The 144,179-nt window shown below is 35.6% G+C and overlaps 2 protein-coding genes across 3 annotated transcripts in view; both read right to left on the reverse strand.

The window, feature by feature from the left end:
- Window positions 1-11,643, reverse strand: part of ADAMDEC1 (ADAM like decysin 1) — a 15,459-nt gene extending 3,816 nt beyond the window's left edge. The window contains exons 1-12 of the mRNA XM_038573785.1: window positions 11,495-11,643; window positions 9,425-9,540; window positions 8,493-8,569; window positions 7,663-7,741; window positions 6,152-6,228; window positions 5,013-5,199; window positions 4,740-4,802; window positions 3,961-4,032; window positions 3,503-3,672; window positions 3,063-3,144; window positions 2,256-2,386; window positions 1,372-1,549 (exon numbers count right to left, since the gene is read on the reverse strand). Coding sequence (XP_038429713.1) covers window positions 1,372-1,549; window positions 2,256-2,386; window positions 3,063-3,144; window positions 3,503-3,672; window positions 3,961-4,032; window positions 4,740-4,802; window positions 5,013-5,199; window positions 6,152-6,228; window positions 7,663-7,741; window positions 8,493-8,569; window positions 9,425-9,540; window positions 11,495-11,582 — 1,320 coding nt within the window. The 5' untranslated portion in view covers window positions 11,583-11,643. The remainder of the gene's footprint in view (window positions 1-1,371; window positions 1,550-2,255; window positions 2,387-3,062; window positions 3,145-3,502; window positions 3,673-3,960; window positions 4,033-4,739; window positions 4,803-5,012; window positions 5,200-6,151; window positions 6,229-7,662; window positions 7,742-8,492; window positions 8,570-9,424; window positions 9,541-11,494) is intronic.
- Window positions 11,644-42,685: 31,042 nt separating this feature from the next.
- ADAM28 (ADAM metallopeptidase domain 28) lies at window positions 42,686-97,922 on the reverse strand. 2 transcript variants are annotated; one of them, XR_005378676.1, is made up of 23 exons: window positions 97,744-97,922; window positions 91,025-91,128; window positions 89,104-89,180; window positions 87,250-87,328; window positions 86,034-86,110; window positions 84,184-84,367; window positions 81,784-81,855; window positions 80,794-80,865; window positions 75,855-76,024; window positions 73,106-73,190; window positions 67,271-67,401; window positions 66,096-66,273; window positions 64,678-64,767; window positions 62,062-62,257; window positions 56,969-57,071; window positions 55,650-55,809; window positions 54,836-54,916; window positions 54,426-54,508; window positions 47,297-47,405; window positions 46,294-46,372; window positions 45,449-45,514; window positions 44,922-44,984; window positions 42,686-43,358 (listed from the first exon to the last, which is right to left on the reverse strand). XR_005378676.1 is itself a non-coding variant. In XM_038573786.1 (23 exons), the coding sequence occupies exons 1-23, from the start codon at window positions 97,913-97,915 to the stop codon at window positions 43,338-43,340; spliced, it is 2,448 nt and encodes an 815-aa protein (XP_038429714.1). In that variant the 5' UTR covers window positions 97,916-97,922; the 3' UTR covers window positions 42,686-43,337. The 2 variants fall into 2 exon arrangements, 1 of the variants encoding a protein (XP_038429714.1); XM_038573786.1 differs by having other exon boundaries at window positions 54,430-54,508.
- Window positions 97,923-144,179: the final 46,257 nt, after the last annotated feature.

Here is a 144,179-nt window from a genome sequence, read left to right on the forward strand (position 1 = left end):
CCAGCTTACTATAAAGTATCAACTCATTTTTAATATTTCATATTTCATTATAATTAAAAGAATATTTGTAATACTCTTTACAAATTATTAAGTGATATCATGAAATCCTCTAGTGTAATTCAACAGCTTAAAATGTGTAAGTAAATAACTGAAGCATAGAGAGATTATATGCCTTCCCCATTGTCATGGAGCTTCTTTTTTTTTTTTTTTTTTTTTTTTTTTTTTTTTTTTTTTGTCATGGAGCTTCTTAAAGTAATGAATTAACCTTGGGCTGCCACAGGCTTCATTTGTTACTGGCTTTTGATCTTTGGAACTAGTTACTTAACTTTTCTGAGTCTCACTTATCTAAATTGGGATAACAAAACCTATTCAGTAGGTTTGTTGTGAGTAATAAAAGAGATATGGTATACATAAAAATTTATTTTTCAGATTGACACATTAAAAAACTCTTCAAATATAACTCATTTTTTTTTTCAGTCTTAAAAGAAGATTGCTAGAAACACAGAATGTTCTCTTAGAAACTTAATGCGGGATTGCTGGCAAATATTCTATCAGAGACATTCTTTAAAGCACACTGATACTTTGCAGAGGTCAGATTTTTATAAAGATTAACAGAATTATAATTATTGTACAGAATTGTAATTATCTTAGATGTTTTATATTAATAGCCCATTTTCTACAGGTTTATGTGATTTTTCTTTTACTCCTTCTCTGTGTCATTTACTGCCTGGTTTATACATTGGCTTGGTGAGGGAAGGCCTGGTCTCACTATGGAGAGAACTTCTAGATCTGTAATTGTTTTCGCTCAACAAACGATTAACTGTGACTTACTTGATTTAAGAATTTCTGACTAATATGTCTAGGAAAGATAAGTGACATGTGATAGTTAATGATTTACTTCTTTACATCAAACTTTATGCAATCATGTCATAAGTGCATCCTGGCTTTTGAAATGCCTTTCAAATGTGTCTAAAATCAGTATTAAAAACACAAGTGCAGGGCACCTGGATGGCTCAGTCAGTTAAGCTTCCAACTCTTGGTTTCAGTTTAGGTCATGATCTCAGAGTTGTGAGATCGAGCCCCATGTAAAGCTCTGTGCTCAGTGTGGAGTCTGCTTGGGATTCTCTCCTTCTTTCCCTCTCCCACTGCCCCTTCCCTCTTATGCACTATAAACAAACAAACAAATAAATAGATAAATAAATAAAATCTTAAAAAAAAGAAAGAATCACAAGTGCAAGCCTATTTTTTACTATGATGCCAAGCTTGTCTTTAGAAAGAATTTCCAAAAGAATATTTCTTGATGAAGAAAACAGCATAATTCTCATGCTGCAATAATTCTAATGAGTTTTTAAACTGTGGATATTTTCATACCTTAGGAGAGCCACAATCACAATCTTCTCCTACTTCCAGAAGTTGGTTCCCACATACTGGTTTTGTTATTATATTTTTAGGAATTGGTGCTTGCAGCAGGCACTTTGGTTTTTGAGATAAAATGTATCTCTCAAAATGTGAACGGCAGGATGTACTGAAATCCTTCGGGAATTTTGAACTGTAACCAGAAGAAAAATCATGATATCTAGTGATAAATGAACATGAGAATCTGACTTGTCTAACTGTAGCACCTGGTTCAATGGAAATTCTAAATTCAGTATCCTGGTTAGGACTGTACTACGTTACATGTGGAAGGAGAAAGAGCATTATTTGGAAAATTGTTTTCTTAGACACTGGGCTTGTAGAACTGGAAGAATTTAAATTCCTCTGTGGAGGCGATCACTCACAATATTATTATCACAATAATGTGATTTTTGTCATTTCCTGTTTGATTTATTTCACTTAGCATAATGCTCTCTAGATCCATCCTTGTTGACATGAAAGGCAAGATTTCATTCTTCTTTATGGCTGAGTAATATTCCACTGTGTGTGTGTATTTGTACGTGTAGCAGTTTCTCAATCTATTCATTTACTGATATGTTACTTTCATATTTTGGCTATTGTTAAAAATATGTTAAAGTTAAAATTATTTTAAGTTAAAATAACATGGTTACCATACTAATAATCTCTCACTTGGCATATTTGGAAATCTTAAATAATGAGCACTGATAAGCTGGTAAAACCTGTGCATCAAAAGATTATAGGGTGAATTAATGGAACTCAGCCACTGGTAAAAAAAAAAAATACTCATGCACATAGATTGCATCTGAATTCTTTAAGATTTAAGAAATACATATTTTTTCTCAAGAGTGACAAGGCCTCACCTCAGATACTGGTTCATCACACAACTCCCTGAGGGACACTTGGTATAATATGGAATATCAGGCATACCAAGGACATGACCCAACTCATGTGACATCAGTCCTACAAGAGCCACATTGTTCTTTTTCTTAGCCTGGAAAACAGAAATATCTATTACTTAACATATTTAGCTATTTCCTAGTTAATAAAATAGTTCAACAGATGAAAAATAATGAGTCATTAACCTCCTTTCTGTGTCATTGACTATTGTAAAATGTTGAATTAACATTTGAAATGGTTCACTCCAGTGAATCCAGCCATTGAATCAGTGCTCAGTAAATATTTTCTGAGCTAATAAGGAGCTCTTGGTAAACCATAAATAAATTAAGGTAATTACATTCTTCATTCAAACTACTGTACTAGGTATTCAAAGGCCTCCAAAACCTCTTGTCATAATGCTTGATATTGGTAGTGCTTGGCCATATGACACTAAAATGCACCTTCTCTGACCTCTCTGACCATTGATACTGAAGATAATTTAAAGTTGGCTCAGGCCACAGAGGGCATCTGAGTTTCCTTTCTGTTCTAATCTTCCTGTTCTTATTCCCTTACTCCAACTAAAGAATGAAGACTTCTGGGAGGGCCAAGGTAAGGAGATACTCTGTTTCATAATCCAAGGTATCTTCAGTGTAATGATTTACCAATAGATTCATGTCTATTTTTAGTTACTGGTTCAACAAATGTTCTTTGTGTTATCTCTGTATAATGCATCATTCTAGTCTTCATAGAAGACACAGAAACACAAGGAGCCTTACTATGAGTTTACAAACCTCAATAACAGCAACTGAAGATGGAGAACACAAGGAATTTGATGCTGCCATTCCTACACGTCGATTGTCAAAGCCAAGTCCACTGTGTGAAAATTACAGGCATATTGTCACAATCTGAGTTTTTGGAACCATTAGCTTTTGTCAGTTATATTTTAGACTTCCCATGTTGCTCCACCTTTTTTACACTCCCTAGGCCCCAGAAAAGCTTCTGCTATTTCATAGTGTTATATGATCACAGATAATCATTACATCCAGGAGCCCATTTTAGTAACCTGACATGGATCTCCACATTCTTACAGGTGGATTCCTAATGGTAGAACTTCAGGCTCTCTGATAACTGCTTGGAGAGATAAAACTGAACAGAAATCTCTGCCAAAAACCCTTTGGGGTAACTATCCACTCTGCCTACATACATCTGGCCCTGGCCAGCATGTGCTCACCTGAGTAGCTGTGCATGGTCATGTATCTTCATTTTTCTCAGGTTAGAACGATGCCAATTCAGAAAGTTGTTAAAGGTATCACCTATGTTGGATACCACGTTGATCTTATCACCATCAGACCAGATTTCCATACCTACCAATGCCACTTGAATGTCTAGGGTATTATAAATCTGTGGGAAGAGCATTTTTCTTCATGAAAATATTTGAGATTTCTTTATTGCCATAGATATTTTGTTGACTATAAGTGATAGATAGGTGTACTGCATTTTTAAAATAGAAAGTCTAGAAGTTGCTTTTGCTATAGTATGTGTGACTTTATTTTATATTGATCCTTGTGTGCTAAATTCCCCAAAGCTGCTGACATGAAACAGGACCCTCCCGACTCCTTATTTGGCAAAACCATAAGGAAGTCCCAAACTTCTATGTGGGAATACATGCTTCTTAGGCAAATATCTTACCACATTGAGTAGGTTCATCACATCAAACACAAAGCTTCTTATCGAAGTTAGATTCCCCTTGTATATGTTATACTATAAAATACAAAATGCAAACATGTTTTTTAAAAAAAACTTGATATGGTACAGATTTTAACATTTTAAGAAAAAATACACATTCCAACATAAGTAAAAGCATGTTCATTCATCCCTGACTTATATAACACTGTTTCAACAAAGTGTTTTTAAAGAAAATAATTTTTTGGTAGGAAAAAAATAGACATTCATATATATTTCACTTTTTCACTGAAAAGTGAAAGAAAAAGTTGAGGAAACCAAATTAACAATTTTAATATTTCTAACCAATTCAGTGTTATTAAAATTTGATTATAAAGCAATATTTGCTAATTTAGGATCACAGATTCTAGTATTTTATGGATATAAATATACTTTGTAAAATGTATATAGTTCTGTATCTACTTTATATTTTATATAATAGAGTGAGAATTTTTAATATATTTTAATAAAACATTCTTTTTTGTTTTTCATCATTGTGGTTGATTTCTTACAGCTATCTGGTATGAAGTATACTTCCAATATCTGAATATATTGGCAGCAGGTGGATGTTAAAGGGTCAGTGAATGAGTGAGAATTACTGCCAGCAAGGCAGGTAGAAAATACATGATGACCAGGTGGCCAGAGTCTGCATTTTCACCTAGGATAGCTTATTTCCTGTGTTCACTTGATAAGAAAACTTAAAGATTGACTTAACTGCCCAAGAATCATATACAATTCATACTCACAAAGGCATTATCCAGCACCAAAAAGAGATCAATATATTTCTCAGCCTGAAGAAAATCTTCTTGCTTTACAAAGAGTAAAATAACATGGTTAATATTTATCCTAAAAGATTGAAAAACTTGCAATGAGCTTTTTTTTCCCCAGAGGGAAATTAAATTTAAGAATAGATGAATTATAGGGTTTACCGATATCAGTAACTGTTGAACACAGCGGTATATCATATATCATTGCTGAGACAATAGTAAGAAATGATGACATAGGAAATCTACACTTACCTCTGGGCTATTGAGTGACCTAGAGGTTCGAATATGGCCTTGCTTCCTGCCAACATTTCTTACACCACAAGTGTGATTAGCCAGGTCTAGTTCCTCCTGGTTGTATGTGAGGATAGCATGTTCTTCTTGGTCTGTGCTTTTCAGAGGCTTTATCACATATCTTTGGTTATGATGTGTGAAGTATCCCCTGTGAGATACAGAGACTCATATTTCAAGATACTTTGCCACACAGAGTCACAGTACTGACAAGAACGGAGTATACCTCTTCCCAAATCCTAAGCTTTAATTAGTTTTCATTCATACGCCTTCCAGCTAACTTTTACTAACTTAAGTTATAATCAGTATTTGTCAATAGAAAAATGAAGAAAAAGAAAATTCTAAACAAGAATTGCTAAGCTGAAACTATCCCAAAGAATTTAGAATTTATGTCATAAGCTCCATAAATACCTGTCCATAGTTTGTTTATACACTTAGCAAATAGGAATATCATGGAGGATGAAGTAAACAAGTGTTTAGATGCTAAGAACTCCAGAGATAAAGAATCATGAGCAAATTATCCAGAGGATCAGGCTGGAGCTAGTAATAGCTTAGAGAATTCTTATTTTTAGCAGGAAAATCAGTTCAGAAATGTAAAGTGAATTCATATGATGGAGGATTACAAATGCAGACTAGATAGTCATTAAAAATTACATTGATGAAGGCATTTTATGATATGGGAAAGGCTTAAGATATGTGGTATGAATCATGTTAACAGAATAATTAGGTATATTTGTTTCATATTTCAACCACATAAAAGATAAACATCTCTATGCATAAAGGCTGAAAACATGACAAAATATTAGTGAAAATGACCAATCATAAGCACAATTTTGTGGTTGTTACTTTTTTATTTGTACTTTTTCTTACTTTCCAAATTTTCCCTAATTTGCAAGAATTATCTTTGTAAGCAGAAATATTCACATGTGCATATGAACACATACACTTATAAAATGATTGTAAGGGTGATACTTTATTCTTCATTTTAACAGCATTTTATCTATGTAGAATATTTTGCCAAGATTGTAAGACGACATCCAGGAAGACTCAATTCTGTATAATAGAATGGTGCTTAATGTTTAATAGTTTTGTAAGTGACTCACCTCAATCCATTACAAGTATTAATGCTGGCAACAGAATCGTTTTCATTTAGTATGTGTCCTTTATAGTAGCAATGTTCCTAAAGATGGAAAAAAATATTTTTTTGACTACAAGAATAAACATATCATGATTGTGGTGAAAGCTGTTATTTTGAATATGTAGGGAGGTTCTTCAAATAGCCGCAGTAGCCAAACCAGTTCCCAGAAACAAAAACAATGAGAACTTGAGAGATTTAATAATCTGTTCCACTATTGACTTTGGAAAATCCATCTTTGATGGCTGAGTTGTCTTTCTGGCACTCATTTCAAGAAAGAAAAGTCCCAGGAGTGCGAACTTACGTGGGCTCCTGATGAAAATGGGCGCTGCATCTGAGAAGTGGCCATCTCCCCTGGGATTGATAGAGGGCTCTCAGGTCTTAGCACCCACTTTTGAGAATTTGGCTTCCCTGTGCTGAGTCCCTAAGACACTGTGCATCACATATCAATAAAATGAGGTACCCATTTTTCTAGATTCCAGAGTTCTCAAGAAGTTACACTACCACTCCTGATATTAGCTGGTCCAACCTGTCATTTTAATTGGTGTGTTAGTGGAATCCCTTTACCAGCATTAAAACCACAGAAAATTTGTTTACAACTAGAGATTCAGACATGATTGGTGCTCCAAGTTAGCAAAGTAGGAGGTCACTTATGTAGAATGATCCAACAAAGTTTTTATTGTTCAAAATAAACTGACTTGTTTTAGGGTCAGAAATTCCATCCACATTTTTCTTGCCTTTGGAAGAAACCTTGTCATCATGAACATTTTCCTGTAAAGGACTTGGAAAAGGTACCAAATAGAGATATCATCAGCCATTCACACTTGAGCATGAATTAATTTAAATGTTACCAAAAATCCAGGTATCCAAGAAATGAAGTTTTTATGTGAGAAGGGAACAAAGAACCATTTTGTAACAGCAGTTTTGTCTTTTTATAGACATACATGTTTGGGGTTGCCCAGGGAGAGTGGCTCTGAGAAATTCACTTAGCTTGGTAATACACCATGATTGTCTTTTTGTATTCTCTTCCTTTCCTCCCTTGGCATTGATTTTCTATGTCTGACTCTAGGCCTTGGCATTATCTCTAGCATGTAGGTTTAATGAAATATAAAATTTAATTAATTAAATAATTGATATCCCATTTCTGGTCTCAGGTATATGCGTATATTATTCACAAATAGTAAATAGCTAAATGATGTTTCAAGTAGGTATGGGGGAGAATATTTCTAACTTTTTGATAAGATGGTCTAGAGGAAAGCGGACTTGTAGTTGCTTCTACAAATGCGATACTTTGAAGCCTCCCACTATCATTAACCTTGTAAAAAAGCTGACTATGATTTTCTCATCTATTGTCTCATTGGTCATAGAAGAGCACCTTGCTCTCTAGTCCTTTATTTCTTTTTTGTCCTTGGACCCTATGCATCTTACAACATAAATGGCAGATCACAGAAAGAGTCTCAGAAAGCATTCAGAACTTACCATGTTCTGAGGGCTGGTAGTGATTTCCTCTCCCCTGGGTGAGTAATATGTTTCAGTGTAGTCTGGCCCCAGGAGATGTCTGCAAAGTTCAAAAAATTGCAAGATACACTTAGGGTGGTAATAGGGGCTAATGTTCCTGATATGATATTCAGCACTAAAAGAATGATTATGCCTACAGTGAGAAACAGCAGACATTTTGACCCGTTGATCCTTTTTCTAACATTGAAATGCTGCTACTGAAGCAAATCAAAGCATTAATTATATCCATTAGATTAAAGGGAAGAAATGCCCCCAGATACTTTTCAGCTGCAAATTCTCTGTCCTCAGATGGGTTATTTCGGAATTCTTTGTGCCAAAGGCCCAGCCTGTAGAGGGTCTCTGAAGGGTGCTGGGTCACAAATATGCATAAAAGACCATTATATTCAGGGAGAAGTTTACTAACAGATGTAAAGCTTGGTGGAGCCCAATCCCCAGAAATCTATCTCAAGGCTATGTGCCCTGAATGACTCTTACATATGTTCTTATCAAAGCAATGGGAAGCCACATCAACATTTTGAGTTCATATGGGTAGATTTTCAGTAAATTGGGAGAAGATTAGGAAGAAAAGCTTTTATCTGCATTGTTCTCCTTGCTTTATATTTTGCATGAAATTTCCTTAGAAAGCCTCAATCTTCTTAGATAACATTAGCACAATATAATAATAATACCTAGAATTTAATATATTTCATGTCTTCTATCTCAAATCACAGTAAATAGGGTCTTAAGAAGGTTTATTTTTCATATTCTGTTAATATAATGTAGTGATCAGACTTTCAGGAAGTACAACTTACTTGCTTTTTTGCAGGTGAAGAACAACTTCTTTTCCATTTAATACAATCTGATACTGAAGTTCAGGTTCATATCTTTCCTACAAATATTTAATAATATATTGATATCAATTTATACTTCTGAGTCTATCTAAAATAATTATAATACAATGATAAATTTAGTATACAGGGAAGCAGAATTGCAAGTACCTCTACTATAAAATGGTTCTTATAGATTTCAAATATATAAAATAAAACATAAATTTTATATTAAGATGGATTTCCAAAAAGTACAATAATGCAGTAATAATACTCACAGATTAAACTAACTCTACTATGTAAGATAGGAACTTACTATTTGCCCCACTGTAAAGTATACTGTCCTGTGTATCCTAATGAATCATTCATGGTATAATAATAGTAAGGCATGTATTTTTATTACTTTAAAGCCAAGTAAAATATACCAAGGAAAACTAACTAGAAACACTAAGGATTAAGGTCAAAATTATAAATATTTGCAGTAATGTAACCAAAAGTTAATATCTTTAATAAATTTTGTAAATCTTGCCAATTAATGAGATAATGGTGAATTCTCCATTAAAGACAAAATGGCCAAGGAAAAGGCAATTCAGTGGGGCAGGAGGTGATGGTAGGGTTTGGTGAACTTGGCAAGAAACATTTCTTTCTAGAAATGATTGCCCTTCATGTGCTTCCCCCTATCCTCCAAACTTGAAGAAATGTCTAAGCAGCTTTATTCTTTCTGATAAAATGATATAGTTAACTCTCTTCTTACTGCTTAAATGTAAAAGCATCCTGAGAATTCTGCATTCTTTCCTAGACCAAGGGAGCTGTAGATATGGGCTTCAAAAGGAACTATTAGGCATCACCTCTATTAGTAAAAAGGCTCTTTGGTGGCTCTTTGATTGTGAAATCTCACCATCATTCACATTACTTACATCTTTGCCATTCTCTGTCTGGTGGTTTTGTATTTCCCTTTTGTATAAAATGTGTAGTTTTTTAGGTCGAACTACTTCATAGAGCTGTAATTCAGGTGTTTGCTTTATGGCTATTGCTAGAGAAAAAGAAATAATATTGATATAATACATTTAAAGGTTTTGGGTTTTGTTTTGTTTTGGGTTGGTTGGCTTTGTTGAGATGGCCTAAAAGACTCCATTCCCATCCAGAAAGTAAGCATTAAGAAAAGCAAGGTCTTCCTTCCTCCTTCTCCTTATCAGCTTTGATAACAAAGAATTTAATTTTGCTCTATCTACTTATTGTGGAAAGATATGGAGATGATGAAATAATTCTTCAGATGATCTCTCAGTACATCAGAGATTTTTAGAACCAGAATTCTTCCCTGTGGCCCAGTTCACTCTTCCAATGTAGTCCTCTTCAAAATTGTTGATTTTCCTCTCTGTGTTCTCAAAGATCTCTGTTTTTACTTTCTATGTCTTTTTCTCTTTGTGGTGCAAAGAGATTACCCCTGATTACCCCTTCCAAAAATCCAATATTTCATTAGCAGATAATACCTCATTTTGGGGACACCTGGGTGGCTCAGTGGTTGAAGGTTTGCCTTTGGCTCAGGTTGTGATCCTAGGGTCCTGGGATTGAGTTCCACATGGAGCCTGCATGGAGCCTGCTTCTCCCTCTGCCTATGTGTCTGCCTTTCTCTGTGTGTCTTTCATGAATAAATAAATAAAATCTTTTAAAAAAATACCGCATTCTTAGGGAAGACACTACTTCTGTAATGATAAACTATTATGTTCTTTCTCTCATTAGCATTTGCTCTCAAGACTTCAGGTTTCATAGTAAGCAAAGTTTTTTTTATCCCCTGCTGGGGCAATTTCAAAGCATCAGATAGCAAGTAGGAAAATTAGATAGCAAGTAGGCTAAATGTGCTTCTTGATACACTTGGTATAATAGTACATAGACTGTTTTGTATTTTGCTTGCATCTAGTAGGAAAAGAACTGATATCAGAGCCAAAATATGTGGTCTTAAGTCCTAACTAAATGGTCTTATAAAAATTATTTTGCTTTCCTATCAGTTTACTTATCTAAAATGGGGATTCATGTAAAAATTAAATAACATGAAAAGTATAAAATTATGTAGCACCAGTCTAGGAAGATGGGAGGTGCACCTTATCTACTTTTTCTTTTAATTGTTCAATCACCCATCAAAGTCAGTCTTATTTTTAAATGCTCCCATTTTCAAAGATAAATGTCAATGCTTAGAGACAATTCCCCATTGAAAGACAGGGTGACCTTGGGAACACCAAGAAGTTTTACACCTGATTGAGGTGGGGAACCTAAAGGAAAATAATCAAGCAAAAATTTTCTCCTACTCAACCCCCAGAGTTTGGCTATGGTGCTATCCCAATAAGGACTCCTTACACAGGAAAATAGAAAGTCTATAAATATATTTCTAAAAGTTTTTTTTATTCAATGGAGAATAAGAATCCAATTAATGGAAAAAGTTGGGGGGTTGAGGTTAGAATAAATTTAATAGATCTTTATGAGTAACCGTTCAGTTGGTTAAGTTTTAATTTTGCTTAATATTGCTGTTAAGTCTAATTCAGTGCTAATTTTACTTAAAAGTCTTCCTTGTCATCCATCCTAGCACAGTTTTTGGTCAAATTCTATCTTGATAGATGATTTTCTCCTTATGGAGTAGAAAATATCAATGTTATTCAAGATAACATTGGAGATGGTGAGAAAATTCTTGATTTCTGGCCTGGAAGTTAATCCTCTGGTGTTATTTGGTTTGTGTGCATTTTAGAAAATACAATTATAGATCTAGTAGCATTATTGAATGAGAAATGAAATTTCAGGTACATCCTAACTAAATTATTATACCAATCACAACACCTTGACTATAAGCACGGAGTTTATGTAAATTGAGTAAATATACCAAAATGCCAACAGTAGTGAGCTTTGGGTCATACAAAAATGTTGCTTTCTCAAGAGTACTTTAAAAATGCATAAAATAATTTGACTTTTGTATAAGATGTCAGTATTGTAGTGCTTACCTTGAGTTTGAATGATGAGCCAGAGGACAGAAAGTAGGGTCAAAGACATGTTGCCTACTGCAGTTAGCTGAGAAGTGGCACAGAGCATGAAACTGGTCTTCCCAGCACTCTAGTTTTATCTTCCAGTACTTATCTTTACAAATTGAAAAAAAAAATTCCACAAAAAAAAAAAAAAAAAAACCTCAAGCATTCTTTGTGAGATTAGAGAATGTTTCTTAATAGTATTGGGAAATTGCCAAGAAATTGCAGTGTCAAGATCATGAGAATGTTCCTCATTTAAGAGAGGTGTTTATGTCTGTGGTTACAGCTTGTTAAGGAATTTCTATCTGGACAGCTGCTTAGCCCTGGTGTTTCTATATTGGTGGGAAAGAATCAACTGAGACTGAGATGCTTATGTACATATTTGTATATTCACCAAACTGAACCATCACAATTGCTATTCAGTAACCTTATAGAGATTAATATAAAATTTTAAAAATATATTAGAAATCCATACATATTTTGAGAAATTGGCACAGAGAACACAGAATCTATAAAGCAAGTAGGTAAGATCTTACAATCTTACATAATGTAATCTCTCTTATCTTTAGTCTCCTTATATATAAAAACAGGTAATAGCAATACTTAGCTTCTTTTTTTTTTAAGAAATTTTTTTTTTTTAGATTTTATTTTATTTAGTCATGAGAGACACAGATAGAGAGGCAGAGACAAGACAGAGGGAGAAGCAAGTTCCCTGCGGTAAGCCCGACGCAGGACTCGATTCCAGGACCTTGGGATCATGTTTTGAGCTGAAGGCAGATGCTCAACCACTGAGCCACTCAGGTGCCCAGACCTCAAGCTTCTTATAAAATTCATATAAGATAATACACACATGCATGCACACATACACATGTAAGATACAAAGAAATGCCCAATGTAAATTATTTTAACAGTATGTGCCTCAACCAAATTATCTTGTGTATGAAGTATATTTGAAGCATACTATGAGTTCTACTACAGAGAAATACAGCATTTTTCTGATTACCAAAATAATGCATTTTTATGGTCATAAATATCAAGAGAATATTGAAGAAAAAAGTTGATTACCCACTGGCCTATTAGAGGAAAGTACTTCCATTTACATTGTAGCATTTTTATACATTTTCTATGTATTAATAAAAAAAAGAAATAAAAGAAAATTAAAATTTATAAATTTTAGTTTTTATTGTATAGAGGATTTTGGGAACCTGTTATTTTTTTGCACAGCATGAAGCATTTTTTATATATGTCTCAGTATGTGTATATTTCTCTGATTGCCACTTCTAACTATTCTTGTGGGTAAATTACTAGTTACTAGAAATGGTATTATTTAGTTAAAAAAGGAAAATCAATGTGAGATGCTTCATATACATTGACATGGGACTTTGCAGAGAGTTATCACCATATACATTTCCATTTATAGTTTTCCCAGTCTAGAAATCTATGCTCTTTAACTGATGAGGCTACTTTTCATCAATACATTTGGGAACTTGCTAAGATCTGATTGTAAGTTTTATAGTTACTTCTCTATGTCTAGCCTGTTTTCTATCCTCTTGCATTCTTTTGAGTCATTTAAGTTTTCTCTGTAATTTTATACTTGTTTTGCTGATCCAGAAGATAAACATTTTACATACGTCCTATTGTGGTTGCCATTGAAATTTAACAGAATATAATCTTAATTAACATCTCTACTATCAATAATACAAAGCTTTGACATGATTTAACTCTTCTCCACAACACACTCCTTGCTACCTTACATGGTGTTGTCAAATATTTTAGCTCTATCATGATTCTCACCCCCCAAGTTATTCGTTATCATTAGTTGTGTGTTTATACAGATGATGCTAATTGAAATCACTCATATATATACACACACACACACACACACACACACACACACACATGTACCACCTTTTTTGCCCACAGGTTCTTTTAACCCCAGTTCTTTAAAAAAATAGAAATTTCCTAGTGAAACATATAGTTGACCCTTGAACAATGTGGTGGTTGGGAATATTGAACCCCTGTGCAGTTGAAAATCTGGTTATAGCTTTTGACCACCCAAAAACTTAACTAATAGCCTACTGTTGACCAGAAGCCTAATGATAACATATTCGATTAATGCATATTTTGTATGCTATATGTATTGTATACTGGGTATACTTATAATGAGGTAAGATATAGAAAAGAAAATGTTGTTAAGAAAATCATAAGGAAGAGAAAGTGGATTTATAGTATTGTACATATTTTTCTAAAAAAAAAAAACAATCCAAGTATAAGTGGACCTATGCAGTTTAAACCTGTGTTGTTCTGGGTTAACTGTATTCCTTGATAAACACTTCATTGAAATTTTCTCAGAGAAGTACTTTCATGATTTGTTTTGTTTTGTTTTGTTAAATTTTTGCTAAGAGTGCATTTATTTTACTCTATTCTTTAATGGTCGTTTAGCTAGAAATATAGTTTTATTTTTTATTTTTTTAAGGATTTTATTTATTTATTCATGAAAGACACAAACACACACACAGAGAGAGAGAGAGAGAGAGGCAGAGACACAGGCAGAGGGAGAAGCAGGCTCCATGCAGGGAGCCTGATGTAGGACTTGATCCCAGGACTCCAGGATCACACACTGGGCCGAAGGCAGGCGCTTAACCTCTGAGCCACCCAGGGATTCCCAAAATATAGTTTTAGAATGAAAATGTCTTTCGGTATTTGGGAGCTATTTTATTACCTTTGGCAACTATTTTTGCAGTTGAAAATTCTATTTTCACTCTATTAATTGGAATTTCCTTTTGTTCCTATTTGTAATTAATAAATTATCCAAGAGTATTGCAAAATAAGTTAAATATTTATGGAGACCATGTTAAGTTTGAGTTTATATTAAGTTAATACTACATTTCTGGGCTTTCCAAGATGACTCTAATACTAACTCTACTTTTGAGATATTCCTGAAACAAAGTCTAATTAAGATAAATCTACAAACAGATACAATTTATACAAATGGTAAACATGATGATTGAGATAAGTGTGTTGTGTTAGGGTAGATTTTAGAAGTATATCATTTGGTGGGTGGAGAGAACTAGATAATATTAATTGAAAATTAAATAGGGAAGAGAAGTTAAAATGCAGGAGGAGTAAGGAGACCCAAAGCTTGCCTTATTCCTTGAACACAGTTAGATAAATATCAAATCATTTTGAACATCCAAAAAACTGATCTGAGGATAGAAAGAGCAAAACTGCACAACTAGAGGTAGAAAACACTGCCATAACCTGGAAGGCTGATCTGTGGAGAGTTGATATGGGGGATAGAAGCTGCAGCTGGTATGAAGAAGAAGGAGCCTTGATCATGGAGAGAGGAGTGAGAGAAAAAGAAAGAGTGAAACCACATGGAAGGAATTGCACAAGAAAAACTCTTTCCCAAAACCATTGACTGGGAAAGAGGAGGAGATGAATACCACAAGGTTTTTTTCTTTTGTTTTGTTTTTAAGATTTATTTATTTTAGAGTGAGGGAGAGTGCAAGTGGGAGGAGGGGCAGAAGGAGAGGGATAGACCTGAGATCGTGACCTGAGCTGAAATCAAGAGGCAGACATCTGACTGACACACTCAGGCACCCCCAAATACCACAGGTTTTTAGAGAGCACAGAATCTGAAGTTTTAGAGGTCTGTACCATCATTACGATCATGCCTGGCAGGCTTCATGGTATGCCAGTGGGGAAGGAAGATGGAGCCCCAGGAGTGGGCAGCATGGTCTGAAGAACCCCTGGGTCATAGGGAAGAGGCTCAGAGTACATTTTGGGGGTGATGGCACAGCTTCTCCAAGAGCAAGAGAACCGGCAGCACCAGCATGCTGTCCTGTCCTCTACCATTGGAACAAAGACAACAGCTCAAGGCAGCAAACTTTCATGCTGGCTTTTAGCTGCACTTTACCACAAACCCTGAACTGCTATATGGTTGCACAACTTATTTCTGGGACAAGTCGGCACTGGCTGCAGTGCAGCAAGACCCTTACTCAGAGGATCAGCATGGGTCCAGGCCATGTAGATCTCTAAAACTTGGAGTTTTGAAATCCAGTCATTTGTGCCTGAGATAAAACACAGGAGTGTTGTGCAGCCTGACAGGCAGACAACTGGAACACAGGCAGGATGAAGGCAGGGATCTGGCAGCAGCCTGAGACACAAGAGAGGTAATTGTTTGCTCTTCTGAGAGGGCTTCCTGAAAAGTGGTGGGAACAAGCTCTTGCTCTAAGGATGAGAGAGCATGGCAACGCCATTCTCTACCCCCATCAGCCTTGACTGACTTCAGGGAGCAAAACAGCACCACCCAGTGGAGGCCAGAGGGGCTTACACTGAGCCCCAAGTCCTGTGACCTGCAGGTGCATCTTCATTAGGGGAGTTCACCTAAGAATCAGAGCAGCAGGCCCCTCCCCCACAAGGCCCCTACAAACCACTCACTTGCACTGAGTCTACTAATTTAGAGTGCTGCAGAGCTTCAACTCTAGGAGAAATAAGATATAGCTTCCCCTTTTTCTTTTTTATAATTTTTTAAAAGATTTTATTTATTCATTCATGAGAGACAGAGATCGAGAGAGAGAGAGAGAGATGCAGAGACACAGGCAAAGGGAGAAGTAGGCTCCATGCAGAGAGCCCGACATGGGACTCAATCCCGGGTTCCCAGGATCAGGCCCTGGGCTGAAGGCAGCGCTAAACCACTAAGCTACCTGGGCTGCCCACCCCTCTTTTTCTTTTTTAATCTAACTTCTTTTCATGAACAGATCAACACACATGTAGGATCTAACTTCATTTAATTTTTTTTTTTAATTTTTAAAAATTTATTTATTTTATTTTTTTCTAGATCTAGCTTCCTCTCATAAGCAGACCAAAACACACCTAGGATCTAGCTTCTTTTTGTTGTTGTTGTTATCTGTTTTTGTTTTATTTTGCTTCGCTTTGGACCACTTTTTAATATAGTCATTACTTTCAGGAGCAGGAATACAACAGGCTTTACTAACAATCACACACACCAAAAACCAGTGACCCAGACAAAACAAGATAGAGGAATTCATCCCAAAAGAAAGAATAGGAAGAAGTTGTGGCCAAGGATTTAATCAATACAGATACAAGTAAGGTATCAGAACCAGAATTTAAAACAATAATAATAAGGATACTGGCTTGATTTGAGAAGAGCATAAAAGACACTAGAGAATCCCTTACTGTAGAGATATAAGAACCATAACTAGTTAGGCTGAAATTAAAAATACTATAACTGAGATGTAAAACTAAACGGATGTAATAACAATGTGGATGGATGAAACAAAAGAATGAATCTGTGAAATAGAAGATAAACTTATGGAAAATAATGAAGCTAAAGAGGTAAAGAAAGATATTGAATCACAAATGTAGACTTGTAGAAATCAGCAACTCCATAAAGCATAGTAGCATTCATATCAAAGGAGTCCCAGAAGAGAAAGAAAAAGGCACAGAAGGTTTATTTGAGAAATTATACCTGAAAACCTCCCGAACCTTCTGGAGGACACAGATATAGAAATCCAAAAAGCACACAGAACTCCTATTAAATTTATCAAAAGCCAGTCATCACCAAGACATATCATAGTCAGATTCACAAACAAACAAACAAAACAAAAAACAAAACAAAACAAAACAAACAAACAAAAAACACAGACAAGGAAAGATTCCTGAAAACAGCAAGTGGATAGAAGTCCTTACCCTATAAGGAAAGACAGATCAGGTTCACAGCAGATCTATCTATAGAAATTTACCAGGCCAGAAGAAAGTGGCATGATATATTCAATGTGCTGAGTGGCAAACATATGTAGCCAAGAATACTTTATCCCACATGACTGTTATTCAGAATAGAAGGAAAGATGAAGACTTCCTAGACAAATAAAAACTGAAGGAGTTCATGACCACTAAACCAACCCTGCAAGAAATATTAAAGGGGAATCTTTGAGTATAGAAAAAGACCAAAAGCAACAAAGACTAGAAAGGAACAGAGAACATCACCAGAAACATCAACTTTACTGGTAATACAATGGCACTAAATTCATATCGTTCAATAGTCATTCTGAATGTAAATGGACTAAATGCTCCAATCAAAAGACATATGGTATCAGAATAGATAAAAAAAAAAACAAGACTCATATAGGCTGCCTAAAAGACAGTTTAGACCTAAAGACATCTGCATATTGAAAGTGAGGTAATGAAGGACCATCTATCATGCTAATGGATGCCAAAAGAAAGCTGGAGTAGCTATATTTATATCAGGCAAACTAGGTTTTAAGTCAAAGACTATAACAAGAGATGAAGAAGGGCATTACATCATAAGTAAATGGTCTATCCAACAAGAAGATCTAACAATTGTAAATATTTATGCTCCCAAGTTGGGAGCATATATATAAATTGATTATTTATAAATTGATTATTAACTAACATAAAGAAACACATTGATAATACAATTATGGTAGGGAACTTTAGCAACCTCTCACAGCAATGGACAGATAATCTAAGCAAAAGATCAACAAGGAAACAATGGCTTTGAATGACACACTAATATAGGTAGGGATAGATGGAACATACCTCAACATCATGAAAGATACACAGCTAATTTTATTCTCAATGGGAAAAAACTGAGAGCCTCTCCTTAAGGTCTGAAACAAGACAGGGATGTCCACAATCACCACTGCTATTTAACATAGTATTTACTGGAAATCCTAGCCTCAGCAATCAGACAACAAAAAGAAATAAAAGGCATGTACAGAAATCTATTACATTTCTATACACCAATAATGAAGCAGCAGAAAGAGAAATCAAGGAAACAACCCCATTCGAAATTGCACCAAAAGCCATAAGATACCTAGGAGCAAACCTAACCAAAGAGGAAAAGATATGAACTCTGAAAACCATAGAACACTTATGAAAGGAATTGAAGAGTATACAAAGAAATAGGAAAAAATTCCATGTTCATGGGTTGAAAGAACAAATATTTTTTAAATGTCTATACTACACAAAGCAGTCTACACATTTAATGCAAACCCTATCAAAATACCAACAGCATTTTTCACAGAGCTAGAACAAATAATCCTAAAATGTGTGTAGAATCACAGAAGATCCTGAATAGTCAAAGCAATCCTGAAAAAGCAGAGTGGAAGGCAACATGATTCCAGACTTCAAGTTATATTACAAAGCTGTAGTTATCAAGACAATATGGTACTGGTACAAAAACAGACACATAGATTAATGGAACAGAATAGAAAACCCAGGAATGGACCCACAACTATATGGTCAACTAATCCTTAACAAAGCAGGAAAGAATATCCAATGGAAAAAAGACAGCCTCTTCAAAACTGGACAGCAGTATGCAGAAAAATGAAACTGGACCACTTTCTTACACTATACACAAAAATAAATTCAAAGTGAATGAAATATAAAAATGTGAAACAGGAAACCATCAAAATCCTAGAGAAAAACATAGGCAGTAACCTCTTTGACCTCAGCCACAGCAACCTCTTACTAGACACATCATGAAAGGCAAGGAAAATAAAAGCAAAAATGAATTATTAGGGCTTAATCAAGATAATAAGATTCTGCACAGGGTAGGAAACAATCAATAAAACTAAAAAGAAGCCTATGGAATGGGAGAAGATATTTGCAAATGACATTTCTGATGAAGGGTTAGTGTTCACAATCTATAAAGAACTTAGCAAACTCAACACCCAAAAAACAAATAAGCTAGTTAAGAAATGGGCAGAAGACATAAACAGATATTTTTCCAAAGAAGACATCAACATGGCTAACAGATATATGAAAAGATACTCAACATCACTCATTATCAGAGAAGTACAAATCAAAACCACAATGAGATACCATGTCACACCTATCAGAAAGGCTAGAATTTACAACACAGGAAACAACAGATTTTGGTGAGGAAGTAGAGAAAAGGAAACCCTCTTGCACTGTTGATTAGAATGCAAACTGGTGCAGCCACCATGGAAAACAGTATGGAGGTTTCTCATAAACTTAAAAAAAGAACTTCCCTACAATTCAGCAATTGCACTACTAGATAGTTACCAAAAGGATACAAAAACACAGATTCAAAGGTGTACATGCACCCCAATATTTATAGCAGCATTATGAACAATAGCCAAACTATAGAGAGAGCCCAGATGTCCATTAAATGATGAATAAAGAAGAAGTGGTAAAAATATACTATGGAATATTATTCAGCCATCAAAAATGAAATCTTGCCATTTGCAACAATGTAGATGGAGCTAGAGTGCATTATGCTAAGTGAAATAAGTCAATCAGACAAAGATAAATATTATATGATTTCACTCATCGGTGGAATTTAGGAAACAGATGAATGTGTGGGAAGGGGACAAAAAGGAAGGAGAGAGAGAGAAACAAACCATAAGAGACACCTACTGATAGAGAACAAACTGAGGGTTGATGGAGGGAGGTGGATAAGGGGTGGAGGATGGATATTAAGGAGAGGAGTTGTTTTCATGAGAACTGGATGTTATATGTAAGTGATGAATCACTAAATGCTACTCTTGAAACTGATATTACCCTACATGTTAACTAACTGGAATTTAAATAAAAATTTGTAAGGAAAAAATAAAACAAGAACAAATAAGAGAATGGGCATTCCAGTGAGAGAAAACTATATGAGCACAACCATGGGTATGTAGAAAATCATATGCTTGTAGAACTATATAATATGTTTTCCATGACTTTATTTTTTTAAAGATGTTATTTATTTATTCATGTGGGAGAATGAGAGAGAGAGAGAGGCAGAGGGAGAAGCAGGCTCTATGCAAGGAGCCCAATGTGGGACTCAGTCCCGAGTCTCCAGGATCAGGCCCTGGGCTGAAGACAGAGCTAAACCACTTAGCCACTCAGGCTGTCCTCCATGACTTTAATATAACATTAAAAGTCTTGGGTAAATTACACAAAACTTGTGGTATATGGAGATGGAGAGACAAATGCTAAAGAACTTAAAGAAGATGACACACACTTGAGAAATATTTATCTCATAAAATCGTCAGATTTGCTAATTGATTGAATGTAGCAACTGACAGATATAGAGGAATCTGGAATGAGTTCTAAGGTACAATGGAAGCAACTGTATGGATCTTTTGATGGCATCTTCAAATTTGGTCAGCTGATGTGAGTTACATTTTAGTTATACTTCTTAAAAGCAGGAGCTATATTTCCTGATATACCTTTCAGAAGCACAGCTCCTTGAAGATAATAGATGTTCAAACATGCTCGTTGAACATGTACATCATGAAAGAAGTTGTAAACTGAACTATCTGGTTGGGCTATGAATGTGTTTATTAGATGGTTGAATATAAGCCTGTAAATTAAAACTGTGAACATAACAGTGAAGTGATTGTTTATCTGCTGCATCTGGAGGCAATGAGGAATGACAGATATGTGTACCCTTACGAATACAATATCCAAGGAATGACTAAACATAGGACTTAATTTATGATGATAAACCTAAGAAATCATTACCAACATCCTGACCACAGAGAAATTTGTTTTCCATAAAACTCACAACATAACATTCTGGAATTTTTTATAATGAAGCATACTTAATGATTGGGGCTATGTGTTTAAACATTGTCTAACTAGAAATGAAAATAGTGCAGCATTATGGATAAAAATGGCAATAATCCCTTAAAAAGTAAAAATTGTTATATATTACCTTATTTTGTCATCATAATAGATCTAAATAGTTCAAACATTTCAGTTCCCATTTTATAGATGACTCAAAGAGATTAAGTGACTTACTTCAAATAATCTGCAGCGTGTGCAACATATTCCCTAAGTCATTTGAGGTAGAAGAGTGTTTGGTATAAGAACTAAAGTAATTCAAACATTTTATTGTGGGAGAGATTATGATGGCTTCAGTTGCCTCAAAGAAGAACCCTATTCTAAGGATATGAGAGGATAGGAATTGGGTACCAACCAAGAGATATTTCGAGCTCTGGTGGATGAGTTTGTATCAGACCATTCATCCACTAATGACATTTTAATGAGCTAAAGGGGGAAAAACGCCTATTTCTAAGAATATGAAAGGAAAGGTTTGAGAAGAGAGGACTCAGAATAATTCATGAGAATAATGGAAGAGCTAAGGACAGGTTAAAAGATTGGTTAATATTGACAAAATAATAAGGTTACAAATCACAGAAATAATTAGATGTACAAGAACTTCATATTAGATAATGTGTTAGGTTTTCTAGTTTTTTGAAATGGAAGTGAAGTTTGTTACCATTAGAGTTAAAGCTGTCTCATAGTAAAGTCCAAGAACTATGATGTTAGTATACTTTTTGGTCTTAAAATCCTAAAAGTTTTAGAATTATAACAGAATATTTCAATAGGGAGAAGTTGCATGGTGCATTACCAAAGGTAATTCCAAGGCTAGTAACATGTCAATTTCAAATCTCAGAGGTTTTGCACATAATATAGTTTATTTGAAGTTCAATCAGCTGCAAGGGGCTCTGCTTCACACAGATGGGGGCTGTGCCATTTTCACAGTAAGTTTCAGTGTTACCATGGAAATCAACATCCAGATGGAAGATGGAGAAAGAGAAAGAGTGAAGCTCTTTGGGGATAAACTGGAAATGGTGACATCACATCTTTGGAACTCCATTGGCCAAATTCAGTCACATGGTCATATGTAGCAGTAAGGGAGGCTGGAACTGTCTAGCTATACCACCCAGAGAAAGGAAAATGGGTGTGATGAAGAACTACCAATGCTACACAGCTTTAACATGGGTTTGTTAGATACAAAGTCATTAGATATCAAAGATAAGTAAGACTAGAAGAGCAGCATGTAGCTGAGCAACATGAAACACCACAGAAACAGAAGTGAGGGCAGCCCCGGTGGCTCAGAGGTTTAGCCCAGACTTTGGCCCAGGGCGTGATCATGGAGACCCGAAATCGAGTCCCACGTCGGGCTCCCTGTGTGGAGCCTGCTTCTCCCTCTGCCTGTCTCTCTCTCTCTCTCTTCTCTCTCTCTCCCTGTGTCTCTCACGAATAAATAAATAAAATCTTTAAAAAAAAAGGAAACAGAAGTGAGAAAAGCAATAGTTCTAAAGCCACCCTTGGTGAACTAGCAGTTTTCCCACTAATATGTAAAATACTTGGAGTATATGAAAACTATCCCTGAAATAGGTGGAAGGGAACAAGATCATTGCGTGGATAGTTGACTGCAGGTACTATTGATGGTAAAAGGATTGAAGAAGAAGGGTAAGTTTGCGGTGAACAAAGGTCTTTAGATATTTCAGTAAAAGGAGTGAGAGAGGGTACAGTAGAGTTTGCCATTTGTTCAACAAATATTTAGTATTATTTATGCTCCAGGCTTTGTACAAGTTTTCTGGGGATGTGAGAAATAGCAGAATAGTAGAATTGTGGAGAAAATTATTCTGAATGGTAGGTGGAACAATGCAAAAGGGGAAAATATAAAGTTGGACATATATATATATATATATATTCTATCATCTATCTATCTGTCTATCTATCATCTATCTATCTATTATCTATCTATCTATCTATCTATCTATCTATCTATCTATCTATCTAATCTATTAAAGGGATTTGAGAATAGCTGAGGCAACAAGAACTAGAGTAGACGTCCAACATCCCAGAAAGTGAAAGGCAGTACACAGAGGGGAGCTTGACATTCCCCTCCAGATACTTGGCAGTTCTTCAGTTTCAGCTAAGACATTAATTAAGAAGCTGTGCAGAGTTCTCAGTAGTTTTACAAGTAGTATGAAGGTAAAAATTGGAATTAAATGTCCCTCAAGAAGGAGAGGAGTCTAATAAACTCCCCAGGATTAGCTGGGATCTGTGAAAGAATGTACTGTTAGTAAAGCTAAACAAAAAATACTCTAGCCTTTACAGATTGAAAACTAGCTTCGGATCAACTTAGTCCCAGACTGTACTGAGGTGATCTACCTTGATACTGACTGCCTGCAGAAGATAAGCTACAGTTTGATATATTTTGAAATATTTACCCAGTGAAATACAACACAGCAATGAAAGTGTACTATCTGCTACATGCAGAATCATGAACAAATATCACACACATATTTTGAAAAAAGTCAGGCTCTGTGATCCTCCTGAAATGAATTCCTAAACAGGCAAAACTCAGCTCTGCTTTTAGATATCATATAATGATTTCCTGTGAGAAGGAGGAAATTTCGTGACTGCAAAGTTATATGACTGAATCTTCCAGGAAATGTTAGTGTTACATTTCTGAATAGAAATGGTATCAAATAGGATATATATCTTGTGAAAATCCATTGAGCTGCACCACTATAAATTTTGTGTACTTTTCTGAATATGCACATACATATTATACCCCTGTAAAACTTAAAGTTTGTATTTTAAAAATACATAAAAATATCAACAATTTACAACAGTTGGTTTGTTGGGAGCTATCTTAAAAAATTTTTAAACTGTTATTGCTACAGTCTTATTTATGCAACAAAGACTGCATTTTAAAAATAGGCTGTTATGAAATCTGCATTCTTTAAAAAGAAAACATTTCTAGGAGCCACTACACAGTTTAGGCTGTTATTATAAAGGCTTTCACTACAACAAATTATTATAAGCATATGTCATCTCAAATTTGTATACTTCATCTAGACTTATTCCTGGAAGGAACATAATGATTTAATCTGTTTTAAGATTAATATCTCTGATAAAACAAATAATAATTTCAAGAAAGAATTATATTAAATTCTGCCAACATTTTCCATCCATTGAAATTCCTATAAATCATTCTGCAGTTGCAGCAGAAGGAAGTTAAATGTGTATTTCATTTTCCTTGGGAAAGTATTTTGACTAATAAAAAGACCCTGAAGCCAGGTAATAACAGACAAGAGAAGAGTAAGAAAAGAAAAGACTAGAAATTCTAATAGGACCTAATAATATTTGAGACTGGAAATTTTATAGACTCTACTATTTCCATAGATTTTTTGGCTTAATTACAATAATTAATTTATAACACATTATCGGTCTACACATAGCCCAATTAAAATAAATTAAGATTAAAATTTAGTTTAATTATCCATTTTAATAATTGGTTAATACTCAAAAAAATAACTACCTAAAACAAAACTGCATCCTGTAACAATAATGTACATTTCACCAGTATCTAACTGACACATCTGTCTTGCTGCTCAAGCTAAATTAAGCATTGCTTTGAATTCTGCATTCAACATTTCTTTCCTTCTCTTTTTTGCAATAATCTATTTTATTTTCATATGGTTCTACTTGCCTATTGGTGTACAACAAACTACTCTAAAACCTTAGTGGTTTAAAACAACAACAACAACAACAACAACTATTATTATTATTAGTAGTAGTAGTGGTATTCATTTCTCACTACTCTGTAGGCCAGGAATTTAGGCAGGGTACAGTTTGTCTCTATGCCATGATGTCTCTGGGGTTTCTGCTGAACTAACGCAAGTGGACAGGGGCTGGCACACAAGCAGTCCAGTAACATCTATCTGTCTGCCTCTCTATCTCTCTCTCTGTCTCTCTGGTTAGTTTTGCCTTCACAGCATGAAACACTTAGAGTACACAGACTTCGATCTTGGTAGCTTAGAACTCTGGGGAGCCAAACCCAAAGCTGTGAGTTCTCTTAAAGGCTAGGCCAACAAATGGCTTAACATCACTCCATTAGCTAAGCCATTCAAATATAAGAGAAAGGGAAACAGGCTTACCTCTTGATCAGAAGAGTGTAAAAATTTTAGTATCACCCTTACTCAACTGCACCTTTCCACACACATTTTAGAATAATTTCAAAATTTTTAAAAATTCTGGGAATTTTATTGAAATTTTATGTAATCAATTTTTGGATAACTGATATATTTAAAATACTAAGTTTTCCCGCCTAAGTTCTGATCTACCTCTTAATTTGTTTAGTAATTATTTTATTGTATCTAAAAAATGTATTTATTTTCTGTAAACATTTCCCACATCTTTCAGATTTATTGCTAGCTGCTTGGGACTATTGTAAGGTACTCTATTTTAAGCACTTTTGTTACTTTTTAATATTTTTAATATTTAATATTTCTTGCTTTGTTTTTTATATGTTTATGTTTTCTACATGTTTATGTGTTGTTTCAACAACATCAGACATATTTTAAAAATCTGTTTGGCTTTTGTATGGAATGTAATGAAATTTACTTTTTCATTTCCTCTGTATTTCTTACTTTTTCACCTTTTCCCTCTCTCTCCTCTCTCCTCACTTTCTGGAACTCCAATGAAATGGATGTTACTTTTTTGCTGCACTCCCACAGGGGTGTGAGGTTCTGTGTGTCTATTTTCACAGTATTATCTTGCCTGAATAATTTCTATGGTCTATCTTCAAATGTAAGGCTGTTTTCCTCATTCTGTTCTTTAATTCATCTTTTGAGGGTTTTTTTTTTTAATTTCAGTTACTGTATTTTTCAGTTATAAAATTGCCCTTTGATTCTTCTTTGTGACTTCTCTTTCTGTACTGGGACTTGCTTTTATTACTGAGAATGTGTTTTTTTCTTTTGTTTCAAGCTTGTTAATAATTGCTTCCTTGTGCATCTTTATAAGGACTGTTTTAAGAGCTTAATCAGATAATTCTATAATATCTGTCATCTCAATGTTGCCATCAATATTGTGGTTTGTTTTTTATTTGTTTGTTTTTTTGCTTGGGGGGTTATGTTATGTTTTGTTTTGTTTATTTGGCTGGAGGCATCCCTAGTTCTAGGTATGAGAGGTGATTTTTTTATTAAAACTTGGGCTGAGATATTATATTTTGAAACCACATATTGCTTAGGTTTTCTGTTTTAGGTGGCTTCTTCTGACACAACCCTGACAGAAAAGGGGGGATACTGACTCATTACCTCCTAGTGCAGATAGAAATCCACATTCTCTACTTGGTTTTCATTGACTGTGAAGGTGGTGTGTGTTTCTCGTTACTGATGGGTGGGAAGGAGGGTTCTAGCTCTTTACTAGGTCTCCACTGACACTTCCTTCTTTGGAGGGGTAGGAGCACCTTGTTACTGAATGGTCTCAATTGACACCTTGTTGGGGAAGGTGGTCTTGTTACACCTGGGAGGTAGCAAAAGATTTGACCCTCCACTAGAGGTCTTCTGTCAAACACCCTGCAGCGAGTGGGTAGGGAGCACCTCATTATTGCAGGTAGGAGTAGAATCTAGGCTCTCTACCTCATTTCCACTGAGACCAAGGAGAGGGGGCTATCATACTCATTACTATTCAGTGAGAATGAAAAGCTCAGGCTTCCACTAAACTCTGTCTGACATCACCCCAGTATTAGGTTCAGGTAGTTGGAGGCAGCCTAGCAAGTGTGTAGACTCACCAGTGAGTCTGTATGCGTGTATTAGGAGTGTAGCTGTACATTATATTTCTGTAGTGTTTGACTGGAGCAGAATATTTATGGTTTAGAATTTTCTGTATTGCTAGACTGTCTTGTTCCTAGTCCTCTGGCTAAAGTAAAGAGATTTTTTTGGGGGGGAGCTTTTCTTATCAGTAACCACTGACATGTTCAGATTAATGGCTTTTACAGATCCAACAATCTGGGCAAAATAAAAAACCTAGGGAACTCACCACTATAACTTTTCTTGTATCCTGAGGTCCTAGAAGTTCTGTAATTCTTTCCACCTTTCAGTTTTATTATGTTTCTTATATATATTCCATATGGAGGTTTTAGTTGTGCTTCATGAGGGAAATAGGGAAAAGTACATCTATTCCATTTTCCTGATTAAATTGCTTTTAAAGGATTTTCCCTCTATTTTACTAAGACATTGAATTTTTTGAAATAATGTTTTCATACTACTTCACTGTTGCCCTTTTAATAGCTAAAGGATCTGTTGTGATGTCATTTCTCTCATTCCTTATACTAACAATTTCTACTTTCTCTTTATACTTGATGCTTTTTGATAAATTTTGTCAATATAATTTTTCCTTTCAAATAATCAAATTATGATTTTGTTAATTCCTTAATTGGTTTTCTGTGTCACTTCATTTTTCCTTATTTTCACAAATTTAAATTTAATTTATTTTTTATTTAAGTCACTAATTTTTCATTATTCAAATAAATCATGGATTTTAAATGTCTAACATAAGCACTGGGATACTATGCATTTCCTATTCTTGTCCAACAAATTCTTATTTTCTATATTTGTTTATCTTTTGGTTAAAAATATCTCCAAATTTCAGGGGTTTTTTCATTAAACCATGAGATTTTGAATTTTGCTACTTAATTTTTCAGATATTTGGAGCTTTCCAAGATATCACTTTTTTAAAAAGATGTTATTTATTTGACAGAGAGTATGAGTGGGAGAGGTGGGGAAGAGGGAGAGGGAGAAGTAGACTCCCTGCTAAGCAGAGAACCTGTCTTGCTGCTGCATCCCAAGACCTCAAGATTATGACCTCAGCTGAAAGCAGATGCTTGAGCCATCCAGGTGCCCCAAGATATCATGTTTTAATACAATTCTAATATATTTCTGTTGTTTGCTGGGAAACACTTTGTAATATTTCAACCTTTTGAAATATATGAAACACATTGATCAGCACATTATCTATCTTAGTGGAAAATCCAAGTATGTCAAAAATTATATATATTCTGTGGTTATTAGCATAGTATTCTTTATTAATTAGGCCATACTAGCTGCTTTATTGATAGTGTTATTTAAATCTTCTGTAAACATACTGCTAACATTTTTCCTGGTTATTCTATCAATGATTATGGATTTACCTATGTCTCCCTAATGTTTATCAGTTTCTGTTTCATGTATTTTTAAGTTTTATTACTAGGTGCATATCATTTAAGATGATTATGTCTTCATGATAAATACCCCTCTTTATTTCCAGCTGGAAAAAGCCTACTTTTCTCTGAAATTTATACAGCTATACTAACTTTTTAATAGAATGTTTATGTGGCATGTTTTTTATATTCAATTTTATCTTTATAGTAACATTTAACGTATGTTTCTAATGATATAAACTGGACTTTTCAGAATCTTTCTGGAAAATTTTCTCCATTTGATATTTGCAATTTATGAATTTGTTTTTCAATCCATTCCCCAATACTATTCATTGTATTTTATTCTGTATTTCAACTATCGTATTTTTTTACCCTTAAATATTTTCTTTGTTCCTATTTTTAAACATTTGCTCTTCCAGGTTTCATATTAGGATTATCTTCCCTTATACTTATTAGTATATTTATACCTATAATATTATGTTTAGCTCCTCTCTTCTAATATTTCCGCATAGGTTGGAATCTGTAATCCAATATGTTGGTTTTGTTTGGAAATGTTTGTGTTCCCTAATGTGTTGTTTTTTATCTCATTTGTAGATTACACAATTGCTTATTCTATTAAACAATGCACATGGAGATGGGCAGTCCTATGTTGTCAGCTGGAAAAGGTTAGGGGGTGGGGAGCTGATGAATCTTCTGCCAAGTGGAAAATGGAAGATACCAGAAAACGAGTCAATTGCTCCCCACCCACAGACAGCTCTTAGGTCAGATCGTCACCTTTTGTCCCCAGAGAAGCTGTGTTAGAGAGATAAATTCCTTAGATGCTGCTTCCCTTGTGGGTTTTGATGGGAGAGCATGAGAAAGCCACAGCCAGAGATTAGTCTCATTTCCCCTGGCTTGATACACTGTACAGGGTTTCTATCTCTTCCTGACTTTATTCCTTTTTTTCATAGTTTATTTTTTATTTACATTTTTTAATTTAAATTCAATTTGCCAACATATAGTATAACCCCAGTGCTCATCCCATCAAGTGCCCTATTCAGTGCCTGTCATCCAGTTACCCCATCCCCCCTACCCACTTCCTGACTTTATTCCTGATTTCACCTGGACTAGCCCCAGTTCCTGCAGGTATGCTGTCAACACTGTGTATTCTTGGCAATGCTGGCAAGCAGCCAGCGAAGCAAAATTGCAGATTCTATTCCTCTTTCACCGTCTCTCAGACTAAACCAAACTGCTTACTATCTGTTCCACACTACAGCCCCACACAGAAATGTGGAAGCAAATGCCCCCCTCCCCCCCATTCACACATTCTCTAGGGGATCTTGCCAGTTTTCCGAAATTCTGGGACAAAGGAAAAGGATAGCTGCGCCACATCAGCAATTTGCTTGAAATCACTGTGTTTTGTTTTAATGCAAACAATATATACATGTATTCTTTTCTCATTACATTTACTTGGAGTTAGATCATTCAATTGAGTGGGTCCTTCAAAACCTCTTTTTAGTATAGAACCTATTTGTATCAATCTAGCTTCATTTCTTCCTCTTTGCTTTTACATTTCCTGTTTTAAGAAGAAAGCAGAAGTGTAAACCAAACAGCTCATGTGCTTTTAATTGTGAGACACTGTTGCACGAAGTTGCTGATGGAGGGGTTATCTGAAGTCATTTGAGTCAGTGAGTGGGAAATTCACCCTCTGAACTTAGAGGCCTCAAATGTAAGTTCTACCATGTTATTTCCAGTTGCGACAACATAAAAAGGTGCCTGTATCAGTTCAAAAGGCTATGTCTGGAAAATAAGCATATAAAAAATGCTTGACATCATATATCATTAGGAATTGCAAATGAAAACAATGAGATACCACTACAAACCTATTAGAATGCTGACCAGAATGCTGACAACAACAAATATTGGCAAGGATGTGGAAAAATAGGAACTCACATTCATTGCTGGTGGGAAAGTAAAATGGTACAGCCGCTTTGGAAGGAAGTTTGGCATAACATACTCTTAATGAATGCTCCAGCAGTTGTACTCCTTGATATTTACCCAAAAGAGTGAAAATTCATGTTCACACAAAAGTGGGTGTATATGGTAGTTTTATTCATAATCGCCAAAACCTCAAAGTAACTAAGATGTCCTTTAGGGAGTGGATGGATAAACTGTGGTACACTCAGAAAAAGGAATTCTATTTAGTGCTATAAAGAAGAGAACTATCAAACATGAAAAGACATGGAAGAAACGTAAATGCATATATTATCCAGTGAAAAAAGGCTATATGAGAAAGGTTATATACTGTAAGATTCCAACTACATGACATTTATAGAAAGGGGAAAACATTGGAGACAGTAAAAGGATCAATGCCAGGGGTTGAGGAGGAAGAGACTGAATCTGTGATGCAAACAAGATTTTTAGGTCAGTGAGATAGACTGTATGGTACTATAATGGTAGATGCATGCCATTATACATTTGTCCAACCTAGAGAATGGATAACACTAAGAGTGAACCCTAGGGTAAACTATGGACTTTGAGCGATAGAGTGATGTGAAAAAGTAGGTACATGGAACATACAAATGCACCGCTTTGATAGGGATTGTTGATAGTGGGGAAACTAATGCATGTAAGGGGCAGAGCATATATGGGAAATCTCTGTACCTTCTGTACTCAATTTCTCTGTGAACCTAAAACTGCTATAGATAATATAAACTATAAAAAAAGTTATGTCTTTTCTGTTTGAACATGGGCATGAAGCACAAAAGAACAAGTTCATGACAAGTGTGCATTGCAGCTGAGTAGATGATTCCCAAATATTTGGCTTCCCCTCTAATTGCATGTATCTTCTTGTGTATACTTTATATACAACTTTTTTTTGTTGTTTATCAACCATTAAGAGAGAAAAAAGACTCAAATTTCTTGTTCTTGATTATTTACAAGCTGATTTTTCAATATTTTCTGTAGCTTTAGTTTCTAATACTTTGTTTTCCTTCTATTCCAGTTAAAGCACTGAGGTTTTATCAAGAGCACGAACAAAATATTGTATGTTTAGAATTTAATTACAATACTTTGGATAAGAAGTTGAGATTACTGGAAAACATGTATTTTTAAATGCTATTAATCCAGTTATTTTCTTTTTCCTGGCACTAATTTGCATGAATAATCAAAATCAATAATGGAAATAAAACATAGGTAGCAAAGAGTGGCTGAAATATTCCCATTAAACCTTTGGTTTCTAATCAGGAGTATTTTTTAAAGTAATATAGATTATTTCATTGCTCACTTTTGGTCATTATTATATGGTGTTGGGAAAACTGGACAGATACATGCATGCAAAAAAAGAAACTGGGCCACTTTGTTACACCATGTATGTGTACATGCACACATACATACGCAAAATGTATTAAAGACTTAAACGTAAGACCTGAAACCATAAAATTCATAGAAAAAAACATAGGTAGTAAGCTCTCTGCCATCAGCAACATTTTTTTTGGGGACATGTCTCCTCCTGTGTGGTCAAGAGTAGCAAAAATAAACAAATAGGACTATATTAAGCTTAAAAAATTTGCACAAAGAAATCATCAACAAAATGAGAAGGCAACCTATTGAGTAGAAGATACTTGCCAATGATATGATGATAGGAGTTAATATTACAAAATACATATAAAGAATTCATACAACTCAACAAAAAACAAACAACACCATTAAAACATGGACAGAGGACCTGAATAGACATTTATTCAAAGAAGACATACAGATGACCAACAGACACATGAAAAGATACTAAACATCACAGATCTTCAGGAAAATTCAAATCAAAATGACAATAAGACAAAACCTCACAGCTGTCAGAACAGCTATTATCAAAAAGAAATAAAAAGTGTTTATGAGGATGTGGAGAAGAGTGAACTGTTGGTAGGAATGCAAAGTGGTATAGTCTCTGTGAAAAACAGTATGGAGCTTCCTCAAAAGCTAAAAATAGAACTACACTACGATCCAGCAATTCCACTTTGGGATATTTATCCAATGAAATAAAAACATGAATTTGAAAAGATATGTGTATCCCTATATGTTCATTACAGCCAAGCTATGGAAGCAACCTAAATGCTTGCCTATAGATGGATAAAGAAGATATGGTATTACATAAATCTTACTCAACCGTTAAGAAAAATTCAATCTTACTATTTGTATCAACATGGCTGACCTGAAGGGCATATGCTAAGAGAAATAAGTTAGACAAAGACAAACACTGTATGATTTCACTTACATTTGGAATCTAAAAAAAACACAGCAAATTTACAAATAAAACACAGACTCATAGATACAGAGAACTGGCAGTTGCCACAGGGGAGAGGAGGTTGGGGGATGAGTGAAATAGGTAAAGGGGATAAAATAAGTAGGACAGCATCGGGAATATAGTCAATGATAATCACTTTGTGTTGTGACAGGTGGTAACTAGACCTTATCAAGTTGTTCATATCATAATGTATAAAAATTTTGAATCACAGTGTTGTACTCCTGAAACTAATATTGCATGTCAATTATAACTTAATAAAAATCATTATACATGAAAAACGCTCTTGTTATTGATTTTTAGGAAATGAAAAACGTTATATATAACTTTGTTACTCATTTTACTCCAAGCAGAGTTGTTTATAAATAAAATCATTGTAGGGATAAGAGACCAAATATTGTGATACTCTGTATATACTATAGTGAACAGAATGATCAATTCAGTGAGCCTAGGAATGATTCAGAATTCTCAAATAATCAATTGAGATAGAAACATTTGTAACTAATGGCTGTGCAGTGATATAAAATGTAAGCAATTTCACTTAGTGTAAAAGCATTGTTGCTTTCAGACTTAAATTCCCGCAGTAGAAAATTTAAATATGTTATGATATACATTTACAAAAATTCCCTTAAGTACTGTTGAAATAGATGAAAATGCTTATTTTATTTGTTTAGTGTCGATACGAGATCATAGCTTGAGAAGGAGCTATTACTTTATTTCTCAATTCATGATGTGAAGCTCAGTTAAAAATAATTACTCCATTACTTTGACAAATGATAAAAGTTACTGACAAAAAGTATGGGCAGATGCCTTCAACTTGAATCTAGGCATTGTTCCCTACTGGGGTTCATTTCTTACTGAGTATCCAGAGCGTGGATTAGGGCAAGGAGCCAAAAGTCTGTATATGTGAAATACCTAGGGCCTACTGGCATGAGAGCCCAGGAGAAAGGCAGAGACCTATTCCCAGATTTAATCTGAAATTAATACCATCATGAAAACTTCAATCAGATCTCAGAGACAGAAGAGCGGTACTCTGGTTTTGCTTTGTTTATGGGGTTTTATTATCCTTCTTGATAGAATGTGTGTTCTTTATTTAATGGACACTACAAATCTAGAATCAATCCTGTTTACTTCTCATTTGTTTACTTTTTTGTTTGTAGATAGTTTAGAATAAAACTTGGAGCTCATATTCATCATACTGTTATATTTCACTGGTCTCATCTGATCCATGGCTTTACAATTTCTACAACGTTCTTTGCTTTTCTGTTTTCTGTTTTCTTAACTGTTTATTTTTCTTCTGTTACACTTTTCTAAATCTCCTCAATTTGTGTATGCACAAATGTGTGTGCATGATTAGTGCAGGGTGGTACCTTTAAACATATAAATGGGCTCATTAAAAATAAACTGTTTTAACTTCAGTCTAGCCTCAATAAACCTGATGAATCATGACTTCATACATGCATTGTTGAACCTCATTCTCTTCCTAAAATGCCCTTTCCTCCCTTTCCTTTAATAGTCTTGATAAACTACCTATATTTTAAGATTTAAATGGCACCTCCCTGAGAAACATTCTTTTTAAGATTTTATTTATTTGTTCATGAAAGACAGAGAAAGATGCAGAGACAGGCATAGGGAGGAGCAGACTCCGACAGGGGAGCTGGATGTGAGAATCGATCCCAAGACTTCAGGATCACAGCATCACGACCTGAGCCAAAGGCAGACGTTCAACCATCTAGTCACCCAGATGCCCTTCCTGGGAAACTTCTCATGCCCTCCTTAGATAAGCATTTCCTCTAAGTCCCCTTGTGCTGGTATTTTAGCAAAGTACCTCTATTTTAGCAATTACTTGATTTCTGTATTTATGTTGGTCTTTAAAAGGAGGCTGTGAGTCCTTGGGCAGCAGGGGAAGAGTTTAATCCTTCCATTCCCAGTGGCAACATAATAAATGAGGGTTTTGTAAATGTTGGAATTAAAGAACAAAAGAAAACAACCAGTACAACACATAAATCCAGAATCTTGATGGAAGACCTTTGTTAAACAAAGACTTTTTGAGGATCTCCATTTTCTAGGCTCTCTGGTGATCACTAGTCACAAGAATGGGGACAAAAATCAAGTGATTTTCAGAAAGAGTGAGCAGTCAGGGGGCCTAAGATTTGACTCCAACATGAATTTTCACTGGAAACACTGTATAAAAATAAGTAATATAAGAAATGTATATTAAAATAAAGCAAACAGTAAAATAAAAACAAACAAAATAAATTGTGGTTGGAAATAAAATGGAATGCCTATACTTGCAATATAATATCAAATGTGCCTTTTTGTGCAAAATAGTTTTGCTGCAAGCAATGTGGTTGTGTAGAAAGAACTAAAAACTTTGATTCAGAATAGTTGGATTTGAGTCCCTATTCCAGCACTTACTTGCTGTGTGAAGTAGGGAAAAACCACCTATTTTCATTTTTATTTTGGTTTCTCATCTGTTAAATAAGGACAATGATTCTTCACACGGATTTGTAGTAAGGATTAAGTAAGTGGAAGTGAAATCATACATACACACATCTATGTATGTTTCTATAAATCATACTGCATGCTACAAATGTAAAGTTTTATTATTATCCTATGATATTCGCATTTTAAAAATCATCAAATTGACAATCAGCTGAAATTTCACTGTTTCTAAAGCTTCGTGGATTAAGTACATATTCATTTCCTGAAATCATCAATTCAGGATCATTGCACAGGACCGCCTCAGGTCTAAGACAGTGTTTGATTTTACCCAGAAGTTCTGCTTGATATTTAGACTTAATGTCCCAGGAGAAATCTGAATAGAAATGTGGAGACAAATTCTGAAAGGACTTGTAGAGGGTGAGGGAAGGCCACCCCAAAACAGGCCACTAGAGCACGAAGTTTATTCTGTGTTGAAGGCAATTAACAGCCCTAGGAAGCTCAAGAGAAACTTGTGCTTCTCCCTGGACTACACAGAAAGGTTTAAATTGGAGGGCTTTCCTAGAATAAGGCTTATTAGCAGAGGTAAATTTTATCAGAGTGATCCATCTGTATGGGAGGGCAAACATCTAGTTACCAAATACCTATTTTTCTTAATGCCCTGTAAAGGGCATTCCTTTTCTCTGAAGTCCCAGATATCTCCTCCTTGTTTCAGAATGACATTTACATCTCATTTTGCCTGTCTTTGCAATTTCCTTGTGTGTTGGATCCTCCTTACATACTCTATTAAATTTGATTTTCTCCTGTGAATCTGTCTCCTGTCAATTTGGTTCTTAGTCCTTGAAAGAGACAGGAATTCTTGCTTCCTGACACATTTCAGAGGAAGAATGAAACACCAAGAAAGACATAGTCTCATCATGAAATATGTACAAATAATGAGTAATTTTTCCCAGATTCCCACTCAAAGCTGGTGAAACAGTAGCCCACACAGAAAGGCCTCACTTCTGACAAATCCAAGGACAGAATCATCCTTTTAGACAATGGACTTCACTTCTTTTTCATTTTATATATTTTTTAGATTTATTTTTATTTATTCATGAGAAACAGGAGAGAGAGGCAGAGACACAGGCAAAGGGAGAAGCAGGCTCCATGCAGGGAGTGACGTGGGACTCAATCCTTGGTCTCCAGGATTGCGCCCTGGGCTGAAGGCAGCGCTAAACCGCTGAGCTACCCAGGCTGCCCCATTTTATATTTTCATATTGCCTTTACATGTTTCTAAAACCCTATTTGGAAATTGGTAAGTCATTAATTGTTAATTCCATTTCATGGATGAGGAACTTTCAAGATGCCCAAAGAATTGAAATTATTTGTTAAGTCTAAAAAGCCTTTTATTGATAGAGCTAGGGGTTTGTCTTTGCTTTTTATTCCTGAATGTTTTCTACTTCCCTTGATTTCCTTTCTCTTGACTTGCCCTGTTTTCCCATCAGATTCTTTAGCTATCCATTGGATCTGCTCAGCTCTGCCACTGGCAAGTAGAACTAAAGGAGTCTATGCCTAGAATTGACTTCTGTAGACTCCATTCCAATTATAGCTACAACATGTCCCAAAAGACACACAAATCTCTGTGAGCTACTTCACAGCAGTTAAAGAGTTTAGAAAGCCAAATTGGTGACACACATTGACTTACAAGGGAAAAATGCTATGTGCTGAATTAGAACAGCTGGCCTGTGAATCAAGTCTTTGCTATGAGAAATACAATAATTTTTACAATTCAGAAGCTATGACTGTTTTCCTCAGAAGTTACTAGGACATCAGGAGGAGACCATTATCTACAGCCATAGTGTCACCACCACGTTTTTCACTGAGATATATTCTTGAACTCTCTTGTTATTCGGGGTTGTACACCATGGATTTCAACACTGAGCTGAGGCAGAGGGTTGATAAGGCTAAGAAAGCAACCTCAGATATGGTTCTTTGCTAAGACAAAGATAGAAATAACCCTGATTTAAAACAAGGTTCTAAAATGCTAGGAATAAAGTAAGTAAAATTATAACTTAAAAGTATGTTCACCATGAAAGAAGTACAGTAAAATAAAGTGTCAAAAGCATTATTTGTCTGGAAAATGAGCAAGGATAAAAGCAATCTTAATGTGAATGAGTATGTGGAACTCCAGAAATTATCCCCAGCAGCTTCAAACAGAAAATAAATATAATAAAATGATAATAGGCTATCCAACCATGAAAAGAATGAAATTCTGGCCCATTCTACAACATGGATGAACCCTGAAAACAGTGTGCTACATGCAATAAGCCAATTATATAAATTAAAAAATATTATGTGACCTCACTTATATTAAGTACAAAGAATAGGCAAATTTATATGGACAGAATGTAGAGTAGAGGTTATTAGGGGTGGGGAAAAGAGTAATGGGAAGATATTTAATGGATACAGAGTTTCTGGTTCAGATGATAAACAAGTCTGAAAATGGATAGTAGTGATGATTGTATGGCATTGTGAATGTACTAAATGCCACTGAACTTTAAGCTTGAAAAAAATCAGAGAGGAAGACAAACCATAAGAGACTCTTAATGCTAGGAAATAAACTGAGGGTTTCTAGAGGGAAGGTGGGGGGGGTAGGGGTAGCTGGGTGATGGGTATGGGGGGCATGTGATGTGATGAACACTGAGTGTTATACGCAACTGATGAATTATTGAAAACTGCATCTGAGACTAATGATGTACTATAGGTTGGCTAATTGAATTTAAATTTAAAAAAAGAAAATGGTTAAGATGGTAGTTTTTTTGTTATGTATATTTTTAAAAAACCCACAAATAACTAGATTATAAAAATAGGTAATGGACCTAAACAGACATATTTTCCAAGGAAGGCATGCATACAAATGCCTATATCTGTTGGTCTATGAAAAAGCATTCATCTTCACTAACCATAGGGAAAACACATCAAAACCACAAAGAAATACCACTTCACAACTGCTAAGATGATTATTACCTAAAAGTCCAGAGATAACAAGAGTCTGGGAGGGTGTTGAAAAAGAGAACCCTTGTACATTGTTGGTTGGAATTTAAAGTGATGCAGACACTATGAAAAACATTATGGAAATTCTTCAAAAAATTAAAAATTGAATTACCGTATGGCCCAGCAATTCCACTTCTGGATATTTATCCAAAATAATCGAAATCAGAATCTGGAAGAATTATCTATAATCCCATGTACATTGTAGCACTATTCACAGTACCAAAACTATAGGAAACAATATAAAACATCCAACAGTGGATGATGGATTTTTTAATAAGATTTATTTATTTATTTTAGAGAAAAAAAAGAGAGAGAGGAGAGAGAGAGAGAGAGAGTATGCACTCAGGGAGAAGGGTGGAGGGAGAGAATCTTCAAGCAGACTCCCTGCTAAGTATGGAGCCTCACGTGGAACTGATTTTAAGACCTTGAGATAGTGACCAGAGCTGAAATCAAGAGTCAGATACTTAACCAACTGAGCCGCCCAGGCACCTCTGGATGATGGAGTTTTAAAAATGTGATATATACATATAAAGAAATACTATTCAATCTTAAGGAAGAAAATTCTGTGATATGTAACAACATGGGTGAACTTGGAGGACATTATGCTAAATGAAATAAGCCAGTCGCAGCAGGACAAATATTGCATGAATCCATTTACGTGAAGCATCTAAAGTAGTCAAACTCATAGAAGCAAAGCATAGAATTGTGATTTCCAGGGACTAGGAGAGAGAATTGGGGAGTTCCTAACCAGTGGACATAAAATTACAATTATGCAAGGTAAATAAACTCTAGAGATCTGCTGTATAACATTGTGCTTATAGATAACAATGTCACATTGTATACTTAAAAATCTGTTAGGAGGGTACATTTCATGTCAGGTGTTCTCACAACAATTATTTTATTTTTTATTTTTTTTTATTTATGATAGTCACACAGAGAGAGAGAGAGAGAGGCAGAGACACAGGCAGAGGGAGAAGCAGGCTCCATGCACCGGGAGCCCGACGTGGGATTCGATCCTGGGTCTCCAGGATCGCGCCCTGGGCCAAAGGCAGGCGCCAAACCGCTGCGCCACTCAGAGATCCCTCTCACCACAATGATTTTTTAAAATTTATTAAAAAAAAGAGTTTGGATTTCAACACTAGGTATGAGAGACAAAAGAGTCAAATTTTAACAAGAAGATGCCTTCACAATAAATTACATACCATAATTTTCTTCTGCTTAGGGATTTAGCTTCTATAACAATCTTACTTACTTAGCATGATAATAATAGTAATATTATACTAGGTATGAGCAGCTTTGCAGACCGCCTGGGGCTAGTTGCTAAGCAATGTCTAAAGTTGTCATTGGCAAGGGAAGGTTTTTTTCTGGAAGCAGCAGAAAAGATTAGGCAAATTCAAGAGCAGATATGCCAAGATGGTTTCAGATTTTGTTTATGGAGGCCTTCCCATAATGAGTCAGGAAGGCCTGATGAGATAGATCTCAGTATCACCACAAGGTGTGCCATTCCCTGTGTGGCCCAGGTAGACAGTGTTAGCTAAGAAGAAAAGAGAATCTGGGCAGAGGAGAATATGCAAGATTTATTCAGGGCCCCAGCTACTTACAAATTACACTCAGATACAGAAGTTGCTTTTCTAATTGAATTTTAAAAGTAAAATTCTGGAAACAAAAGGCAAAAATAGTTTATTAGCAGGCTTTTATAAAACTGAAGTGAGATAAGAGAAGATAATGTTATTAAGGAAATGTGAGAATCTATTATAAAATGCCTCAGAATTAGTAAAAAGGAACATTTATAGTATAAAAGGGAAATTAGAAATTTAAAAGGTAAACTTAAGGAATCTTCAAAGAGACCAAGGGAAGCAGGCAAACAGATGTGAGAAAGAACATGATATATGAGAAAATTGGATATCAGAAATCTCGTGTAGATAACGGATACACTTGAAAAAAGAGAGAATAAATGAAAGAGAATATAGAGAGGAAAAATTTTTGAGATGACGGAATTCCTGATAGTGGTAAATTATATCTAAACCAGTCCGGAGTATTTGAAACATTTGATCTCTACTCCTTTGTGGTAGTTATCTATTGCTGCGTGACAAATTTCCCCAAACCATGGCAACTTTAAAGAACACATTTATTTTCTCAGTTTCTGTTTTTATAAAATCTGGGCAAATATTACCTGAGGTTCCTGCTTCAGTCTCTCTCATGAGGTAGTGATGAGGCCCAACTGGGCTGGGAACTGCTCCCAAGATCATTCAGTGGTTATTGACAGAATTAGTTCCTTGAGTGTTGTCAGACTGACTGGCTCAGTTCCCTGTTGGCTGTCACTCAGGGGCCACCCTCAATTCCTTACCATATAGGTGTCATTATTACTCACATAAGATAGCTCCACCCTTTCCATAATTTCTGATTACAGCTAAAAGTTGTTCTTTTTCATTCATACTTCACACAAGTTTGTCATTTCATCAAAGTTAAAAGCATTTTCAAAAATCATAAAAGCAATAACTTGTTGAAGTACTAAGGAGTATTTAGAGGAACCATATGGTCTATCAGTCATAGAGTACTTGAAAAAGACCATAATTTAATCTATTTTTCTAAAGTAGAGAAAGTGAAAATAACTAATTATAATAGTAAGTTGTGGCATATCTGAGGTGGTTAAATGTCATGCTGTGGAATTCTTTTAAACTTTGTAAGTGGCAGGGGCACCTGGTGCCTCAGTCAGTGGTTGAGTATCTGCCTTTGGTTCAGGTTGTGATCCTGGGGTTCTGGGATTGAGTCCTGCACAGGGCAAGCCGCGGTGAGTCTGCTTCTCCCTCTGTCTGTGTCTCTGCCTCTCTCTATGTCTCTCATGAATAAATAAATAAAATTCTAAAATAAGGTTGGTAAGTGGCATATCTCATCTGGAAATAGGACTGTGAAATCAAAGTCTTTGCTTTAAATTGTCTAAATTGTTCTACAGTTCTACTCAGTAGGAAACTCTGCAGGGCTTGGGTTCAAAGTCTTAGGATAAGAGAATCATTTCCCCATCAGTATCCTCCAGTTGCGTGTCTTCATAAGGAGCTATGAGATCTCCACATCATAGACTTAGTGTCATCATTTCCGAATTTACAAGAAAGTTCTACTTGAGAGCATATGTTTTATTTCTAGCTCAGTTCGTGTGGTGGCTAACTGAAGATTCTTACGTTAAAGATTTCCATTTTGTTAATATTGAGAGGAATGAGACAAGGACAAGAATTAAAATAAAAATTAAAAAAAAAAACAAAGAAATAAATCAAACAATACAGCAAAGATCCATAGGTTTGTCTTAAGTAAGATTGTGGCCTCATGGGAAATAGGGATTTATTTCTGGGTTAGGACAAGGTTTTCCAAAACATCACCCCACAGATAAAGCCATAGTTTTTAATGTGTTCTCAAGTAAACTCCCACATGTAAAGAAAGCCTGCTATAATAGGAGACATTTGACAGATGGACTCTAGGGTTTGTTGGGGATTGAGTTTATATAGAAACTCATACTGCAGAGAGAAATGAACTTCTTGTGGAAAAAGAAGTCCCCCCCACCCTTGGAAAAGAAGGAGTATGGGACCAAGTCCGTGGTGGAAACGGGTAAAGCAGCCCAAGATTAAAAAAAAAAAAAAAAAAAAAAAAAAACACACAAAATTGTGGTGATGATGAAGTGGCCCTAATTGCACATGTGGAAAGCATGTGCCCTAATAATGGAAGCAGCAACTTTATTAGTTAGGATAATTTCTGTAGCAAAAAAAGAAACAACTTCAAATGGCTTAAACAATATAGAAATTTTACTGATCACATTATAGGACATCCCAGCAAAGTTTAGGGTAACTCCAGCAGTTATTAGCCTACCAGTTCAATGACATCATTAATAGGTCGTGTTTTATTCTTTTTATCTTCCTGCTCTATTTTATTCAGTATATCAGTCCTGCCCTCATAATCACAACATGATTGCAAAACTTCCAGATAGGCTATCCAGATGCCAACATCCAGAGGAAGGGACAAAGCTATCTTTTGAAAAATTTCCCAACTTATCTTTTCTCTTATCTCACTGGCAAAAAAAAAAAAAAAAAAAAAAGATGGTGGCTGGGGGAGCCATACACTTACCAAATCAAGCACTAGTAAGGGAAATAAGATTATTATGATTAATTTAGAATGATAGAGATTTATCCTGGAGATGGAATAAGGATTGCCTTTTCTAAAATATGAACAACTGAATAAAACTGTTGTTCTAAATAACAAGGAAGAATAAGGTTATTTGGAAGGCAACCAACAATGTTTATTCCAACATCAGTCAGCTAAGCTAATGATTGCTATGGGCATTCTTATTCCAATGCTGCCAAATCATTTGATTACTTTTATGAAGCTGGAAATCTGGATGTTTATGCAAGATCTCCCAATTTTTAAATATTGGCAATAAATTCAAAACATTTAAAAATACTTTATGACCAAAATTACTCCAGCCAAATAAAAGAATTATGTAGTCCAGATATGTCCTGCAAGCTATTTGTTGACAACCTCTGGTTTATGCTATTAACTTATGTAACTAAAACTTTCTCTACTTCGAAAGTGAAGTTCATATTAAGCTTGTCAGTCACTGAATTATACAAATTCCTGGGGAAAATTTTTTTGATTAATAAAGTTTTATTAATTTGTAGCAAACTTCAAATGGTACAGCTAATAAGGATTGCAAAAGATAATGTAGGAATAAGATGTTTTATCAATCAGAGAGAATGTTTATATACTTTTGTTCCTAGGGCTCTAATTTGACAGGTTAATGGTTAAAACATCAAGATGTTGTTAGTCATCTAATGATAAATATACAATTTTCTTCCATTGCCCCCAGTTTCCTGTGATTTCTTGGGGGATTTTTTGTTTTTTTTAATTTGAGGGTAAATTATTTCTTACTAAATGAGAAAATCAAGATGTTCAAAATATTTGAGGAAATATTAGCCAACATTACAATAAGAAAAGGGAGGATGTCTAGAAATGTCACCTAATTAGAGATTTCAGATTCACAGCTGCTTGTTTAGAATCCTCTTCTTTCTCAAGAGTATGGAGGATAGAGATTGCAAATTCATACAAAGATTCTCAAGAGTATATCTCTCTTGAAAATTTCTGTTTAATCTCCTCAAAGTATAAGATGAATCAAGAAATGTTAACATCCTTAAGTATCAAGAGCAAATAATGAGAAAGTAAGTATATTTCTCTTCCATCCAGATTATCCAGTTTTCCAAATTGATCATTACCCCATCCATCCTTGCTTTGTTGCTGCTTTAGACTTTTGGATCGGATCCCTGAAAAAAGACAAAGTTCTTAAATTATCAACTTAATTCTAAAAACTTAGATATTCTCTAACTTTGAACTATTAAGAAATTAAAATCAATTCTGTGTAGTCACACTTTCTATTTTATAGATCATTTGATATTTCACAGTGAAGCAGCGGAAACATGTGAAGGCAGGGAAAGAATGTGAGAAAAACACCACACTGGAATCCAAATATACATCTGATTAATTGGTGTAAAATGGAAAAGATGAAGGATCAAGAGAAGAATTATGAGACACTGGGTAATTAACCTATGGGAGATGTCCTCTATCTCAATTCCTGAGGAATATTTCTGAGAAAATAAAGAATATTGGGATCATCAACACTTCCTAGCTAAAACTCTCCCATCTTCTTCCACTTGGTTTTGACCACACAAAGAAGGGAGACATATCTTAGATCCTATAATCATACACATACTGTTCTTCATGAATATCTTCTAGGAAGATAGGGTTAGAACTTCTCTCCTTGATAGTAGGAGTGTGACAAGATTACAGTAGTTTGGCTATGGATCTCTCACTTTATTTTATCCTTAAAAACAGATGGAAGTATTTTTGTGGTATTATGATATATTAAAGACAAAAATAATAGTAGGTTATTAGAAACGCTATGTTTTTCCAATCTTAAGCATATTTATTTCCTTATTTAAATCATCCTTTATCTTTCCATCACTCTAGTTCAAGTTCCAACCAGTCAATGAATCTTTCTCCTACTTTAACTACTCTGAGTTCATTCATTTTCCCCTTTACCATATTCTTCTCAGTACCATTTGCTTTGTCAGAAAAAATATGTGAGGAATTAAGCGCTCTATACATATATGACTAGCTTTCACACTAAAAATGTAAACATTCTTGAAAAAATGATCTTAAGTTTTAGTTCTTTCTCATTTACCCACAGCAGAGTATCAAGTATGAAGAAATATGTTCAGTAATTACTTGAGTGAATGAATTCTACTTTTACTTCTTAAGTGCCTAACTTTTATTACAGATTTGCCTACATATGGTCTATTTTTCATACCTTGAAAACTGTAGCTAATATATATACCTTATTCTATCTACATTAAATTAAAAAGTAAAATATATAACAAAATTTTATATTCTCCAGAATAAGCATCTAGAAACTAACCTTTGAAGGAAACTGTTTACCTCCTACAGCAAAACTATTTATCAATTCATGATGATTATGTAACAGTAGAACTATTTTTAACAATAAAAATTAATACCCATACTAATTTTAGATAGTAAGTAGGACTTACTTTCTTTTTTTTTAAGTTTTTTTTTTTTAATTTATTTGAGTAATGTCTACACCCAACATGGAACTTGAACTCTCAACCCTGAAATCAAGAGTCACATGCTCTTCCAACTGAGCCAGACACATGCCCAGCGTAGTAGGCCTTGCTTTCTTAGATATACCTATGTGCTAAAATATCTCAGGTTACTCTAAGGAGCATGTATCCTGAGAAAGAATCTATAGAGACATTATTCACATGGGGCCCAAAGGACATTTAAAAAATCATTAGTGACTACCAGATACTTACAAGGAAAGAAGATGACACAGATGTAGGAATCGGTGGTGGTGGAAAATCTGGCTTCGTAATTAGCTAGTGAAAACATAAAAAATTAATTCTAAGATGGGGCCTTGAAAACATGTGCTTAATGGAAAGGCTTAAATCATTCTCAGAAAAGGAGAACTCATGATCTTACTCATGAAAATAGTCTAAATGTGTAAGTTCAAGTGCTTTCATTAGGCATACATATATAAATCAGAAATCAGGCCAATGACAATTGACAGATGGTGAAGACATCACTTTATGAAGCAGATAGATACTCTTGTAATAAGTCACCAGCTTTTCATACCCAGTAATTCAGATTTAGGGGTTAAATGTACGAATATAACCTTCTCACATGTTGCATTTTCAAAAAGTTTTGGCGGAAAATCTATGTTTTATATTAATATTCACAAAGATTTTAACATTCTTCTGAGGAAATAATTGGGTATTGTGGGTTATGTCTCTTACTAGTTCCTTGAGATTAGATTGGAAGTGATCTTTAGTTTTCAACTCACAAAAGAAGCTGGAGGCTCATTGCCCTCTACTGGCAGATCAGGTGAATGGAGCTTCATCTGACTCATCTAAAAATAATAATGATATATTTTTTAATGAAATGATCAGTTTTCTAAGTTCAACTTTCAAATAAGCAGTCCTTTCAAGACCTAGGAGATCAGAACTAAGATGACACCAAGTGACCGGAAGGGAAATCACAGTGGTCCAGCTGCTGCATTCTGCTGTATCCAGAGCTGCCAGAGACAGGTACATTTCCATTAAAAACATTATTGCCAATGACACTACCATTAAACAACCTCTGTCAAATTTCTAAACTTGCAAAACAAGGCAATGGCTTTAAGGGTTATACATATTATATGTATTATCATGCAAATATACATATTATTTTCTTTATTGGGACATTTGTAAAAGGAAAAAGGAATCAACTTATCGTCAGAAAAAAAGAAAAAGAGAGAGAAGGAAGAGGAAAGAGAGATAAGAAAAGAGAGAGAAGGAGGGAGGGAGGGGACAGAAGACAGGAATCGAGAGAAGGGGAAGGAGCAGGGGAGGGAAAGACAGAGACAGAGAATCTGGAGTCAGCTCTCCTTGTTCTCTTTATTTTCTTTGCATTTGTGAACCTCAACAAAGCAGCCTCAGCATTTTAGAAAGATTCTTTTGCACTTAAATAAAAGGCAAAGAAGAATTTTTCTGAATGCATAGCTACAGAGCCCCAAATCCTTGCTAAATACTAACTAGTGGACTGGATTTGTAAAACATGACTGAGTAGGAAAGACAGGTGGTCAGGACAAGACAATGAGAGAATCACAAACTGGGACCCAAGGCAAGCACACTACAAACTATGGTTCACCTCTTGGGGTTGAACAGCCTTCCCTGTCTGTGGGTTCCTCTTCTGTCTGCGAGGCCTGGTGCCAGTAGTAGACAGTGGCCTGAACGTGAAAGCATATCATATAAATAGATTTAGTAGTTCCTTCACCATGATGAGGACACTCTAGAGAAGTCTGCCAATTTCCTTTGCCCATTGTGTCATCTTTGGTCATTGGCTGGGCTTTCTTCTGCTCTCTAGGACATTCGTAAGGCCTCGTCAGAAATTCATAATCACCACCACTAATTTTCGATCAGATTCTCTACAGAGCCCTGATTTCAAATAATAATGATTTGAATCAGCGTTTACCTAGATTATTGTGTCATTTAATTAATTATTTATTTTATTCATTCTATAATTAGGAAACCCTTTATTGTGAATAACTCAGTCTTTTAAAAAAAGGCTAGAAAGATGTTGTAGTGCCAAGACCATGTTTAAAAGACTAACCAATGTAGGTGCAAATCAAGATTCCATCAACTTCTTTTGTAAGACTTTGCACATATTTGTTAACCTCTCTGAGCCTTTGTTTCCTTAGAAAAAGTATGAAGTGCCTTATTTTGCAAGACTGTTTTAGGATTAATATATAATACCTTTTCATCTATAAAATGGAAATAATAGTTACTACCTCACAACATTCTTGTGAAGATTAGAGATAATGAATGTAAAGCAAAGCAAAGCAATTGTTACAAAGACAGTGACCAATTAATGTGACATATGGTATTCTTATAATGGGTGTAAAATCTTTAATAATGAGAGTTATAACTTGTTATTAATTATAAGTACAGTGATCAACATAAAAAATGCACATACTGTCGTGAAGGATTTCCCAGTAAAATCGATACCTGGCCTCTGGTCCAAGAAAAATATATCTGTACTTATTTCTGACTATTTGAGGTAAACCACAATTAAATTTGAGAATTTGGGTCATATCCTTGAATTTAAAGTAAATTAGAGGCCAAAAACTCCCCAAAGCAAGATTGAAGCCTACCTCTGGACTTCCTTCTGCTTTCCTCTGGTACTTTGGTGCCAGATTACCACAGCAACCACCACAGATATGACAGCCACAGGGAACAGCACCCCAACCACAATGGAGAAGTCTGCAACAAAGAGAACCCAAACAAGATGAGGCTATGAGAAATTCATAAATATCCACCACTCTGGTCCTTATTTCTGTATCTATCACAAATTGCATTTATGCTTTCCTCCAGAGAACACACACTCCCTGGAAAATCTCTCATGGTCAGTAAAATGAAAATGCATTTTGTTTAAAAATTTTTTAAAGATTTTTTATTTATATATTCATGAGAGACACAGAGAGAGAGGCAGAAACATTGGCAGAGGGAGAAGCAGGCTTCCTGTGGGGAGCCTGATGTGGGACTTGATCCCAGGACCCTGGGATCATGACCTGAGCTGAAGATAGATGTTCAACCACTGAGCCATCCAAGGGCCCTGAAAATGCATTTTGATCATGAGAAATACTATGTAGATAAAGGAAGTAAAGGGGAAATGCATATAAAACATTGTATGTGAAGTAGGTAAAGCATCATGCTACTGAGAATACTTAGAAGGGATGATGAGTATAACAACTAGAAACTGTTGAGCTCAGAGATTAGAGAGAACAGGAAGTAAGGAGGATGGAAGAAAAGAAGTGAAACATTTTTAGGATTTGGCATTGGAATCAAACAAAGAAAAAGAAACTAAAGCCTTGAGATCATATTCCTGTCAGTAGCAAATGAAGAGTGGAGACATGAAGAAGAGACTTGATAGAGGCAGTGGGGACTGTTTCCTGATGTTTGCTCCATCTTGGAATTATTACGGGCAGAGAAGAAATTATGTGACCCTGTGAATTGAGGACCACTTTGAACAAATTTCCTGAGTGTACATGGTGTTTTCTCTTTTAACTGCTAATCTAAGTAATGACTGTAACTTTAATTTTTTGCTATCTCCAATAATTTCTCTTATAATAATCTGAAACTTCAGAAACCAAGAGGTACATGTTTGAAGAGGAATGAGAACAACTATTGCTTTCTTATGAGAGATCAGCAAGACAATAAGAAGATTAATTTTGGTATAAATGCAAGAAAAGTTCCTAAGTGTGAACACATATACATGCACATGGAGACAGATATGTCAGAAGTATAATTCTAAGATAATAACAAATATCTAAACTTTCCACCCTCCATAACAATTCCTATCCAAAAAGCCAAAGGAAATAAAATTCGGAGGTATTTCAATTGAATATACATGGATAGACTCAGAATGAAAAAAACAGTACTGGCACTAATGTCAGATTTCTAACTATTTTCAGAAACTGACATGGTATCAGAGGAAATAAAGAGGAAATTGACCAGACTTTACAAATACCCCTACTTTGCAATTTTTTAATGCATTTTTTTTCTAATTCATGAGACACACACACACACACACACACACAGAGAGAGAGAGAGAGAGGCAGAGACACAGGCAGAGGAAGAAGCAGGTTCCATGCAGGGAGCCGGACGTGGAACTTGATCCCTGGTCTCCAGGATCATTCCCTGGGCTGAGGGCAGCGCTAAACTGCTGAGCCACCCGGGCTGCCCTTTTTTTTGCATTTTTTTGATGCAATTTTTTTTTTTTTAACTTCATGAAGAAACACACAGAGAGAGAGGCAGAGACATAGGCAGAGGGAGACAAACACCCCTACTTTGAAAGGACAACGTCTATAGAGAAAGTTGGGGTATAAGACAAATGGGGAGTATTATGATAGGAAGGAGGTATGCTGTTGAACATGGAAATAATTGAAGAGAAAGTATGCTCTTCTGTTTCTGGTAATGGTGGTCTAGGAAATTCAGACCAACTCCTTCACTAAAACAACTAAGGCATTTTTGTGCCCCCCACTCTCCCCCCAAAAAAACAAGCAAAGCAAAACAACACTTCATCAAAGACATGGTAGTACTAAAAACAAAATAGGGGAAAATTAATTTGAAAAGATGAGTGAGAGGGCAGGAACCCAGAAAGACAGAAAGGAGAATGATCCTGGGTGGAAGTTCAGAAATGCAGGAATGAAAAATAAATACACCAAGTAAGAGCCCTATTATGAACTATGGTCTTTGAGTAATTATCATCTGTTAGTGTAGCTTTATCATTTGTGACAATGGACCACCCTGGTGGGAGATGCTGATAGTGAAGGAGGCTCTGTGTGCTGAGGCGGGGAGGGGCAGAGGCATATGTGGATTCTCTGTACTTTACTCGATTTCGCTGTGAACAGAAAACTGCTCTAAAAAGCAGTCTACTAAAAAACAAAACGAAACAACAAAAAAAAGAAAACAAATAAACATTTTTACGATGACCACTAAAATAATATAAAATAAATGTGCAATTTCCAAATTAATAAAAAGAAAAATGGGTAAGATTAAAATCCTCAGTAAGTCCATACGAAAGCAAGGTAGGAGAGAAAATGGAACACAGAATAGGCAAAATAAATAAAAATCATATTATATGATTGTAGACTATACCCAAGTATATCTGTAGTTGCCTTTAATTTAAGAAAATACTGCTTATAACAACATAGAATACATATTTTTTCATGCACAGAATATTTACAAATATGGGAATATTCTGAGCCATAAAGCAAGTTGCAATACATTTCAACATATTCTTAACACAGTTTTTCTGACCCTTATGTAATTATGTTAAGTATTAATTTAATAATAACTGGAAAATTCACATATGCTTATATGTTAAGAAATATAAAACTAAACATTTCAGGGCCAAAGAAGGAAGCAAGTGGAAAATAGAATATAATTTGAATCAAATGATAATGAAGATATCTTTTACCAAATGGGCTACAACTGAGAGTTCTTAGAAGAAAATGTATAGATTTGTCTTTAAAAAAATGTGTTTTAAAAGAGAGCTGAAAATTAGTGAGTCAAATTACCATTTCAAGAATTTTTTAAGATAAAATAAATGTAAGGAAAGGAAATGGAATAGTATAAATTATAAATTAAGATAGCAAACAAGCGTAAAAAAAAAGAAAAACAAGCAAATTATTTAAAAATGCCAATTTAAAAATTCCATTTGGATGATAAAATAAAAGAAAAAACCAATTCCACAGATCCCATTGATAAAAACATAAGAAAATATTAACAACTTTAAACCAAACTACATAAATAAGTAAATAAATTTAGATGAAGCAGAAAAATTTCTAGGAAAACATAACATACTAAAACTTATATAAGAAGAAATTAAAAATCTGAAGGGTCTTATAATTACTGAAGATATTGAATCTTCCATTTTTATACAAACTTTTCCAGAAAATATAAATAAATAAACACTTTCCAATTCATTTTCTATGATTGATGTAACCCTAATATTCAAATTGAGCAAGAAATTGCAGGCCAATATTACTCAGGACGTAAAATAACAGCAAACATCATCCATCAATATAGGTAAGAGATACTGCATCTACACTGGGTTTATCCAAAGATTGCAAAGTTAAGTAAATGTTCAGATATCAACCAATTTATTTTGCAACACTAATAAAGGGGTAAAAAAATCTTAACTAATAAATAAAGAAAATGTATTTGATTTAATTCCTAGGATTAGACGTGAACTTCCTTAACCTGATAAAGGAGACATAAATATGTACAGAATACCTTCAGATAACAGGGCAAAACACAGAGTCTTTACTTTGAGACTGAGAAAGAAACAAAGAAGCTTACTATCACTATTTCTATTCTGCATTGTACAGGGGGTAGTACTCAGTGAAGAAAAACAAGTACAAGAAATTAAAATTGTAAAAATTAGAGAGAAAGAAATAAAACTACCATTTTCTGAAGCAATATGACTGAATATATAGGAAACTTAAAGGATTTATAAGTTATCAGAATTATTGAGCGGTTAGCATAAGTATTTGACATAAGAATAAATATACAAAAATGAGTTGAATTTCTATATTCTAGTAATAGTTGAAAAAATATTTTTTCAGAAGATACCATTTAAAATATGCAATGAAAGCTAAATTCCTATAAGTAAATCTAACAAAATACATGAAAAATTTCTATGGTGAAAACCATTAAATGTTATTTGCCAGAATTAAGAAAGACTAAATATATGGACAGATATTTCATATCAATAGATTAGGAAATCAATATTTTTAAAGATGTATTTATTTGAGAGAGAGAAAGAGAGCAGAGGGAAGGACAGGGAGAGAGAGAAAGAGGGAATCTCAGACTCTCTGCTGGGTGCAGAGCCCATCACAGGACTCGATCTCATGACCCTGAGATCATGACCTGAGCAGAAATAGTCAGACACTTAACTGACTAAGCCAGTCAGGTGCCCCAGGAATTCAATATTTTTAATATATGCTTATTCTCCTCAAGTAAATCATACTTGTGGTTTATGTTAAATGAAAATCCCAACAGGAATTGTGTGTAAATTGAAAATCTGATTATAAAATATATGTGAAAGTACAAAAAGCTAATAATCAATTTGTTCTTAAAGAAGAACAAAGTTAAAGGACAGCATAAAAATATAAAAAGATTGAGTTTAAAACAATATGCAGAAATAAAATATATGCTTTCAGAAAAAAATATAAAGAATCAAAGTAAATTTAGGGTGGCATCTGTTTGGTACTCTCAGTAAAATGAAAACAGATTGTTCAAGAAGATACGAAATAAGAGAAGACAATAGAGTGGCATAAAAAAGGTTTAAAGAAACACAAAAATGCCACTGACCATTTTAGACTGTCATTATAACTAACAAATAGAAGTGTTAACATTGCCAAAAATTCACTCTATGACATAGAAAACAGTTTTGAAAAACTTTCCCCAAAATAATAAGAGATAGACAATGACCAAAAAAGATAACAAGAGGCTACGCAGTCAAGATATTTGATATAAATAATTTATATTCCTGAATTCGAAACCAAGGAAGTGGAACACAATCAATTTAAAAATCTGTAATAATGGAAACATTCCTTGTACTAAGGAAATTACCAAACTCTCAATTTGAAAGACCTCACTGGCCAACAATCAAAATAATAAAAAGAAAACAACACCTAGGCATGGCATGATGTGATTAGTTTTCATTAAGGAGCAATTCTGAAAACATTTAAGGGAAAATAAACTAATGATTTTTAAAGGGTTATTTCACAATAACAAGCAAAATCAGGGTAGCCTTAATTTTTTAAAAAGATTTTATTTATTTATGAGAGAGAGAGAGAGAGAAGCAGGCTCCATGCAGGGAGCCTGACGTGGGACTCGATCCCCAGTGTCCAGGATCACGCCCTGGGCTGAAGGTGGCACTAAACCGCTGAGCCACCCAGTCTGCCCTAGCCTCAGTTTTTGAACATTAAGTATCTGTATCTACTTCTTGAAAGAGTCATTAAATTAAAACTTTAAGTCAAAAAATGTAATCCAATCCAACCTACTATTCATGTTTTCTGTTTAGCAATGGAAATAAATCCTTATAAATGCAGTGCAGAATTCTTATAAATGCAAAAAGAAAAGAAATGACTAATGGAAGTGATTTAGCAAATCAAGAGATGAAATAAAATAGAATTCAAGAAGAGGGAAGTCATAGTCTAAAAGGATTTTTAGTGAGTGTTGAAACCATTAATGAATTTTCTAATTAATGTAGTTGATTGATGTTTATGCATCTATTCCCCTACCGTATCCAAATACCAGATGACACACCCTAAAGAGCATATGTGTATGTGTGTATATGTGTATGTGTGTGTATATATATATATATATATATACATGCAATAATATATTTAGTATTTAAGTATATATGTAATAAAATCACAGAGCACTAGAAAAATAGTAAAGAATTTTTAGAAATTTCAGGAAGAAAAGTAAAGGGATTTAGGCAGACAGAAACAGAGCATAGTCCAAGCATCAGAAGTAAATGCTATTCTTTCTTGGGAAGTCTAGCAAAGAACCAACACATTTTTAAAAAATAGCCCAGAGGTGCCTGTGTGACCAGATGGTTAAGCATTAGACTCTTGATTTTGGCTCAGGTCATGATTTCTGGATTGCACAATTGAGCCCCATCTCAGGCTCCATTTTCAGCATGGAGTCTGCTTGAAATTCTCTCTCTCTCCCTCTGTCCTTCCTCTCCTCTAAAAAATAATAAATAAAAATAAATCTTAAATAAATAGCCCAAACATCTGAAGTAGATGCTCTTCTTTCTTGGGAAGCCAACAGAGAATGTGAACTTGAGACAGATGGTTTGTTCAGCTCCATCCTCATCCCCATCTGCATCCCTACCCCTTGTGTATACAGAACAATAGTGAGAACAGAGACCCAAGAACTGCTCTCTAGAAGCGATGGAGGATGTAAGAGCCAGAGGAGTAGAACAGAGACAAATGGTAGATATCCACAGTCGATGAGACAGAGAAGGGAGGATCAAAGAAAGAGTGCTGAGAGAAAGCAATTCTCTCAGGAAGTAAATGCAATGAGAAGCTCTCCCCTGTGCAAAGTACTCCTCACCATGGTGACTGGAGGTGAAAATCCCCACCCTGGCTGCTTTCCACCCTAATGGCCTGGAGGGAGGTCTCTATCTACTGATAGAACTCACAGGCAGATCTTCCAGCTGAAGAAGTATAAGTAGGTACAAGGACAGAAACATGCAAAGAAAACCCATGAAAAGTAATTCAAGTCAACTCAATCCCACCTTCAACTGAAGGTCTCATATCCTGAAGAAAAATAGCACAATAAGATATGGGATGAAAAACGAATCAATCAAACTCAAAAAAGATGACTCAAAGAACAAAACTGAATGAACAAAAATAATCTAAGCCATATTCTTAGAGAGCTCTATGAGGATATTATATCTATATATCAATTAAAGTTGATGGGAAAATAGAACAATCATAAAGCAAGAAAATTTGGGAAATTCAAATTAAGATTGCAAATGTAAAACTTGAGGAAATATTTTTGTATGTATAGTAAAAGCATAAGGATGTGGAAAATATGATTAAAAAGTTGTTAGAGACCTTAAAGATTAGTATTATAGATTTAGTATTTATGCAATTAACAAGAATTCTGAGAGAAAAAAGTCAATGAAATCTTACGTAATATGAAATTAAAGCTTAGAAGAGCAATTTTTTTTTCAGGATAAGCATGTAATGTTACCTACGGAAGACCACTGAGGAGTCATCACAATCAGGAGGGGCCCATCCTTCTTTACACTGACACTGGAGCTCGTGGTCACACACCTAGGGAAGCAGTAATCCTGTTAGTTTCCACATTAAGCTGACACCAATTCAAAGGCCCTATTCATCCATTCAGAAAAAGGACTAACCCTTGCTCTGTCTATATCTATCTATCCATAGCTATCTATATAAAATATGAATTTATCACAGGAATTTCAATACCAAGTTCTTCAAAGAAATTTTTTTTTTCATTGAACCAAACTATGGAGCTGTTAAAGCAAACTTAATAATTTTAATCATTTAATGCTGGAACATTACTTTAGCATCATCAAGATTGACCTAAAATTACAAAAGACTCAGCAAGCTTGGGAAAACATTTCCAAAACTTACAGCATGTCCTTTGCACTTGGAGGAGCAATTGGTTGATTTGTATGCTCTTTCGATATCCACACATTCGGCATTAATGCAAACCTGAAAGTGATGTGAAAAACACCAACTAGACATCAATACCCAATGACTTCAGCTCTGTAAACTGCTGACTCTGTGGAATTTAGTCTTCTATTTTTACCCATGACTATTGTTATCAGACTTAACTTTTTTATTATGGAAATCACAGCATTATTTTCAAAGTAAAAAGATGAATCTAGATAATTTTCATAAAAAATTTTGGTTAGTCCTCTAATGAACACTTCCTTACTGCATTTATCTCTCATGGGTCCCTTAATCCACCTCTTTAGTCCACTCCTGAGACTGCTACTGTATTGCTGAGCTAAGCATTGAACATGATACAAGGCACCCATTCCAAACAAAAATATTATGGAAAATATGTTACTATCACATCATCTGCAATATTATAATACCTATCATTTATGTAAAAATAAATAGTATTGTTATTATTATCTTAATTATTATCAGGGTGGCCATCATTTATCTAGAACCTACTGATTTAGGGTCAATAAAATTAACCAAGGTTTAATAATCTAGTACTGAGCACCCAATAGTTATTTATTAAATAGTATTGAAGGAATGAATACATTCATGCATAAATGAATGGTATAAGTATTGCTTTGAAAACAGTGCCCCATGATGCATAAGGAGTCCTTGGGAAGCAAAAAAAAAAAAAAATATATATATATATATATATATATATATATATATATATATATAAAACACATTTTGATTAAAAGCTACATTTTCAACCTACCTTCTTGTTTCCACACTTCGTTCCATTGGCTACCATGCCTATTTCTTGACTGCTGTCTTCAGGATTAAATGTTTTACATGTCAGGAAAGTTACTATATGTCCTCTCCAGGGCAAATTATCTGACCCACCTTGACAGAACAACTTCCCACACATGGCATCACTGAAGAAAAGCCAAATTTATTGCAGTTGAAATACCAGGATCCAAATGGCAATTCTATGTAGTTCTAAATCAGCTCCCTACCAATATTTAACTAATCGTATTTCTCCATATAGCTGAGACTTCTAGTCTCCTTTATGTCAAATTTCGTTTTTATTCTTCAGTAATAGAACCACTGAATATGAGCAAGGCACATTTTCCTCAAAAACAAAACCTGCATTTCCCAGATTCCTAGACAGCTAATTTTGGCCAATTGCCTGTATTCTGGCCAATTGGAAGTAAGTAGAATCTTATGTTCAAAGTCTTGAATCTGCCCTGATTTCTTATAAAGGAGAGACAATGGAATTTTATCATCCTTTAGGCTCAGGCAACCCAAAGGGTGACACTATGTCCAAAAATATAGTTTGGTAATATTTATCATCTGGAAAAATTACTGTTTAATAGAAAAACTTTGAGAATGTTAATCTTGTTCAGTCTATTATACATCACCTAGTATGTGTAAAATTTGGAGCAGGTACTAAGTTTAATCTATTATAATTTAAATTTTAAAAGTCATCTTGAAATTGTAGAATAAAAAAAACCTTACACAAAAATCTCAACTCTTTTGCTTATGATATTCTAGAATTTTTTTCCATAATATCAATGCAAAAAGTAAAACAAATTCTTCAGGTGAATTGTCAGTCTTTTATCTTACTGTATTTTTTCTTTCTGTAATGCCTTGGCAAGCTTAAATAAAACTATATAAGCATTGTTTTTGGATATTCTTCTGAGTAGATAAATATTTCTACTCCTAGAATTATAATGAAACACTTGGATGGAAAAGCTGCTAAGTTGTATTGAAAAGTCCACGTATAGATTTCCAGCCAGGTCCATTCACTGCTGCATGTTCCATCCAAATATTGCCTCTATTTAACAGTGACTGTACTTGATGTCATCTGAAGCTTCCACCATGAGGGACTGGAAAAAATAGTTCATTTCTTATTTGTCTTTTAACTTAGTGCCTAACCTAAAACATAGAACATAATAGTCACGTGAATGCTTATCAAATGAATGATGTCCAAATTAACTTTTGCTTTAATTGGAATAAACCAGAACATGTGTCTGGAAGTGTGTGATTTCTCTACTCTATGGAGCAAGAAGATTCAAACAACAAGCCACTTACCTTGCTTTGCAGGGGATAGGTCTGTCCTCCACTTTGCGACAGTATCCATACTTTGATCCACCTTCATTCCTGCTGTAGCACGATCTATCTGCAACCTTGGTCCCTGGAAACAGGCATGGTCAGTAGAGACATATTAGAAATGAGATAAGATATTCAATTCTACAAAGAATCAATGAAATATAAAATTAATGAAATACAAAGCATATAAACTATATCAGCATAATCCCATTGACCATTGTCAGAAATAAAGGCTGCAATAGTTTGTTATTAAGAAAGCTGGCTAGAATTTAAAACAATCCTTTAGAGGTGCCTGGGTGGCTCAGTCAGTTAAGTATCCAGCTCTTGATTTCGGTTCAGGTCATGATCTCAGTGTCCTGAGGTCGAGCCCTATGACAGGCTCTGCACTCTTCTCGGAGTCTGCTTAAGATTCTCTCCCTCCACCCCTTCCCACCTCATGCACACATTCTCTTGAAATAAATAAACAAATAAAATCTTACCAAACACATAAATAAAATAATCCTTTAAATATTTAACTTTTGAATAGTGACTATCTAAATATTTGGAAATGTGGTTGATTTTCAGAAGATTAAAAAAAATCCATCTAAATATGAAGACTAGCTAGGAAAGCCACAATCATTATAGTAACCACCCACCAGCAGACATTGGAATGCTCTCCTGCTAATACTTGCTACTGTCACAATTATTTGCTATGCTTAGTCAAACTTCTGCTTTGTGGAGACACAACAATCAGCATCACATATTTAATTTCTAATGCAGTCTTCCTTAGATTCCCATCAGATGAGCAATAGAACATAGTGCTTACGAGCTCAGGGGCTAAGCTGCAGCTGTGTGACCTTGGCCCAGTGCCTTAACCTGTTGGTTTATCTGTAAACTTGCATCATTTTAACTGAATTTCATGTTTCAATGCCAAGATGATAAAATAAATTTTATTATACTTTCTTAACTATTTGATCTTAATAGCATTTATAAGCTCTCCATTATTATAATAAACTACACTGAAAAAAATTGAATAATTAGGCATGAATAAAAAGAAAAAACATATTTGTAATTCCAAACTTCAGATTTATTGCTGCTAATATTGTGGAAAGTATCATTTATACACCTGGTACCACGCTGCTTCCCAATTAATAGTATACTTGGCCTTTCCCCAGGCACTAAATATTCAGCAGTATCATAGCTCTGAAAGTCTAATTGAAAAATTTCTACATAATTTATTTGACTAAAGCTTATTCTTGAGCTTTGAGATGTTTCCCAATTATCCTTTATCAATTTTAAAAGTGCTCACCAGGCTATAAAATGAATGAATGAATGAATGAATGAATAAATAAATAAATAAATAAATAAATAAATAAATAAATAAATAAATAAAAGTGGTGGCTGAAAATCCTCTGTGAAAAAGTACTTCTGAATGCACTTTCTGGGGAAAGCTGTACATTTTCTTTTTAGGTTGTACATATGGTTTTCCAAGTCATCCTGGAAAGACTGTGCTAATTCATGTCCTTTCCTTACCAGAGTGTGTAAAACTTGGTGTTTTGACACATCTTGACTGAAACTGAGCATTAACTGTAACAAAATTTTGTCAATTTGATAAATGTTGAAGGAAATCAATTTTTCATTCCTATTTCTTACTATATTTGCATTTCCTGACTCATCAATGTGTCACTGCTTCATACTTCTTGCTAGTGCATTAAAATGACTTTAATGTTTTTTAGACATTTGTACTCCTTTATGACAAATTATCTTTTAATGCCTTGGTCACATTTTCAATATTTGAATTGCAAGTGATTTATAGAAATGATGTGATATCGGAGAGAGTGATCTCCCCCTTATATATAAGCCTTTTCAAACATTGAAGATTAATTTGAAACAAATTTGTGATCCCTTCTGAATTACAAAATTTGAAATTTTATTTAGGGCAATCTGCCTCTCTGATCTTTTATACAAGCTACCATTAAATGTGTGATTTAAGCAATCTTCCCTATTTCAATATTGGATAAATATGTTCAACATTAATTCAATAATTTTGAACATTGAAAGTCGGGCAATGTGCTAGGACACACTGGGAATACAGTTGTGAACAAAATACACAGTCTCTAGGTAGTGGGAAATTTACAGATTTACAGGGGAGGCAGACAATAAAGGATCAAGCAAAAGAAGAAAGTTATAGTCTTTACTGCAGTGATTTATCACCAGATAATAAAGGGGATGCTCAGAGCTTCAGCTCTGTGCAGATTTTCTTTCCCCAGGTTCCTGCTGTATGCCAAAGTTAGCCAAGGAAACACAGGGTCCTTCTTTAACCCACACAACCATTTTTGTTTCCACTTGTAACCTAGCATGTATGTCTGCATGACCTGTTAAGCAGGAGGGCTACTGAGGCCAGATTCCAGCACACCAGGGTCCTTCCCCATGCACCAATGGTTATCAAGCTTTGCTCCTCAAATTGTGCCTCAGCCCACTCTTGCCTGATACAAAGGGTTTTATTCAGAAAGTCTTCAAAGTTTTAATCCATGTATTTCTCAGATTGCCTTTTTACTGGGTATATTGTCAATTAGTGATGTTCTGCTTTTATCTTCTTTTTTTTTTAAGATTTTATTTACTTATTCATGAGAGACAGAGAGAGAGAGAGAGAGACAGAGACAGAGACAGAGACATAGGCAGAGGGAAAAGCAGGCTTCATGCAGGAAGCCTGATGTGGGACTCAATCCCAGAGTCCTGGGATTATGCCTTGAGCCAAAGGCAGACACTCAACCACTGAGCCACCCAAGCATCCCTTCTTTTGTGTATATTTTCAGGAATTATGAAAAGTTTGTGGCATGTGAAAACCTTCTTCAAGTATTTTTAAGAATATGCATTTTCCCTATTAAAACATTCCTTCAGTTATTTAAGTAAGTGTAGTAGAGGAGGGTGTGAAAATTAAAGATGTGTGCACAATGGACATCACATACAGAAAGTCCAAAGAACTGATATTTTTTAAATTGCCTTTCCAATTTAAGTTTTGGTTTATGGTTTTGGAGATTGTTATGTTTTTATTTTTCATTTCTTTTTTTATGGTATAATCAGAGAACATGGCTTATAAAATTCTATTACATAGCTTTGCACAGTTGCAGTATCATAGCCAATGAGGTTCATCTGAGGTGCGATTACTAATTTAGAAAACTAAAATTCCAGTATAATGCGCAAAATGAGCATTCAAGAGACTTCACTTTTCCAAATTGCTCCTCTGAATTCCCACAGTCCTTCTTTTCTTTTCTCCTTCTCTCCTTATGCTCTGCCCATCTCCCAGCACCCCTGGCACTGCTACACACACACACACACACACACATACACACACTTCTAAGAGTGTACTTATCTGAGAAGAATCTTGATTAGGGTTCCCAGATAAAGTATAGGGATACTCAAATTTGTTTTTTTTTTTTTTTTTAGTTTTTATTTAAATTCCAATAGTTAACATTAGTTTCAGGTGTTCAATACAGTGGTTCAACACTTCATACAGCATCTGGTGTTCATTACAGCAAGTACACTCCTTAATTCTCATCACCTGTTTCACCCATCCCCTCACTCATCTTCCTCTAGTAACCATCAGTTTGTTCTCTATAGTTAAGAGTCTGTTTTTTGGTTTGCCTCTCTCTCTTTTTCCCCCCTTGTTTGTTCTTTTGTTTCTTAAATTCCACATATAAGTGAAATCATGTGATAGGTCTTTCTCTGACTCACGTATCTCACTTAGCTTTATACTTTCTAGCTCCATCCATGTCATTGCAAATGGCAAGATCCATTCTTTTTATGGCTGAGTAATATTCCATTATATATATATTATATATATCACTCTTTTATCCATTTATCAGTGGATAGATACCTGGGTTACTTCCATAACTTGGCTATTATAGATAATGTTGCTATAAACATCAGAGTAGTGTATCCCTTTGAATTAGTATTTTTGTATTCTTTGGGTAAATCCCTAGTAGTGCAATTGTTGTATTGTAGGTAAGCTCTATTTATAACTTTTTGAGGAACCTCCATACTATTTTCCACAGTGGCTGCACTAGATTGCATTCTCACCAACAGTGTACGAGGGTTCCCCTTTCTCCACATCCTTGCCAGCACTTATTGTTTCTTGTGTTGTTGATTTTAGCCATTCTGACAGATGTGAAGTGATATCTCATCATAGTTTTGATTTGTATTTCCCTGATGATGAGTGATATTGAACATCTTTTCATGTGTCTGTCGGCCATCTGGATGTCTCCTTTGGAAAAATATCTATTCATGTCTTATGTGTGTTTTATAACTGGATGATTTGTTTGGGGGTGTTTAGTTGTATAAATTATTTATATATTTTGAATACTAATCATTTATCATATATGTCATTTGCAAATATCTCCTCCCATTCCATAGGTTGCCTTTTAGTTTTGTTGATTGTTTCCCTCACTGTGTGGAAGCTTTTTATTTTGATGAAGTTTCAATAGTTTCCTTTTGCTTTTGCATCCCTTGCCTCCGGAGACATATCTAGAAAGAATTTGCTATGGCCGATGTCAAAGAGATTATTGATTATGTTCCTCCCTGGAATTTTTATGATTTCAAATCTCACAGTTAGGTCTTTAATTTTGAATTTACTTTTGTGTATGGTGTTTAAAAAAGTGGTCCAGTTTCATTCTTCTGTATGTTTCTGTCCAGTTTTCCCAACACCATTTGTTGAAGAGACTTTTTCTCATTGGATAGTCTTTTACTCAGCTTTACTCAGTTAAATTTGAATTTCAAATAAAGTTTTCTTAGTGCAAGTTTACTTCAAATATTTCATGATACATGCAGATAAGAAAAAAAATTATTAATCTGAAATTCAAATTTAGCTGGGCCATCTTTATTTTTATTTGTTGAATCTAGCAATCCCCAAATTGATCTAGTCTTAAGATGTATTTATCCAGGATTTTGAGCTGTAGCACAGTTTCTAAGAAAGAAGATTGGGTCAGAATACTACTTTGGCCATGATTAAACACTGCCACCTGTTATAACATGATTTTTCGTTGCATGTGCATACAGAGGGGCAGGAAAGCCAGCAGCACTGAGGCTTGTTCTCCTACCTGATCCCCATAGCTCGGTGCACTGCTCCTGCAGCGTGGGGCACAGCCCCATCAAACAGTAGCCCTTCCCATTTTGGCAAGGGAAGCCATTGACTCGGAATCTGTCATCAGGGCAAATACCAGATTTGCCATCACACATTTCCGGCAGGTCACACTCATCTTTTGCTGGTCTGCATACTGCACCAGCCTTTTTAAACTGCAGGGAAATAAAAATGAAGAGAAGGCTTTTTTTTTTTTCCATCTGACTTACTCTAATATCTCAAATTAATGCAAATAATATTTTTCCCTTTGGCCTTTTATTGGCAAGCTCCTTCGAGGTATCATTCTATTCCATCCTACATCTGTGCTATGTAAACTAAAGACATCTCCTATTATATTATTTTTATTGACTTCTGCCAATGGCCTAAGTCTTCAAGTAATCAATATTTCTGAATTTATAGAGCAAGCACTATAGAAATATCAATGAGAAAAGTATAGAAGAAAACCAAGCCTCATTTTAGATGCAAAGAAGGGATTTTTTCCTTTGCTGAATGCATATTTGTCATGATTTTCAAGGAGATTTACATCTGCAGCTTCAGAGATTTACTGGTGAAGTGAATCTTCTGTATTAAGGAAGGTACATTTACAAGCACCGGATCCTTGTGCTCTGAGACTTTCCCAGGCATCATGTTTCCTAATCCTAATTCCTTTTATTTGCTCAAATATTTCTTTTTAACTCCTTTCTTCCTATGCAATGATTTATTATGGGGGAGAAATAACTAAATGTTCATTTGATGTATTAATTCCATGGCAATCTACTACTGCAAATCTTGCTCTTATTGCCTAAGAGAAAACTTAGTAAAATAAATTCTGCTATTTATGCAGATCTGAAGAGGTACATCTTTCCCTACTGGAGGTGAGCAAGTGTGCTCCCCTATCATCAGAAAATTTACAATATCTTTACATTGATAACAGAATGGAATCCAAAATCTAATTAGATCATACAAGACCCTCTAAATTCAACCCCCACTACTCCAGCCAGACTAGCTTTCTCACCAGCTATCACATAAGCCATGCTTATACCTCCTGTCCCATTTTTATTCCCTCTCAGCCTTCTAATTTAGGAATTTTTTTCTCTTTTTCTGTACTTATCTAAAATCTATGCATTACGTTAGGACAGCCTCATTTTCCAAGAAGCCTCGTCTGATGTCTTCAGGGCACACTGCTGCCTTTCTTTCTACACATGGTGGGAAGAGCCCTGAATTCAGATTTGGAAGATAGAGGTTTGAATATTGGCTCTCCCAGGGGCTAGGAATATACCTTAGAAAAGGGACTTAATCTCTTTGAAAATCCATTTCCTGAACATCTACTATTTCCTTTACAGAATCATTATGAAAACTAAGTGAAAATATAAGTGGAAAGTATTACACAAAGGGCATATATCCTTATAATGTCTACTTGGGCATTAAATAATGCATTATATTTTCACCTGTTTCAGGTATGTATAGCATTACCCTAAAGAAACAGCATGTTCTTTGAAGTCAAAGACTACTTTTTTAAAAATCTTTTACAATTTCCAACAAATAGCACATAATCATCACTTGTTGAGTACTACTTAAGTTCTCAAATTTTCTTCCTTTTGGCCTTTTATTTCTTTCCTTTCCCCCTGATTTAAAAAAAAAATTCCCAAACACTACCTATAAGCTGGTATGCCACCTACCTACACATTCCCTCTGCAGACAGATATTGAGCATTTAAAATGTATGAAACTCTGTGCCAGGTGTGGGTGAATCAGCCCCTTGCCCTCTAGAAGCCAGTCTAACTAAGGAAACATATATAAACAAATAATCATAATAGAAAATTCTATTCAATGATAGAATGTAAAATCCTAAACTTGAACCTGAAAGGAAAGGCAATAAGCTTTGAAGAGAAAATGATACAGAATCATCACTTTATGTCTGTGTTCTACTAATTTCACCCTGAAATGACTTCAAAGTCTGAAGTCAAGGGAGATCCCCATATTACCTAAAACAAAAGCTTTCCCACCAAGCCCATTATTAAATGAATATGCAATCAATTATGAGGTTTGCTGCAAGAAGGCTCTGTGGTATCAGAAGCAGCGGCAGGTAGGAGTCCCCAGGATTGGCTTTGGAATTGGTCATATTTGGAGTTTGCCATTCAGTGGCCTATTATTTTGCACATTTTCTATTCTGAGCTTCTGTTTCTTCAGAAGCAAAATAAGATAATAATACCTAACCAAAATATTGTTGGGGGATCAAATAGCCCATGTTTGTAAAGCACTTGTATATAAATGGTAGGCATTGTTATTTTATAGACAGAAAATTGGTGCTCTGCTATTTCATTTAACATAGTCCCTGAGATTTTTGATATAGCAAAATAAACAGTAATCATAATTATTAAAGTGGAATAAAGGGACGCCTGGGTGGCTCAGTCGTTGAGCATCTACCTTTGACTCAAAGTGTGATCCCAGGGTCCTGGGATAGAGTCCCACATTGGACTCCCTGCGGGGGAACCTGCTTCTCCCTCTGCCTATGTCTCTCCTCTCTCTTCGTGTCTCTCGTGAATAAGTAAATAAAATCTCTAAAAAAAATAAAGTAGAATAAAATAAAATCTTACCTGGCATTTTTCACAGCATTCTCCTATTGCACATTGAAAATTTGCTTTGATTTTACAAATTTTAGCATCACAGCAAATGTTGGTACATTCCTAAGAAATACCAGAAACAAATGCAAATGGTGATTGAGTCTCATTTTTTTTTTGCTCTCATTTCACCACATACTATAAATAATATAAATTTTTATATTATTTATAAGTTTTTCATCACATAGCCCCTACTGTGATATAGGCTGAAAATAATTTTTGGAAAATAAAAGATAGAACAAAGCTCAACATTAGAAAAATATACTTTGGATATTTTTCCAAATCCAGCGGTTTGTCATGTAACTGAATTCTACTGACATCTTTTTAAATTTTATTATTTTCTCTAGTTCACTCAGCCTCCCATGGTAGTACTTGATTTTTTTTTTTTTGGTAAAATATTAGAGAAAACAAAAGGAAAAAGAATAGTTTTTAAAATAAAAGTTATCTAAATAGTGAAAAATGTAATTAGTTGAGCTCATTTGTTTTATCCAGCAATATATTCAATCTCTAGAATATGTACTAAAAATCTAAAAGTATAATTCTTTATCCAATTTTGACATTTAATTCAACTCTGCATCAAGCAATAGACTGTCTTGCTCTCCCCACCTGGTTTCTGAGAAACCAGGCACCTGCACGAGGTTTTGGGGAAGCTCCTACCTCAGAAACTTCCTCCCTCCAACTTTTTAGGGTTAAAACTGTTGCCCTTATTTCAAATATAAACATCATTTTGGAAAGATTTCTCTTTTTCATAGAATGAATACATTTGTGGTCATATTTTGAAATTACTGAAGAGCTGACCCTTTGAGGCCTTAACATGTCACTCATATGAAGTGTTGATAAAACGGGGGCAAAGGTCCCATTCAGACCCCTGGCTGCCCTGTCAATAGAGTGGGATCAGGCTAGGACTCCTAAGGGTAAAAACTCGTAAGTTGCAAAGAAAAGAACTAAATCCTAGTGCAAGGTGGCTCTGGCCAAACATTTGAGTCTACATCTTGACCTTTCCCTTTACCAGCTCTGTGACCTTGGGCAAGTTATTTACATCCTCTGAGCACTACTGCAGAGCTGTGCTGAAAGTAACTGCTCGGTAGGTCCTAGGCACATAAGAAAGGTGAAGTATTTCTGCCAGAAAGAGAGGGATGAAGATACAAAGCCCAGTTGTTAACTGGTTTTTGAAAAACAGGAAATGGAGAAAGAACCCCAAGAAGGAAATTAGGAAGGTCTGTTAAGCAATGTAGTATTCATTGTTAGAAAGGTTGGCCTGACAAATGTCTGCAAATTAACATATGCAAAATTACAAGAAGTGTCCAATTTCAGAGTAATAATATAGTTTTATAGTATATCTTCTTAGCAATTAAAAGACAAATTAGATCACTTTAGAAAGTATTTGGTGGTACCTCCGGAGTCCCACAATCACAGTCCTCTCCCATTTCTACCACCTGGTTCCCACAGATTGGGATGGATATGATATCAGTGGGCAATGGGGCGTTGAAAAGGCAATTTGATAGTTTGTCTTCAAAGAACTTGTCATAGCTGACACGGCTGCAGGAACTGAAGTCTGTAGGTAGGTAGAAGCTATGAAGATGAAGAAAGAGGAAATGGAACAGTCACGCTGAGCATGAAGGGAGCAATATCACATTGAAGATAACACCCAAAACCTGCCCCAAAAGATTAAACCCAATCCACTGCCCAACTGCTACGTTATGAGCTCATTTGTGCACCTGCATTAGCCATCCTGGATGGACACAAACACTTCCAGCTTAATGGAAAACTATGTCAGATCTCAAAGTGTAGCATCTAGGCTACTGTATAAAAAAAAAAAAAAAAAAAAAGATATTTCTGACTTATCCAGATAATCTTATTCAGCCTTACGCCATTTTGGTTGTGAAGTCCTAATGGTAGTAAAGTCATATTTATTTATGTGTCTCATAATTCACTCTCCTCAGAGGAATTACTTTGGACAGAATGTCTTCAGTTCACAAATAAAGCTGAGGTTTAAAAATGCAGGAGTATCTGGGAGAGATAACATAAGATATGTGCCTGGCATGCCACCACAATGCTACTTTGTGGAAGGGTGTGAGAGACTAACCCTAGATTGAGTGAGATGCAACAGGCAAGGAAAACAGATATATAAAGGGGATTGTGGGATTTTGAAAGACAAAATTCCCTGGTAACTTTGTTTAGGCAAGGCAGGAATGTATAATCTCTCTGTCCTCCTGCAAGGATATTCTTCTTTCATTAGATTTTTCTCGAGAACCACTCAATCTGAATTCATTGAAAATTTGATAAATACTAATGATTTCCTGAAACCAGGTCTTGTGCAGATGAGGTGAAGTAAAAAATGTCAATCACCCCAGCAGCAAAGACACAATATGTTTGAATGATGTCTTAGGTAATGAAAAATATTGCATATAGATGAGGAATAATGTGGTTTGGCATAGATATGCATTCATGATTATACTATTTAATATTTAAAAGTTTGAATGTGTTGCTGAAGATGACATGAAAGATAAAGCACAGCCCACGGTGAACCAAAATCAGGGACAGATAGCATCTTCCCAGAGAGCCTCACCTTAGTGCTCTGTCCATCACACATATTGTCGAAGGGCACTTGCAAACATAGGAGTCATGAAACATTCCAAAGTTATGGCCCATTTCATGGGCCATGGTCCCTGCTACTCTAAGCACGTTGCTACTGTGGTCCTAAGAGCAAGAATAGGGAAATAGATCCTCTGGTTTTCAAACTAAATTATCACTCAGGGTATAATTAGTTTTACTAACTGGGGCAGAGAAAATGATTTTACCTTTGGCTTTTTCCCTGCTCACCATTTCTCTTTCTCTTCCTCCCCTTCTCCCTTCCTCCTGCCACATGCATACAGGTACGCATGCACACACGCACACACACACACATACACACACACACACTACTTTGGTACCAAATACACATCACTGGGCACACTGATTGCTCTTTATTCTTGTAAATGGAGAATATTTATAATAAGCAATGTTTTGTGGTTTCCTGCCATGAGATATAGTGACTAAATGTCTTCAACGATGATAAGGAATCAAAAATTTTTTAAAACAATCTACCCCCCTCCCAGGCTTGCTGTTAATGTCTTCTAATTTGATGGGAAGTCTTTGATATGTTTAGCTAAAAGGGACCTGAAAGTGCTTGTTAACCCAGGACTTTAACACCACTGGTATCTCTATCAAATCTGTTACTGCCAAGACTAGATGTCAGTGACTTCTAGACTTGCCCATTGCATGAAGTCCAGCCAATAGCCAACTTCATTACCAGATTATTTCTGATGAGAAGTGTTGGACTGGGAGCTCCAGGTTTTTCAGGAGCAATAAAACAGTCCTAGAGAATCACTGCAGGCTGTAATTTCCCAGTGAGGAGACAGGAATGTGCCAATTACATCCACCCACTGAAACTTGATTTCCTTCTCTACTCCATTCCAAAGAACCAAATCAAGAGATTCATATGGCATGGTACAAGACTAGCAAACAAGGAACATCTGTGTAAGACAGGAAATACTTACAATTCATGATATTGTATCATTCTATCAGGATGAACCTGGTAAACCTTGCTATTTAGTAAAGATGGAGTTACTCAGATGGGGACAAAACCAAACCAAAAAAAAAAAAAAAAAAAACTAAGAAAAACTGGAGATATGTTTAGATTTTAGACATTGCCTTATTTGAGGTTCCTTAAATTTATGGTATCTCCCTTTAAATAATTATTTTCATAACCTCTATGTTTCTTTCATTTCAGATGAACTCTATTATATGTCTCTAAACTTTACCCACCCTTTGAAGTTTACTTTAAAGCAAATTTCCTGACCAAATTAACCTTCATCAATAATCCTCTTCTCTGGATTCCTACTGCAGCTTTCAATTCTACTATCACATATTATTAAGTAGTGCTTTAAATAGTCTAATTTCTTTTCCAATTTTATGGTAGCTCTTTCAAGTCAGAAAAAAATATATATAAATATATATTTTACTTCTATATATATATATATATATATATAACGAGAAGTCTGGTGTAAACTTTATCTTTTTTGCTCTGAAATGTGTCTTTTTTTTTTTCTACCTCAAGATTTCCCCTTTCTTTTTAATTACCATCAGTTTGATTATAATTATGGTATAACTAATTAGGTTTTTTTGGAAAAATGGGTAATTTTTCCCATATATATATATATATATATATATATAGAGAGAGAGAGAGAGAGAGAGAGAGAGAGAGAGAGGTCTCTACCACCTAGCAGTGGAGTAGGAACACTATAAGGACCTACCCAAGACACTAAGGAACTCCAGACTGAGGCTTAATAAGAACAAAAGAAAATATCCCCTCTGATCGAAAGCCTAATCATCATCAATAACAGGTAACAACTAGCTATTGAGAGATTCAATAGCATAAACTCTCTGGGGAATCCAGGAAAGACCTACAGATGAGTGTGAAACACACACTGAGAAAAATCCCCTGAAAACCAGCCCTCACCCTAAATACAAAACAATGTTAGAGCAATTTAAAGCATGTGATGTACTGAAGGCAATCATAGCAACAACAACAAAATCCCAAACCCAGCTCAACTCCTGCTACAGTGATTCAAATCCTCACACAAGAGGCCCAGCAGAAGGAAAGAAATGATCATTTCCAGGCCAAAAATTATACACACACACACACACACACACACACCTCAGATTAGTGTCTTTCACAGGATGTCTGACTTTCAACAAAAAATAATAAGCATCCAAAAGAAAGAAAAGCAATACCCTGCCAATCAACAGATCCAGATTCATATCTGACACAGATGTTAGAACTATCAGACAACACTTCAAAACAACTATGATTAATATGTTAAAAGCTCTAGTGGAAAAGATGAATATCACACAAATCTGGATGAGAACTTTCAGCAGAGCTAGACACCATAAGAAAGACTCAAATGGAAATGCTAGAAATGAAATAGACAGTAACAGGTGAATGAGGTATTCAACAGGCTTAAGAATAGATTCGGAATAGCTGAGGAAATAATCACTGGTCTTAATAGTTCAACAAAAATTAACCAAATGGAAACACAAAGTTCAAAAAGAATAAAAAAGAAAACAAACAGCAGAACAGAGCATACAAGTTTTGAGGGGCAATATAAAATGGTCACAGACATACGTATCCCTGGAAGAAAAAGGGGATAGAATGAAATAGAAGAAATATTTGAAGAAGTAATGGTTGAGAAACTTCCAAAACACATCAGATACAAGCCCGTGGTCCAAGAAGTTCCGGGAACACTAAGTGGAATAAATTACCCATTAAAAAAAAAAAAAAACCCTACTTAGTTATACCACAATTATAATCAAACTGATGAAAATTAAAAAGAAAGGGGGAAATCTTGAGGTAGAAAAAAAAGACACATTTCAGAGCAAAAAAGATAAAGTTTACACCAGACTTTTCATCAGGAACTCTGCAATCCAGCAGACAGTGAATTGAAATCATTAGAAGTGCTCAAAGAAAAACCCAGAATTACAAACCCAGTGACACTATATACACAACAGAAATAGAGATAAAGTCATCTGAAAGTAACTAAAAGAATTCATTGACAGCATACCAGTATTACAAGAAAGTTTTTTTTTAAATCTTCTGGTAGAAAAAATATATATACCAGACAGAAACTTGTAGCTATACAAAGAAATGATGAGTGTTGGGAATGTGATAAGATGAATGTAGGTAAATATAGATAAGAATAATACTATTTTTTCTTATTTTAAATTGCACTGGGAGATGACTAAGAAAAACTAATAATAATAATATATTGTGTATTTATAATGTACGTGAAGTTAAACACATGATAACAATAGCATAAAAAATGGAAGGGAGTAACTAGGGGTATACTGTTGTACAACAACTCCAGAGTATTTCTTTTTTTAAAAAGATTTTTATGTATTTATTTTTTTAAAGAGACAATGTGCAGGGAGGAAGGGCAGAGGGAGAGGGAGAGTCTTAAGCAGACTCCACGTTGCACAGAGAGCCCAATGTGGGGCTCTGTCTCATCACTTAGATCATGAACTGAGCTGAAACCTACAGTCTGATGCTTAACCAACTGCACCACCCAGGCGCCCTGAGCACAAAAGTATTTCAAGGTATAAACAGACAAGTGGAGCTGTATAATAAACCAGGGCAACCATTAAAAATAAACAAAGAGAGATAACAATGAAAAGCTAATAATGGAAATAAATAAAATTATTTTCAAAAATCCTTAATCCTAAGGAGAGCAGAAAAATGGAATATGATGGAATATCAAACACGTAGCAAGACGGAAGCTTTTAGTCCAATAATATCAATAATTATATTACATATAAGTGATTTAAATACAACAAATAAAAGACAGAGAATGTCAAATTAGATAAAAAGTAAAGCCCAAGTATCTACTGTCTACCAGAAACCTTTAGATGTAGAGAAAAATATATGCTGAAAATAAAAGTAAGGAAAAGGTTGTATCAAGCAAACTTTAGCCACCCACAAAATGTTGGAGTAACTATAATGATATCAGAAAAAGTAGACTTCAGAACAGGAACATTTCAGGAAAAAAGAGAAATATAAAATAATAAATACATTAATTCTCCAAAGAGACATGATAACTCTATTTGTGATTTTGCTTAACAGAGCTTCAAAATACATTAAGGGATAACTTATAGAATTGAAACAATAGACAAATATACAATTACACTTGGATACTTAACCATTCTTTCTACATAAATTATTCAAAAGAACTGAACAACAGGATAAATGAACTTGATGTAATTGACAATTACAGAACACTCCCTCTACTAACAGCAGAAGACATTCTTTTTCAAGTTCACATGCAGTATTGATCAAGAACAAACCTCAAAAAGGTTTAAAATATCAAAAGTTTACTAAGGAAAATATTTTGTAAATACTTTTCCCAGACTATTAGGGACTGAATTGTGCACCTCCCACCCCAGTTCATATATTGAAGCCTTAACCTCCAATGTGACTGTATAGGGCTTCTAAGGAGGTAATTAAGGTTAATAAGACTGTACTCCTGGGACCTTAAAACAACAGGACTGAAGAGAAAGGGATGTGTGCTTCGAGGAAAAGCCATGTGAGGACAGCAAGAAGGTGGCCATCTGCAAGCCAATGGGGGAGACCTGAGGCAAAGCCAAACCTACCAACATCTGGATCTTGGAATTTTAGCCTCCAGAACTCTGAGAAAATACATTTCTGTTGTTTAAGCCATACACCCAGGGTATTTCGTTATGGCAGCCCTAGTATATGAATACACAGATCATAACAAAACGAAATATAAAAAATCCATAATAGAAATTATTACAGTACACTTCTAAATAATACATGAGTCAAAAAGGAGATCGAAAAAGAAATTAGAAAATATTTTTAACTGAATTAAAATGAAAACACACTTATCTAAATTGGATGGATTCAACTAAAGCGGTACATGGAAGTAAATTTATGCATTAAATGTTTGAATTTGAAAAAAAGTCTCAAATGAACAATCTAAAATTCTTCCTTAAGTAACAGAAAAAGAAGAGAACAAATTAAATGCAGAGAAAGCAAAAGAAATTCAATAATCAAGACAAGAGTAGAAATCAATGAAACTGAAAACAGGAAAACTATGCATAAAGTATCAGTAAAGCAAAGGCTGTTCTTAGAAGTGAATAAAATTAATGAACCCTCACTGAGACTTACCATGAGAAAAAGAGTAAATTACTAATAACATGAATGAGAGAAGACATCACTACAGATATAAAAAATTCTACAGATATAAAAAAGGATAACAGGAATATTGTCAACATATTTATGCCAATTTAAATGAAATGGACATTTTCCTTAGAGACACAAATTATCAAGGCTCAGTCAAGAAAAGATAAATAGCTTGAATAGTACTATATTTGTAGAAGAAATTTTATTTGTAGTTAAGAACCTTTCCATAATGAAAATGTCAGACCCATGTTATTTTACTGATGAATTGTACCAAATATTTTAAGAAGGAATAATTCCAATTTTACTAAAACCTGCCAGAAAATTGAAAAGTTGGGAACATACCAATTTATGTAACCAGATTTACCCTAATAACAAAATCTGAAAAATACAGAAGAGTAAAAGACAACTACAGGCTAATACCCTTCGTGGTTATATAGAATATAGAAATCCTCAAGGTATGTTAGCTTGTTAAATCTAGCAAGATATAAAAAAAATAATGCATTATGGCCATGCTGCGTCTATGCTCAATATGCAAGATTGTTTCAACATTTGAAATTCAATCATACTACCTATCATATCAACACACACACACACACAAACTACATGATTCAGAAAAAAGAGCGTTTGACCAACTTGACTGTAGAACCAACTATTTATCTTCAAGCAAACCTGAACAATGCCAACAGAATGATAAGGAGAGCACATTGTAGACATGAAAGCAAGGCCCACAGTTGTTCCAGAAAGTTTTGTTGCTCTGCAAGAAAGAAAAAAAATTGATGTAACAACGTATGATTCTCAACTATATGCTCTACAGACAATTCATCCAGGACTCTAAATGCTTAACAGAGAAACTCACATTGTAAATAAAAACTTAAATGTTTCCTTCAGGTTTTCAGGTTTTGAATTTGCGTTAGACTTTTTTTTTTTTTTTTTTTTTTTTGCGTTGGACTTTTTTTACATGCAATGGTTGTCATATCACCTAAATAGACGTCCCTGGATATAATAATTTTCAATACTTTATTTATATAGATAAATAAATCTTATTTGTACAGTATTATTGTAATGTATGCTTTGTTTTAATTTATGTCTTTCTTTCACATATTTTATATTCAACTGCTTTTGTTTTCTTTTAGTACAGTTTTAGCTATAGTGGGATTTGGAATTTGGGCCCATTCTGGTGGTATTTGTGCTACTGAAGCATTTATGTTAACAAATATTGAAATATTTGTTACTGGAAAGGAATTTGAACCACATGCATTTAGTTGCATAGATGATTGCTCTGGTCTTTTGTAATTTTAATTTCTTTTTTTTTTTTTTGGTTTTTTTTTCTTTTGTAATTTTAATTTCTTTTTTAAGTTTTGTTCAGTTTGTTTTTCTTTCAATTTGTAATGATTCCTTGTGCTGCTTTTGTTATTATTCTGCTATCTGTTCAAGATCCTGGCCCTGGGTTGTCTCTAATAGTTTGCAAAGAATACATTATTTTAAAAATTCCTTAGTAAATGCAGTTACATAAAAGTTGAACTTATATTTTCCCACTTATCATTAATAACAGAGAGTATTGATTTTGCCATGCAAAACAAGGAAAAATAGAGAATTTCTTCCTGCTTTACATTTCCTTTGAAAAATTTTCAGATATCTGTTACTTGAAGTGGTATTTTGCAGTATGTATGATATTTTGAAGATTCATGGCGTTCATATCCTCTTCAAAAAGTATGTTATAAAATTACTTATATTCAAAAAAATAAATAAAATAAAATAAAATTACTTATATTCAAATGTGCATTTGTGTAGCTTTAATACCCACTACCAGCTCATTTGCAATAAATAAAATTTTCTCCCATTATGGAGCTAGCTATTTTGGTTCCTCTTTTTAGTGAGTATAGTTGTAACAAGGTTCTTACCCAGTTATGTTGACTTGTCAGGTAAAGGCTATGACTTTCAGTTTATAAGGAAAGGGCAATTATTTCCTTCCATCATATCTAATTGGTACTTTTATCCTGTTTATTCTAGTCTAGTCAGGAAATCTATTTTTTTTTGAAATCTATTCTTGATATTGGATTGCCATTTTGTGCCCTCTTTAATGCCCATTGCCCAGTTACCTCATCCCCCCTCCCCTCCAGCAACCCTCAGTTTATTTCTTAGGGTAAGAGTCTCTTGTGGTTTGCCTATTTCTCTGTTTCCATCTTATTTTATTTTTCTTTTCCCTCGCCTATATTCATCTGTTTTGTTTCTTAAAATACACATATGAGTGAAATCATATACTATTTGTCTTCTCTGACTTATTTCACTTAGCATAATACACTCTAGTTTACATAATACACCATGTCATTGCAAATGGCAAGATTTCATTCTTTTACCCATTCATCTGTTGAAGGACATCCGGGCTCTTTCCATATTTTGGCTATTGTGGACATTGCTGCTATGAACATTGGGGAGCAGTGCCCCTCTGAATCACTATTTTTGTATCCTTTGGATAAATACCTAATAAATACTGTGTGATTTCTAAGCTTCAGTTATGAGAAATCTGGAAGCTTTCTCTTGGTCCTCTTTGAAAGGTTCTTCTAGGGGAAAACTGGTCACCTTGCAAAATATCCGGAACCCTGAGACTGCCATGCTGGAAGGAGTCCAAGTTAGCTACATGAGAGCTATGTATACGGAGATGACCAACAAGTGCCTGTGCTTCAGCCATATCAGGCAAGGAAACAGACATTTAAGAAGACTTCTTTTTAGGTCAGGAAGTTATGGGCTGATATGTTATGTGTAGTAGATAACCAGCACAGAGTATTAATTAATTCTTATTTCCTGTAACAACTCCTGTTTTCTTAGGAAGTAAAACTTGAATAATTTTGTCATTCCTTGTGGCTTCCTTCTATCTGATTCCAGCTGCAAACTATCCAGTAGAATTTTCTTGATTTCTTTTGCGGGATATGCTCAGCAGTCTTGTCTAATTTATAATCACCAGATTTACTTCTCATTTTTCTTTTTTTTAATTAGTCATTTTAAAAGCAGGATGGTAGAGGTGTGGGATTAGAATGTCATATGCGATTTTCTTTCTATCCTAGAAGTTTGTCCTGACTAGTGCTTAAAGCTGATCAGGTGTTCTAAAACATTGAAACAAAATTTCTCTTGCCATTATCTAAACCTGTCATTCCTTCCTGTATACCCACTCAAAACAGACAAAATTCCAATGAATCATTGCTAAGTTGTTAGCTTTTCTTTCAAAATAAAAGAACAAGGTAACTAAGGTAAGACCATATTCACCATAAGATTCAAATGAGTACGTTTTAAACTTTTAACCCCCCCGTGTAAGCCATTTCCTCTTACCCTGTACCCTGAGATACCACTTGCTTTGTCAAGGCTTTGGTAAGTTTCTATGCAAAATACCACTTAACATATAGAGAGGAAAACCTATACATACGTGATTAACTGAGCGATATCATGAGGTTTTCTTTTTCGGAGGACACTTCCCCTCCATTTGGAAAAATTTTCCAGGGTGGAGCTTGCATTTGGGGTTATCTTTATTTTATCCTCATCATTCCAGATTTCTATACCGACTAAGGCCACATGAGTATTCAGCTTTTTATAAAGCTGTCCAAAGAGAATACATGTCAAAAGAACGACATAATGGTTGTATTATCTTTCAATATTTTCAATGCACTTTACATTTTCGAACTTAATAATAGCAGCACTGTAAAAACCTTCTTTCCAAACACACTTGTGAAATGTACCTGTGTTGCAAGGCAGACACTCTTAGCTATTTCAGGCCAGAGAACTCTTTTTTTCGAAACAAAATTCCCACGAAAACAAACTTCTCTTGCTTGCAAACTCAAGAAACATTCTAATTTTCTGTTAGTAGTTCATTACTATGACTTCAATTTGAGTGTATTTATGAAGTTAAGTGCACTTGCTTTGCAATGTTCTGAGTCATAGCAAGGTTGACGCAGTGGTTTGAACTCCAGGAAAGGAACATGCTATAAGAAGAGTCCTGCGTCTGTGAGTCACAATAAAGTAAGTGATCCTCTAATTCTTAAACCTGGACCGAACCAAATAATCTATAATGCACAGAGGATAACCTTTACAAATAATGAGCTAAACTTAGAGACAATATGCTTACTCTAAAAACAAAAGTTGAAATTGCTACTATAGTTTACAAAACTGTGCAGTGTAGGTTAGAGTGTAAACTTCTAGTTATTAGATGAACGAGTTCTGGGGATCTAGTGTACCACTTGGTAGTGATAGTTAATAATACTATCTTAATTACTTCAGCATTGGTGAGAGTAATTTTTAAATGTTCTCTCCACAGAAAAGAAATGGCAGCTATGTGACATGATGGAAGTGTTAGCTCACCTATGGCAGAAATCATTTTGCAAGTAAGCATATCAAATCAACACACTGGACTCCTTAAACTCACTGAGTGCTGGATGCCAATTATGTCACAATAAAGCTGGGGAAGAAAACACTGCACAGTGACAGGCTTTCTCATGGGGCAACTTCTGGCTGAGAAACCTGAAGAAATGGTTTTAAGTAGCTTAGAAAACAATAAGAGCATCGAGGAATGCAATTATCATCAAAAGAAAAGTCAGAATCTCACCAGATGAAAGCCCTCCCCTTGACGAGTCCCTCAACTTCCTGTTTCCATTCTTGCTTTATTTCACTCACCTGACAAAAGTCCAGTCCTGGTTCAAACAATTCCTCCCTACATCTCTCCTGCACCCTGCTCTGGAACACAGTACATTCTGCTGACTGCTTTCACTTGGAAGCCATCACTATCAACCTCAAGTAGTCTTTACCAGTCTCAGTGAACCTGCTGCATTTCCAAAATCTATTTACTCTCAGAGGCTTCTGCACATTTTTTTTCATGCTCACTCTTCTGTTTTTAGAAATTGTGACACTCTCTATTAAAACCTCACTTGAGCAGATGCCTCTGCTTCCAAATTCACTCAGAGCAATCAGAAGCAAATGTCTACCTTCTGACCTATACCTATTCAAACAATCTATGCCTCCCCTTCTTTACTATATGAATCAATGCTGTGAGCCTAACCTTTCCACTAATGCACTAGATCTCCCATTTCTTCTCAAATCAAGGAGATTATTCCAGTAATCCTTCCATCTTCCTTGCAATTCTATGCTTAGTCTTCCACGGAATCATTCCCATCAGCATAAAAAGGGTGACCCATCATGGTGGGGGGACAGTTTTATAGCCTCTCCCCCTATCACATATTCTCCATTCCATTCCTCTGCTCCCATTTACAGCAAAACTTCTGAAGAGGATTTTCTGTATCTTCTCCTCTAATCCCACTTCCTATTCTCATTGGACTCACTCTAATTATGCCTTGTCCTCTTACACTCCACAGAGACTTGTGTCATCCAGTTGACCAATAACTTCTACTTTGTTAAATCCAATGGCCAATCCTGAGTAGCAACTAACATCATTGATCATTTCTTCCTTTGATAGAGTTTTGTTTCAGGTAGCTTCCAGAACAGCACTATCCACTATCCCCTGGTTTTCCTTGAAGCTCATTGTCTACTTTTTCTTGGTCTCTGTCAATTTCTCCCATACTCTGATCAATCTTCAAAGAAGCACCTCAAGGATCTGTTCTCAGTCTCTTAGTCTCTTTTCTACTTATCTACACCCACTCCTTTGGTTATCTTATAAGAGGTTTGGTAAGGTTAGTCTCTAAAGTTCCATAGAAAATGCTTCAGACTTTAAGGCTGCATGGTTATAACTACTCACCACCACTGGCACTATAATAGAAAAGCAGTCATAGATGTGTAAACAAATGAGTGTGGCTATGTTTCATTAAAACTGCTTTTATAAAGGCAGAGGCCAGATCTGGTCCACAGGCTATAGTATGCTGACCCATGTTTTGTGCTAACTGTATGTTTTAAAGACTTATGGATTTATATTTCCACCCAAACCTTGCCCCTGAACTCCAATAAATCTTGTATATCTAGCATTTTCACCTGGGAATCTTTCTTTCCTTCCTTTTTTTTTTTGGCATCCATGAATCTTTGCTTTAATCTGCATTGATTCAAAATTTTACAATGATATAACCTGGCACATACATGTTACTAGATGCTACACATGTGGAAGGCATTGACAATATGGACAATATGTCTACCCTTCATCTCAGGAAATTTCCTAGTATTATTTCTCTGATTTTTGAAATTTAAAGTCTCTAATATTTTCATTTTTAAATGTAAAAATGTTACATGAAACATCATGCATATATTTTAAAAAATTACTTAGTCATAGGACACTTTTAATAAAACTTAGCAATCCACTGTTCATTACTTACCCCCACTAAGAAGCAATAATATTTTTGTTGAGATATAATTGACATATAACATTATATTAGTTTTAAGTAAACAAAATAATGATTTGGACCTAGACCTTTATACAAAAAGAGGTCTCAAATTGAATGTGTCCAAAATGGAAATCCTCATCTTGCCTTTGAGTCACTATCCCCCACCATATTACCCATTCTTAAAGTTGCTCAGGCCCAAATCCTCAATGTCCCTTGACTCTTTTTTTTCTTATACTTTTCATCTCTCATCTACCTCATCTACTCTGTTGACTCTAACCAGAGATCAGCTATTCTCAATAGACCTACTACCACTGCTTTTTCTCAAGCCACCATCATCTTTTGCCCTGAATCAAGTAATGATTTCCCTATCCGGTTTTATTTCTGCCAATTGCTTTCCTTCAGTTTATTTCCAACATAATGGCCAATACAATCTTTTAAGAACACACATCTGAACGTCTTACACCTCAGCAGATTCTCCCAATGTCTTCCTCACCCATGAATAACAAAGTCCTTAAACAGGCCTACCAGGAGTTGAAGGTTCCAGACACTGCTACCTGTCAGATATCATTTGCTCCCATCCTTGCCCTGACTTACTGCATGCCAGCCACAATGGCCTTCCCCCTGTTCCTCAAATATGATGATCTAGGTTCTGTCCTTAGAACTTCACTCTGCCTTGTTGTCCCTCCCCAAGGATCAGGCACTTCTTTCTCTCCCTTCCTTTCTCTACTCAAATGTCACCTTGGACACCTTGGAAATGGCCTTCCCTCTTTAACACAATACCAAGAGGAACCTCTCTCTCTCTCTCGTTTTTACACTGCCTTTTTTTTTTTTTAATAGCACTTATAATCACCGTTCTACATACTTTTTATTTGGTGTGTTTATGTTTGTCTTGAACAAGAATGTAAACTCCTTGAAAGGTTATTTGTCGGTTTTGTTCCCCACTTTATTTCTGTCATCTAGAAAAGTCCCTGTCATGGAGCACCTGGGTAACTCAGTCGATTAAGCATCTGCCTTTGACTCTGGTCATGATCCCAGGGTCCTGGGATCGAGCCCTGCATTGGGCTTCCTGCTCAGAGGGGAGCCTGCTTCTGCCTCTCTCCCTGCCTGCAGTTTCTCTGCTTGTGCTCTCTCTCTCTCTCTCTCTCTCCCCTCTCTCTGTCAAATAAATTAATAAAAATATTTAAAAATAAAAAAGAAAGAAAAGCTCCTATCACAAAGGAGATGCTCAATTAATATGGCCAGTTTGGAGAGTTCTTTAAAAAGAGTCAGCATTATCTTTGTGGTGAAGAGACAAGATATGGATGGCATTGTTCATTAAATGTGATTTCAAACCTTCATTTTCTCTCTATTCTTAGAGAATTTGCAGGCTTTTACAAAGAGACTCACCCACTTACGTAGGCAGACTAACTGTATGTTCAACTAACAAGACATTAAGATTTAAAAAGAAGGGATACAGAAGTCATTTTTAAAGGGTTTTGTTAATTAGATGATAAAGTCTTATTTACAGACCAAAATCAAAATCTTTTCAATTGAAATGGACTTTGAAATCCAACGAGACCAAGTTAAAAATCTTATCTCTAGCATTTCCTAACTCTGATTTTAGGAGTTACTTTGCTTCCCAGAATCTAATTCTTCAGATATAAATTAGGTTTAGGAATATCTCAGAGTTATTTTGATGATTCAGTGAGATGATATAGTGAAAGATGCTACTGTGCCAGAATTTGGCTGATTATATTTGTTTTTTCATGTTCTTCTGTACATTGGCTTCCTGTGGGGATTTGCTGGCCAGTGATGTCTCCCCAGACTTTAAAAAAAACAAAAAACAATTCAAACCAAACCATCTCTTCTACTTTCATCAACCTGAGCATAGTGTGGCAAGTAGGTGAGAAACATCTCTATCATATAATAGTAATATTCAATTAAGTAGCAAAAGTTCAAGAACCAATTAGCAATTTTAGTCTTAGGAGTATTGACTTTATCTCACTGCTTCATAAGCATTCATAGAAACACCCAAATTGTTAAAATTACACTTAATAAAGTATACCATACCATGTTGACATAATTGGCCATTTCAAACACCCTCTTTCTTATTTTCTCTCGATCTTGATTGTACTTTTTAAACTAAAAAACAAAAAACAAAACCAACCATGACAAAATATGGGCACTGATAGAAATGAGTATAATTGGAAGGTAAAAAAAAGAAAAGGCAACTTCAGTTTATTTTTACTTATCAGTGGTTATAATTAACAATCAGTTATAAAAGGTAACAGTTAAAAGCTAGAAGCAAAATGCTTCCTTATTTCTTTAGCTAAACTAAAGCACTTTCAGAGTAGAGATGATGTTTACTCCTGAAGTAGTAGCTCAGTGTAACGTTCTAGGGAATTATTCCAAATAAATTTCCATTTAAATACCATGATTTCATAAACTGTGCAGAATCAGTGTAAGGAATAGCTTATTCATTTAAAAAATGTATATGAATGGTAAATGGCAAATGAATTTAGTATAATGAGAAGCCAACCTTTAGGGCCCAAACAAATTAACTTACTCATATTATCATAGCACAAAACTTTTCCTTTTGAGATCACACACATGTAAATGTTAGGTTTCTAATATATGAAACTGCATTCTTGTAAAATAATATAAACAATGTATATTACCAAAGAAAAGCCTTTTTTAGAAGATTCCATTCATTAGTCTTGTACATTTATCACTCCTTGATGAGGATAAACTCTAACTTACCAGCGATTTTACTGCTTAATAAAAGACAAAATGACAAAGGTATTTAATTGGAAACAAAGTTGGAGACAATAATAAAGGATAAAGTGCAAAAAATTGACTTTATGTATATTATATCAGGTGCACATTCCTGAAAAGGAGAAATCATATCATTATCTTTCAAATTTCCTAGAATAAGAACATTTCTTAGAAAAGAATAATTCATATTCATGATTTTTCAAAACTGATCCATATGTTTAATACTTCCCATAACAAATTATATAAAAGGGGATTTTAAAAGACACATTTATCTGTTATAATTACCTCACCATTATCCAGGACCAAATAATATTCTATGTATTTCTTACGTTCTGGACCCTTCTGGTCATTTGATTTCTGTAATAAATATAAAAAAGAAAATTACTGAGACAACATCATTCTCTGCAAGAGTCATCCTTTTATTTGAAATGTGTAATTTTATAAAAGATTGTTTTTTAAAAAAAATTATAAAAGGTCTGGCAATAAAGGAAAACATACCATTTTAACTCTAACTAAGGAACCATAATTATCCACAGACAAGGCTCAGATATCAGAGCTTGAAGGGACATCAGTGGTAATCTAGTCTGACCCCTTCAATTTGCCAGAATTTAAATGATTGCACAGCTAACTCATAGGTCTGCAAAGTTTGGATTGTTTTTTTCACAATGGGCTGTCTCCACTATTCCTGCCCTGAAATAGAGAGACTCTGACTTCAGCACCCTTCTAGAGTTCTCTTGTTGTCCTTGTTGCTGTTGTTGTTGTTGGTGGTGGTTTTAAGTAGCCTTTTATCCCCCTCCCAATGAGCACCCCCTTCCTTAGCAATGGGCAATGCCCAGAGCCACCATGGTACCTAGTCTGCTCTTTTCTCCTCAGACAGAGCTGAATCTCTTTCCCACATTCGAAGCTTCCCTATTTTCTGTTCCTTTTTCTCCACAAAACAAAACAACCATAACAAAAGGTACATTTCATAGTGGATTGTTTCACTGAAAAGTAGCAGATACATTATTCATACTAAATAATAAACTATCAAAGTTTATTATGTTGCATTTCTGGAAGTGCTTGTCTTTTAACAGGTAAGTAAGCTTCCATTAGCAAGAACACATTACTGAAGGTAGACTTTTAGGTGTAGTCCAATGAGCCACACACTTCCCTCCCAGGGTCCAGAGGAGCAGCATATTCATTAGCACATAGTCTGTGCTCTAGCACAGTACTCCGGTGCTGTGGCCACTAAGAATAAGGCAGTGAAATAGAAATGGTCTGTAGTATAAGGAGCTCCCGCTCAGCAAACAGGCAGAGATAAATCAGGTGGTGATTAGTTCTATGCAGAGGATTAAATGGAGTTATGTGGAATTGAGTGATGAGGTAGTTATTTTAGAATAGATGGTTAGGGAAAGCTCTAAGGAGTTGGTCATGCAGCAGACATATTATTGAAAATGAGAAACCAGGCAAGGGAAGATAAATTGGAAGATAATTCCAGCAGAGAAAAAAATGAACAAAAAGACTGAAGTGAATTGATATTGACATGATTAAAGCCCAGGAAAAAAAGTCTATGTTTGTCAGAACATAATAGGGGAAGTCGTCAGTGGGTGGGGAATAGAAGGTAGAGAGATTACAAAGGGAAGTGGGGCCCTAATCATACAGGGATTTGTAACTCACTGTCATCCCTCCTCTGTTTGATCTCTCCATACCAGTGACCCTCATAAAAGCTCAACCCGGGGCCCCATTCTTTATTCATAGATCCTTCCCATCCTGTATTACACCTTCTTTAAATAGGAACTCTATCTATTTCATGCATTCATTCAAGTGTCTAATACCACAAACTTAATGTGGTCAAAATATAACTACCAATTCCCAAACCTCAGACAAAACTTGCTTCTCCCTCATTCTTCCTATCTCAGTTAACAATACTATCATTCATCATTTGCTCTGGCCCAAGTCTAGAAATTATCCTTGATTCTTTTATCCTTCATCTCTAGGAGTAGTTCTGGGTTCCTAGATAACACATCAATGGTAGAATTTAAACCCACAACAAACTGAACCCAAAGGAGATTTTCCTTTATTTAGACTCATTCTACCCAGTTCTTATGGATTCTGGGAACATTTAGAAGATATGATTGGATATAAAGTGTCCCCTGAAGGATATGAAAGTAATTATGGCAATAACTTTTTATGTACACCTTATGGTTTCAAACAGGCCATATTCATTTTTCTTCTGTGACTGTAACTTGAATTCATATATGGAAGATTATTCTAAGTCCCTCTGGGCATAGCCTGTACTTAATTTTGCTCCCTACTACATTCCCACCACCTATGGCAAGAAAGAAATCTGTTGAGTGAGTTCATTTATGAAGACAGTAGGATATTTTATGTCAAAGTAATAATACTTAAACCTTTTTTGTATGTTGTAGTATTGTCAATATTGGCTGTTTCTAGAGGGAAAGGCTTATATATATATACTTCTTTTTAACCCTGGCACATTGTTGTTGATAATAGCTAATCTGCAAATACTTATTAAATAAATCATCAGTGTACAACAAAGTTCTGATGTCTACAGCCTACCATAGTACTAAGAGTTCAACAATGACTATAAAGCTTCCCTTAATTGTCACTACTAAGACTGGAACCCTGGGTAGCCAGGACAGGATACATGAGAGCACTGCAAATAAAAAATAAAAGTAGGCATACCACCAGTCTGGTGGCCACACTCTGCCGAGATCCATGTGCCCACAATATGTTATCCATCCCACAGGTGCTGTTAGTCTTCTTTTCATGGGGATCATACTTGAAAAGTGCATGTTCCTGCCCATCATCATTGGTGGGGCTTAAAGGTTCAATGAGGTATTTTTGATCTCCCTGACTGAAGTAGCCCCTGAAAAACATGAGAATCCGGGCTTTTTAAAAAATATTTCTGCTTTTGAGTGCTATAGGCTTATAGACTACAAAAAGTTACCAATACCACATAATTTCAAGCTCATGGCAGTAGAATATACTGTAACATTGCAGCTAAAGATACCTAGAGATGACCTAAACTTATTTTTTTTCCTCCCAACAAATGGGACCTATTGGGAAGAAGTGACTACTGTAATGTCACATAGCTAACTTACATCAGTGCTGACACTAGAATGGAAATTTCCTGATTCTTACCCAGTGGTCTTCCAATTCTAGTACCTTGTCTGCTCTACAGGTGCACTGAAAAATGAAGAATTTGGGGTCTGAAAAAGAAGAGTTAAGAATCTGTGTCTATAACTTCTTAGCTATGATACAATGGGAAGATTACCTAACCTCACATAGCCTCTCTATTTATAATATTAGCATAATACCTACCCAATAGAATGATTATTAATATTGAAGAACACAATAAATAAAGCACATGATCAACAAATGTTACCAATTTCTTCTCAATTATCTCTGCTGAAGCCCCAAGCTAAGAGTCACTTAATCAATATTTAGGGAGCACCCATTATACATTAGTCACTGGATTAAGGGCAGACAATAAGATAGAATCATGGTTTCTTTTCTCATGAAGCTTATAGTCAAATGAGAAAGATGTATGTGGAACAAATAGTCACATCTGACCTATAAACAATACAATTATATGACATATATGAAATACTCATAATTACAGATAACTGCTAGGATGAAAAAGTATAAGAATATATAATAGGAGACTGGCTGAAGTGTACACAGAACTAGAAGACAAGAGTAGATATGAGGAGATAAGTAGGTGGTCTGTTGCAATGGTTTGATAAAGGATCATGGTAGTTTGGACTAAGATGTGCCAGTAGAGAAAGAATGTAGTGAATAATCTCAGCAAATATTTAGAACATATAATCAATAGGGCTTAATAATGGGTTGAAAATGGGTAGCTGAGAGTCAAAAAATCATCAAGGAATTTAGGTTTCTGAATGGGACAAGTGGTTGGTTATATTATTTACTCAAATCAGGAACACTGAAAAAAAAATCAGGAACACTGGAAAAATACAAGATCTGGGAAAAAATCACTAGTTTGATTTGGAGTTCATTAAGATTTACATTTCATTAATCTATCCAGATATGGAAGAGATACTGATAGAGGAAAGACAAGATTAGATAATCAAGTCTGGGCATCAGAAGAACTATCTCACCGTAGACAGATGTCTGGGGGGTCATTAATATACAGAAGAAAAGAATGGCATGGGCATGGTTAGGACAAGCTTAAGAAAGAGTTTACAGTAAAGAGAGAAGTTTGGGGGAAAAAAAGAGAGAGAGAGAAGGTTGGAGAAGAGCTCTCATTCCCTAAAAGGTTAGACTCAAAAATCTGTAATTTGAAAACAAGCAGACAAACATACACATCGCTGCAAGCAATTCAAATGTGTAAATTTACAAGCCACTATCAAGAGAAGCCCTGTTTCTTTTTAATTTCAAAATCCTGTAATCCTTCAGATTCATATTTAACTACAGTATGATTCATCATATTTGAGATTATTCAGGTTTATTAAAACACTCACACTCTGCCCACTAAAACAGGTATACACAAACCGTTCATGAAGGCTTACCTTAGACCCCTACATGTGCTGATGCTAGCATCTGAAACCTTTTCATTAATGATGTGTCCTTGGTAATAGCAGTCATCCTAAATAAATGGAAATGGGGGTTTTGTAAAGGAAAGTGCATGTTTCTGAGATCCACTATGAAATTTTAACTTGAAATCTTGAAACAAGATCTATATTGTTTCCAAACCATTTTATGCTGAACAACAATCAACTCAGAGATGTAAAAAAATGGTCAAGAAGTTTCTTATGGTTAAAATTTTTAATATTTAGTTAATTAACCCAATGCTTAATGAGAATTTCCTAAATAAATATTGGTTTTGCAGAAAAAGGACAATGGTGGTGAATGCAGTTTGGTAGAGACAAACTTATAGATAGAAGTTTAAAATCTGAGCCTTCAAAACATCAGACAATCATTCTCTCCCTTGGCTGATTGCTCATTAATGTTTTTTTTCTGACACCTGTAAGCTCTTTCCAGTGAATGGGTTATTGAGACTATGTTACTATTCTTGATTTATTCAAAGAGTTTCAGCAGATTAACTGGGTTAGTGTAACATCCACTTCTCTATATAGCCAAATGCCCAATCCTAGCACTTTTCCATGTGGATGTACTTTAATCAAGCACACCTTTCTACTTTGAGACAGATGAAGTACTGGCCCACATAAATGTCTAAGTTATCACTATAGAGAGAATGCGTGAAGGCCTTCCATGGAAAAATGGAGCTCTAAAAAGATGGCAACAATAGAATATACCCCCCCACACACTACTTCACACGCCATCTTCTCTAAATAAGAGTCAAGAATAAAAAATATTTTCAAAAAACAGAATTGTATAATTCTGTCATTGAGGAAATAGTCTTGAGTTCAAGAGACAGAATGATCTACAGAGGTGATTGGCGTTGACTAAGAACACAAGATGTAATGAATTCTTCACTCTTCTAATGAAAATGAGAGGTTCGTTCCCACTCTCCTCTTCCAGTTGGAAGGCAGGGAATGCCTTTGTTCTTGTCAAACTGTACAGATTTCAAAGTATCTTTTTTTTTTCTTTTTTTTTTTTTGATTTCAAAGTATCTATTAAGAAATTACTACTGCTGGAAATAGAAGATCTATTAAGAAATTACAACACCAATGTTGTAAATGTTGTTTCACTTTCACTATTTTTTTGGCAATGACACTGCCTTTGGGTGTGTCAACTGACAATGATTCTAAGATGCTCTTTTACCATGATTTGTGGGCTTGTGGTGATCTCCTCTCCAGTGGAATTATAATGTGTTTCCGTGTAACCAGGAGCAAGGAGACCACTGGAATAAAAAAAAAGAAAGAAAAAAATTCAGGCTACTCATGCTAATTGAAAAGTGTTGTGATCAGGCAAAAGCTTCCATTGGATGTGCAGGAAAGTTTAACTCCTTCTCCAAAGCTCTCAAAACTAGTCCAAGCATGAAGAGGATGCTTACAACGCAAACACTGAGAGGGCTAGAGACATTCCTGAGCAGAGTGGAATAGTGTCTGCTTTCTCATCAGGCTTTGATACTTCTCAGGGGGGATATTTGAAGAAGAAATGTAACTGAGAAGGGTAGAGTTGCTAAAAATGATTGGAAAGAGCAGTGCTCCTCACCAATTTACTGTAACTACCTTTCCCCCTGTCCTGTTTCAGTTCCCTGCAAAGGCTAGCAACTATAGCAACTGAAAGTTTCTTGGGAACTGCTTGCGTTTAGTAGTTGGGGCCCTTCTGGCATTTTCACTGAGCTTCTCAGAATTCTTTCAACTACCCAGAAGCATGTAGGAGTCTGGTTATATATATATATATATATATATAACTCAACCACTGAGCCACCCAGGTGACACAGGCTGAATATACTTTTTAAAGAGGCAGGGCAAGGAGGAAAGGGTGTAACCAGTATATGTTAATGCTATCTCTTTATCAGCCACTGAGTTAGACACTTTACATAGATCACTCTTTTAACCCTTTCTGCAATCCTATAAGGTAAAGATGACTCACTTTATGTTTCAGAGGAGATGATACAGTTCCAGTGGCAAAAGATCATATCTAGGTCTGCCTAAAATCCACACAAGTACTATTTCCATCCTGCCACACTGTTTCCAAAGGTCATCAGTTGTTATTTTTTTTTCTTTTTTTGGGAAAGGCAATAGTCTATTTGAGAGAAAACATCTTGCTGTGCTGTATAGAATAGTTTAGGGATTGAAAGCACAAAATTAGAGGAGAAAACAACTTTTGAAATAGTCGAAATATGGGATGATCAAGAACTGAATAAGAGCTGATTGGCAGCCCGGGTGGCTCAGCAGTTTAGTGCTACCTTCAGCCCAGGGCGTGATGCTGGAGACCCTGGATAGAGTCCCACATCAGGCTCCCTGCATGGAGCCTGCTTCTCCCTTTGCCTGTGTCTCTGCCTCTCTCTCTCTCTCTCTCTCTCTCTCTCATAAATAAATAAATAAATAAAATATTTAAAAAATGAGTAAGAGATGAGCCAATGAAACTGGAAAGAAATATTGAATGTAACTGACTAGAGTGAAGAAAATGAGGAACAAAAGACAATGTAATGCATGAGAAACTGGGTGGGTTAGTGTGTAGCTGGTGGAAGAGCACTGAGGTTGGAATCAGGAGAGTCAAATTCTGGTTTTACTGCTGATTAAGTCTTTGGTCCTAGAGTTTATATAATTATATATGCCTTTTTTCTTTTGTTTCCCCTGATGGAAATGGTAACAAATTGTTTTAAAACCTACTCTTTCAGTATTAGAATAATAAACTACAATAATGTAGAGAAGATTTAAAAATCTGCTTTTTCATAGAATTTGATAAAATGTATATCTGCTTGTATCTCATTCATTGTGTTTTATTACTAGAAGGATTGCAACACTAGTAAACTGTTGTTTTACTCAATGCATTTTCACTACTTGGGTAGGAACAACTATTCGGCAAACTCCTTGGGCTGATTGAAAGAAAAAGCATATTAGCAGAGGTTTTTGATAGCTTTAAGCAGAAACCACCTCAATTAGCCCACTTTCCACATACTAATTTGCTGTTGGTAAGGATATCATCAGAAGTAAAAACACTTACTTGTTTTTTTTCAAGTAAAGTACTGCAATTTTCCCATTAACAGTCATTTTATACTTCAATTCGGTTTCAAATTTTTCCTGCAAAAATGCACAAACATTTACTGGTAGTTATAAACACATACAAATATTCATTTGGCTGTGTTCATCTTTTTTTATGTTCATCTTTTTAATCATTAGCAAACAATGCTTGTTTTCCTTAATGACAGTCTATATAGTTTATAAAGCAAATGTCTGCTTCTAGCTTCTTTTAACAAATTAAAAACTCTGCCAGCTGGATAGACCAATTACCTGAGACCTTTATATCCACCCATCTATCCATCCATCCACCCAACCACCCATGCATTTTACAAATATTACTTGAGTGTTAGTTATACGCATGACTCTAGTCGGTTTTGGAAATTCAACTCTAAGCGAGAAGAATTGATACCTATTGTCAGAAAGTTTATAATCTTGTGGAAAGACAGATAGTAAAAGTGATTGTTGTCATATGATAAGGGATATAAATATGAATGCAATGTAGGATGTCTAACATCTTAACATTAGGATAGGCTTTTTTAAGGAAGTAACATGCAAGCTGAGATATGAATTAGCCAGGTGAAGCAAGGGTTGGGGGAGTTATTTGAGAAGAAGGAATAGTGTGCACCCAGACCCAAAGACTACGAAGACTCTTCTTACTGATTATTTTTTTTCTGGAGGTCTTCTCCAGGCTGACTGGAGGTCAGAATATGGACAAAACAACAGAAGTAGGTACAACTAGTTAACTGAGTTGTGGACTAGATAAACAATGTATTTGTGATAAATATCAAGCACATTGTATCACTACCTCCATCTTCTCAATTATTCCAAAAGTTAAGATTGATCATCTACTAGGTGCCAGTAACTAATCTATGGCTTTCATCAAAATAAATTGTTCAAAAGCTTAAATTTGTTTTGTAAGGAAATCACCTTATAACTGTGATAAAAACACTGGATATGTATTCAAATTTTCCTTAAAATATTCGATGACAAAAGAGATCTGGCATTTTTAAGAGAATTCTGAGAAGCATTTAAAGGAAGCCATACTGATGAGGATTCAACGCATAGAGGTCCCATTCAAATTTAACAGAAACATTTTGTTGGGGGAGAATTATTGTGATAAACAAGGTCTGTTAAGGGTTTTGCTATTAAACGTTTGCTTTAGAAGGAAAAGGTTCCATTGGGAACCTTACCCAGTGGGGGAGTATGTACTTCAAGGGATTGTCATCTTATCATATTTCCACAAATTATTATTTATGTCTCATTTATCTATATTTTTCCTGGCTCCCAGCAGAAGACTTCTGGGTGCACGAACTTGGAAAATTGTTGAAAGAATCATCATGTTTTAACTTTATCTTTTGATTGATTGTGTGCTTTTTCATTAAGTAGTAAGAACTATACAAACTTTAATAACTTTCACTTTAAAAAAGACAAAGATAAATTTCATGTTTAATTAGTAATTCATCCTAACTTAATATTCATCCACAATATTTTATTTTCTACTTCAGTTGTAGTTCATGGCTTTGTTTGTATGTGTGTACATAGATACAGAGATGATAGATTAATAATAGATAAAATAAGTTGTATCTAATTTCTTTGGGAGTACACAGAATTATAAATTACCATAAAAGTATTAATGTTTACTCTCTATGTGACCTTAGGCAGTTTATTTCAACTGTCAGAATCTTAATCTTCAAAATGAGGCTGATAAGAAAACATTACATTATTGCAAAGATTAATAAAAATAAAATAAATGCAAATGTTTATATATAAGTATGTATATATATGTTATAGTTTACACATCTATAGGTATATTGTATGTGTGTGTGTATATATATATGTGTGTGTGTGTGTGTGTGTGTGTGTGTGTATTTTTTCAAGATTCTTTGTTAAGTCAAAAGCCGTACCTGTTGGTCTGGGTCCTTGACCTCTCTTTTATGTAGTGGATGAAGTCTTCTGGGATAAACCACTTCATAGTTCTTTATTCCAGGGAGTTCCTTGATAGTATTTACTGAGAGGGGAAAAAGGGGTAAGAAAAGATTTAGCAGAGCAGAACAAACAAGCAAGAACAAGTAAGCAAGCTGGTTGGTAATAATCAGCCTTATTGCATTTCTGATGAATAATGCCACACACAGAGGCTTAAGTGAATTATGTCAGAGAGTTAAGTGTAGAGACAGACAAAACCAGAAACCACAAATCTTGAACCTATTATCTTCAAATATTTCCCCACTGAAAGTTTACAAGTGTTTCTCTATTTGGTGAAAATATTTCTGTTGGATGTTTCCATTTCTCTTTGCTACCTTGAATCCTCTGCAGAGGAATGAATGTAGCAAGCGTACAGGCAAAAGCTGGTACAGGAAGGCAGAAGCCAAACTAAGACACTAATCAATGTCAGCATAATTAAGTAGAAGCATTCTGAAAACTACACAGTGTTACAAAAATGAAATAACTAGTGTATGCCATTTCTGACTGGAATATTTTCTCTTATATGTTTCCAACTGTGATTATTTATACCAATGAATAAAACTAAAACACAATAAGGAAAGCTCCGATAGCTCCATACAATGTGTGGATTTTGCAATACAGATAAATAATACTTTCATTTTTGCTTACAAAGCATGAAAAGAGTGAAAGTTAGAGAAGCAAACAATTAGAACAGTTTTACTTGTCTGAAAGGAGAATTTTTGAGGTTGAAGTCATACAGAGAGAATTGAACAGTTATCTCATCCAACCTTCTACTGCTTTGAATTCTCATATCAACATGTTTCTACAAGTTATTTTTTTTTAATTTTCTTTTGTTTTGAGAGAGACAGAGAGAGTGAGAGCATAAGCAAGGGAGGGACAAAGGGAGAGAGAGAGAGAGAGAATCCTAAGCAGGCTCCATGCCAGCACAAGCCCGACTTGGGACTTGATCTCACAACCCTGAGATCATGACCTGAGCCGAAGTCAGAGTCAGATGCTTAACCAACTGAGCCACCCAGGTACCTCTCAACAAGTTATTCTTAAGAGGAATTAAGAGTTTTCCCAAAGCTAACATTTAATTTTCTATTTTCTTTTTTATTTGCCCACTTGATCAAGTCCTTAAGGAAATGTCAATAGACCAGTCCTTTGGTTTCTCAAGGGGCTGCTGGTCAACCCAGAATATAGATGCAATAGGAGACAAAGACCAGAGTATGGGCAGCCTAGCAATTTACTTATATTGCAGACTGGAAAGGCTTTAGTTATCTATGTCATGTTTATCAGAGTGCTCTCTAAAGATAATCTCATCTCATTAAAGTATTCAAACCTAAATTCTATGATAATATAAATTTATGTTATTATTGTTGATCTTTTAACAAATAAAAGTGAGTCATCTTGGATGACTTGTACACTTATTCCAATGCTTGGTGCTCCAGAAAATATTTTTAAATTTTTCTTTAGAAACTAAAGCAGAAACTTAAAAAAATTCCTAGTTATGTCAATTTTCTTTTATCATCTTAGGATGGCTAAATGCACTTGACAACTCAAGGGCCATTTACTTCTAACTTCGAAAAATAGGAAAAGTAATTAAATTGGCTAAAAACTCATTAGGTCAAAAATGGACAATCAAAGGGGTGCATTAGCTTCTCTTGCTTGAGATTTACTCTTTTCTATAATTTAAATTCAATGTAATAAATATATAGTATATTATTAGTTTCAGAGGAAAAATTTAGTGATTCATCAGTTGCACATAACACCCAGTGATATTCCATCAAATACTTAATGGCTATCACCTAGTTACCCCGTTATATATTATATATGATATATATATATATATATGATATATATGTGATATATATAATGGGGTATATGGTATATATTATATATATGGCATATATAATATATATATGCCATATACATTTAATGTATATTATATATAATTAATATATGTATTATATATTACATATATAATATACATCATATACCCCATTATATATATATCATATATACCACATATGCTTTATCCATTAATCTGTTGATGAATATCTGGGCTCTTTCCATAGTTTGGCTATTGTGGACATTGCTGCTATAAACGTTAGGGTGCATGTGCCCTGAGATTTATTCTTAAAAACATTTCAAAATCCCTTAAAACCATAGATTGAACCCTAGAAAACTTGAACTTTGGGTTTGGTTCTAATTTTTTAATTGTTTGAAAAGACAGGGCAGATTAAATGATCTTTAAGAACAGTTCAAGTAGTCTGTGATTTTATGCAAATAAATACAGCATTCCCTATAATCTCTTTGAAAAGGTGATGGTCATTTGGGTAAAGTTTTAACTGATTGTGTAAAATAAGTCTCATTACACAGTCAAGACTTCCAGAACTACGTAAGTGACCTCAATGACTTCTTGCTGTTACAGAGATAATCATTGGGCATTTTTATTTCTATGTAATTAATTTTCTGTAAGGGAAAATAGTAACATTACTTTATTAAAAAAATGACAGCAAAAATTCAAAAGCCCAAAGGAACATTCTTAATCATTTTCTTAACATTTAATTAAAATATTCATAATTATTGTAATTATTTCAAAATAATAAGATGCGAAGAGGTAAGAAAATAACTTTCAACAGAAATGAACTGATGGTATTGACACAATTCTCTAGAGCTTCTTGTAAACCCATAAAACCAAACAAGCATACCATAAGGCAACTGCATGCTATCTAGTGGATTGTATCCAATCAATGCAATTCGTCCCATTAATATGGAATTCATGAGGCCATATATTCACCAATGTTGCAACCAGAGTAACTCTTCTAAAAATGCTGTATGAAAAATTGTTTCATCCATTATACACATTATTCTGAGAGTAAATATTAGTCCAAGTTTCCCTGAGGTCATAAAATAATAACTAATCATAGCTGACTCTTTTCATAAAAGCAAAAAATCATATCCCACACACATTCCCCTTTCGGAAGTAGTGAGGGAAACAAGCAATCTAACCACTGCAAGTTTTCTTAATATACACTCACATCCAGACTTCTAGTTAGTATCTAAATCTTAATGTTTCATGAAATCAGAAATTACCAATTTACTTAAATATAGAGTCAAATATAAAAAGTGGAGAAATTTATTTCCAATTCTTTAATAGCCAAGCACTTCCAAATGGCAAACAAAATAAATCAGCAAATAAACCAGAATATGTTTTTTTAAAAAGCTTCCAGCAAACTCTCTTAAGTTTGAAATCAACAGATTTTTAGCTCTTCTGAAACCCTTGCAACACATTCTCTAAAGGAAACAGATAGAATTTCTTTTAATGACTCTTATTTCTGTGAAACCAAGAAGGCCCCAAAAGAATGAGATTTGAGTTATAACAAATTAGACAGCAGTTAGAGATATGCTACAGACTTAAATATTGTTTGGCTCATTCATCCTTAAGGTTGATGGAAATGACACAACCTCTTCCCAGCTGAATAACATCAGGCTAATTATTTTGAAGCCTGTGGAATAAACACAACTAACTGCCATCCAGGGATTATACAAATCTGAGATGTAACACAATATGTTTCTACTAATGCATTTTAATTCTTACTTTCTCTCTCCCACAGAACTCACTTGTTGGATTACTTCTAACTAGCAAAACTAGATCGAGAAAAATAAAACTATTACTTCGGATTGTGTTAGATCATTATTTTACTGTTTATTAGTTTTAGAAAGGTTAAAATGCATTGACAACATTAATATAACACGCACTGCTCTGGATTGCTAATTTATTTTCTAATGTGTTTGGGGCAATTTTGGAGTCTAGCCCCCTTGTACATAATATTGGCATTTTCATTTTTGTTCACATCTGTTCCAAACTGTTTAAAGAATGTCATTCCAAACTAAACACATGACATTAAGCCCTGAATCAGAGTTTATTCAATATTGACTTCAGATCTGGGCTTCTCTGTATCCCTTCAAACCATCTGTGATTTTATGTTTTTATTATTATTATTTTTTAAGATTTTATTTATTTATTCATGGGGGCGGGGGTGGAGAGAGAGAGAGAGGCAGAGACACAGGCAGAGGGAGAAGCAGGTTCCATGCAGGAAGCCCGACATGGGACTCCAGGATCACACCCCGGGTCAAAGTCGGCGCAAACCACTGGGCCACCGGGGCTGCCCTGATTTTAAATTTAGTGTAGTAAAAGTGAGTACAAACATCAAAGAAAAACTCATCCTGATGAAGTCTATCATTTTGGCTATTAAGACTAAATTATTAATACTTCTGAGGGTCATCTAGTCACCTTATGAAGACAAGAAAGAATTGCTAATATGAAACAAAATAATTTCTAAAACTACAGTACCCTCTAGATAGTCTGCTGGAATATATTAAAGACCTTTCTCTTTTGCCAGTGCACTTACATCCTCACCCCAAACAACTGTCACATCCTTTTAAATATTTGGGTTTTTTTTCCTATGATGAAACCCTATAAGTTATTTTTCTCGGGGGATGGTGAAGGGCATACAAACATCTGGCCTAATTATGTTTCATTCTTTCATTCCATGTCTATGGAAACTGAGCACAAGTCATGGTCTAAGGTACATATTTTTTTCTTTGGATGATGGGGGCAGATAAACAAAAAGAGATAGGAGGGGATCCCTGGGTGGCTCAGTGGTTTAGCGTCTGCCTTCGGCCCAGGGCATGATCCTGGAGTCCCAGGATCAAGTCCCACATCAGACTCCCTGCATGGAGCCTGCTTCTCTCTCTGCCTGTGTCTCTGTCTCTGTCTCTCATGAAAAAATAAATAAAATCTTTTAAGAAAAGAGAGAGAGAGAGAGAGATAGGAAAAATCAAATTGCTTTATTTTTTACATTCTGGCTGGGAAATAAATCCATTCAGGAATAATAGCAGTGGGAATAATACCTAGGACACAGTCTTGAAAATACAAGATGAAACATAAAGAGGGGGTGGCTCTCTGTTTAAGATGGAAGATAAGGGGCAACTGTCTATATGTCCCCCTGTTCTCACAAAAGACACTGCAGAACCTTTGTCCCTGCCACCAAGTACTTGAAAATGTCACAGTTTTAGGTATGATTTCTAAGGAAGTTGGCTCTTGGTGCCATGTTGTGAATGCAAAGACGGGACAAATCAGCACATATGCCCAATTTTACTGAAAAGGTTGTCATGTGGGTGGACTCCAGGGTTAACTGTCTGATTCCGTTAATAGATCCTGGTTGATCTTCATGCTATTGGATAAAGTTAGTTCCCAAGCAATTCTTATGTTCCAACTAAGTAAAGGATCCCAAAGAATTTTTAGAGATAGCACTTTTGGGGAATAGAAAGATTTCTATTAAGTTTGATTTACAAACTAGAAATTTTGAGTCAATACCTTAAATATGTAGTATAGTTCTGTATTTAATGATATTAAGTAAAACTTTCACAAGTCTGGAAGACAAATCAGAAACCTGGGGTGGGGAAAATCACTTTTAGTGACAAAGTGCTGAGTGAGTGCATGGGGGAGGAGAATCTTTCCCTCCCTAACCCTACACTTCCTGTTGATGATCCCTTCCCATTACTAGCTCCCCACAAGCATTCTAAAACCCAAGAAAAGGTTTGCTAGGGAAGGATTCCCAGGCACTGAAGCTAATGTGGTGACTTAAATAAGCTCTAGAAATAGAAATAAGACAAGGAAATGTGTCACCCAACCTAATTTAACCAAAATCTAATTGGTGAATTTCTCACAAATGGAGACACATGCTAGAAGTGATTTATTGTTGGAAAGTAAAATTCCTCTACTTTTGAATTCTTCAATTCAAACTGGAAGTGAATTATCAGTTTAAGTTTAGCAGTAACATTGTTTTAATCAAGTAATAGCACAATGCTTTATAAATATTGAATTGGTAAACTATTTATTTCTAATTAGGCATATTTATTATCACCAGTAAAGAAAGGACTAAACTTAAAAATGTGCCCTCAAAATGAATAGGATGAGCCAAAGAGGTCTCTTTAATAACAGCAGATACTTTCCAAAGCCTTCTCCACAAGGACAACTGGTCAGATCCCTTGCATCTTTGCTGCTTAAAAAAATAAGGAGGGATTTGATGGATTTCATTTTTTGACTCAAAGATCATACTCACTATTTAAAGTAAGTGATATGAAGTTTTTCTGGTGATTTCTATGTATTCTCAGATGAGACTTACCCATTCAAGATGTCTCCTTGCCCCTCCTTTGCATTGAGTGTTTACATCAGTCATGGCCCCTCCAAAATGACAGATTAAAACTAGCCCAACTGGTTAGTAAAATTCATTAAAAAAAAAGAAAGAAAAGAAAAGAAAAGAAAAGAAAGGAAAGGAAAGGAAAGGAAAGGAAAGGAAAGGAAAGGAAAGGAAAAGAAAAGAAAAGAAAAAAAAAGAAGAAAAGAAAGAAGAGAAAGAAAAGAAAGAAAGAAAGAAAAGAAAAAAGAAAAGAAAAGAAAGAAAATAACCCCCCACAGATAACTCCACTACAATAGAAACTCACATAAAGAACAGAAAAGAAAAGAAAAAAACAGACAAAAATAAGAAAGAACAAGAAAGAAAACGAAAAAGAAAAAAGAAAGAAAAAAAGCAACCTATTGAGAGAAGATGCAAAACAAGCCATTCATTGACATTATTTACTAGAACCCGAAAAGGAATCAGACACTGACCTGGAACTGGCCAAAGGAGGAAAGTGGTGGTCAGAAGAATCCCCTGCAACATGATAGGTGAGTTCAGGGGTGCAGCGCCTGCCCTTCGTGCTCCCTGGGAGAGCACTGCTCCTCTGCTCCTCCGCTGTCCCTGCCTCCGCTCAAGCAAGACAGAATGAAACTCTGGGCTCATTCCTGTCTCTGCTTCAGGAAGTGTTTACTAAAGGTGTTGCACAACATTGGAGCTGTGGTCCTGCCACAGTGTGGCACAGCAGGCGGAAGTTCTGGCCACCTCCCAGCTCTTGGACTCCCTTACCATGAGCCATTGTTTCTCTTTCCTGCTTCCCCATATTTCCCTACTCTGAAGTAATATGTTTCTAATTTATTGCTATAACCCAATAAGCTACCTTGACATAACTGGCTTTGATAGACCTTGAGAAGTGTGTGTATTTATTATCAATTTATATAAATATTTATATATGTATTTGGTATGTTGGCAACAAGTTGTTGCAGATGTTATTCTTCCCTGACATACATACATGGTCGGTGAAGCGATTTCTAATCCATTTAATTATTACATAAAATTGTCTTTTCCAGTTATCTTCTATTTGATTCTCATACAGTGGTGCTCTGGGGAGCTTGAACATCCTGAAATAAGAATGTATGGCGAAACAAGCTCAAGGTTTGTCAGAACCCCAAGGGCATTTGTATCATTACTAACAACCAGGAATCAGGAAAAGCCTTCAAGACCCAAAGGATGTAATTTCTAGAAAAACTTAAGGAGCTGTCATTGGTGGTAGTGAGGCTAAGCTGGCATGTCCAGATGTCACACTGAATAACAAACTAAATCAGGTTGAGTTGCTTTTACTAAGTTCAAAGTTCTTTATACTTATTATCATATTAATTCTTATGGCACTTCTGTATGACACATAGCATCTTACCTCTGTTTTGTAGATTGAAAATTTAGGATTTAAACAGATAAAGGATTCAAAAGATTAAGACTCAGTTGTTCTTTTATATACTAAATAAGATTAAGCCGTTGGCCTAAGGTCATCTATCTAGTAAATGGCAGGAGTGGAATTTGGACTCAGTATTATCTGAGCTCTTAGTCACACATTCTTTTTTTTAATTTATTTTTTAAAAGCTTTTATTTATTTATTCGTGAGAGACACACAGAGAGAGGCAAAGACATAGGCAGAGGGAGAAGCAGGATCCCCAAGGGGATTATATATATATGTGATATATAATATATATATATATATATATATATTCCTATGAAATACAAGTTCTATGAGACAATCCTGAGGTTATGACTATGACACCAATTCTTGGTCCATTAAAATGACGCATTATGCTATGGATTCTGAAGCATATTTTTGTAATAGAGTGATTTTGATGAAAATGGGGTTTCTCAAAATGTCATTCAGGCATCAACTAACAATACAAGGGAATGTTTAAATCTAGTCCCTAAGCTTTTCAGCTATAGAACTGAGAATATCACAAGTTTATTTTCTTTCAATCCAAGTTCTACTGCTTTGTCTTTTTCAGAGAACAGAAAGCTTATACCTACTTTGTAATTCACATGACTTTCCCCCATTAATTCTATGCACATTCATTAGTACCTCTTATGGGTAAGACATTGAGGTCATAGGTAAAAATGTAGTCATTCCTTTTGAGATGCTTACAGTTCAGTAAGGGAGATAGGCAAGACCAGTTACCATGAAGATGTGCAGGGTGCTGCCTATATATCATGAGACACTGCACAAATAGGAAAGATTTAGGCATGGAGGTCAGGGGCTACCTCTAGCAGGACAAGGAAGGTTTCCTGGAGACAGGTGTAATGAAGTTAACAAAAAATTAACTATGAGAAAAAGTGAAGACATTATGGCATAACATACTAGTTTACGGTAATACTTCAGTATTACCATACTCCAAGAGAGCCTTGAGGAATGGAAAGAGATTCAATGTCTGGTTTTGTCCCTGTAGGAAATGGGCACCACTTGTAGGTTCTAATCAGCACAGCAATTAGCACACTTGCCTGTTAGGTGGGTAATGGGTAAGGAAAAGAGGAACAATATCTGTCTGCATAGTGATGCACATGGCATTTTTAAATTGGCAATTGTTCTTCAGCTCCCTTCAAAATTCTCCTGTAGTCATGACATGCCTTTAGCCAAACTGTCTCCCAGCTATCATTCTTATAAGTTTGGTCAGTCTGCATTGCCTGGAGGTATATTTATAGTGCCCCTAATGTCTTAATGTTAAAAATTTATAACAGTCTCTAAATGAATTTTATTCTCTACTTCCCTCATTTCTTTGAAGCTGTATTGAGCAAACATAAAAGTTGAATTTTGTGGTTTAGCTTAATTTTTCCCTTTATTTCTTTGTTATAGATGCAGTGTTACCACTTAATATCTATGGCTGTCATTATTGGTCAGAACAGAAAACAAATGAAAAAAGAAAAGTTACATGAGTAAACCATGTACATTTCACAATATAGTAAATTCAGAACACTTCAGTGGAATATGAAAAAGCAGAAGCTAGCACACAGAGCTGTGATAAACCATATTTATCAATGGTGTCACACAAATATATAAGTGATATATATGATGTAGATATATGTCTTATATACACACTTGTATTATTCCCTCAGAGAATGGATTCACCCAGTAGAGCAGGTAAGAAGAAAAATATTAGTTTAGGATGTATTACATGTAGGCAGGATGTTTAGTTTATTTTTGCAAATTTTTTTTCATGACAACTACTCCAGGGACCATGAATATCACACAACATGTGATTTGGGGATATGGGCCCCTACTCCTATGGAACCAAAAACATACAGTATTATCCCCATACCTAGGAGACAGCACCTCCTCTGCTGTTAGTACTCAATGAACATTAATTTATAACAATTCTCTGGATTGAGATTTCAGTCATCTTCCAAGAATTCCCAATGATCAATCCACATAAATAACTTTTTCCTAATATTTTTGTTCAGAAAAACAATTTTGGGGTATTTTTGTCCAGAAAAACAATGAGGTCTTTCAAATTCATATTGCAAGATATTATTAGAATAGAGATTCAGGGGCAGCCCAGGTGGCTCAGCGGTTTAGCGCCACCTTCAGCCCAGGGCGTGATCCTGGAGACCCAGGATTGAGTCCCACATGCAGCTCCCTACATGGAGCCTGCTTCTTCCTCTACCTATGCCTCTTTTCCCCTCCCCCTCTTCTCTCTGTGTGTCTCTCATGAATAAATAAATAAATATTTTTTAAAAAAGAATAGAGATTCAGACCAAGATAAACCTTTCATATAATATTACTACTTATAACAACAATAATAATGGTAATAGCTAATCTTTAACACTTACTAAGTGCCAGAAACCTGGCTGATGGTTTAAATATGTGATCTCCTTTATTTCTCACAGAAATCTGATAATCATAGTAGTAGATGTTGTTATGTTGTTGTATCATGAGGAAGAGCACAGGATCTTGAATCAGAAACTTCAAGTCCTACTCTGCCAATTGCTGTATTATACTGGGATCAAACTTTCTCTTAAATATTAATGACAGATAAAGTTAAGTTCTGAAGTCATATAACAAATAACTTCCAGGGTGTCTGGGTGGCTCAATGGCTAAGCTTCTGCCTTCGGCTCAGGTCATGATCCCAGAGTCCCAGGATCGAGTCCCACATCAGGCTCCTCATGGGGAGTCTGCTCTCCCTCTGCCTATGTCTTTCCCTCTCTTCTCTCTCTCTCTGTCTCTCATGAATAAGTAAATAAAATCTTTTAAAAAATACATTAAAAAAGAAATAACTTCCAGAATTCTGCTTCAATGGAGTTTACAAGGATCAAATGCTATTATATATTTGTAAAGCATTTTGTAGGAGTGTTGGCAATACTGATTCCATATTTGGCCCTCCATCTTGTTCATGTTCATGGGATGACCTTCCGTGGTTGCTACATGTTCCAGGCCCCTTGGAGGTTAATGTATGCCCCCACTGAAATGCAGGGAGGCTTGTTCTGGTCTTCCTGAAAGTTATTTAGATAACCAGTAGAGATATCATCCGCCTCTACTCCTTTGCATAAATGGCACCACAATGTCTGTTAAGTGTTAGTGATCAAGTAATTTAACATGCAGATTCTTTGACCTCACCACATGCCCTCTAAATATCTCCTTACTTTATAAAGTCTGTAGACAAAGATTTGGGCTTTGTGGGTAATAGCTGTGTTGTTATCTAGATTGTCGACCACCAGATTCCCCCATCAGTTATGTTACTCTGAATAGAACTCTATGTAAACTGTATGGAATATTCTGCTTTGTGTTTTGGTCTCCAAGCACCTTCCCAGTTTGGAGGATCTCTACTGCCCCTCTTCCATCTTCTAACAATTGGCAAACCAGCCACGAGATAGAAAAACAAAACAAGCACAGGTAAAGTGGCCCTGCCCCTGGAAATCCCATTGTCCATGGAGGAAATCCTAAGCTGGCTAGCCACTTCCACGTGAGAGACTTGGCCAGATATTTCGAGCATTTTAGATCAGCACATAAGTACAAGGATGCCCTGAAAATGCCCAAGGTATTATTAGATATCAGAAATGGTGGGGGAAAGGAAATGGAAAAGGAAAAGTGAACCAACTATTTCAGCAGTGGTTCAGTCATTGTTTTGTGCATTATGAGACACCACAGAAATGGAATCACAAGAGACAGTACTTTGAGAGCTATATCCCTCTCTTTGCTTGTAACAAGTAGTAAAAAGTTCTTTGCTTTGAACACTCCCTTGGGTAATGTTTAAATTAATGTACCCCAAGCAGTGAATCTTTTGAGTTCTGTTACAAATTTGGCAGCTCAGATGGGACCTCTGGCCTGACCCCTTTAAGTTCCCCCAGCTCCCAGCATATTATGCAGTGGGCAGCAGCAGCTCACCTGATCCAGCTCCTCTGTGTTGCTGGAAAACCTATTGGAAGGGTGCATAGGAGAACCTCTCCTGACACTTTGTTGGATCTGTGTACCTTGACTAGCTGAACAGGTTCAGTGCCCGCTCTGGGCATTTTAATCAGAGTCCCTTCAGACAGATGAGTGGTAATTGCCCTACAAACCAGCTTTAGGGCTCTGTCTCTATCTTAAGCAGCAGGAAGAATGAACTGTCTGGAGAAGTATTTTAAGAAATACCCCCCTTTGGGATAAAAAGAGAGAGAGAAAAGCCCCTTTGGTCAATGCACTGGCAGACTGAATAATTTTTTCAGGTAGAGCCTCAAAATCCCCAGATGAAGGAGGTCAAAAGACAATTTTAAGATTACACCAAGGATAATCTTAACACTCAAATGGTCTAAATGAGGATCTTTTAAAAAATATCTAATGAGTGTATATGTGCACTCAACTAGAGAAAGCCAGCAAGTAGACTAAACAACGTAAGATGCATATTTTGATTGGTACTTGGAAGCTTCTAAAAACACTGACAGTATAAAATGGAACCAGATGGGTAGATTAGTCTATAATGTCATTTGGGTTGCAACTTAATTCCCTTAGGGATTGAAAGCAATTGTCTTTATCTTGTAAATCTTTGCAAAAACTAGGAATGAGGCCCCAGAAACAAGCCAAAGCTTTTCAACATTTCTGGGAACTCTTATCTACATCATTCCCCATTCTTAAGACTGAAAAATTTTAAAAAGGGAAAAAGAAGTCTTTTAAGAAAAGCATCTCAAAATCTAGCCACAGCTTCTATGAGGTTACTTTTCAAGTATAAATATAAATCTTCACTATATAGCTTTTTATTGTGTCTATCTATATGTGATATTTTCTCCCTCTGGATGGTATTGTTAATATTAATTTGCAAAAGAGCTCTATTTTACTGGTTAAAAGGCAAGCACTTGTAAGAATTAGGCATTCTATATATTTTTTAAAGATTTTATTTATTTATTCATGAGAGACACAGAGAAAGAGGCAGAGACACAGGCAGAGGGAGAAGCAGGATCCCCGAGGGGAGCCCAATGCAGGACTCCATCCCAGGACCCCAGCATCATACCCTGAGCCAAAGGTAGACACTCAACCACTGAGCCACCCAGGTGTCCCACAATTGAACATTCTAAAAGTAAGAAAAAACGGAGCTTAGCCAAATGTTTTTCATATTCATATGATCGTGTGAAAAATATTCAGTATTAAAACTAGTTTAAGTTTTTTGGTTTAATTAAAATATGCATGACTTTTGGAGTTATAAACATCAAATACAATAAAGATAATCAACTCTGATTCTACTTGAATTTACTACTTAAATTCATGTTGTATCTTTTGCAATTTGTCAACAAAAATGTTTTAACATGATAGTTGATTTTCTCTGTCTTATGAAGTTTTCATGAGTAATCAGTAAGTAGGAACAAGTAGGTTGAAGAGATAAGATTTGTAGGTAAACTTCTAAATAGCTTTCATAATCTTTGGTAAACTAAAACTTCAAAGTTTGGCTAGGTTAAGTGATAAATTTGATTGAATTCATTGGATATCTAAGTCTTTTTCAAATAAGATAAAATACTGAAATGTTGATTACTAAACATAGGTTTATCTACTTTTGTCTGATTACGGATAAAGTAAATTTGAGTCTTTTAGGAATAATATTTTATGCTTTATTGAAAAATGGTACCATGGAAAAACACATTTTTAGAGATTATGAAATGTACTCATAAATTTGTCAATCCAGAGAATTCTGGTATAATGGACAGGTCACACTTACTTACTACTTAGTTTTCACTCAAATGTAAGGCTTCTAAACATAAAGAATTCTAATAAATGTCATTAAGACTACTGGAAACAATGAGAGAAATAGCTCTGTATGCAAGAAAAATGAAGTATGCGTTTTTGGTAAGAAATGTATGAACAATGGGAATGCATTTTTGTTGTAGGAAAAGAAAGTAACTTTCTCCTAAAATGAGATTGGTTGTTTGGAGAGGGAAAACATGACAAAATCTGAATGAAAAAAGAAAGTTGTAGAAAGCTTATGCGAAGAGACTCCTTGGAAAAGAATTTTATGCATAATCAGGACTGACTAAGATTGGAATGAATGAGTTTTAATATCAGAAGTACAATGGCATAAGATTGGAATTTGATTTTTCTCTGTGTTAAGATGATAAAGGTTTTGTTTGTTTTTTGTTTCTTATTTTATTATTGGTCTGTTCTTGATAGAAAATTGTAAAACAAAAGTGTTTATCTGCTCAGAAAAAAAAAACTTTCTTATATTTTGTCTTTATTGGGTCTTTAATTACTTAGGAAAGCTAAATCTTCTTAATATTAAAAGAGCCAAGTTTTGCTGAGAACTCTGTAAACTTCTGCATTTGCCCTTAGAATCTTTTGTTGCCATCTTGGCTAACAGATAATTAAGTTTTAAGTTTTGTAATGACTTATAATCCTATGTAAGCTTGTGCTTTAAAATCTGATATTTTTAACAAATTTCTCAAAATTCAAATTCTAAATGAAATCTTTTTGACTGATCAGGCTTTATTTGGTATGTTAAATTAAGTTGGAAGCATATCCAGGAAAGAGAGGATAAAACTTTTTAGATTATAATGCATGAGCAAATGCTGTAACTGTTCTAGAAATTAACAAAATTCCTGAAGTTTTCATATGTCTTGGTATAACTTCATTACTTGTAATTCTGATTATTGATACTAACTTCTCATCAGATCTTTAATCATGGTCATTCTTGAGTCTTGTTTATAGCTACTATTCTGATGTTCTTACAAATGTGTTTTATCTCCAAAGAGATTTATGAGAAGGAGTTTTGATGAATAAAGGTTTTTCATACCTTTAAGATTACAAGACTAAGTTGAGTAAGAATTTCCAGAACTAAAGGAAAAACTGCATTCAAACAGAACAAGAATTAATAACATGGGACAGAATGAATCAAAGAAGATATAGTTTTTCTGACTCCTGTTTAAAACATTGCTGACTCTTATATTTGCTCTACCAGATTAAAAAAATTTATATATATATATATATATATATATATATATATATATATATAATCATTTTCTCCCTACCTAATTCCTCAAGAATTCAGAAACTCTCAGTGAGTATTCATTGTTTCATAGGCAATTACAGTTATTGCATAAGTTCAATAAGAATCTGTTCTTACAACAGAACACCATTGGAAATGCTGGTTAAATGACCAAGGATTTGACTAGAATTTCATATTTGAGAAAGACATACATAGACTCAGATATGACCAGATAGCTTTAAGGAACTAAGGTAGACTTTATGGAACCAATGAAGCCCCTTGGAAAAATTGGACTGGCACCTTTTTTTACAGCATTCCCAGGGAAGTTCACAACTGAAGTACTAAAAGTCACTTTGTGACAGGCTCAGGAAACTCAAGATATTTTGGAGACCTCAAAAAAAATACAAAGTAACCCAAATCTTTAGGTAATGCAGGCAAATCTGATGGCAAGTATTTGGCTTACACCTTAGCCTTGATTAATTACATTTGTATTATAGGAGTCCCAGAAGAACAAGAGAGGGAAAGAGGGGCAGAAGATTTATTTGACCAAATTATAGCTGAAATCTTCCCTAATCTGAAGAAGGAAACAGACATTGACATCCAAGAGTCGCAGAACTCCCATCAAAATCAACAAAAGTAGGCAAACACCAAGACATACCATGGTCAAAGTTGCAAAATATACAGACAAAGAAAGAATCCTGAAACCAGCGGGGGATAAAAAGGTCTTTAACCTATAAGGGAGTACAAACAAAGTTTACACCAGATCAATCCACTAACTTAGCAGGCCAGAAGAGAGTGGCATGATATATTCAGTGTGCTTAATGGGAAAAATATGCAGCAAAGAATATTTTGCCCACAAGCCTGTCATCCATAATATTCAGACAACAGGTTTTCCTCGTTAGTATAGTGGTGAGTATCCCTGCCTGTCATAATATTCAGACAACAATGCTTTGAAACCAGAACTCAATCACAAGAAGAAATTTGGAAGAAACTCAAACACGTGGAGGTATCCTGCTAAAAGATGAATTGGTCAACCAGAAAATTAGAGAAGATTTAAAAAGATTCATGGAAACTGATGGAAATGAAGATACAACCATTCAAAATATTTTAGATACAGCAAAAGTAGTCCTAAGAGGGAAATACATTGTAATACAAGCATCCCTCAAAAAGTTGGAAAAAACTCAAATACACAAGCTAACCTTGCACCTAAAGGAACTGGAGAAAGAACAGGAAATAAAACCTACACCAAGCAGAAGAAGAGAAATAATAAAGATTCAAGCAAAACTTAATGAAATAGAGACCAAAAGAACTGTAGAACAGATCAACAAAACCAGGAGTTGGTTCTTTGAAAAAAATCAATAAGATAGATAAACCATTAGCCACCCTTATTAAAAAGAAAAAAGACTCAAATTAATAAAATCATGAATGAAAAAGAGGAGATCACAGCCAATACCAAGGAAACAAAAAATATTTTTAAACGTTATTTATTGGCTATATGCCAATAAAGTAGGCAATCTAGAAAATGAATGCATTTCTGGAAAACCACAAATTACCAAAACTGGAACAGGAAGAAATAGAAAACCTGAACAGACCAATAACCAGGGAGGAAATTGAAGCAGTCATCAAAAACCTCCCAAGACTCAAAAGTCCAGGGCCAGATGGCTTCCCAGGGGAATTCCATCAAATGTTTAAAGAAGAAATAATATCTATTCTACTAAAGCTGTTCCGAAGGATAGAAAGGGAAGGACTACTTCCAAACTTGTTTTATGAGGCCAGCATCACCTTAATCCCAAAACCAGACAAAGACCCCACCAAAAAGGAGAATTATAGACCAATATCCCTGATGAACACAGATGCAAAAATTCTCAACAAGATACTAGCCAATAGGATCCTATAGTACATTAAGAAGATTATTCACCATGATCAAGTGGGATTTATCCTTGGGATGCAAGGCTGGTCCAACACTCGTAAAACAATCATCATGATAGATCATATCAACAAAAGAGAAAACAAGAACCCCATATGATCCTCTCAATAGATGCTGAGAAAACATTTGACAAAATATAGCATCCATTACTGATCAAAACTCTTCAGAGTATAGGGATAGAGGGAACATTCCTCAGCATCTTAAAAGCCATCTATGAAAAGCCCACAGCAAATATCATTCTCAATGGGGAAACACTGAAAGCCTTTCCCCTAAGATCAGGAACATGACAGGGACGTCCACTCTCACCACTGCTATTCAACATAGTACTAGAAATCCTAGCCTCAGCAATCAGACAACAAAAGAAATAAAGGCATTCAAACTGGCAAAGAAGAAGCCAAACTCTTCCTTTTCACGATGACATGATATGTACTTAGAAAACCCAAAAGAAAAAAAAAAAAAGAAAACCCAAAAGACTCCACCCCAAGATTGATAGAACTTATACAGCAACTCGGCAATGTGGCAGGATGCAAAATCAATGCCCAGAAGTCAGTGGCATTTCTATACACAAACAATGAAACTGAAGAAAGGGAAATTAAGCAATCAATCCCATTTACAATTGCACCCAAAAGCATAAGATAACTAGGAATAAACCTAACCAAAGAGAAAAATGATCTATACCCTAAAACTACAGAAGACTTCTGAGGAAATTGAGGAAGACACAGAGAGATGGGAAAATATTCCATGCTCATGGATTGGAAGAATTAATATTGTGAAAATGTCTATGCTACCCAGGGCAGTTTACACACTATGTAAACAATGCTATCTCTATGAAAATACCATGGACTTTCTTCAGAGAGTTGGAACAAATCATATTAAGATTTGTGTGGAATCAGAAAAGACCTCGAATAGCCAGGGGAATATTGAAAAAGAAAACCAGAGCCAGGGGCATCACAATGCCAGATTTCAAGTTGTGCTACAAAGCTATGATCATCAAGACCATGTGGTACTAGGCACAAAAACAGACACATAGATCAGTGGAACAGAATAGAGAACCCAGAAACGGGCCTCAACTCTATGGTCAACTAATATTCAACAAAGCAGGAAAGGCTATCCACTGGAAAAAGGACAGTCTGTTCAATAAATGGTGCTGGGAAAATTGGACAGCCAAGTGCAGAAGAATGAAACTAGACCATTCTCTTACACCATGCAGAAAGATAAACTCAAAGTGAATGAAGGATCTAAATGTGAGACAATAATCGATCAAAATCCTAGAGGAGAACACAGGCAATACCCTTTTTGAACTTGTCCATAGCAACTTCTTGCAAGATACATCTATGAAGGCAAGGGAAACAAAAGCAAAAATGAACTATTGGGACTTAATCAAGATATAAAGCTTCTGCACAACAGAGAAACAGTCAATAAAACTAAAAGACAACCTACAGAATGGGAGAAGATATTGGCAAATGACATATCAGATAAAGGGCTAGTATCCAAGATTTATAAAAAACTTATTAAACTCAACAGCAAAGAAACAAACAATCCAATCATGAAATGGGCAAAAGACATGAACAGAAATTTCACCAAAGAAGACATAGACATAGCCAACAAGCACATGAGAAAATGCTCCACATCACTTGCCATCAGGAAAATACAGATCAAAACCACAATGAGATACCACCTCACACTAGTGAGAATGGTGGAAATTAACAAGACAGGAAACAACAAACGTTGGAGAGGATGTGGAGAAAAGGGAACCCTCTTGCACTGTTGGTGGGAATGTGAACTGGTGCAGTCACTCTGGAAAACTGTGTGGAGGTTCCTCAAAGAGTTAAAAATAGAGCTACCCTATGATCCAGCAATTGCACTGCTGGGGATTTACCCCAAAGATATAGATGCAGTGAAATGGCAGGACACCTATACCCCAATGTTTATAGCAGCAATGTCCACAATAGCCAAACTCTGGAAGGAGCCTCAGTGTCCATCAAAAGATGGATGGATAAAGAAGATGTGGTCTATATATAAATGGAATATTACTCAGCCATTAGAAACGACAAATACCCACCATTTGCTTCAACGTGGATGGAACTGGAGGGTGTTATGCTGAGTGAAGTAAGTCAATCGGAGAAGGACAAACATTATATGGTTTCACTCATACGGGGAATATAAAAAATAGTGAAAGGGATTATAGGGGAAAGGAGAGAAAATGAGTAGGAAAAATCAGAGAGGGAGACAGAACATGAGAGACTCCTAACTCTGGGAAAGAACAAGGAGTAGTGGAAGGGGAGGTGGGTGGGGGGATGGGGTGACTGGGTGATGGGCCCTGAGGGGGGCACCTGACAGGATGAGCACTGGGTGTTATACTATATGTTGGCAAATCAAACTCCAATAAAAAAATATACAAAAATAAATAAATAAACATACAGGAGCCTCGTTCTAGCATAAAATTCTGTGTAAGGCAGATCTGTCTCAAGCAGTGAAGGCAGTTTGTTCCTTTAAGTGCCAGAAGGACCTTGTTATAGCTTCACTTCAGCTATTAAAGAACCCCACAACAAAGGCAGCCTTATGGGATCTTTTCAGGATGCCATTTGATGAAAATGACAATGAGAATTTCTTCAACCTCTAGTAGTCTTGTGTTATTCCTAAAGAATTAGATTTTCTGTTACTTTAACAGGCTAGTGTTCAATTGAAGGATTCTGTGGTTAAAAAAAAAAAAAAAAAAAAAAAAAAGCCTGTCATTCATAATAGAAGGAGAGATAAAGAATTTCCTAGACAAACAAAAACTAAAGGAGTCATGACCACTAAACCAGCCCTACAAGAAATATTAAAGCGGACTCTTTGAGTGTAAAAGAAAGGCCAAAAACAGTAAGGACTACAAAGGAACAGAGAAAATCTCCAGAAGCACCAACTTTACAGATTATACATATCACTAAATTCATATCTATCAATAATAACTCTGAATGTAAATGGAATAAATGCTCTAATCAAAAGACACAGGGTATGATAATGGATTCTTTTTTAAAGACCCATCTACATACTGCCTACAAAAGACTCATCTTAGGCCTAAAGACACCCACATATTGAAAGCAAGGGGCAGGAAAATGATTTATCATGCTAATGGATGTCAAAAGAAAGCTGGAGTAGCTATACTTAGACAAACTTGATTTTAAACCACAGCCTGTAGCAAGAGATGAAGAAGGGCACTATATCATAATTAAGTGGCCTATCCCATAAGCTCTAACAATTATAAATATTTATGTCTCTAACTTGGGAGCACCCAAATATATAATCAATTAATAACAAACATAAAGAAACTTATTGATAATACTACAATAATAATAGAGGACTTTAACACCTCACTAACAGCAATGGACAGATAATAAGCAGAAAATCAACATGGAAACAATGGCTTTTAATGACGTACTGGACTGGATGGACTTAACAGATATATATACAGCACATTTCATCCTGCAGCAGCAGAATACCCATTCTTTTCAAGTGTACATGGGACATTCTCCAGAAAAGTTCACAAATCAGGCCTCGTTGAATACAAAAAGATTGAGATCACACCATGCAAATTTTCAAACCACAACACTATGAAACTTGAAGTAAACCACAAGAAAAAAATTGGAAAGACTGGAAATACATAGAGATTAAAGAACATCCTATTAAAGAATGTAGGGACTAACCAGAAAATTAAAGAAGAAATAAAAAAAAAACAAAACAAAACACGGGAGCAAATGAAAATGAAAACATGACAATCCAAAATCTTTGAGATGCAGTAAAGGTGGTCCTAAGAGGGAAGTAATATAGGCCTACCTCAAGAAGCAAGAAAAGTCTCAAATACACAACCTAACCTTATACCTAAAAAAGCTAGAAAGGAACAGAAGATAAAGCCTAAAGCCAATAGAATGTGGGAAATAATAAAGATTAGAACCAAAATAAATGATACAGAAACAAACAAACAAACAAAAACCTCCACAGAGCAGATCAATAAACTAAGAGCCGGTTCCTTGAAAGAATTAATAAAATTGATAAACCCCTAGTCAGACTTATCAAAAAGAAAAGAGAAAGGACTCAAATAAATAAAATAAAGAACAAAAGAGGAGAGATCACAACCTAACCAGAGAAACATAAACAATTATAAGAGAAAATTATGAAATACATGCCAATATAGTGGGCAATCTGGAAGAAATGGGTAAGTTCAGAAATTTATCCATACAGATAAATTCATGTATAAATGTACAAACTGTCAAAACTGAAATAGCAAGAAATAGAAAATTTGAACAGATCAATAACTGACAAAGAAATAAAAACAATAATAGAAAGTATCCCAACAAACAGAAGTCCAGGGCTAGATGGCTTCCCAGAGAAATTCTACCAGACATTTAAAGAACAGCTAATACCTATTCCTCTCAAACTCTTCCAAAAAATAGAAATGGAATGAAAACTTCCAAACTCATTCTATGAGGCCAGCACTACCTTGATTCCAGAACCAAAGACCCCACTAAAAAGGAGAATTATAGGCCAATTTCTCTGATGAACATGGATGAAAAAATTCTCAACTAAATACTAGCAAATCAAATCCAGCAGTTCATTAAAAGAATTATTCACTGCAATCAAGTGGGATTTATTCCTGGGCTGCAGGGATGGCTCAATATTTGAAAATAAATCAATGTGATACACCATATTAATAAAAGAAAAGATAAGAACCATATGATTCTCTCAATAGATACAGGAAAAGCATTTGACGAAATACAGCATCCATTCTTGATAAAAATCCTCAACAAAGTAGTGATAGATGGAACATACCTCAACATCATAAAGGCCATATATGAAAGACCCACAGCTAATATCATTCTCAATAGGGAAAAACTGACAGCTTTTCCCCTAAGGTCTGGACCAAGACAGGGATGTCCACTATCACCACTGTTATTTAACAAAGTACTAGAAGTCCTGGCCTCAGCAATCAGGCAGCAAAAAGAAATAAAAGGCATCCAAATTAACGAAGGAGAAGTAAAACTTTTAAAATGTGTAGATGACATGATACTCTATCTAGAAAACCCAAAGACTCCACCAAAAAATTACTAGGACTGATATACAAATTCAGCAAAGTTGCAGGATATAAAATCAACATACAGAAATCTGTTACATTTCTATTCACCAATAATGAAGCAGCAGAAAGAGAAATCAAGGAATCTATCCCATTTACAATTTTACCAAAAGCCATAAGATACCTAAGTAAACCTAACCAAAGAGGTAAAAGACTTATACTCTGAAAACTATAACACTTATGAAAGAAATTGAAAAAATACAAGGATATGGAAAAACATTCTATGATCACGGATTAGAATAAACATTGTTAAAATGTCTATACTACCCAAAGTAGTCTACACATTTAATGTAATCCCTGTCAAAATACCACCAGCATTTTTCACAGAGCTAGAACAAACAATCCTAAAATTTGTATGGAACCACAAATGACTGAATAGCCAGAGAAATATTGAAAAAGAAAAAGCAAAGTGGGAGGCATCACAATCCTGGACTTCAAGCTGTATTACAAAGCTGTAGTCATCAAGACAGTATGGTACTGGTACAAAAACAGACACATAGATTAATGGAACAGAATAGAAAACTCAGAAATGGACCCACAACTGTGGTCAAGTAATCTCTTTGACAAAGCGAGAAAGAATATCCAATGGAAAAAAGACAGTGTCTTCAACAAATGGTGTTGGAAAAACTGGACAGCAGCATGCAAAAGAATGACACTGCACTACTTCTTACACCATACACAAAAATTAATTCCAAATGGTTGAAAGACCTAAAGAGACGGGAAACAATCAAAATCCTAAAGGAAAACCCAGGCAGCAACCTCTTTAACCTCAGCTCTGGCAACTTATTAGACACATCACCTGAGGCACGGAAAACAAAAGCAAAAATGAACTATTGGGACTCCTCAAGATAAAAAGCTTCTGTACAGAGAAGGAAACAATCAACAAAACTAAAAGGCAGGTCACACATCAGAAGATATTTGTAAATGACTCCAGAGAACAATATAGAGGTTCCTCCAAAAGCTAAGAATAGAACTACCCTACCAACCAGCAATTGCCCTACTAAGTACTTATCCAAAGGTTGCAAAAAATACAGATTTGAAGGGGTATATGCACCCCAATGTTACAGCAGCATTATTGACGAAGGCCAAACCATGTAACAAGACCAAATGTCCATCAACCGATGCAAGGATGAAGAAGATATGGTATATTCATACAATGGAATTTTACTCAGCCATCAAAAAGAATAAATCTTGCCATTTGCAATAACGTGGATGGAGCTTGAGTGCATTATGCTAAGCAAAGTAAGTCAGAGAAAGACAAATATTGTATGATTTCACTCATATGTGGAGTTTAGGAAACAGATGGATGTGTGAGAAGAGAAAAAAGAGGGAAGCAAACCATAAAAGCTTCAACTACAGAGAACAAACTGAAGGTTGATGGAGAGCGGTGGGTGGGGATAGGCGAAATGAGTGATGGATATTAAGGAGGGCACTTGTTGTAATGAGCACTGGGTATTATATCTAAGTGATGAATCACTAAATTCTCCATCTAAAACCAATTTTACCATACTTGTTAACTAACTAGAATTTTTTTTATATTTTATTTATTGATTCATAGACACAGAGAGAAAGAGGCAGAGACACAGGCAGAGGGAGAAGCAGGCTCCATGCAGGGAGCCCGATGTGGGACTCAATCCCAGGTCCCCAGGATCACACCCCAGGCTGCAGGCGGCACCAAACCGCTGCGCCACCGGGGCTGCCCAACTAACTAGAATTTAAATAAAAATTTGAAATGAAAATAAAAGATCTTAGCCTTGAAAGGCTATTCAAAATTCAATCTGAAATTCCTTATGAAAAATTATGTCAAAACAGATTTAAAATAATCTATGTGGCCAGCAACTCTTCTTGCTGCACTTAGGTAAATAATTAGGCCAAGTTCATTACAAATAAAGTAGTCTTAATTTGATGGAAATGAGGGTGATTTGAGAGAAAAAAATATGTTTCAATAACATAATTTATGGGTGTTAGATTCTAGCTCTCATTAACTGTCCTTGAATATTTGCAGTTTACCTATAAAACTGAATTGTCCTGATTTCCTTGCATATCTGGCTAATTTCCTACCTCATTGCTTGCACACTATGGGCCTGACTTTGAAAGCCCACTTTCAGGACCACCTCCTGACGTGAGAAGACTATTTACCTGAACTAGCCTTATTTTGTTATGAAATAGGGAACAAAATATTTCTATAACTGTACATGAGAGTTCCAAAATAACAGCTTTAGGGAGGGTAGGGCCTCAACCTATGCTAGAGAGTATCTGCAATTGGATACAAAGCTGTTTCACTCCTCCAATCCTGATATGGTTGCTTCCGCCTTGAGCAACTGATATCCCTCCTGTTGCCTCCAGAAGCTTCTCCCCGTCGTGGGCCACCATCTATGCTGAGATTCACTGTCCCTCCACTGCTGCGTCTGTGGGGATGCTGAACTTAATGCCTCAGAAGCTTATTAATCACACAGAAAAGATCTCTTTTGCTGATGCCTTCACTACGTAGCCCATCTCTTAGCAGGTCACTGGGGGAGCTCTAGTTCTAAGTGTTTTCTGTTGTCTTTTATGTATAATAATCCCATGTTGATGTTTGTATTGCTGTTATGACATAAGGATGCCCATCCCTTCCCGGTACCTGACTGTAGGGTCATTGTGCCAGAATGCCTCGAAACCCATCTGATCCCGTCAGTAAGTTACATGAACAAATCTCTCTGTAAACTATATGAAGTCTCCTGCTTCATTTTTTTTTGTTTTTGTCTCAAAGTGCCTTGTCAGTTTGAAGGATGTTTTACTGTCTCTCCTTTCCAACACATCTGTAAAATATCTATTTTGTTTTCTATGCTATACAAACTTCATTTGGTTAAATGTCACCTAAAAAAGATAATTCTAGCAAGGTTATCCTTTATTTTAAAGGAATTTATTATTTATTTATTTATTCATTTATTTATTTATTTATAGCATGCATGAATGGTGGGGGAGGGGCAGAAGGAGAGAGACTCCCAGCTGAGCATGGAGCCCACGTGGGGCTGGGTCTCATGATCCTGAGATCATGACCTGAGCGGAAAGCAAGAGTCTTATTCTTAACCGACTGAGCCTCCCAGGTGTCCCAACAAGGTGATCCATTTTTAACCATCTGATTAAAAATAATGCCTATGAAATTTGATTTGGATGCAATAACAGGATTACTGCTTTGTACCAGGGTTCCAAATTGTGTAGTTCCTATATATTGTAATCTATGGGATATCGAGAAAGTCCCCTTCCTCTGATATATGTTTGATACTATTTGAAGTGCATTGTACTCAGTGTCCCTAATTCTTGTAAAAACTTCTCAGTGTAGATATTATCAACTCCAAGTTCCATCAGAAGAAACTGAGGCAGGTTCTTTATATTAGCGTGGACCCATCTTTACTACCAAATATCAAAGACAGTTGATCTTTTTCTAAGCATGTGTGACAAATCTTAGTACCATTGGGTATAGGATATTTAATAGAAGTTTTTGTTTCATTAAAATATTTTTAAATCACTGTGCTGTCACAAACTGTTTCCAGAACAGACACAGACAGCACTCCTTCAAACCAAAGACAGACTGTAAGGTGACTGAATCCTGAGCACTGCCTTGACTGTTTACCCCGCATCCAGAAATGAACTGCACAGATTTGGCACTGAGTTAGATTTGGCACTGAGTTAGGTCATTAAAGGGTGCGTTGAGGGGATGTAAGGAGCTCAGGTTTTAACATGGCTGGATACATTCCTTCTCTCTGCTCTATACACACATTGTACACACGTTGATATTTTATCTAATCACATCTCTCCCTCTACTGAGGGTAGCAGACCAAACAAAAATACAAACTTAGAATTTGAACATAATCTCAGGAGAAGACAGACTGGTCGTCAGATTCAACATTTTTAAATATTTTCTTATATTTTAAACAATTCCACTACTGAGAATCACTCTAAGAAAACGGTCTAAAATATAAAATGGCTTATATGCATCAAGATGTTAATTATCTGATTTATAAAGGAAAAAGCTAAAACTAAATGTCCCCCAAATAAGGAGATGGCTCTGGAATTTACTACCTACCTATTGAGAGAAATATTAAACCATTATTTTAAATTATCTGTGCAATGAATTTTAATATTGTGGGAAGTCTCTATGTTCTAATATTAGAACAAAAGTAAAGCAATAAACTTATATACAAAATGATCAGAACTAAATAAAATCTTCACAAACCTATTCAGAGTGAAAAACAAAAACAAAATATTGGAGAAGCTTTTCTCTATGTGCTGGGAAGTTGAGTGTTTTTACCTCTTTTCTTTCTGTATTTCTTGATTTTTCATTAATAGTTACTATATTTTTATAATTTAAACATTATATAATAAATACCAAAAAGTCAAAATATTTTCCAAAGTTAGTGACAGGCCTTCCCTTCCCTAAACTAAGTTCTCCTTTAGGATATGTTTTATTTTATTTGTTTTTTAAATTTTCTTAAGATTTTATTTATTTATTCATGAGAGACACACAGAGAGAGGCAGAGACATAGACAGAGGGACAAGCAAGCTCCTTGTGGGAAGCCTGATGTGGGACTCGATCCCAGGACCCCAAGATCATGCCCTGAGCCAAAGGCAGATGCTCAACCACTAAGCCACCCAGGTGCCCCATCCTTTAGGATATGTTTTAGTCATCCTTGTATCCCCAAGACCTCAATATAGTGCTTTGAAAATAGTAACTACTAAATAGGGGTTTGCATGCTGAATTAATGGTTGGAGGAGGATCACTCAAAAAACAAGCTGAGCCTCTGAACCACAAGCCACAAATAACTGAGTTTTAGAATAAAAGGGAGAGAAATAGCAATTAGTCTTTTAAAACCAAAATCACTTTAAAGCCTGAGGGTTCCCTATTCTAACTTATTGTATTCCTACCTGTGGTAAGTAGATAGTGCAACCCAAATGAAAGAAAGCTATTTGCTTTTAAGCTTAGTAAATACATTTTTACATAAGAAAGCCAAGAGATTTTTTTATCACCTTTCAGGTACTGTATTTACCTAAGAGTCTAGTTTCTTGCCCAAGTCTTAATATTATAATCAGCCAATAACCTGGTGGCACTGAATTATTAGCTATATGTTTAAGGCTTGCTACATTCCATTAGGTTCTTTGGACAGGCATTATCTCCTTTTGCAGATATGTTTATTTACATTGTATTGCACTTTGCAAATTGAAGGTTTGTGCCAATCTTGCATCCAGCAAGCCTATTGGCACCATTTTTCCAACAGCACTTGGTCGTTTCATGTCTCTGTGATACATTTTGGTAATTCTTGCAGTATTTCAAACTTCTTCCTTATAAAACCAGATGATGGTTAGCATTTTTTAGCAATACAGTATTTTTAATGAAGATCTGTACATTATTGTTTTTAGGCATACTGCTATTGCACACTTAATAGATTACAGGACTGTGTAACATTATTTTTATATTCACTGAAAAACCGACAAATTTATTTGACTCACTTTATTGCAATATTCAGTGCACTGAAAGATTCTGGAACTGAACCCACAATATCTCCAAGTTATGCCTGTAATACAAAGTGGTCTTTCCTCTCATCATGCAAAATCTAAATCAAAAGACAATAGGAAATCAGCAGAGATTTATTGGGTCCAATCAAACCGATTTACCATCTGCATAATCTAATGTATTTAACAAGCAGACAAGGGCTTATTAAAGTACAAAGGGCTAGGAGGGCACTTCAACATCAAGGCAGACTGAAGATAGACATTGTCCATCCTTATATCTGATCCTTCAATTTCTGTGTTCTATTGCGGACCTACACTCTCCCCAGCCCTTCATCTGGTATAAGAACTAAGTTTAATTTAAAAAAAAAAAAAAAGGACTAAGATTAAGATCCAATATTATGTGTTCCTTGACATCTGGGGAAAAACAAGAGGGCCTGGACTGGCCTAAACATGAATATCCCTTTCTACCCTATTTCCATGGGTCAGGACCTCTAGTTAAACACCAATCTTAATTACAGGCCCTTATCTCCTGCTTATCTCCTAAATAGCAGGCTTCAGTTCCCAGCCAACCTACAGAGTTACTCAAACAAGCCAATCACATGCTTCCATGGAAACCAGGGGGCATCTCATCTCCTCTCACAGTCCCTAGTTCATTCTGTCCCCAAGTGCAATCCTTGGGTGTCTGGGTGTGGCATGCATGGCATGGGCATTCTCCAACCCTGGGCTGTGGGTATTTGTGACATAAACTGTTGTTGACCTCATCTGTACATGTAGAGGGTTGTGTGTTAGGCCATCCTCATTACTAGGGCAGAAATGGCTCCCTTACCAGTGGGGTAAATAGTAGGCAGTAAGCACCCCAGCACAGATGCCTCCAGTAACAGTTACATGTCCTTGGCCTTGAGAAGTATTCTGTTTATATCTTCTTTGATTCATTATGTTTTTATTTCACAGTTAAACTCCCTCAGGGAAATATTATTCCTCTTATTTATAATCAGGGATAGAGGGAGGTTTCTAACGTTTACTCAGGCCTGCCTACACATGAAAATCCAGAGTGATTAAAAAATCTTCACTATCTCCATTAAACCTAATTCCATCCTTTACAACTTTTGGGCTAAACAGGACCTGGAGTCTGATGCTCACATTCACTTCTCTGTCCCTTCTGATCTCTGACCTCATCCTCTTGCTTGCTCTAATGTAGCCACACTGAATTATTTCATATTCCTTGAATATGACAGACCATGCTTGCCTCAACATTAGCTTTCACTGTTAACTCTTCCTGATATATGCTTGTTTCAGACAACTACCAGAATGATTACCTAGCTCAAGTATTTGGTCTAACGTTGCCTTCCTGGTGAGAGGTAATCTGACTGTAATTTCTATTTTTCTCTTCTTTAGCACAATCTATCACCTCCCTGTTTTATTTTTTTCCATTGCAATTATCAAATACTAGCATTCTATGGTATATGCATTTATTCATTTGTATGGTCTATCTCTTGTCCACTTGAATGTTAAGTTTCAGAAGGGCATGCAATTGTTCAGTAAGCTATCCCCAGGACTTGTAACTGTGTATGTTTCAGAGTAAGAGTCTGATAAATTTTTTATTTGTTAAATGAGTTAGTTTAAAGATTTTTAATCAATAAAAATTAAATTTATAAAAAAAAGAAATTTTAAAAGAAGTTCTTTAGGTAGAAGGAAAATATAGGTCAGAAACTGAGATCTACATAAAGTAAAGAAGAGCATCAGAGAAAGAATAAATGAAGGTAGAATAAAATTGTATGTGTGTATGTAGGTAGGTAGGTAGGTAGGTAGGTAGGTAGGTTTATGTCCAGTGCAGAGCCCAAAACAGGGCTTGAACTCATGACCCTGAGATTAAGAAGTAAGCTGAGATGAAGAGTCAGATGCTTAACTGACTAAGTCCCCCAGGTGCCCTGGTAAAATAAAAATTTTAAGTTTTCTTTTTCTAAAAAGAAAAAAAAGAAGATTTTTAAAAAGTTTTTGTAGTAAGAATTCTTTCGTTTATTAACACAGAATGCTGATATTAATGTTTTTAACTTTAGAAAAATTCAGTAGCTCATTTGAGCCTCATTACATACTGTTAGCAGGAAATCCATCATACTTCTCTTTTACACACACTCTCAAAAACCATTCAATAACTCAAAACAGTTCAAAACAGTTTTACATAGTTGAAAGAATGGCATGCCCCTCCAAGATATCAGGCACAGAATGAAGATTGGATTCTGACTGGTCTGTTATTGCAAGTTTATTGTTACTGAACTGAAACTGATCTATACTGTAAAAGTACTTTTACAGGCCCTGTACCCTCCCAGGTTAAGATGGTGTCCCAAGTAGAGCACTAAGGTTCTTAGTTCACATTGACTTAGTCGGCTGCTATTTACAGTAGCTCGTTTTTATACCAGAGTGGCTGGATCTAAAGGGATAACAGCTCCACACGGATTCAAACCTACTCTTCTCAGTCGAACTTATATCTTTATCTAAAGCTCAGTTCTGCAGCTTAAATCCCCTTTTCCCACATGTATTTAATCCAGAGGCCTGAAACATTCCCGGATTTGCCTCCCACAATTGTGGAGGCTGGCAAGTCCAAAATCTGCAGAATATGCTAGCTAGCCAGAGAGCCAGAAGAGCTGATGATGTTAGTTCAAGTCTGAAAGCAGTCTCCTTCACAGAACGCCCCCTCTCTCAAGGGAGGTTGGTCTTTTTCTCAATGAAAGCTTTTAACAAACTAGATGAGGCCCATACATATTATGGTGGGTAATCTGCTTTACTGAGGTCTATGGATTTAAGTGTTAGTCTTGTCTAAAAAATGCCTTAACAGGAACAGAATATTGTTTCACCAAATATCTGGGTATTATGGCCTATCCAAGTTGACACATAATTAATCGTCACAGGGGATATAGATTAGGATTTGACTCTTCCTAGGAAACCTAGGGCTCTATTTAAATTGTCACTTTCTCTACAGAGATCTACTGCATTCCAAATGGGTATTGCAACTTTTAGACCATTAAAAAAAGAGAGAAAAAATGGGCAACCCGGGGGGCTCAGAGGTTTAGTGCCACCTTCAGCCCAGGACCTGATCCTGGAGACCCAGGATTGAGTCCCACGTCAGGCTCCCTGCATGGAGCCTGTTTCTCCCTCTGCCTGTGTCTCTGCCTCTGTGTGTGTGTGTGCATCTCTCATGAATAAATAAATAAGAATCTTTAAAAAAAAAAAAAAAGGAAAGAGAAAAGACATTGTTATATGCTCATCCACTAATCCTAGAAAAATGTGTGCCCTACATTTTCATACCAAAGAAGGCCCTCCACGTGATTCTTTGTAGGACAAAGAGGATCTGTTTCTCTGGCTTAGAAATCTTGAACCTGTTCTATAAAGTAAGGGATACCCACATGAGCAATAATGCCTGAAGATGTGACAGGTTAATACAAATGAACTATAAACACTTAGAATTGAAATCAAGATGCTGATGACAATTCCTGAGTCAATGTTTTTGAGTAGGGTCTCAGACCCAAGAGTTCACCTTTTGACCAGGAGGGATCATGTAAGTCAGGACAAAGAAAAACCCTGAAGCTTGGTGGTGTTCTTACTCTCAGATAAATTATATGGAAGAAAATTGTTTGACAAAAGTCACATTCAACCAACTTATCTACTTATAACTAAGTCATTTTACAAATTCTGTTTCTGTGTCACATGCTTCTGGGCTCATAAGACATGCTCAGTAAGGTTGATAGGATCAAAATACAGGACAAGCTTGGCAATCCTTGTGATTTCTTTCTCAGTTTAACCAAGCAAAGTTGTTACCCCAATGCTCTTGTCAATGTGTGATCATTTGTACATGTATGAATAGAAAACATCCAACTAATTATTCATATATTCAATTAATTTGGGATTGGGTAGATGGAGATCTGCTTAACAGGTCAAAAATGAAGACATCTGAGAGTGGCTTAAGAAGAGAGAAGGTAAATGTAACTAAATGTCAAGGAACTGAGAGAAAAATGCTTGAAGAAATTAAAATTTAGAATATAACATATATACTGATGGTTGATTTTACACTTCAACTTGACTGCCATAATGCCTAGATATTGCTCAAATATTATTCTGGATGTTTCTATGAAGGTATTTTTGATGAAGTTTACATTTAAATCAGCAGACTTTTAAAAACCACTTTATTGAGGTATGATTGATATGTGAAAAGCTGTATATATTTAGTGCATACAAGTTGATGAATTTCGATATAAATATACACCTATGAAACCATCACCACTATCAAGGACATAGACATATTTAACTCCTCCTAAAATTTCCTCCTTCTCCTTTTATTATTATTATTGGTTTTTATTTTGTTTTGTTTTGTTTTCCCCCAAGGAGTTTATCTGCCCAAATAAACTCCTTTATTTATTTGGGCAGACCTGGGGACAGAAAGGCTCTACATCTAAAAGAAGGTGTTGAGACTTGTGGTGAAGCATGGTTTGTGCTGGCAATGCAGAATTCAGTGGGGCACCAGAGACTTGATCTTGGAGTTGTGGAACCTCTTGATTGCTGTTCTTCAGCACTTGCTGGTGGAAATCTCCTCCACCTTCATCATCTAGATTGAAAGGGCCCCAGGCAAGGTGCAGGATACCCATGTTTCAGTAGCACCAAGGTAATAGGACCTACAGTGGTCAGGTCCAGGTGCCCTGGGACATATGTGGGTGCAGCCAGGTGAAGTTCTTCAACTGCAAGGGAGATTTCTTGAATACCTATCCACAGTAGACAGTTTCCCCTAAGATTTCATCTCCTTCAGCTGAGACACAAAGTAGCAAAAGCAACACTTGGTGACAACATGATGGGGTGAAAAGTTCACATGTGATAGAGGGACAGAGTGCAGCATTTGGGGGTAGACAGGCAGCACCCATCACTTTGTACTCTTGCAGTGTGCTCCAAGCCTTCAGACCTCACTCCCTACTCCCACCACCCCCAAGAAAGGCTTATTTATTATTATCATCATTGTTGTTATTATTCTTACTCTTATTTTATGTGGTAAGAACACTTAAGATCTATCCTCTTAGTAAATTTTAAGTACACAATATAGTATTATTAATTGTGGGCACTGTTCTGTATAGTCTATTTCTAGAATTTATTTAACTTGCATAATTGAAACTTTATACACTTTGACCATCAACTCCCAGTTTCCCCTCCCCTCACCGCAGTCCTAACATCCTACTCTCTGCTTCTATTAGTTCGACTATTTTAGATTCTACATGCAAATGAGATTATACTGTATTTGTCTTTCTGTGTCTAACTTATTTTACTTAATATAACCTTCTCCAGATCCATTCATGTTGCCATAAATAGGATTTCCTTCTTTTTTGAGGCTGAAAACTATTTTATTGTATGAATATACAAAATTTTCTTTGTCCATTCATCCATCAGTGGATATTTAGATTGTTTCCATACATTGTGGCTATTGTGAATAAAGTTTCAATGAACATGGGAATGTCTCAAGATTCTGATTTTGATTCCTTTGGATAAATACTTAGAAGTAGGATTGCTGGGATTGGGAGAGTGTTCTATTTTTAATTTACTGAGGAACATCCATACTGTTTTCCATAGTGGCTGCACCAATTTACATTCTCAGCAATGTTGTACGAGGGCTCCCTTTTTTCCATGTATTCACTAGTACTTATCATCTCTTGTCTTTTTGATGATAGTCATTCTAACAAATGTGAAGTGATATCTCATTTCCCTTTTGATTTACATTCCCCTGATGATTTTTTCATGTGCTTATTGGCCATTTGGATTTTTTTTTTTTGATTTTGCTTTTTGATGATAGTCATTCTAACAAATGTGAAGTGATATCTCATTTCCCTTTTGATTTACATTCCCCTGATGATTTTTTCATGTGCTTATTGGCCATTTGGATTTTTTTGAAAGCATCTATCCAGGTCTTTTGCCTATTTTAATTGGATTATGTGGTTTTTGCTAATGAGTTGTATGAGTTCTGTATTATGTTTTGGCTGTTAACACCTTATATGATTTATAGTTATTTTCTCCCATTCTGTGGGTTGCCTTTATTGGTTTGCTTGCTGTTTTTTTAAAGAGAGGTAGACAGAATGGAGGAGCAGAGAGAGAAAATCTTAATCAGGCTTCATGATCAGCGTGGAGCCCCTTGCAGGGCTCAATTTCACAACCCTGATATCATGACCTGAACCAAAATCAAGAGTCGGATACTTGACCAACTGAGCCACCCTGACACCTCCTGTAGGTTGCCTATTTATTTTTGTTGAGGGAAGTCATTAAAATGATGCTGATGAAATTTGGAAGTTTTGGGTTCATGAGAAAATGGCTAAGAACGAATTCTTGAGATATTTTTGGTGCAAAAAGGTGATTTTTATCATAACACAGGGACAGGATCCATGGCAGAAAGAGCTGCATTGGGATTGTGAGGAGTGATTGATTTTATACCTTTTAATTAGTGAGAGTTAGGGATAGCAACTCTAACGAATTTGGAAGGAAGGCTTTCAGGACCTTGAGGGGCTGGCTGCTGTTAAAGTTACTTTTGAGCTTTTTTTTTTTTTAAAAAAAAGATTTTATTTATTTTTTAATGAGAGACACACAGAGAGAGGGAGAGAGAGGCAGAGACACAGGCAGAGGGAGAAGCAGGCTCCATGTGGGGAGCCCAATGTGGGACTCGTTCCCGGGACTCCAGGTACATGCCCTGGGACAAAGGCAGGCACTAAACCGCTAAGCCACTCAGAGATCCCCACTTTTGATCTTTAATAAAATATAAATATTAAGGCACTAAGGCAGCCATGAGGTCCTTGAGGAAAGTTACGTTCTTTATGTTTCAGGGATCTATCAGTGGGTTGGCTGCAAGCTGTAAGAAGATTTAATTTAAGCCACATTTCTCTTGCCTTTGTTTCCTTCCTCAAATTGTGGCCACTGATTGACGTGGGAGTTGAATTCAAGCACTTGGAGGCTCTTAACTGCCTCCTTTGTCCTTGGAATATGGATTACGCTTGCCTTTCCTGATCCCACAGGCTGCTGCAAGGATCTAGCCTTGAGATAGAGAACACCTGCTTGGTACACAAGACCAAGCCCAGTTAAGAACTCTTCGTAAACTTTTAAGGTTTGGTGGGCAGGTGAATCCTTTTGTCTTGCTGTCACCTGACATAAATCTCCTATGCTTCTTAAAGGGGCCATCAACCAGTGAGGAGTGGTCTGCCTCTTTCTCTGGTATCTCCCTGCCCCCTGCATTCAAGATCCAGTTTCAGATTCTACCCAGAAGCTCCCGCGGAGATCACGAACCAACAACTGGTGAGCCTGACAGGAGACCAAAGAAATGGGAATAAGGCATCCTTGGGGGAAATCCCAAATTGACCATTGACCTCTATGTGGGGAGGAGGGCCCCACATATTAGATGCTTGTGGACCACCCTGTGAGCACAAGGGCACTCCCCAGAACACCAGCTAACCTAATCCATTTGTTGGAGGAACCACACATGCATAGCACACTGCCGCAGGAAACGGATGCATGTGGAAGCTGCAGCAGGTTGGCCTCTACTGTGGGCAGTACACTGGCCAGCAGTGTCTGACTAGGGGCTCTAGAGGCTGAAGCTCAGGTCAGGAAATTAGAAGATGACCTAAGATAGAGAAGGACATGTGGGTGTCTTGTTAGGCTGCCAGTTTTAAGGCTTGCCAGACAAGGTGGGAGAGCAGGATACTGAATTAGAACCCTTAACTTGCTGCTTTGCTAAGCTAGGAGGAGCCAAGATTCCTCGATTTAAATTTCAGGCACTCGTGACAACACTGGATTAGGACGCCAAGAGGTGGGAGCTCTGAGAAAGTGATGAAAATGAAGAGGATACTGAAACAGGTGAAATGCTCCATGCCTTCTGATCCCTCATGCAAAGGAAAACTTTGAATAGCAATTAACCCAAAAAACTCAGGAGAAAACTTGTACTCTTTCTCTGTCCTTTAAAGTTGCAAATCTTAAAAAATAAAGTAAATCTTTTCTTGTCTTCAAAATGTAAACACTCCAGAAGATTTAAAAAACAAAAACAAAAACACTGCCCACAGAAACTGAAGAAAAAAAAAGAGGACAGGGGAGGGAGACCTTTTCAACTACAGACTGCTGTAGAAGTGCCCTTGTCATTTGCATTGTAATGCACCTGCCACAACAGCTAACTAAATACTAAATGTGTATAAGTGTTCCAAAAGATACTTGTATGGTTAGAATCTGTGCTTTTAATCCTTTTATTTTTTAGTGTGAACTGGATGAGGTCATTGAGAAAACATGACCACAAGTTGACCCTTGAGCGGCACCCAATCCATTTCATTTGTCCTGGCATAATGTTGTCAGCTATAATTTTAAAACGTATGTGTGTGTCACAGAAATAATCAAATCCCCTTGTCAATTACATTATAATGAACTCTTACCACATCTTTAATTGTGGCCATTTTTAAGTCTTTGGTCATTTGCAGACAAGTATTGTTTCACTCTGATGCTTTGGCAAAAAAAAAAAAAAAAAAAAAGGAAGAAGTGTTCCTGCATAAGTGCTTCATCTCTAAAGACATTCATAGAAACGATTTTGAGAAGTATAGCTTTCTGGTAACTAAGATCAATGTGCCTTCATGAGGAAGGGACAGTGATGAATCTTTCAAGTGCTCCTCCAAGGCTACCTGCATGGCCCCACAACATGTCATGGAATGGCAGCTAGGGACCCATCCTCTTTTTTCTCTTTTCCCACATCAGTAACATGGGCCCATTACATTGATAGTATAATGTTAACAAGTGAGGATTTGCCTCAGTTGCAGGACATCCAGCAGACTTTGGTGGAACCTCAAAATGAACCTGAAAAAATCAAGGACCTGGGGCATCTGGGTGGTTAGTTCATTAAGCATCTGCCTTCAGCTCAGGTCATGACCCCAGAGTCCTGAGATTGAGGCCCACATCAGTCTATCTGCTCAGCAGGGAGCCTGCTTCTGCCTCTCCCTCTACCTGTCACTTCCCCTGCTTGTGCTCTCTCTCTCTTTGTCAAATATATAGATAAAATCTTAAAAAAAAAAAAAATTCAAGGCCCGGGCACCACTGTAAAGTTTTGGGAGTCATCTATGGTCAGGCAAGATGGGTGTTGTCCAAAAGGTTGTGATTGATAAGGTGCAAGTTCATCCAACTCTTAAGAATGTGAAAGAGGTGCAAACCTTTGTAGAGATTTGGGGGTTTGGGAAGACTTTTAATCCTCCCTTGGCACAGTGTACCCATTGCTTGTGCTGCCTGATAAAGAAAGGGGACCAATGCAACAAGCTCCCTTTAAGAAGGTAAAACTATTAATAAAGCAGATTAAAGTTCTGAACATTTCCTAAGCAGAGTACCTTTTGAGTTAGTTGTGTCTACGAATTTAGAAGGTATGGGTCAGACCCTCTGGTAGACATAATAAAGGAAGAATGTCCCTAGAGTTTGGGTCCCAGCTCTGGAAGGGGGCAGAAGCAGTGAACATGGAACTCCTCTAGCTAAAAAGCCTTTCACACAGCAGTCAGTGGGCTGATCTCAGAGATATCTGGCTGGATCAACCACTCATGAGCTCTAAATGTGAACCTTTTGTACTAACAGTTGAGCTATTCTAAAGAGATTAAACCTATGGCGTGGACAATGGAAAACTGAGGAGTAGATGATCATAAATAAGCCCTTATGGGGAGAGAGAGAGAGAGAGAGAGAGAGGCAGAGACACAGGCAGGGGGAGAAGCAGGCTCCATACAGGGAGCCCAATGTGGGACTCAATCCCAGGACTGCAGGATCATGCCCTGGGCTGAAAGCAGGTGCTAAACCGCTGAGCCACTCAGGGATCCCCACACGTTCCAGCTCTTAAGACACTGACAGAACTGGAGGAAGAGGATGCCTTAGCTTGGGTATAAGCTTCAGTAGATACAGTAGATTGGGTACATCAAAAGAGCAGTTACCATAGTGCCCAAATAAGATGGCATCCAAAACCTGTCCTTACTGAACACCCAAATAGCTCTCATGAGAAAAGCTGTCTTCCAAAATTAATAGCCTAGGACATTATTACTGCCTTTCAAGGAGACATCTGTGCCATTATCCAGACAGAATGTTGTGTGTTCATATCTGATGAATCTGTTAATGTACCCTCTTTATTAAGTCACATAAGGACACAAGTAAACACTCAATGATCTGACCCTTGCTTTAAACAACGGACTTAATAAATCAGCGGTTCAGATCATGCAGTTCTTAATGGAAAGTTGTCACTGATTTTGGGACTCATGGTCTAATCTATATTATCCTTTGCTGTGCCTGATTTGTGGCTGTAGCAGCTGCCTCTAGTTCAGCCAGATAGCCACCTAAAGAGCCACTTCCATGCTAGTGATACCCCTTGTTGACTGCTCAGGAACCCTGGCAGAAGAGGGGGCCATGTGAGATGGTAAGAGCTGATCACAAGGGTGGAGTGCTGAGGGAGGTCATCAAAAGATGACTTTTAAGATTTTTGAGGCAGGTACAAGGATACATTTGTCTAGCTGTTGCCCAAGACAAGCCTCGTATGCAAGTTTCCTTTGCTTCTTTAAACTGCCACCACCTACAAACATGGAGTGGCCCATTTCTTTCTTCCCTCTCTCCCTGCCTTCCATGTCCCAGGGCCAGTTTCTTTTTTTTTTTTTTTTTCTTTTTCCTAGGGCCAGTTTCTGATTAGACCCAAGAAGCTCCTGAGGAGGTTACAAGACAACAATTTTGTTGATTGTTTATTTTGCTCTGCAGAAGTCTTTTAGTTTGCTGTAATCCAACTTATTTATTTTTGCTTTTGTTGATGGTACTTTTGGTGTCACATCCAAAAAGTCATTGCCAGAACCAATGTTAATGAGCTTGTTCCCTACGTTTGCTTCTAGGATTTTTATGGTTTCAGGTCTTACACATGTCTTTCATCCTTTTTGAGTTAATTCTCTGTGTCTTTGTAAGATAAGGGTCCAACTTCATTCTTCTGCAGGTAATTATCCAGTTTTCCCAATATTCTTTATTGAAGAAACTTTTCCCCATTGAGTATTGTTGGTACCTTTGTCAAATAGTAGTTGACCATTTGTGTGAGGATTATATATGGGTTACACTGGAGTTACCTATTATAAATGGTTAAACATAGAAATATCTGAAAAGGGGCTCCTGGGTGGCTCAGTTGTTTAAGTATCTGACTCTTGATTTAGATTCAGGTCATGATCTCAGAGTTATGAGGTCGAGCCCTGCATTGAGCTCTGTACTCAGTGGGGAGTCTGCTTGAGATTCTCTCTCTCTTTCTTCTTCGGCTCCTCCTCCACTCTCCCTCTAAATCAATCAATCAATCAATCAATCAATTAAATCTTTAAAAAAAAAGAAAAGAAACATCTAAAAAATGTATTGGCAGCTAATAAGAAGTATACACACTATGAAAAGTATTTTCTGCAAGAAAAAAAGAACAAAGCAACCTGCTCTAGGTAAGGAATTTGAGGAGCGTGTTGGATGTTGGGATCCCTAATTCTGCAGTTTAATTCCATCAACATGCATATTAGGAAACACGAGAACCAGAAGGATATCTTTTGATCCAAGTTGAATATAGATAAAATAACCAACTTGGAATCTATGAAAATATGTGCAAAGTTAAGGCAATGGAATGTTACTCTCAAGTTTAATAAAAAAGCATGAATGTTAAAAGAATTTTATGAAAAGTATATAAAACAATTTAAGAGGCATATGTTGCTCTTCAAAATGTATTTCCTTTAAATCTTTGTATAGCAGGAAGAGAAAGGCATGAGAAAAAACCACACGTAGACATGCAAAAAGATCTGCCTATAATGAGAAAACCGGGTATGATGACAATATGAGCATAAGGACCTAATATTTCTGCTCCAGACAATACAAGTCCCTTGGAGACAGAACACAGTGTAGCTTGGGGGTCCTGCAGGACAGTTGCTATACTGCTGTTGGCAATTATTCAAGAGCTGTAGACAGTCAAAGAGGTCTTCCATTTAAACTATGAGAGCTAATATGTCTGAAGTTTGTGCTTTTTGCTCAACTTGGCTTGAATCATACCATTACCATTTTGTGAATTCATCTACACAGCCATTTTCCAGATCACACACTTATTCCTAGCAGGTTGAGCCAGAATGAGCTCTATGAGTTCTATGCCACTTCACTCGGACATAGGCAAAACTATTTATGTATACCTGTATATTAGTATACATGTGTTAGTGTGGCTGTGGGTGTGAAAAGGAAGAATTACAGATTATTACATAGCTAGATCACTAGATGATAGCTAGATAACATACATATGATAGAAAATAAATAGATGATAGATGATAGATAGATGATAGATAGATAGATAGATAGATAGATAGATAGATAGATAGATAGATAGATATAGAGGTCTCTATATGCTATACAAATTACCAATATCATGAACTTACTGGTAATTTGTATTTTCTTTTATACTTGTGATTTCTTAGAATTTTCTAAAATGAACATTATTATCTTTATAAAATAAGAAATCAAAACTTTTTAAAAATTTTTCAAAGCTAAAGAATTTTAGAGTGATGAACAGGTCAAGAATGAAGCTATTTCTGGAAATGGCATAAAAAAGAGAGATAATAAATGCAACTGAATGCCCAGAAACAGAGATAGGCTAAAATTTCCTATTAGGTTACATGAACATTGTAATTACATGGGATGATGATAGAAACTAGGGTTTGAAAGAGGAAAGCCTGTGAAATGTGTCCTAATTCTAGGTGAATATACAGAAGTAGTTTGGGAGCTGAGCAAATGTGGAGAGCTACCTGACTTCAAGGAAAAAGACATGCTTGCAATATGTAGAAGAGTAGAGCATGCAAATGTCAGTGGGAAACTTATGCAAATTAACTATTGCTCTCTCCATTCCTAGGCAGTGACAGAATGAGGGTTGTCTACAAAAAAAAAAGCTACAGACATGTGCTACCCTTGGAGTAGCTGAATGAGGTGAAGAGATGTTAAAAGCGACTCAGGTTTTGTAAACAATGGAACTCATTCTGGAAGGCACACTGAAGAGCCTGGAAGACAGAGCAATGGTGAGGTGACAAGTTGGCACAGAAATACAGAGAAATTTTTAGAGTAGAGAAAAAAAAATTCACCAAAGTGGTTTCCATTTGAAAAGATAACCAAGGATGCCAGGACTTGAAAGAAATAGGTACAATTTTTGGAGAAAAGATACAGCTGTAGGAGAAAAATAAGAAGAATGCAAAGACGAGAGTTTTCCTGTACATACACTGTCTTGAACTATCTTCATGTATCACAGAAACTTCCAGAAGCAATCTCAAATGTCTAAAGCATGCATTTCCTAATGAATCATTGCCAGAGTTGCTTGACATATCCTTAGCTGCTGGGTGCACACCTTAGAACTTGTTTACTGTGGGAAAGGTATTTATCAGGAATAGTGATACCTTGTGAATGTGACCAGAGCAGTAGAATAAATAGAATGAAACATGACACACAGAATCCAAGGAGCTATATGGGGTTTTGCATTGTTATTGCTTGTTCCTAGGAAATCAGCTGAGAATAAGGAAATTTATAGCAGAAAAGCTGATTAGGAGAAGCACTGATCTGCTGATGAAAACTGGCTGTGTATGTAAACAAATCATAATGAAATTACTGGCCCAGAGACCTAAGGAAATGCATTGTCAGTTTTCCTGTCAGAACTTTGTAAATGGCCCCAGAACAGTCTTATTCATGTTCTCAGCCTTCTTGATTCGTACTTCTCTATTTATTTAAGTAAACAATCTTCATTAAAGGTTCAATTTTCAGCAGGTTCAACTGAGGTTCAAATTTCAGCAGATGTTAGAATCAATCACAAAGGTACAATATTTAAAACTCTTGTACAGGAATAGAAATAGATAAGTGAGTGGCAGGCTGAAGACATAAGCAACAGTTCCAGTGATTGTTAACAACCTGGATACAAGCTTGGGAGCTGAGAGAGAGGAGGAGCCGATGAGCAAATGGGGAGAGGACAGTAATATTTAGAATTAATGAAAGGTAAAAGGGACAGGAAGCCTGGGGATGCTAGCTGAAGCAAAGTTAGCTGATAATGTGTGTGATGAGAAGGTACTTTCAAATTGGTAGAGGAGAAGGAGAAAATAGAGCCAGGAACGGGAAAACTTGAGCTGTGAATATCAAACCTGCTTTCCACAACACACTCTTTTTAACTCCAACAGAGATGCTGCTGAATCTTTCAGGGATCTGAGCTACTGAGTAGTTTGGTGGGAAGAATCCCTAGGGAGCCTTGGAGCTAAACCCACTTATTTTCCCAAGAAAGCTGAGGTCAGTGAGGCCAAGTTACCTTTAAAAAAAAAAAAAAAATCCCACCATCAGTTCATGCCAAAAAAGGAAATAAATTCAGTTGTCCTACCTCTTAATCAAGAGCTTTTTTTTTTTCTTCAAACCTCTGCTCCAGTTATAGCATTTTGCATTTGTTAATTTAAGCAGAAATGGACCATGGCCAGGGCATGAGATTTGTCAGTGTAGGCTGAGAGGAGCTGGCATCCCGTAACAGTGTGATAAATAAAGGATTTGAAGGCCTTGTGTTTAGAGGTAAAGCTCATGCAAAAAAGTGCATTAGACAATTCAGAAGCTCATCATGAAACAAATCTCTCCAAAGCCATCTGTTCCCACCAGTTGTGTATGAAAAAAAAGGACAAGGCTTGCTGTATTTCACATAAGAGGGCGCGGCCTATACCAGATTACAAAATGAGTCATGACTAACGTATACTTCTCTTTATAATTTCCTGTTAAAATAAAGCTTGATATCAGAAGGTGCCGGGGTGGCTCAGTTGGTGAAGCATCTGCCTTCAGCTCAGGTCATGATCTCAGGATCCTGGGATCGAGCCCCACATCAGACTTCCTGCTCAGCAGAGAATCTGTGTCTCCTTCTCCTTCTGCCCCTACTCCTGCTCATACTTTCTCTCTCTATCTCTCAAATAAATAAAATCTTTAAAAAATTGATATCAAGGTAAATTGTGTGATGCTCATTGTCTTCCAAAGACCATACGTGCATATTAATCATTGTTTGTTCTCCTTACTGTGGCTCTAGCATTGTTTCAGCCCTGAATCTTCTGCTAAACTTCAGATGGCATTTTGAGATCAGAGCTAGAAACTTAGGAGACATCCAGGTAGATAATTTGAGCTTAAGCTATCTACAAATTTGAGTTTTCGTATGTCTAGCCCATTAAAAAATATATTTTATTTATTTATTTATTTATTTATTTATTTATTTATTTATTATTTATTTATTCATTCATTCATTCATTCATTTATTTGAGAGAGGGGGGCACTGGCAGAGGGAGAGAAAGAATCTCAAGCAGACTCTGCTGAGTGTGGAGTCATGCAGGGCTGGATCTCATGACCCTGAGATCATGAGCTGAGCCAAAATCAAGAGTTGGACACTTAACTGACTGAGCTACCCAGGCACTCCTAGCCCATTCTTGAAATGAAAATCTTTACTGGTCCAGAAAGGACACTTGATGAATTGGAGCAAAAGCTTTTATTCAGTTGCGTAGTAACTATTTTGGCAAAATTATAAAAAAGATACAAATGCAACATAAAAGCGTGAATTTAGCCCCTAATGAGAGGTTTAAGTAACAATCTGCAAAAGCAAGTAGAAAAAGAAAGCTTTTCTAGGTTCTTAAAATATTCTGTGAAAATATGTGATTTTTTAGATATTAATAATTGCTTCTACCAAAAAAGGTGGAGCAGAGGTGGTCATTGAACACACCAGTTATGACAGACAGGCTTTGCTTACTATAAGACTTATTAGGAACTTAAATGTTACTATACTTGCTTACATGCCAAAATAGTATCTAGAATTTCCAGAAGATATTTGGTCTTGGAACTATTTTTTGATGGAAGAATGGTTACCATCTGTTCCAGTGATCTGCTGCTGCATAACATATCATCTCACACACATCAATACTTATAGACAATAATATATAAAAATTGTCATCCCTCACATTTCTGGGATTTGCCTGTGCTAGGCAGTTCTTGCTTGAGATCTCATACAATTGCAATGTGACAGCAGCTGGGACTTGAGACACTTGAAGGATCATTTTCCCATGCTGGATGTTAAAGCTGACTGTTCCCTGAGACCCAAGCCAGGCATCAACTGGACCACACAAATATGGTCTCCTCACATGACCTGGACATTTCCTCAGAGCACTGCCTCTGAAACTTGGGTGGAATTTGTATTTATAACTTCACTTGGTCTGAAAAGTAAGAAAAGACACATACTTAGGGTGATTTAATACCTTTGTGATGCCACATCACACAAAGGATAAGTGAATGCAAAGTTCTACTTGCCTGAAGCTGGATTGGAGTTTCCCATGAGTTGATCAATCCTGGGAATCCTTCTTGTACTTTGACCTCATACCAAGTGTGACCATACATCTTAGCTTGCCTGGGGCGGCCCCCATTTATTCCTGCTGTCTTGGCCTAACTACTGGTATTATCACTTTTCTTTCTCAATATTGCTTGATTTGGATGGTAAATTATATAGTAACTCATCTATCCGCAAACTCTCAATTGGATACTTGCAAGACTTTATGTTGCTCACCTATAGCTTTTGGTATATTCATTCCCCTCCCCTTCTCAATTTCTATTACTATGCCTGGACTTCTGTAATGCTTCAGGGTATAAATTTGGCTCCTCTGAGCCTAAGCTTCCTCTCCTATAGAATTCTTTGCATTTCTCATTTAGACTGATCTTTCTAAGATGTGCTTCTTTTTTTTTTTTTTTTTTTTGTAGTCTTCATGAATTTCCCCTCCTTCTAGCCACTCCAGCTCTTCACAGCAATTTTACTGGCGTTACCATCCATAGACTCAATCTGTCTCATACCAGCATTTGTGTAATCCTAACAAACATAGGATGTTAGATGTAAACTATAGTCTCTATTCCTCTCCACACCAGTAGATACTATTAGTAGGAATTGTTGCTCCTTCTAGACTCAGGAATAAATGGTTCAGTCATACCAGTTAGATTTCTATGATATTTTCTGAGTTTCTCTTGCTAGACCTTTGTATTTCCAGGAAAGAGTTCTAGATACAAGTTATAAGACTAATATAACCCCTTCTCCAACTCAACCAAGTGCTGGCCTAGTCCACTGTCCTGTGTTTTTGATTTGGGATTCTGTTAACTTTTGGTAGGGAGAGATGTCCTGATGCCTATCACAATCCCACCTTAAGACTTGAACTCTGCTTTAGACCCAAATCACTGTGAAAGATCTTACATCTATGGAGAGTTCTCACAAATAGCAATTGCCTCCTTAATTTCTTGCAGAAAAATGAAAATTAACCTTTGCCTGAATTCTCTACTATTTTTTTCTGAATGCCTGATTTGTTGGTCACCTAAATTATTTACCAAATCATATATTGTCTTCTCCACCCACTTGTATCTCTGCTGGCAGTCTTGTAGCCAAGGCACTTTCCTGAGCATCTTTTTTTTTTTTTTTTTTTTTTGTCAAAATCCCCACAAATAGACCAGAGTCTATACCTAAATCTGTAGAGATAACACTGTTAAAATTTATTACAGAACAAGAGGTCCTACATAACTGATCTTCTTCTAAGTACTCAGTCTTCCTTTCTATAATCTCCAAAACAAATCCCTTTTATCCAGGCTAGTTCAGCAAGCAGTCCTTTTCTCACTTACATGTAGAATCAAAAAAAAATTTTTTTTAAAGAAATTGAATTCATAGTAACAGTAGAATGGTGGTAACCAGAGGCTAGAGGATGGGAGAAAAGGGAAGATATTGATCAAAAGGAATTAACTTTCAGTAATAAGAGTAAGTTCTGGAGACCTAATGTATAGCATGGTGACTATAATTAATGTGTTGTAAAATTGCAATTTGCCAAGCAAGTAGATCTCAAGTGTTCTTACCATAAGAAAGAAAAAGGTAACTATGGGAGGTAATTAATTATTTTGATTGTGGTAATTATTTCAAATATATACACATATCAAAATATCATGTTGTGCACCTTTGATATATACAACTTTTATTTTTCAAAAAAACTTATAAAATCAAAATAAGCCCCCAAAATACCTTATACATTGTTACTCATACCTATTCTCCCACCTTCCCTACTTAGATACAGATGGTCCCTGACTTACAACGGATGGACTTATGATTTTTTGACGTATAATGGTGTGAAATTGATACACATTCTGTAGAAACTATACTTTGAACTTAGATCTTTCCCTGGTCTGCTAATATGCAACACAATATTTTCTCATAATGCTGGGCAGTGGCAACAAGCCACAGCTCCCGGTCAGCCACCCAGATCGTAAACAACTGATACCCTTACACAACCATTCTGTACCCATAGAACCCTTCTGTAGCTCACTTTCAGGACAGTATTCAATAAATTACACAAGATATTCAATACTTTATTATAAAATAGGTTTTGTGTTAGGTGATTTTGCTTAACTATGGACTCATGTAAGTGTTCTTAGAACATTTAAGGTACACTAGGCTAAGCTATGATGTTGGGTAGGTTAGATGTATTAAATGAATTTTTTTTGACATGGGCTATTTTCAGTTTACAATGGGTTTTTTGAGACATAGCTAAATTGTAAGTCAAGGAAAATCTGCACTGTAAAATCTTCATAGCTTAGTTTTCCTGTGACTCCCAAAGCAATACCTTGTATCCAGCATGGTGCTGACAGCATCTGCATTCCCACCAGCAATGGAATTGTTGGATAATGTGGTAGTACTGTTTTAGCTTTTATTTTGAAGATCCTCCAGACTGTTTTCCATAGTGGCTCTGCCAACTTACAATCTCAACAACAGTGACAAGGGTTCTCTTTTCCTCACATTTATGCCAGCATTTATTATCTCCTGTCTTTTTGTTGATGGCCATTCCAACAGGTGATTTTAATTTGCATTTTCCTAAAGACTATTGATGTTGAACATCTTTTCATTACCCATTGGTCTTTTACATATTTTCTCTCAAGTAATGTCTATTCAAGTCCTTTTACCATGCTTTAATTGGGTTACTGACTTTTTGCAATTGAATTATATGAGTTTTTACATATTTTGGGTATTAACCTCTTATCATATGTATGGTTTGCAAATATTTTTCCCATTCTGTAGGTTATCTTTTCACTTTGTTGATGGTTTCTTCTGCTGTGCAGAAACCTTTTAGTTTGATAGAGTCTCACTGTTTTGTTGTTGATACTATTGTTTGTGTTTTAGGTGTCCCATCCCCCCAAAATTATTACCAAAATCTGTATCAAGAAGCTTAATTTTTATATTTTCTTCTAGAATTTGCATGGATTCAGGCCTTCCACTTAAATCTTCAATCTTCTTCCAGTTAGCTTTTGTGAATGGTATAAATTACGGGTCCAGCTTTGTTCCTTTATATGCAAATTCCTTTACATTCCCCCTAATTATCACAGCACCATTTATTAGATTGTCTTTTCTCCGCTGAGTATACTTGGTTCTCTTGTAAAATATTAGTTGCCTATATATATTTAGGCTTATTGCTGGGTTCTCCATCCTGTTCCATGGTCTATTTGTCTGTTTTTATGCCAGTACTACACTGGTTTGACAACTATAGCTTTGCAGTATAGCTTGAAATCAGGAAGTGTAATTCCTTCTGCTTTGTTCTTGTTCCTCAGGACTTCTTTGGCTATTTAGGGTCTTTTGCGGTTCTGTATAAATTTCAGGAATGTTTTCTCTATTTCTATGAAAAATGCCATGAAAATCTTGATAGAGATTGCATTGAATCTATAGATTTATGATTAGGAACTTGAAACCAGATTTCTAAATAAATGAACATTAAACAAACAAATCTTAAGAGACTTTAGGGAATTCTTAGAACTTAATGATAATAGTAATATTATCTAGCTCCCACAGATAAAACTCTATGTTCTCTAGAAGGTTAAATTGGTAAACACAGGAAGGGAACTATATTCCACCTGGAATCATTAAAGTTGGCCTAAAAGAGAGAATGGCAAAGATCCAAGGATTGTTGAAGACATCCTCTCATTACCAAAGCAGGAAGTAGGCGGACCTCCTCAAACCACCAGCTCAGCTAAACAGAAGAGAATAGATGGATGATTGCCTTATCAGTAATATACATCTCAGTGGGGAGTCCAGAGTTTGGAACACTTTCTTTTCTTTTAGGAGAAAAAGACAATGAGAATACAGAGTACATAAAATGGTAAGGGAGGACAGAAACAGAGTATTATTAATAAAGGCAAAATATTACACAAAGGAGAGGCTGGAAATACTAAAAATAGATACCAACATTACAATTTTTATTTTAGCATTTGCCTCCTTTGAAAGTGTAAATCAGTGATTTTTAACTCTTATCTAGTTCACAAAACCTTCAGAAAATTTGAGGACATCTGTGGATTTTATCCCAGATAAATGCAAAAAAAAAAAAAATCTGCCTAGATTTTTATGTGGGAAATACTCCCTGAAATTCATTTATAGATCCAGTTACAAAAATCTGTGTTCTAGAATGTACACTGATTCCTAATATTAAAGGTAAACTATAATAGTATTGACACGGAGGTTGTTCCCACCCTGCTGAAATTGCCATCATCACCCCCTTGAACTAACCAGCCAGGAGAGAGGGGGGCTTTGCCTCTAATGAGCTGCCTACACCTATTTTGTCAGGAAGACCCACTTCCTGACAAGGCAGGGCAGCTGGTCCTGGAACATTTCACTCATTTCCAAGAACACTATCATTCTATATTGCATCTATTCGGTCATTTTCAAAGTCTGAGAAGTTCATTAGGGATAGCAAAGAAGCCAGGAAAATAAAGTAGACTTTGACTGGAAATTTTAGGGTCTGGCCTCGGACCAACAGATTCTGTGACCTTAGGTATTAACCTTACTGTGACTCTGTTTTCTCATGTGGAAAATAATACAGCCAGTAAGATGGTTTTTAACTTTCCTTTCTGCACTGTAGATGCTTCTAGATGAAAATGAGACAGGACTTGGGTTTGGAGGGTCTGGTAGGATTGATAAACAGGGGATTCTTAAGGTAGGATTAAGAAATCAATTCTACATCTTTGGTAAACTTTTATTAAGTTTCCAAAGTGTATTAGGAGTTGGGTTTAAAATTTTCTATAAAGAAATAGACATATGAAGTTATCTTCATTTTAAGGGTGTGGATATATTACTTTGGAGCAGGAATGCCTTCCATTTATAATACAATGTAGAACATCTATTGAAAATAGGCAAGCCACCAAGATGTTTTCTTCATTCTATTATCTCTATAGGCCATATTCTCAGGTAAGCTATGTCAAGCCATAGACATTTCTGTTTTGTAGGAATGTTCCCAGTATGTCACTGGGAGAATTCTGGGCTCATGCTTTGTATTACTTTTTTAAATTTAATTCTTCATGTTTCCACAGAACAATAGAAGCACATAGTTGTGACTATTAAGGTGAGGAAAATACAAACTTGTTAAGGTGATACTACTTTGAAAATTTCATATATGCTTATATATTATTTATACACATATAAACACAGTTATATATAAATTATATATAAATGTATTCACATATACATTTATATCAAATTGCATATAAGCATATTCATATTTATGTCTTCACTTAAAATAGACCAACCTCCAGAATAGATATAAAGGTAAAGCAAAACATCTTTCCTGGCATTGAGGAGCTTACAATCTGTCATAAAATTCACACATTTCCTGTATTTATTGTCTAATATTACTTTTATTGTCTAGTATTACTTTAAATGTTATTCTATTTATTTAGTTATTTGTAATTTTTAAAATGTTTATACTAACATGATCTCATTTATTTTGGCTTAAGATCACAGAATAAATATTTGATAATGAGTTCTGAATTTTGCCTATATAGGCAAAAAAAGGCAAAAAAAGTCAAAGGACAGTTTTTTTTTTTAAATATTTTTTTCTTTTTATCCCCCCTCACCTTCTTTCCTGCTAAATATTTTATAGACTATGTGTGAATCTAATAAATCAAATATCAAACTATTAATTTTACAACTCTTTAAGATTAAAATCAAGTCTTCATATTCTAAGGTTCCTTATAAAGTGTTTCTGAGTTTATGCACTGCTGGCATAAGCAGTAGCTTACACCAGTACATTCATTTTCAGCAAATGACTATATTGAAAAATAATTCCTATGCCACAACGAATGGAGACTATCCATTTACCTGCTAAGCTTTCTATGAGGGCATACATAACACGCTGGCAATAAAAACAAAAAAGCCCTGAATTTTCTAGGCATGCCAACATTTTTAGGCATGGTGCTAGAGCCAGCATCAGTAAAACCTATGAAAAGGCAGTATGAAATCAACTATAAAAGTCAGATAAAAACAGTGGCTTGATTCTAAGACAATCCAGTTCCAAACTGAACTGGATAGTGCTAGAATTTTATGAAAATTTTCAAAAAAAAGTCACCCTAAAAATTTATGAGGAAATTTATAAAGTTGGAAGTTGGTTCCCCTAAGGATTGTTACCATAATTCTTGGGTCAGACTGCTTTAAAATGTCTACACTTTGCTCACTGGCTTTTCAGGCACCACCTGCAATCATGTTTCAAACAGCAAATGATTCCATAGAACTCTGTTGGTTCTGAATCAATGTTTCTTTTTATTAACTAATTATTGTTATTACTAGTAATAATCATGTAGGAAAATTGCTCAAGTTTCATAAGTGAGTTAATCTCATGATATTTCTGGAAGAATTCCCAGAATGAATAGTTAAGCTAAATATGTAGGGCTTGCCAATCACAAAGGAAACTAATGGAATATAAGAAACACATGGTGGTGTTTCTACACATGGTAGGGCAGAACTGTATGCACTTCTTGTATTAATTTCCTGTTTCTTGCTGAAGATGCACGGCTATGTCTGGGCCTATGAAAAAATAGTCTAAGTAAGCAAAGATTGCTTTTTGCGATCTTTACTCTGTTATCAGCAATTTTCCCATCAGCCATTCCATTTTTGGGGTGGCTTTTTCCATAATACCTCAAGAACTGAGTGTCTTTGTGAATATAGTGAATATTTATTGATTACCCATTATATATGGGCAATATTCTAGGGACTATAGATAAAACAAAGATGGGCCACTTGGTTGGCTCAGTCAGTGGAATATGTGACTATTGATCTCAGGGTTGTCAGTTTGAGCCCCACATCGGGTGTAGAGATTACTTAAAAATAAAATCTTGAAAAAAAAAAAAAACAATAGAGATTAATGGGACATAGTCCCTACTGTCACTGAACATTACAACCTAAGATGTAAAATAAGACAAATTTGAAAATACACTAAAGGTGGAATGTAATAATTATTGTAAAAGACATTCAGGCCACACTAGGTATTAGATCCACTTAGTTCCTGGTCAAAAGTTGCATGTCAGATTACCATAAATCCATTCCTTCTATCAATACAGTTCCATCAAACCAAAATATTTCTAATGAACCATTTCATAAATATTCCTATTATTCACAAAAATAATAGAAAGTGTATATTTCAGAGTTTTTTTAACTGCATGGTTAGCCTGTATAAATGCTTTTTAAATTAAATATGAATCTAATTTACATTTAGGCTAAATATTGTTAAGTAGGTAGTTGAATGAAATCAAAGTATTAATATTATATAGCTGATAATACTATTAATAGAAATAAGTACTAGAAAAAAATGCGCTTGAGGGAAACATAATGAGTTCAGTTTTACATAAGAGTTTGGTGAGGGTAACCATCAAACAACCAAAATGCAAGAATTGGACTCAAGAATAGGACTGGTATCGGGCTGCTTGGGTGGCTCAGTGGTTGACTGTCTGCCTTTGACCCAGGGTGTGATTCCAGAGTTCTGGGGTGGAGTCCCACATCGGGATCTCTGCAAGGAGCCTGCCTATGTCTCTGCCTTCTCTCTGTGTCTCTCATGAATGAATAAATAAAATCTTAAAAAAAAAAAAAAAGAATAGGACTGGTATCGAACAAATTTGAGAGTTATGTACATATTACAACTTGTGAGAATAGATGATGATCTTAAATGAAAAACTGTAAAAAGAGAAGATAATTGGAGAATGCATTTAAGTGTAAAAACTGAACTCAGAAGACTAGAAAGAAAAATGAGTTCAGTGAAAAAGTATGAGATGTGAGACAAAACTGAGGACAGCCATTGTCACAGGCCAAAGAGAGTACTGGTGCCATAAAAATAGAAATGATGAATTGTAGGAAATACAACAGAGAAGCCACAGAAAATGAAGTTTGAGAATAAGAAGTAAAGAGAAATAATAAGAGGTTAAATACTGAAAGGGGGGAGTGAGGAAATACTACTCACTTAAGAAATGTGGGGCCCAAGAAAGAGGCAGGTATCATAGCAATATAATGTAGAAGCAGGGGGAAGGAGAGTTTATACCAAGGTGATATGGCCTGAATATGTCTGATGGCAACAAGTCAATGAATAGGGAGAGAGAAGAAGCTGACCAGAGAGGGTATGATGATTTAGGAGCAAGAGAAGATCAGATTCAGTCAAGTTAACCCGAGAGAAGAGATTTTTTTTGGGGGGGGGGGGGCAGGAGCAAAGAGAGATAATAAGGAAGATGAAAATCCAGGGAACTATCCAGATAAAATGAAGAAAAATTAAAGCAGCTCCCCAGTGGATGGACCCAATCATTCTTGTTAACATGAGAAGCAAGCTATTCACATGAGCTGAAATGGGGGAGAAATGGAGATTCGAGGTAAGTGAATAAGGTATGAAATAGCCATTTTAGATAATGCAACAGGGAGATTGCAAAATTAAATTCAAAAATTGTGGAACACCAGTGAGGTACTGATTGGCATTGAATATTTCCACGTGTAATAGTCAAGTCTGGAACTATATTCTGCAGTTATCTACTTTTGTTTTAGAAGCATATTTTATACACTGGAGGTATTACAGAAATAAGATGCACAATTAAATATATTTATTTGTATTTTTAAAACATAATATGACCTCAGATCAGTGGAGGAATGCTGTATTATGCAGGTTTGTGTCAATTTTATAACATTAAAATGGTCTGTTTTTGTCAGTTTCTTACAATTATGATCAGTGAGTGGTCTAGCTATTTAAGGCAGTCATAACTTACAAGTAAAATGAGGCTCTGTAGGCATTTAAAGGCTCAACTGCTTTTAGAGTCTGTTTTTATGTAATTATTCACTTATGCCATCATAGGCAGATACATCTCTGAAAACAAATGCTTTTATATTTTAATTTAAAAAGAAAAGAGCAGGTTCAGGTAGCAGAAAAGTTTTTGACATAGGTAGAGGAAGAAGCAGGCTCCCCACTAGGAGCCCGATAGGGGACAGGGACCCCGGACTAGATCCCAGGGCATAGGGATCACGACCTGAGCAAAGGCAGACACTCAAACACTAAGCCACCCAGATGCCTCCATGGAGAAATTTTAAAGTATGCCTTTCTACCAATAATAGTTCAGTTTAAAATAAGCCAGATTTTTACCATGATCAGTGTCTTTTTCTTTTAATTTTTTTTTTAATTTATTTATGATAGTCATCAGAGAGAGAGAGAGAGGCAGAGACATAGGCAGAGGGAGAAGCAGGCTCCATGCACCGGGAGCCCGCTGCGGGACTCGATTCTGGGTTTCCTGGGCCAAAGGCAGGCGCCAAACTGCTGCGCCACCCAGGGATCCCTATCAGTGACTTTTCAAAATGAAAGTAGAAATAGATTCGTAAGTGTGCTCCTATACCACTACATAGGTTCTTAAAAATTTTCAGCAGTTATGCATTTATCTAGGGGAAATAAATCAACTGGAAATAAATGCATGTTTACCAAAATGGTTGTTTCGCAGTGCATTTAGTTCTGATATTTACAAAGTTGATATTTCACAGAATAACTTTTAGTTTGGAATTCTATATAATTCAGACATCAGTCACAAGTGGAGACAAAATGAAAACGTGTTGTTATTTTTTATGTAGGTAAA

The sequence above is a fragment of the Canis lupus genome, chromosome 25, assembly GCF_011100685.1.
Source record: "Canis lupus familiaris isolate Mischka breed German Shepherd chromosome 25, alternate assembly UU_Cfam_GSD_1.0, whole genome shotgun sequence".
Lineage (NCBI taxonomy): Eukaryota > Metazoa > Chordata > Mammalia > Carnivora > Canidae > Canis > Canis lupus.

Coding starts and splice junctions, on each gene's coding strand:
- ADAM28 (XM_038573786.1), bottom strand. CDS start 97,915: ATGAGCCCAGAGTTTCATTCTGTCTTGCTTGAGCGGAGGCAGGGACAG. Junction 89,181..91,024: donor TCAAGGACCCAGACCAACAG/GTACGGCTTTTG, acceptor GCATTTTTGCAG/GAAAAATTTGAAACCGAATT. Junction 84,368..86,033: donor AGCACATGTAGGGGTCTAAG/GTAAGCCTTCAT, acceptor CATGTTTTTCAG/GGGCTACTTCAGTCAGGGAG.